The sequence below is a fragment of the Dendrobates tinctorius genome, unplaced genomic scaffold (assembly GCF_039654945.1).
Source record: "Dendrobates tinctorius isolate UK_male_01 unplaced genomic scaffold, ASM3965494v1 ptg000005l, whole genome shotgun sequence".
Taxonomy (NCBI): Eukaryota; Metazoa; Chordata; class Amphibia; order Anura; family Dendrobatidae; genus Dendrobates; species Dendrobates tinctorius.
The window spans coordinates 30,603,701-30,747,879 of NW_027361673.1; the positions used below are offsets into that span (position 1 = coordinate 30,603,701).

The following is a 144,179-nucleotide window of genomic DNA, read 5'->3' on the forward strand; positions in this document are numbered from 1 at the left end:
AGCAAGAGTTGGATAAGGAGTTTTTTTTTTTTCTTCTATATTTCTTTTTTTGGAACAAAGTATGGGAAGTTTTGTCAACGTACTATGAAATGGTGGCATTCAAAGGCCTAAAATAAAGCGCTGCAGTCTACTGAACACGTGCGGATTCACCGTGTCCAATACATTGTATGGGTAAAACCACCATGGTTACTTACCGGTAGCTGGTTTTTCCGGAACCCATGACAGCACACCTGAGAGAGAGGGATCCGCCCCGCCAGGACAGGAACCTACTGAAATATAAGGGGCGGCACCTCTCCCCCGCTTCAGTTGGTTACAGAGTATTGAGAGGACTTCCCGGTTAGTTACATGTTTATCCAACACCACATCACCATCACACAAATACACCCTGTTAACGTGCACGCCCATATGGTGAAAAGGGGGGGGGGGGGGGGGACGATATACAGGTGCTGTCACCGGTAGCTGGTTTTTCCGGAACCCATAAGTAACCATGGTGGTTTTCCCTTCATCCATGACAGCACACCTGAGAGATTTTTGGAGACTTCGAACTACCTTAGGGAGGGACCACCGCTTGCAGCACCCTTCTACCAAAGGTTCAAATGGCTCTTCCGTGAGAGCTTCTAACACAAGGTTTAAATCCCAGGGAGCTATTTTTGGTAATGGGATTGGTTTAGACCTCTGGCAGGATTTAATGAATCTGGCCACCCATCTCCGCTCTCAGACTGGGATCCTGTTCCAGGACAGGAACCCAACTGAAGCGGGGGAGAGGTGCCACCCCTTATATTTCAGTAGATTCTTGTCCTGGCGGGGCGGATCCCTCTCTCTCAGGTGTGCTGTCATGGGTGAAGGGAAAAGATCCGTCTCCGCGGGTGAGCCGTGGGCGTCTGTGGACGCATAGTGTATGGGATTTCAAGAAATCCCATACACTATGCTGTAACAGCTGGACGCTGCACAAAATTCACAGCGTCCAACCCCCGCAGCGTTTACAAATCGTGGGCACATACCCTTAAAGGGAATCTGTCAGCAGGTCTTGCTGGGGAATCAGATGCATGATACGAGGGCAGAGAGCCTTGTTCCAGTGATGTATCACTCACTGGCCTGCTTGGTATAGTTTTGATAGAATCTGTTAACTCTGCTGTAGATGAAGCAGTGCTCAGAATGCTGAGCTCTGAAAAACCCCGCCCACACCACTGATTCACAGCTAGCTGACAATGTACGCTATCAAGCAAAAGCGGAACAATCTTTTGAACTTTTGTCTTTAAAGGGCATGTCACACTAAGAGATATCGCTAGCAATATCGCTATAACTAGTGACGTTATAGCGATATTGCTAGCGATATCTCTGTGTCTGATACTTACCAGCGACCCGCTCCCCCGCTGGTTATCGCTGATAGCGCGAGAACGTTCAGGACTGTTTCTCGTCGTCAGCTTCCTGTGGCGCTTCCTGCTGTGAGGACGAGCGACGCGTGGAGCCGGGCGGGAGGATGCAGGATCGCCTGGTGTGACAGGTAAGTAGCGATCCCCGTCCCCAGCGATGTCGCTAGTGAGATCTGCCTATGTGGCAGCTCACTAGCGACCACTTAGCGATGTACCAGCGATCCTGACCGCGTCATATCGCTGGTCGGGATCGCTGGTACATCGCTAAGTGTGACAGTACCTTTAGGCTCCATATCTCACCATGCACTACTGATATGGAGCCTGAAAGTCAAAAGTTCAAAACATAATATTTTACTTTTCATTGTGTACAGGAAGATGTCAATCAGTGATGGGGGCTGGGTTAAACACACTGGAATTCACACATCTAGTCCAGCAATGATAATTTCCCAGTCATACAATCTTATGTTTTATTTAAAATGGCTTACTCCGTCAAATAAATGACCCATCCCTAGAATTTGCCTCTCTGCCCCTACATTGTGCTGCACTCAGATTAAATAGCAAAAACCTGCTGCTTCCCTTTAATGAATCAAGAGCGTCTGACAAGTGGTGTGCGCCTCGCCACATCTTATTGCAGTCGGGAGGTAAGGACTTTCATGAATTGCGGTATGGACTCCCTGCCCATTTTGGCAAAACTGTCATGCAAACGCCTAATGTCTCAATGTTTCCTCAAACTCAAAACCATTTCCCAGATCTGTGTATTCCTTGACCATGACACCACAAAAACACTAGTGCATGCCCTGATCTCCCGCCTCGACTACTGCAACCTCCTACTCTGTGGCCTCCCCTCTAGCACCACTCCAATCCATCCTACATTCTGCTGCCCGACTAATCCACCTGTCTCCCAGTTATTCCCCAGCCTCTCCCCTATGCCAAGCCCTTCATTGGCTTCCTATCATTCAGAGGCTCCAGTTCAAAACCCTAACTATGACATACAAAGCCATCCACAACCTGTCCCCTCCCTACATCTGTGATATGGTCTCACCCACACACAACCTTTAATCCTCCCAAGATCTCCTCAACTCTCCTCTTATCTCTTCCTCCCACAACTGCATACAAAACTTCTCCCGTGCTTCCCCCATACTCTGGAATTCTCTACCCCAACACATCAGACTCTCGCCTACCATGGAAACCTTCAAAAAGAACCTGAAGACCCACCTCTTCCGACAAGCCTATAACCTGCAATGACCCTCAGGCTACTGATCCGCCGCACGACCAGCACTACCCTTTCCTAGTGTATCCTCATCCATCTCCTGTAGAATGTGAGCACTTGTGGGCAGGGACCTCTCCCTCCTGTGTCTTGTATTGCTCATGTTTATTGTACTTGTCCATATTTACCCCTTTTCACATGTAAAGCGCCATGGAATAAATGGCGCTATAAAAATGTATAATAATAATTCTGTGTTGCACAAAAATGTGACTTTTCAAAGCGATTTACACTAGAACTCTGGCATAATTGCTTTGTTGAATTGGGGGCCAAACTATCAATGAATCTGCTAGAGAACCAAGGCCTGTGGGCTCAGACTTACTCCATTTCACCTGCATCTCCAGAAATTGCCACAACTTTAAGGGGGAGCACTGTGCAGAGATAGGTAATGAAGGGGGGATGCAGGTACTGTATGTGAAGCCCTCAGCTAATTGACAGCAGCACTAGGAGTTGGACATGCACAGATCAGTAATTCATGGCTCCGACAGGTTTTCAGGGTTATATTACTCACTTATTACAATTAACGCCTTCATTATCTTAAGCCTTCTTATACACTTTCAGTTGCTGTCAGCTGCTGCCCAAACCATCATTCATCTATCTCAGCCACAGCTCCCATGCTCGGGAGCGCTCCCTTGTTCTCAGAGTCGCAGCCAGATTCTTCAAGGGACTGTTGGCACAGAATGGCTGTTCAAACCAAATACAGGAGCTTGGTACTTCGTGATGGGGCCAATTTATTTACTGTATATGTAGCTTTCCATCGGTTTGTTTTTCCCGCTATCTTCAGCCTATGAAGCCAGAGCTGTCAATCAAAGAGGGGGTGGAGATAGGGCAAACCAACAGGTGGGAAGGTGTATATAAATGAATGGACCCGCCGATGAGCAGTTATCAGCTCCAAACGCAGACAAATGGAAACAGTGGGGCTCTGCACACTGTCATGGCCGTTCCAGGGTACTGCAACTCTGCTCTTATTGATAGGAGTTGAGCTGTAATACTCAGATACGAACACTACAGTGTGAGGCGCTGTGCTACTCCTACTCCATCTGACAGGAGCTGCTATCTGCTGACTATTGGGGGGCTGTCTCCTAAAACTCTCACCAATCTGTTAGTAATCATAAGTATAGGTCATCAATATCATTCATAGTATTGCCTTTAATAACACTGTACACCGGCTATTTTCAGTGTATACAGAATGACTACTAATCATGTAGTTCTCAGTTTGGTGTACGAGGTTAGCAGCCCCAGATCTGTTTGTACAACACTCTTTCATATTGTGTGTTAAGCATAGTCTACATGGCATTTACAAAGTCTACAAAAAGTGTCCTTTGAATGCTTGAATTATGTGTCATATAACTCTAAGTGCTAGAATTACTGAAGACTTTATCACCGGCTAAAGAATGAATCCACAATGCTGAAATCAATTTCTAATTTATACCCACAGCATTTATGTCCAACATCAATCTACAAAGCAAATCACTGTATGGTGGTGAAAAAATATTTTATTTTTTCAGCTATTTATTGAAATTCTCCAATAAAATATTCAAGTAGATATTTATACTGCATCCTACCAGCAGTACCCCTTTCCCTTCCATAAGAGGCGTCTTCTTCAGGGTGCAGGATTTGAAAGCTGTGTATGATAATCCAGCGCTGTAGCACGAGTCATGTAAATGCCATGCCTGCCAGGACTTTTCCCTTCAGGTGAAGCTGTATTGCAGAGAAATGTCCTGAGAAGTATCGGGCTCCATTTCCTTTATCATTGTAGCTGTGACACTTTGATGGGAATTACACTATTAAAGTCCAGAAAGAACGGGCCCTCCTGTGCGGGCAAAAATGTGGTGGGGATGACGTTGTAGATTCCTGCAGGCAGATTGTCTATTTCCAGATAGCAGAAACCGCACCTATGGAGAGAGGAGACCGTGATTGTAAAGGCCAAGCTATGCTAAAATAATGCCGCATTTTCACAACAAAGCTTTATCTGAAACAATAGCAGTAGGACGTGGAATAATGGATTCCAAATCTGTGAGAAATGTCACCAGTGTGTGATTGCTGCCAGTCTACCTACTGGGCATACCACCGCATTCAGCGGGACATGACACCTTCAACTTTCATGAGAGCGTTTGATTGCCATGAATACACTAATATTTGATGTATAGGAGACCCATGCATCCAAAAATCTTCACTATCCAAAGACACCGGCCTTTCTATTGCACTGCTGTCCACACCGTGAGTAGCAGTAACAGCCCTCTTCTTGATCTACAGCCTTAATCGTAGTTTTTGCTCCAATTTATCTGTAATCACTACAGTGGGATGTTAGTCATTTTACACGGAGATTACTTATTTTATAATGTCTTTTCAGATGGCCTCATGAAATATTTTCATTTTAGATCTCTTAAAAGTTTTTCACACACAATAAATGCTAAAAAAAAAAAATATGGTGAAATGTATTCCATTAGACTACAAGGAAGAATGCTTAAGAACATAGACTAATTGATAAAATAAATCAATAAATGCAAAGTGAAATAAATGAGAAATCCACATCACCTCAATATTTGGCGTGACCACCCTTTGCAAAACAGCATAAATTGTTCTAGGTACACTTGCACACCATCAGGGATTTATGTCAAGAGTGTGAGTAACCACTTATATCAAACAGGTAATAATGATCATCATTTGTAAGATGAAAAACAGTCAACTTATTTAAAAAAAAAAAAAAAATGTAGGTGGCTTGAAACTGGGAGAGGAACAGCCCATCTCTTCTACAGATGAGAATGTGGAAGATCCTTAAATGTCACATGTCATACACCATGACAAGACCGAGCACAGCAACAAGACACAAGGTAGTTCTATTGCATCAGCAAAATCTCTTCCAGGCAAAGATTTCAAAGGAGACTGGTGTTTCAAGATGTGCTGTTCAAGTTCTTTTGAAGAACAACCAAGAAATGGAGAATGCTTAGGACTATATATGCAGTAGTCTTCTATGGAACCTTATTGCAGCAGTTGAAAGAGAATTCATGCTTAATTTGCTTCAAAATTGGAAGCTGTCCAGCAGTGCCATCATCTCAGAACCGGCAGCAACCACTAGGCACCAGCTACACCCATCTGCTGTTCAGAGAAGTCTGGCCAGAAATGGTCTTCATAAAAGAACTGTTGCCAAAAAAAAACTACATGATGTGTGTCCTGAAAAATGGCAACAGATGTTCCTGACTGATGAGTCAACATTTGTCTGTAACAGAAGGAAGGATGTTCGCTGAAGAGCAAAACAATAATGAGTGTCTGTAGGATACAGTGAAACATTTTGGAGGTTTCTTGCAAGTTTCTGTTTGCATTTCAGTAAATGCAGTTGAAGATTTGGTCAGGATTATTAGGCTATGTGCACAAGCTGCGGATTGGTCTGCGGATTTTTTATCTGCGGAACCGCAGGTAAAATCACCTGCGGATTGGCCTGCAGTTTTCCCTGCGGTTTATCATCTCTACAATGGAGGAGATGGTAAACCGCAGCAGAATCCGCAGTTAAAAATCCGCAGCGTGTGCACAGCAGATTGTAAATCCCATAGGATAACATGCTACTGTACACTGCAGAACTGCTGCAGTTCTGCTGTGGCCAGAACTGCAGCGTGTGCACATAGCCTATGGCTATGTGCACACGCTGCAGATTCACCTACGGGTTTTTCCCCGCGGAACCGCAGGTAAAACCGCAAGTAAAGTGACCTGCGGTTTCACACCTCTATGTTAAAGGTGTGAAACCGCAGCGGAATCCGCAGAAACAATTGACATGCTGTGGAAAAAAAACAGCAAAACCGTGCGGAAAAAAACGCAGCGTGAGCACTGCGGTTTTGAAAACTCATAGGGTTACATGGTACTGTACTATGTCTGCGGAACTGCTGCGGTTCCGCAGGGCCAAAACCGCAGCGTGTGCACATAGCCTTAGGCTATGGGTACACTGCGTTTTTTTACGAATGGAAATAGGCCCAAAACGCTATGGAATCCTTATGCAAGCTTGTTCAATGACAATCCTGAAGTGTTGTGCACATGATCAGTACATTTCCATGCGTATTTGCAATACGTTTGTTTTCTGCATCATGTCAATTATTTTTGCATTTCTGCAGAATTTCTTCACCCATTAACTTCAATCAAGTTTGTCAAATTTGCAGCGAAAACGCAGATATAAATATGTTTGTGGATGTCCTGAGTTTTTGTTTTTTGTTTTACTGGCTTCCTATGGTGTTTCCCACGCTGTCATCTGTGTGACAACGTGGGAAACACCGGCGTGGTGGTTCTTATCGGCGGTAACGTTCTCGCCGGTCAGAGCACTGTGGGATCATGCTGCCAGATGTCAGCTGACTGATCCTCAGCAGTGACCTGTGGTAAAAATCATACTGCTGGTCAGTAGGCATGGCCGATGAGACTACTGCTCTCATTGGGCTACGTCTGCTGTCACTGATAACAGTGACAGCAGGTGCTGCTGATGGGAGATGTAGTATCATCAACCGGCGCCTGTTCTCACAGTTAAAATGAAGGAAAAAAAAAAAAAAGTAAAAATAAAAAATTATACTCCCCTAACACCAAATCCCTGATGCCCTCGTCTCCTGGAAATAATGTAAAATAATAAACTAACATATACTCCGTCGTAGTCCAGGTAATCCAGATTGTCCCATGGCGACCTCACGTGTAGGACAGTCACATCGGGATGTCTCGCCGGCGGCCAGGTAGAGCAGTCATACTAACAGGAGGTAATCGCTCCCACAGTTTATCACTGAGCTGCCGTGAGTTCACCGAAGTTCATCAGCTCCAGTGCTCTCATGGCACCGCTGTGTGAGAACTTTCCCACGCAGCAGTGGTGCCATAAGGGAGATCACCGGAGCTGATCAGCTGAGGAACTCCAGTGAACTCTCTCACGGCAGCTCAGTGATACACTGTGGGAGCGATTATCTCCTGTCAGTATATCACCGGCTGTCTTTGCGAGCACTCACATCACTGATGTGACTGCTCTCAAATTGATCAGGATCGTTGTGGGACATTATGGATTATCTTCTCGGTGGACAGGTGAAGAATATTGTGGTTTATTTTTGTTGCAGGAGATATTGGCGTCGGTGGATTAGGTGTTCGGTAAGTATGTTTTAATTATTATTAAGGGAGTGTCATTATTTCAAATAAAGGACTTTATTCTGGGTGTCTGTGTTTTTATACAATATCACTATGGGGTTAGTAATGGGGGTGTCTTAAAGACGCCTCTCCATTACTAACTTGTGGGCTTGATGTCACCTGAAAATAAAAAGGTAACAACCCCACAAATATGGACCCCACTTGCCACCGCTACAGGGCAAGTGGGAAGAGCGAGGCTAAGTGCCAGAATTGGCACATCTTAGAGATGCGCCTTTTCTGGGATGGCTGAGAGCTGATATTTTTAGCCTGTGGGTGGGCAATATCCCTGGCAGCGTTTTTCCTGTCAAGAGATGCAGAAACCTTGCAGAAGTTTCTGCAAGCAAATACTCAACGTGCGCACATAGCCTTAGTGTCCTCAATGCTGATAAATACAGGCAGATGCTTATCCATCATGCAATATTATAAGTGAGGTTAACTGGCTCCAAATTTATTCTGCAGCAGGTCAACAAACTGAAACATACAGCAAAAATCATTAAGAACCATCTTCTACCAGGGATTGCATAAAGAGAAAATTTTTCCCCAGTCTTCAAAGACTATCTGTGGCTACTTCTCCAAGATGTTTGGAACAATCTTCCTGGTGAGAGATTTCAAAGCTGTGTAAGTGTATCTAGAAGTGATGCTGTTGTGAAGGCAAAAACGGTCACACAAAAATATTGCTTTGATTACTCATTCACTTTGCATTTTTTTTGTTTAATAAGCTATTAACACTATTTTAAACCATTCTCACTTTACAGTAGTTTTTTCCCCACACCTGCTTAAAACTTTTGCACAGTAATGTAAATATTAATTTTTAAATACCATTTTTAACAGTTTGTATACAGAATACATATAAAGGTTTCAGAGCGGACATCTCCCAGTTTTCTCTGCTGGCCTACAGTCTGCACAAGGCTTGCTCGGGCCACGTGTGTTCCATGAAGTGTCAATTTTAATAACTCATTATTACAGGAGCTCAGCTATATAAGACGAAACGAGCTTACCTACAAGCTTGTCGACTGATTCCAAAAACAACAAACAGATTTGCAAACTTAGTCTACGTATTATATAGAATAATGTTATGGATATTCTGTAAAATGGTTGCAATGGAAAATAACAGGATTTTTTGGGTTGCTTACCGTAAAATCTGTTTCTCGGAGCCTTCATTGGGGGACACAGAGACCATGGGTGTATGCTGCTGCCACTAGGAGGCTGACACTATGCACAAAAAAAAGGTTAGCTCCTCCTCCGCAGTGTACACCCCACCGACCGGCAGGAAGTTCCTCAGTTAGTGAGAAAGCAGTAGGAGAAGTAACAGAATAGATTGAAAACAGAACAAACAACTCAACTGTAACAAACCGACAAACATAAGAACAGGAGTTGTAGAACATGGGAGGGTGCTGTGTCCCCCAATGAAGGCTCCGAGAAACAGATTTTACGGTAAGCAACCCAAAAAATCCTGTTTTCTCGTTCGCCTTATTGGGGGACAGAGACCATGGGACGTCCCAAAGCAGTCCCTGGGGTGGGAAACAAACTTCCATCAGGCCAGTGGACTCGCCACCGCAGCCTGCAGAATCCTTCTACCTAGGCTGGCGTCCGCCGAAGCGTAGGTGTGGACCCTGTAGAATTTCACAAAGGTGTGAACCGATGACCACGTTGCAGCCTTGCAAAGCTGCAGCGCGGAAGCTCTGTGGCGCACCGCCCAGGAGGCACCCACCGCCCGGGTAGAGTGCGCTCTGATCCCTGGAGGGGCCACTCGATGCTTGACCCGGTATGCCTCCAAAATTGCCGATCTGATCCAGCGCGCAATAGTGGCCTTTGAGGCTGGGTGATGAACAGAGAGTCTGACTTCCGCTAGGAAGTCGTCCGGGCTAGATAGACTCTCAATGCCCTGACTAGGTCCAGCTTGTTCAAAGACCGCTCCCGAGGGTGAGCTGGGCTCGGGCAGAAGGATGGCAGAACAATGTCCTCATTGAGGTGAAACGAAGATACCACCTTCGGAAGAAAAGACGGCGGAGGCCGCAGAACTACCTTGTCCTGATGAAGGACCAAAAAAGGAGAACGGCAAGAAAGTACCGCTAATTCCAACACGCGCCGGATGGAGGCAATGGCCACCAGAAAGGCCACTTTCCAAGAAAGGAGGGAAAGGGAAACGTCCCTGAGAGGTTCAAAAGGAGGACCCTGCAGAACCTGAAGAACCAAATTAAGATCCCAAGGATCCACGGGAGCTCGGTATGGAGGAACCGTGTGAGCCACACTCTGGAGGAAGGTTTTGACCTGGGGCCGGGAGGCCAGAGTTTTCTGAAATAAAATGGACAGTGCCGAAACTTGACCCTTCAAGGAACTGAGAGCAAGCCCCGCATCCAGCCCTGCCTGAAGAAACGCCAGAATAGAAGGGAGCGAAAAAACCAAGGGCGCAATGTCATTGGCCTCACACCAGGAGAAATAGGCTTTCCAAGTACGGTAATAGATCTTCGAAGAAGGCGGCTTTCTGGCGCGGATCATGGTATGAATTACCCGATCAGAGAATCCTGCCCGTCTCAAAACCTCGGTCTCAACAGCCACGCCGTTAAATTGAGCGACCGAGAATTGGGGTGGCAAATCGGGCCTTGAGACAGCAGATCTGCCCGTCGGGAAGCTTCCAGGGGGCGTCCGCGAGAAGGTTGACAATGTCTGCGAATCAAGACCTTCTGGGCCAATTCGGGGCGATGAGGATGACTGGAATCCCCTCTGCTTTGATTTTCTTCAACAACTTGGGAAGAAGAGGCAGAGGAGGGAACAGGTAGGGGAGCACAAACTGTGACCAAGGAACGGCCAGAGCGTCGGCGCCCACTGCCAGAGGGTCCCGAGACCTGGACACGAATTGTGGGACTTTCCTGTTGAGGCGAGATGCCATGAGGTCTACATCCGGGGTTCCCCACCGACGGCAGAGCAGATGAAACACCTCCGGATGTAGGGACCATTCCCCTGCCGGGAGACCCTCGCGGCTGAGGAAATCGGCGGCCCAGTTGTCCACGCCGGGAATGTGAACCGCGGAAATTGTTGGAACAAAGGTCTCTGCCCATTGAAGAATTCTGGACACTTCCGCCAGGGCTGAGACACTCCGTGTCCCCCCTTGGCGGTTGATATACGCCACCGCTGTGGCATTGTCTGTCTGAATCCTGACAGGCAGGCCCTTGAGGCGCCTTTCCCAGTGGACGAGAGCTAGATGGATCGCCCGTATCTCTAGGACATTGATCTGCAGAGCTGATTCCTGAGTCGACCATCGACCCTGAACAGTGTGATTGCGGAACACTGCACCCCAGCCGATGAGGCTGGCGTCCGTAGTGACAATCTGCCAGTGAACGAGAAGAAAAGACCGCCCCAAGAGAATGAGGGGAGACGTCAACCACCAGTTGAGAGACCGCCTGATCCGGCAGGAAAGGCGAACCGGACGATCCAGAGACAGAGCCGACCTGTTCCACCTGGACAAAATGGCCTGCTGGAGTGGCCTGGCGTGAAATTGGGCAAAGGGAACTGCCTCTATCGCCGCCACCATCTTCCCCAGGACCCTCATGGCTGTCCTGAGGGATGGAAATAGTGTGATCTGTAATGATCGCACGCCCTGCTGCAGGGAAAGAATCTTGTCTTGTGGGAGAAATACCCTTGACCGACGAGTGTCGAACAGAAGGCCCAGAAACACAAGGCGTTGAGTAGGGACCAGACAGGACTTTTCCCGGTTGACGATCCACCCAAAACTGGACAGGGAGTCTAGAACGATCGCCACACTTAGGCGGGCCTGTTGAAAGGAGGGGGCCTTGATCAGGATATCATCAAGGTACGGAAAAAGAACGAGACCTCTGATCCTCAACAAGGCCAACAACGCCGCCATAATCTTCGTGAAGACTGGGAGCGGTGGCGAGCCCGAAAGGAAGTGCGACGAACTGGTAATGTTCGTGAAGAATCGCAAACCGCAGGAACTTCTGATGTCCGGGAAATATGGGCACATGTAGATAGGCATCTTGGATGTCTATGGAACCCATGAATTCCTGCTCCTCCATGGAAGCAATTACCGAGCGAACTGACTCCATCCGGAAGTGGCGAAGGCGAACTCTCTTGTTGAGTAACTTGAGATCCAAGATGGGTCGAACTGTCCCGTCCTTTTTCGGCACCACAAACAGGTTTGAATAAAACCCTGTGAAGCGTTCCGATTCGGGAACGGGCACAATCACCCCGGAACTGAGAAGAGAGGCGATGGCCGAACCGAACCCCGGGACCAAGGCCGGATCCCTCGGCGGACGGGATTGCAAGAAACAATCCCGTGGAAGAGAAATGGACTCTATTTTGTATCCTGTTGATACAACCTCTCTGACCCAAGCGTCCTCTACTGAGGCGAGCCAGACGTCTCTGAAGAAGAGAAGTCAACCTCCCAATTGGAAGGGACCCACGGGAGACCGATGGTAGTCATGCGGACGTAGACCGTCCAGATCTAGATCTGGACGGTCTTCCCTGGGAAGAGTGGGACCGCCAGGACGGAGTGGGCCTGAAGGAAACCTTCTTTCTTTCCTGACGTGCCTGTCTGGTTGGAAGGGTTTTCCGCCGTATTGAAACGGCGGAAAGTCCGAAAGGGACGAAACTGACGCCTTGGAGGAGGTCTGCGAGGCTTGGAGGGGAGAAGAGAACTCGTACCTCCGGTAGCGTCCTTAATAATCTGATCCAATTATGATCCGAAGAGACGCACTCCCTGAAAAGGCAGATTGGTCAGAGACTTTTTAGAGGACAAGTCCGCCTGCCAGGCCTTGAGCCAAATTGTACGTCGGATTGCCACGATGTTACTTGACGCCTGAACTGCGCAAGATGCGGCATCCAAGGAGGCAGAAAGCAGATAATCCCCCGCATGGGAAATCTGATTGGCGAGATCGGCCAAATGCTCTGGTCGTGCCTTATCCAGAATGCCCTGCCGAAGGTCATCTGCCCAAGTGGATATGGCCTTTGCTGCCCAAGAAGAAACAAAGACTGGACATACCGCTGCTGATGCCGCTTCGAAGGCAGATTTTGCTAGAGATTCTATGATCCTATCATTAGAATCTTTTAGCGACGCCACACCTGACAGCGGAAGGACCGTATTATTAGAAAGTCTGGACACGGGAGGGTCCACCGAGGGAGAAGTGGCCCAGTTGTCCGTGAGCTCTTTAACAAACGGGTACAGCACGCCGAGACGCTTTCCTCTTTGAAAGCGTCTGGTCGGATCTTCTCTCTCCTTTGTAAAAATCTTTCCAAACTCAGAATGGAAGGGAAACACCCTGGATGGTGTTTCCGCCCGTCTGGACGAAACCTCCTGATCTGAGGATTTCGCAGGGGCGTCAGCGATGTCAAAGGTATGGTGAATCGCGGCAATGAGGTTTTGCACCGTAACCTTCATGTTCGCATCCTGGTCCGAATCCAGCTCTAAGACCCCTTCCGATTCCGAAAGCGCTTCGCCTGACTCGGGGGAGGAGGCCCGAGAGGGAGACTGCTGGGGACTATGGGGTGAGGTAGGACGAGGGGAGGACTCCGCCTGGAGGTCCTGCCTGGGCCTCTTGCGACTGCCGCTGGCTGGCTCAGATGGGACGTCCTGAGACGTGCTGGGTCCCGCCGAAGCTCCCAAGGGCAACTTGTCCAGAACGGCTACTAGGGACTGAGACACCTTGATGAGGTCTGCCACTGACTGTGATTGAGAGGAGGCCCAACCCGGCATGGGGGTGCTCACTCGCCCCTGGGGCTATGGATGGCTCCTGAGCGGCGTCGGGCTGGACGCAGAGCGGGTACGATCAGACTTAGCGTTGGACATAGTGAAAAGAGAGGCAGTGCGGGCTGGTTGGGGGACAGAAGGCAGAGAAGGATGTCAGTCTGCAGGTGCAGAGCTACTCACGGTCCGGTGTCCCCAAGGGCGACGCTCTCTGATCTGGCTGCAGGATGAGGCCAGGCCAATCCGGCTGAAAAAAAGGCCCAGCGACCGAAATCCGGCAGGGAATGAGGTCCGGCTGGCAGGCTGAGAAGATGGCGACCACCAGGAAAAGGGCGCGCTGCCAGAGGGAGAAGAAGGGCGGAGCTGGCCGCAGAGATCCCCTTAGCACCGCCCGCTGTCCAATAGCAGGCTGGTGTGAGGCAAGGGGGCTGGGAAGGCCTAGGACGGGCGGGAGAGAAGCCCGCTTAGAAGAAAGGGGCAGGGGGCGTGGCCGCGACGCAGCGGTAGGCCCGAGATGAAGCCGGGGCCTAAATTAATAGCGCCGGCCGCCTGTCAGCAGGGGGTCGGCGCGGAAGACGCGCCGCAACCCCAGGCCACAACCCCGGGCCGCATCCCTGCTTCCCACAGCCCGACCCCTGTATACCCCTGCCGGGATGAAGAAAAAACAGGGGGGGGGGGGCGCAGAACAAGGCCCGAAAGAACAGGGGCCTTCATGGATGCGGCGACCGTGGGGAGAAGCGGGCGCGCAGGCCCTACCGTGGTCCCCTGGCGACCGCCTTAGGATGAAAACGCCGGGGGGCCGCTAGACCGCATACTCACCCAGGTCGGGGGCCACAATAAAGGTACCTGAGAATCCCACGCTGTCTGTCGTCTTTATGGAATCCACGCCTCGTCCAACCGTCAGGCTCTGGTAGGCGAGATGGTGGGAGGCGGGGGGCAAGGACCGTCCATATAGCTGGCACACACCTGTGCGAGGCTCCTGGTCCTGCCGCGGACACCTATGAGGATACGGGGTGGCAGTACACGCCGTACTCATAGTCTCTTTGTGGGAGTACGGATGTGACTGTTCACTCCGTATCCCTCCGAAACCTGTAAAGGAACGACGCACGACGAGGTAGATATGGGTCTAATAAAAGACCCGTGTCCACCTCCTACTGACACTAAGCTAAACTGAGGAACTTCCTGCCGGTCGGTGGGGTGTACACTGCGGAGGAGGAGCTAACCTTTTTTTGTGCATAGTGTCAGCCTCCTAGTGGCAGCAGCATACACCCATGGTCTCTGTGTCCCCCAATAAGGCGAACGAGAAATAACCCTTTTCTAATCCGATAATGTAAGGGTGTATGGCTAAGGTGGATTTTACTGGTCTATTTTCAGTTGTTGCTTTTCTTGTATTGTGAGTTTGTCTGTGAAATACTGATTATCATGTGCGTAATACCTGTAATCACCGCTGCTTTTCTTCTTGAAGCCCGAGGACCCAGGATCTCCAGATGTGGACACAGTTATGACTTCAAAGCCCACGCTGTATTGCCTGCATAGTAAATTACAAGACTTATAGCTACATGTTCTATTAAGGTGGGGTTCAGACACTTTCATTTCAATCCCCATGAACTAATGACTTCAGTTAAGGGAACAGCGTCCAAAACATGAGACTTTGGGCTTCTGTTTCACAAACTTTTTGTCGATTTTCAGGGATTCAGATGGAAGCCCTTGACAAGTCATAAAAAGTGACAGACATGTTCTGCCCCCTGCTTAATATGTGATACTTTGGATTTAAAATAGATCCAAATTTTACAAAGAAGCAGCAAGGAGGGCTAATGAACACAAGGTGGTTTATCTTTATTTTTCACACCATTGTATCTTTCTTATATTTAAAAAGGACCTTTCACTTGTTTGAGCATGTTAAACTGGCCCCATCCTGGAAGAGTAGCTGCAGAGCTGAGTAAAATTTAGTTTTTAATTTGTGGATTTTTCCTCTGGTGATGTGTACTTCTTCTCTTGCATGATGGTGACCAATCATAAGTAGTTAGCGTTGCGTACAGAAGAAAAGGACACGCCCTGCCCTCCTTACTGATCTCTGCAGATGTTGTGTAGAGGTACAGCAAAGCAGAGTTATGTATCATTACAAACTGTTCCAGATCCCATCTCACAGTGCTGTCACCTCTCACCCTCCCCCCATACAGACTGCCATGAGATGAGATCTGGAGTGTTTGCAATGATTCATAACTCAGCTCTGCTGTATCTCTGCATAGTAGCTGCAGGGATCAGGGAGAAGATGAGGGGGTGTTCTTGTTTTCCCCGTGTGTGTAGTGCACAATCCCAGTGACACATGTCTGGTAATAACCATTTGAACTTTACAAGCTAATTTCTCCATAATGAAGAGAAGAAATGAATAGATAAAAAAATATGTTTTAAGGTACTGTCGCACTTAGCGATGCACCAGCGATCCCGACCAGCGATATGACGCGCTCAGGATCGCTGGTGCATCGCTAAGTGGTCACTAGTGAGCTGCCACACAGGCAGCTCTCACCAGCGACATCGCAGGGGTCGGGGGTCGTTACTTACCTGTCAGACGAGGCGATCCTGACGTCCTTCCGCCCGCGTCCACGCGTCACTCGTCTCCACAGCAGGAAGCGCCCGACGAGAAACGGTCCAGGACGTTCTCGCGCGATCAGCGATAACCAGCGGGGGAGCGGTCGGAGGTAAGTATCAGACACAGCGATATCGCTAGCAATATCGCTATAACGTCACAAAAACCAGTGACGTTATAGCGATATTGCTTGCGATATCGCTTAGTGTGACAGGCCCTTTACTCAGTTCTGCAGCTACTATTCCATGATGTGGCCAGGTTACCATGCTCAGACTGGTGATAGGTCATCTTTAAGGCATTGTCCATTTTCTGAATGCAACATTTTCATCTGTGAATTCTACAATGTAAGCTTTGCAAACAATGGAAACTCATTCTCTCCAATTACATGTGATGTTGCAGAGAAGAGGTTACATAATATACACCGTATGTCCCAAATCGTAAAATATTTTCCTCTGCATAGCAGATAAATTACAGAGTGTCCCTAATGTCTGAACACACAGGAATCCTCATTAGCTATCATTTTAATTTAACTATAAAAGAATTTTGCTACGCGCATCAACCTTTGCATTGCAAATGAATGAAATCATAGTGAAGTTATTTAATATTCCAATTCAATAAAATGTTGATAAAATTCATTTCCTGAAATTATGTATTTTTTCCTGTGTCCAGACTTTAGGGACGCCCTATATAACTCACTGTAATCAGCACATGCTTTCACACAGGAGCTTTAGAAATCAGTGTCACACATAGTGATCTGCAGTTCAGAGGTGGCACAGATGAAAGTACAGTTAGCGTCAAAATTACAAACCTGTCAAGCATGTACCGTATATCACATGATCATCTCTCAGTTAGATCACATGAAACCAGAGGTCTCAATCCAATTTTTCCTTTATTTTATTCTTTTTCCAAGTAGTGAAATTCATTGTTACCATTGCCCAAAGTCATGAAACTTATGCTTTTTACGGGAATTATAGATGGATAAGATGAAATAACAGACCTTGGTCCTCTGAGCTCAACCAGTAATGGTCCAGCTTTCTCCAAATTAAACTGATAGATGGGATTATTTTTGTGGGTATCTCTAAAGTTACCACAGCCTCCTGCACTGTGGCCTTTCCATTGGCCATTTATCTAGAAGAAAAGTATAGTTGTTAGAATCAGACAATATGGCGGCAGTTGTGAAATAATTAAACCCTCGACGCATCATTCTTACCCTTTTGTTAATTGTATATGGTGTTGGGATCTTGGAAAACGTAAACTTGCAAGCTGCATACACCTACAATACAGAAGAAATGAGACTGAGTAAGCAGGGTGAATACTATTGCAAATGAGAAATGGGCTGAATGTTCATTTCTTAACTGTATGAAATGTGATAGATGCAAAAATCGGCATCTAGTGCAATTAAAAGCATAATGTAAATGGCTATTTGTCTGACAAGGAAAAACAAAACTGAGCAGATAAATGGTAATAAGAGTGGCCGTGGGTGAAGTGCAGCTGCCTGCAGATGCCCCAGGGTTTTATTTAGAACTGTTGCCAATCAGCGAGGCCAATATTTTTAAGTATCTAATTAAAAAAGACCCTCCAGGCTCTCCCAAGCATATTTCACGATTTGTATACAGACCGCAGTGCCCGGTCTTGAGGTGGATCATACAGCCCAGAATTTACACCTCGTGTGTCAGGAGACCTGTGGCCATTTCAGGCATTGTGGTCCATATACAGACTGTGTGAAACAGACCTTAGTAAGGCTCATTTGCCTCAGTGTAAGTGCAGCAACTACCTAATAACGGTTTTTCACTTGTGGTTTAGCAATCTGCACTTTAATCAATCTATCTTGGCTGTAATGGAAATCAGTTTGATGAGATGAGCAGGTGATAAGGCTTTGTTTATATACAGCAGCCAATCAGAGGTGACAGAGATCCAAGGGGAGGGAAAGAGCAGCGGTATGAACCAATAATAAGACAGGAGGTGTGTCTTAGACTACTACAGACTCCCTGCAGGCCGGTAGCAAAGCTGTAGTCACAGGTGATAACTCTCCTGCAATAGAGAAGAGATAAAGCAGCCAGCCATCAAGCATCAAGGGAAATAAACTCTTGGTCTCATGGAAGTTCATCCTACACGGTTGTAAGCAGAACTAATATTTGGACATTACCTACACGCAGAGAGTTGAATATTAATTTTAAAGCGATAAGGAGAGATTTGCTTTAGTTATACAGAAGAGGAAAACCATTGGCTAAGGAATGGCAGGATTACCAACCAAGTCAGCTGCCGGACTGGTTTTTATTTTTAGGATATCCGAGTTATTGTACCCTCTTTTCAGAGCAGAGTGTAACCTGAAGTAAAGCAAAAGGTCTCTAATGAAGGAAGAAAAGGTATCCTGCAGCTCTGGATGAATGGAGAACGATTTCTGGGCCATGGTTGTCCTCTTCTACCCTGAAAATAGGCCAAGATACTTGCTACAGCCCAAGCGTACTTACCCTGAGAGTGTAGTGAATCGTGTTCTGCTTTTCGTATTGAGATACTACTAAAGTAAATGTGTGGGTACCGGAATTGGTCAGCGGGATCTTTGTAAGGTAATGAGGGCTGTTTATCCGTATTCCATCAATATAAGGAGCAGGGTCAGCTGGAAAACAAAACATTAAGTCCCACAAACTGCACACAGTGATAATGGTTAATACTGCTAAATGGAGGTCTAAACAGAAAAGACTGAAAAAATAGCAATGTCATGAGTCTGCTTTAAAAAAATTCATCTCCCTTATTATTGCTTCTAAGTACAATTCAAAAATACTTTTTTTTTAATGTATTTCAAATTAATATGGTTAACTTTTCTAAATACTGGTAAAGTACAGATGTGCCAGATGTGAAAAGGGGTTGGATAGCTATGTGCAATAATATGTTTCTACTTGCATGACCCGAGTAAGGAGCACTGCTCCAACAGGCTCTGCTACATTGTTTCGGCATACGGTAATTATGAATTTTGCAAGTAATCGTTAACACACCATCGTGCATGTTGGGGGCAAATTTTTGGACTAAGTGCACATCAGCCATAATATGGTGCAGGGGAGGGAAATGTTACTACCGTGCATAGTAAGCCAAAGGAGGGTAAATTACAAGCAACTGCAATAGGACAGTAACCCTTTTTTTACTATATTGAAATGAGACATTAGCTATTGTTTCAATACAATTTGATCCCACCAAAAGTAGGAGATGTCTGTCACTGTAGAAGTATAGTTAGTTGCATCTGTGTACAGGCAAACTTAAAACACGTATGCTAAATGAAATGTGAATATGTACGGTAAATAATGATTATTATACATTATACTATATATATATATATATATATATATATATATATATATATATATATATATACATACATACATACATACATACATACACACAGTTTGGACACACCTTCTCATTCAAAGAGTTTTCTTTATTTTCATGACTATGAAAATTGTAGATTCACTCTGAAGGCATCAAAACTATGAATTAGCACATGTGGAATTACATAATTAACAAAAAAGTGTGAAACAACTGAAAATATGTCTTATATTCTAGGCTCTTCAAAGTAGCCACCTTTTGCTTTGATTATTGCTTTGCACACTATTGGCATTCTCTTGATGAGCTTCAAGAGGTATTCACCAGAAATGGTTTTCACTTCACAGGTGTGCCCTGCCAGGTTTAATAAGTGGGATTTTTTGCCTTATAAATGAGGTTGGGACCATCAGTTGTGTTGTGCAGAAGTCAGGTGGATACACAGCTGATAGTCCTACTGAATAGACTGTTAGCTGCTTTTTTGTTGCCATAATACAAATTCTAAGTAAAGAAAAACGAGTGGCAATCATTACTTTAAGAAATGAAGGTCAGTCAGTCCGAAAAATTTGGAAAACTTTGAAAGTGTCCCCAAGTGCAGTGGCAAAAACCATCAAGCGCTACAAAGAAACTGGCTCACATGAGAACCGCCCCAGGAAAGGAAGACCAAGAGTCACCTCTGCTGCGGAGGATAAGTTCATCCTAGTCACCAGCCTCAGAAATCGCAGGTTAACAGCATCTCAGAATAGAGACCAGGTCAATGCACAGAGTTCTAGCAGCAGACACATCTCTACGACAACTGTTAAGAGGAGACTTTGTGCAGCAGGCCTTCATGGTAAAATAGCTGCTAGGAAACCACTGCTAAGGACAGGCAAGAGACTTGTTTGGGCTAAAGAACACAAGGAATGGACATTAGACCAGTGGAAATCTGTGCTTTGGTCTGATGAGTCCAAATTTGAGATCTTTGGTTCCAACTACCGTGTCTTTGTGCGACGAAGAAAAGATGAACGGATGGACTCTACATGCCTGGTTCCCACCGTGAAGCATGGAGGAGGTGTAATGGTGTGGGGGAGCTTTGCTGGTGACACTGTTGGGGATTTATTCAAAATTGAAGGCATACTGAACCAGCATGGTTACCACAGCATCTTGCAGTGGCATGCTATTCCATCCGGTTTGCGTTTAGTTGGACCATCATTTATTTTTCAACAGGACAATGACCCCAAACACACCTCCAGGCTGTGTAAGGGCTATATGACCAAGAAGGAGAGTGATGGGGTGCTACGCCAGATGACCTGGCCTCCACAGTCACCAGACCTGAACCCAATCGAGATGGTTTGGGGTGAGCTGGACCGCAGAGTGAAGGCAAAAGGGCCAACAAGTGCTAAGCATCTCTGGGAACTGCTTCAACACTGTTGGAAGACCATTTCTGGTGACTACCACTTGAAGCTCATCAAGAGAATGGCAAGAGTGTGCAAAGCAGTAATCAAAGCCAAAGGAGGCTCCTTTGAAGAACCTAGAATATAAGACATATTCTCAGTTGTTTCACACTTTTTTGTTAATTATATAATTCCACATGTGTTAATTCATAGTTTTGATGCTTTCAGAGTGAATCTACAATTTTCATAGTCATGAAAATAAAGAAAACGGTTTGAATGAGAAGGTGTGTCCAAACTTTTCAGTCTACATATATCCACAGCAGAATTATAGCAGCACAGCCGTACAATATTTGGCTGCATTCTCCCCCTAAACCATCATTCAGTTGTTCAAAAATTATAAATCAAGGAAAAGGAGGCAGCACTCTATCTTCTAATGAAAAAAAATACAGTGGGGCAAAAAAGTATTTAGTCAGTCAGCAATAGTGCAAGTTCCACCACTTAAAAAGATGAGAGGCGTCTGTAATTTACATCATAGGTAGACCTCAACTATGGGAGACAAACTGAGAAAAAAAAATCCAGAAAATCACATTGTCTGTTTTTTTTTCATTTTATTTGCATATTATGGTGGAAAATAAGTATTTGGTCAGAAACAAAATTTCATCTCAATACTTTGTGATATATCCTTTGTTGGCAATGACAGAGGTCAAACGTTTTCTGTAAGTCTTCACAAGGTTGCCACACACTGTTGTTGGTATGTTGGCCCATTCCTCCATGCAGATCTCCTCTAGAGCAGTGATGTTTTTGGCTTTTCGCTTGGCAACACGGACTTTCAACTCCCTCCAAAGGTTTTCTATAGGGTTGAGATCTGGAGACTGGCTAGGCCACTCCAGGACCTTGAAATGCTTCTTATGAAGCCACTCCTTCGTTGCCCTGGCGGTGTGCTTTGGATCATTGTCATGTTGAAAGACCCAGCCACGTTTCATATTCAATGTCCTTGCTGATGGAAGGAGGTTTGCACTCAAAATCTCACGATACATGGCCCCATTCATTCTTTCATGTACCCGGATCAGTCGTCCTGGCCCCTTTGCAGAGAAACAGCCCCAAAGCATGATGTTTCCACCACCATGCTTTACAGTAGGTATGGTGTTTGATGGATGCAACTCAGTATTCTTTTTCCTCCAAACACGACAAGTTTTGTTTCTACCAAACAGTTCCAGTTTGGTTTCATCAGACCATAGGACATTCTCCCAAAACTCCTCTGGATCATCCAAATGCTCTCTAGCAAACTTCAGACGGGCCTGGACATGTACAGGCTTAAGCAGTGGGACACGTCTGGCACTGCTGGATCCGAGTCCATGGTAGCGTAGTGTGTTACTTATGGTAGGCCTTGTTACATTGGTCCCAGCTCTCTGCAGTTCATTCACTAGGTCCCCCCGCGTGGTTCTGGGATTTTTGCTCACCGTTCTTGTGATCATTCTGACCCCACGGGGTGGGATTTTGCGTGGAGCACCAGATCGAGGGAGATTATCAGTGGTCTTGTATGTCTTCCATTTTCTAATTATTGCTCCCACAGTTGATTTCTTCACTCCAAGCTGGTTGGCTATTGCAGATTCAGTCTTCCCAGCCTGGTGCAGGGCTACAATTTTGTTTCTGGTGTCCTTTGACAGCTCTTTGGTCTTCACCATAGTGGAGTTTGGAGTCAGACTGTTTGAGGGTGTGCACAGGTGTCTTTTTATACTGATAACAAGTTTAAACAGGTGCCATTACTACAGGTAATGAGTGGAGGAAAGAGGAGACTCTTAAAGAAGAAGTTACAGGTCTGTGAGAGCCAGAAATCTTGATTGCTTGTTTCTGACCAAATACTTATTTTCCACCATAATATGCAAATAAAATGAAAAAAAAACAGACAATGTGATTTTCTGGATTTTTTTTTCTCAGTTTGTCTCCCATAGTTGAGGTCTACCTATGATGTAAATTACAGACGCCTCTCATCTTTTTAAGTGGTGGAACTTGCACTATTGCTGACTGACTAAATACTTTTTTGCCCCACTGTATATATATACACACACAAAGTAATGTGCAATCCTCAGTCATGAGAAAAACTTAGAACACCCTGTTTGAATTCTATGGTTTTACATCTCATGACTTGATATATAAACAGTGTGGTGAAATCAATGGGATTTGTTAAAGCGTTCCAGAGTTATCATCGCATAAATTGACATTGGTCAGAATTTAAAAAATTGTCTCTGTCACTAAGGGGTTAAACAGTGTTACTATATTGTATCCACTAAGGTTTTGAATTGCTGTTGGGCATTTTGGAGGGGTGATAAGGGCTTGTTGTTTTAAATGTTTTTAAATTTTGCAGTGTTGTAACCTTAATAAAGATTTTTTGTATTGTCTATGGTGTTCCCCGTGTTTTGCATGCTACTTTTTCTCCTTCTTTGATGTGTATTCCTTTTTAGCATGTAACGGGTGATCCTTCTATCATTTAGTGGTGCCCGCCAGTCTTCTTCTTTACAGTTTGCAAAGTTGCATCTGACAAAGCCACAGGATTTCTGCAACAATGTTTTTTTGGCTGGCGAGACCAAAGTGGAAATGTTTGGCAAAAATCAAACAAAATGTCTTAGCCCAAAGGCATAGCAACTGTGAAGCATGGTGGAGGAGAGGCTTGTTTAATGAAGTACAGTCAAATGTGAAGCCATCTATCCAACAGCTTAAGCTTGGCCTAAACTGTGTTATGCAACAAGACAATGATCCCAAGAACACCAGCAACTCTACATCAGAATGGCTAAAAAGGAAAAAGTATCAAGGAGTTGCACTGGACCCCTCAAGGTCCAGCCCTCAGCCGAACTGAAATGCAGATTGCGAAACCAAATTGAAATGCTGTGGCAGGATCAGTGGAGGGAAACTCTGTGGATATAAAATTCCTATTCATAAAAGATCACCTTCATAAAACTATAAAGTGGACATCCCTTGTGTTCGCTCCAATCATCATAGTATTGGCTGATTAGCGCATCGCTGGAGTTGCTCCTCTTCAGTGCTCCCACTCCCTTCGGGGACATTAGGTCACAGATTAAGGGGTATGGCCTACTCCTGGCTTCTAGTAACAGCCCGCCCGCTCATAATTCCTTCCATTCAGAATGTGATTGGTGGCGAGGCCAGGCAGGAGGTCCTGTGTAATCCGGCTTTGCTTAATGTGCCTGAATCTTCTTCCTCCTTTCACTGGACATGTATGCTAATTCCCAGCTTTCTTTGTGATGCTCCTGGACATGTCAGAAAAGTGGTGCACAAATAAAGGCTGTGATTGGCTGCTGCGCAACCTATGACAGTGTATAAATCATGTGTACTACCAAGTGTCAGGCAGGGAGCAGAGGCTGCAGAGCATTGAAGGACTCATTATACAAAGTTAATCTCTCCCTCCATATTATCTGGTTAGTTTCCTGTCCCTGTAACTCAATCTCTCCATATTGACATGTCTCCCCAGCCTGAGGGAAGCATTGTAATTCGTAAGCATAGATCCCAAGTGGAAGGGGGTTCGGACACAGAGCAGAGCCGAACACACAAAAGCTGTAATGGCAGCGGCTGGCCACATCACCTGATCGCGGGCTGGATGGACGGAGATGTTATAGGGGCTGGCTGTTACTAAAAGCCGGGAGCAGGACACGCCCCATGATCTGTGACACATTCCCAAGGGGATTGGAGCACCCGCCACCAAAACCAGCAACACACTCATTAGCATATACTATGACTGGAACCAGCTCAATGGATCTCAGTCTTTAAGTTCATGAAGGTATTCCCAGTGAATAATTTATCTCAAGCGTTTCCCTTTAAGAGAGCTTTGCATAATCGAATGTCTACAAACCACAATTACGGTAACTTACTGTAAGTAATGATGGAAACAAGAGTGAACAGTTGTTTCTCCAGAGCGATGTGAGAGACTGATACAGTCATACTGAGACCCCATTGCTGCTAGAGGTGGCTCTATAAGTTATTGACTCATGGGTGTGTACTTAATTTTTTACACCACTGCCTCTGCATTTTGGCCTAGTTTTATTAAAATAATTAATGACAAGGTGTAATTTATCACGTGTTGTTCATCTGAGGTTATACTTACCTAATATGAACACTAAGGACCAGATATTTAGTGATGACAAACAATTCAAAGAGGGTGTACTTCTTTTTTTTTTTTCTTCTCAGCTGTGCATATTGTGTCCTCATTGTTTTAGTGTGGGAATACCAGTGGACAGCCGGAACAGTGAAACAAAATGTAATGCTATTTGAATATGTTTCCAACTTTAATGTGAAAGTTTAACCTCAGACTCTGATATGAAGACCTTCCTGCTGCCTAGTGCAAATCCAGCACGGAGGCATCAGCGGAGACTGGTTGGTCAAAAAATGCCCCGAGGTTATAAAGGGTTAAAAGGTTGATGGGCTCATACTATAGTTTTTACTGTAATATGAATTTTGGCAAAAATAATCTGTAGATTAGGAATGTCTTTGTGATTCTTACACAAATATACAACTTACCTGGGTAATAAACTTTTTTGCCATCACTCTTGTAAACGACCAATGTAATAAATTCTCGATTTTGGGCAAAGTCATCCTACAAGCAAGCAGACTAACGTTAGTATTGTGTTTATAAACCTTTACATTGGCCTATATTCTAAAATTCACACCGTTGCACAGTTAAAAGTACAGATTAATAATTACATGCTATTTGCATGCTTCTTTGATGGATTTTCGTCTCATCATAGACAACATTTTGTCATCGTCTTGTACTATATACATTAGTTTGTGGGTTTGAATGTTCCTCCTATATGTAAGTTTCTGCCAGGCTGTGTAAAGCACTGGAGGTGAAAACACAGAGATCCATTTTCAAAAGGTTGACTGGGACTAACATACGGACGGCTGATACTTGGGATCCCTATAATTGGACCTGGTGCTGCTAGAAACTCACTGGGTCCAAAGCCAGAACAACAAAGCTCTATACATGTGATGTGTCCGTTCTAAGGTACAATAGATGATGCTCCCATTAAAGTGAGTGTGCTATGAGCAGCAATACTAAAGAATGGACACTACGCGGCATGCAGTCAGCTGAGACCAAAATTAAACTCTTTGGATGCCATAATACACACCATGTTTGGAGGCCAAAAGGCACTGCACAAGAACGTATAGCATCTACAGCTCCAGGTATCAGAGGGGCGGTAGGGGTGCAGGGTGTCAGACATCTACAAGTCTGATACAGCTGACCCATCCTAAGGGCACAGTCGGACAGCCGTATCAAATCGGACAGAGATCGAAAGGCAGTGCTCAGACTGTCCGGCGGTTCTTCCGACCTGAGCGTGATAGATTCACTCACTTCTATGAACCTGCCATGCTCGGGTCGGGAGACCCGTCAGCCAGTCCAAGCATTGCCTTCTGATCTCCGTCCAATATACACGGCCATCTGACTGTGCCCTAAGAATATATGTCATTAGAATCTTAGTCCTGGTCAACCTTTTTAAGCCTGAAAGGGAATCGCTCGGCTGATTCACGCTGCCCAAACCATCCCCAGCGTGAGTGGCATGAATCAGTCTAGCTGCAAGACTGCAGCCAAGTGTATTTTTCTCTGAAAGGCTCTGGAGTTTCAGAGAAAATATAATCAAACGTTCAAAAGCCAGAAACAAGACTAGTCTAGTGTAAGCCATCACTTGGCTATTCCCCGCACTGCTCTTGGTTATTGACAGGTCTCTCGTTATGGGAGAGACAACTGTCACCAAGAGCGGTGTGGGAAGACGTTGACCATGATGCAGAGCTGAGCTTATTATGTCTTTGGCTCTGGTTCCAAGTAAGATTTTTTTAACTATATCCTTTCTCAAACGCAGAAAAATATATCTGGCTATAATCGTGCAGCCAGACTCTGATTTATGCAGACTGTGGTTTGGGCAGCACGAATCAAAGAGGACCCCAAAGGATTCTAGTAATGTAGAATAAAGACTGCTAGTACTTGCCCTCCCCTATTTCAGCACTAGCTTCCTGTCCCTGCTACGATTTCTTTGCTTTGGTACAGTGGTGTTAGCCTATTGGGGGGGCCCATATCACCGCTGCAGACAATCATTGAGCTCACTGACTTGTGCAATCTAAATACAGTCATATGTTAAAGTTTGGGCATCCCTATTAATGTTAACCTTTTTTCTTTATAACAATTTTGGGTTTTGCAACAGCTATTTCAGTTTCATATATCTAATAACTGATGGACTCAGTTATACAGTGGGGAAAAAAAGTATTTAGTCAGTCAGCAATAGTGCAAGTTCCACCACTTAAAAAGATGAGAGGCGTCTGTAATTTACATCATAGGTAGACCTCAACTATGGGAGACAAACTGAGAAAAAAAAATCCAGAAAATCACATTGTCTGTTTTTTTTTCATTTTATTTGCATATTATGGTGGAAAATAAGTATTTGGTCAGAAACAAGCAATCAAGATTTCTGGCTCTCACAGACCTGTAACTTCTTCTTTAAGAGTCTCCTCTTTCCTCCACTCATTACCTGTAGTAATGGCACCTGTTTAAACTTGTTATCAGTATAAAAAGACACCTGTGCACACCCTCAAACAGTCTGACTCCAAACTCCACTATGGTGAAGACCAAAGAGCTGTCAAAGGACACCAGAAACAAAATTGTAGCCCTGCACCAGGCTGGGAAGACTGAATCTGCAATAGGCAACCAGCTTGGAGTGAAGAAATCAACTGTGGGAGCAATAATTAGAAAATGGAAGACATACAAGACCACTGATGATCTCCCTCGATCTGGTGCTCCACGCAAAATCCCACCCCGTGGGGTCAGAATGATCACAAGAACGGTGAGCAAAAATCCCAGAACCACGCAGGGGGACCTAGTGAATGAACTGCAGAGAGCTGGGACCAATGTAACAAGGCCTACCATAAGTAACACACTACGCCACCATGGACTCAGATCCTGCAGTGCCAGACGTGTCCCACTGCTTAAGCCTGTACATGTCCGGGCCTGTCTGAAGTTTGCTAGAGAGCATTTGGATGATCCAGAGGAGTTTTGGGAGAATGTCCTATGGTCTGATGAAACCAAACTGGAACTGTTTGGTAGAAACACAACTTGTCGTGTTTGGAGGAAAAAGAATACTGAGTTGCATCCATCAAACACCATACCTACTGTAAAGCATGGTGGTGGAAACATCATGCTTTGGGGCTGTTTCTCTGCAAAGGGGCCAGGACGACTGATCCGGGTACATGAAAGAATGAATGGGGCCATGTATCGTGAGATTTTGAGTGCAAACCTCCTTCCATCAGCAAGGGCATTGAAGATGAAACGTGGCTGGGTCTTTCAACATGACAATGATCCAAAGCACACCACCAGGGCAATGAAGGAGTGGCTTCGTAAGAAGCATTTCAAGGTCCTGGAGTGGCCTAGCCAGTCTCCAGATCTCAACCCTATAGAAAACCTTTGGAGGGAGTTGAAAGTCCGTGTTGCCAAGCGAAAAGTCAAAAACATCACTGCTCTAGAGGAGATCTGCATGGAGGAATGGGCCAACATACCAACAACAGTGTGTGGCAACCTTGTGAAGACTTACAGAAAACGTTTGACCTCTGTCATTGCCAACAAAGCATATATCACAAAGTATTGAGATGAAATTTTGTTTCTGACCAAATACTTATTTTCCACCATAATATGCAAATAAAATGAAAAAAAAACAGACAATGTGATTTTCTGGATTTTTTTTTCTCAGTTTGTCTCCCATAGTTGAGGTCTATCTATGATGTAAATTACAGATGCCTCTCATCTTTTTAAGTGGTGGAACTTGCACTATTGCTGACTGACTAAATACTTTTTTTCCCCACTGTATTTCTGGATTCAAATGAGGTTTATTGTACTAACAGAAAATGTGCAATCGGCATTTTAACAAAATTTGACCGGTGCAAAAGTATGGGAACCTCAACATAAAAGTGACATTAATATTTCGCAGATCCTCCTTTTGCAAAAATAACAACCTCTAGTCGCTTCCTGCAGCTATTAATGAGTTCCTGGATCCTGGATGAAGGTGTTTGTGACCATTCCTGTTTACAAAACAATTCCAGTTCAGTTAAGTTTGATGGTCGCCGAGCATGGACAGCCCGCTTCAAATCATCCCACAGATGTTCAATGATATTCAGGTCAGGGGGACTGGGATGGCCATTCCAGAACATTGTAATTGTTCCTCTGCATGAATGCCTGAGTAGATTTGGAGCGGTGTTTTGGATCATTGTCTTGCTGAAATATCCATCCCCTGAGTAACTTCAACTTCGCACTGATTCTTGCACATTATTGTCAAGAATCTGCTGATACTGAGTTGAATCCATGCGACCCTCAACTTTAACAAGATTCCCGGTGCCGGCATTGGCCACACAGCCCCAAAGCATGATGGAACCTCCACCAAATTTTACTGTGGGTGGCAAGTGTTTTTCTTGGAATGCTGTGTTTTTTTAGCCTCCATGCATAATGCCTTTTTGTATGACCAAACAACTCAATCTTTGTTTCATCAGTCCACAGGACCTTCTTCCAAAATGTAACTGGCTTGTCCAAATGTGCTTTTGCATACCTCAGGCGACTGTTTGTGGCGTGCTTGCAGAAACGGCTTCTTTCGCATCACTCTCCCATTCAGCTTCTCCTTGTGCAAAGTGCGCTGTATTGTTGACCGATGCACAGTGACACCATCTGCAGCAAGATGATGCTGCAGGTCTTTGGAGGTGGTCTGTGGATTGTCCTTGACTGTTCTCACCATTCTTCATCTCTGCCTTTCTGATATTTTTCTTGGCCTGCCACTTCTGGGCTTAACAAGAACTGTACCTGTGTTCTTCCATTTCCTTACTATGTTCCTCACAGTGGAAACTGACAGGTTAAATCTCTGAGACAACTTTTTGTATCCTTCCCCTGAAAAGCTATGTTAAATAATCTTTGTTTTCAGATCATTTGAGAGTTATTTTGAGGAGCCCATGATGCCACTCTTCATAGGAGAATCAAATAGGAGAACCACTTGCAAGTGGCCACCTTAAATACCTTTTCTCATGATTTGATACACCTGGCTATGAAGTTCAAAGCTCAATGAGGTTACAAAACCAATTTAGTGCTTCACGAAGTCAGTAAAAAGTAGTTAGGAGTGTTCAAATCAAGAAAATGATAAGGGTGCCAATACTTTTGCACCGGTCAAATTTTGTTTAAATGCAGATTGCACATTTTCTGTTAGTACAACAAACCTCATTTGAATCCAGAAATATAACTGAGTCCATCAGTTATTAGATATATGAAACTGAAATAGCTGTTGCAAAAAACAAAATTGTTATAAAGAAAAAAGGTTAACATTAATGGGGTGCCCAAACGTTAACATATGACTGTAGTTAAAGCCGCTAACCTCAGGGATTGGCTGCAACGGTGATGTGAGTTGTCTATGTGACATCACCAATGCAGTCAAAACCAACAGATGGGAGGGGTGCGAGTATCATCCATCTTTGTTGTTCTACATTACAGGAATCGTTTGGGGTCCATCTTCCTAATAGAGGAAACCTCCTAACAGGGAGATATGGTCCATAACCGCAAATCTGTAAATCAGGAAACAGGCAAAGGTTTTGCATCTAGTTAATCTCTATTAGTTATACACTGCATATAATTTAGGACGTTTGGCTCGGATCCAAATCTAGATCAACAAATGGTTAAAAAAAAAAAAAAGCTAAATTACTGGAATGGGCCAATCTCTCTGCATTATAGTCTGTCCTTTTACAAAGTACAAGGTAAGTGGTAATTAGTGACCTGGTAAATTGCAGATTGCTCAGGCGTATGTAAGGACAGTGCGCTTTGTCCTGGTTAAATATTGACATGCTCATTGTTACATAGGTGCGCCAATCATCCATTAATACCCATGTCACTGACATTCTTCTGACTTTATTGGAATCTTTATCTATGCAGGGGATCAGGTAGAATTTGTAATAAGCGATTATGTAATTATTCAGACATGTCTTAAACAAGAATGTCATTTGTACGGAAACACGAATATCATCATTAATAAACAGTCTTACATTGCTGGATATGTGATAGAGCGCAGCGCTCTGCAGGTTTCTACATGCACAGCAACATACTCTGCAATAAATCATTGACGAGATTCCACTAAGGAACACACATTCACATACTCCTCTGCCCTGGGGGGATTCTGGTACTTGTAGTTCTCTTACTGTATCCTCACTGCAATGAAAACTGCCACTTCATGCACTGCCTTCATGGTGAGCTTATGCTAACACGTCGCAGCCAATGTGAACGAGCCGAGCTGGAGTTTAAAGAGGACTTGCCACATCGGTTGACCGGTATGCCACATCGGTTGACCGGTATATTAACTTTGAAATATCAATTCTGGAGCATTATAGTCTCATAGCTCTGCAGTGGGCCATTATGCTATTATTCCTCCTGGAAATATTGACCTAAATTAATGACTGGTGAACACTTTTTTCTCCTTTAAAGTGATATTTCCTCATACATTATACTTCATGGGACAACCCTATAAGGCCACGTTCACATGCTCAGTATTTTACATCAGTATTTGTAAGCCAAAATCAAGACTGAAACAATTAGTGGAAAAGTATAATAGACATGTCACCACTTCTTCATTTATCACCCACTCCTGGTTTTGGCATATAAATGCTGATGTAAAATACTGACCCAATACGGAACGAGTGAACGTGGCCTTTGAGTCACAAGGAGTCAACCTCAAAAACGCATCTATTCATCAATACTGACCTTATCTGTGATGTGTCTGCTGAGCAAAATCCACACTGCGGCGCCTCCCTTAGGACACTGAACATCCAGTCTGTACTGAGGATTGTTTGCCAGGCTGTAAGCGTCTTTCACAGGACCTTGCTTTGCATCCCATGTACTGTAACAGAATTTTTGAATTCTGAAATGGTTTCTAATTTATGAAGGTTCATTGCAATAGTCATAATTTGTACCTAAAACTACATATTAATTTTACAAATGTATTCGTCCAAAAAAAAAAAAAATAAAATTAATTAACACTGAAAAAAGCATGTGGATGGTGGTGAGCAGCAAAAATTCATGGCTGGAATAGACTCATTTTCTATTTTATCCCTTAAAAACAAATACAAATGGCCATTTCTTATTTTCCCACTCAGCTGGCTGTATGAGGCAGTGTTATCCAAAATAAATTGTATTATTTTTTAGCATTTTTGGGGGGTACATATAAATTATTTTGTCATTTCTGGGGGTGTTTTTGTTTGTTTATATTTTTTCATTGCTGACGATCCACACCAAATAACCTGTTGAATTACTTTCCCAGGTAGTTACGATCGTTTAGATAACTAGTATTTGTTGGGTTCTTTTTTTTATAAAATACATTGTATTACAAATACATACGAAGAAAAATTTCAGTAATTACTTTTTACCTTTTTAAAAAAAAACTGCAGATATTTTACATGTGTGTACATCTACAGTATATATCTATCTATATTTTACATACTTTGTCCCCCAAGTGTTTAAAGACGCCTGGAGAACATATTTTTTCCTTTACTGATCTTTTTTTTTCCAACTGTAACTGAGGCATTAATTGGATAACAAGTTACAGGGGAAGTCAGCACAGTACAGTGACAGCAGCAATACTTTGTCGGCAAATACTTTGTGATCATTTGATTGCTGGGTCGTATAGAAGCATCAGCCCTCCGATATTTCTGTCCACTAGCGACCAATAAACAATATGATGGATTTGTGGTGTTCAACTGCGGCTGGATGTAAACAATAAACAAAGTGGGAGATCACAAGAGCTGATTGGTACAAATCCGGTACCACCATCAATCTGATACCACTGACTCATCTTTAGGATAGGTCATCAATATCATTGTAGTGGAAAACTTCTCTAACCCAGGAAGATAATAGTGCAATGCCCTACTAGACCATATGGACCTAATAGAGAGGAAACATGGGGACTATTTGGCACCATAAATTCGGCTATAACCTGCACATAAAGCGCTTTCCCAATTTTTATTTTCTTTCTCTATCTCCTCAGTATATTCACGTCAGAAAGCATTGAAGTATTATAAAGCCAGTGACAGCACTAATCAGATCAGTCAGACCCATGTGTCACATCTGATGAGCTGCACTGCTCATCTCCGGTGTCCTCATCACTGATGGATGATAAATCTGCAGGAATCTGAGCTGTGGATAATCAGGATATTTATCATCTCCTCAGAAAGACTAACCAGAGCAGAAAAGGTCTTGCTCACCATAAACTCTCATGTTCTCAGCTTTAATGACCTTTTATTTTAATTTTTTGAGTAACAACAATCCCTGAGGAGGTGAGTTGTAGTCACTCATGAGCCGCGTGCAAATCAATCACAGAGTGTCCTCTGTGCTAGACGATATGTGCCATGTCCCCAGGTAGAGCGACGATCACTCCCAAATCTACGACAGCAAACACCGGTAAGAATAAACTCGTTGTGTCAGCACCTACTTAGAGGTGTTAGGAGAGGTGACAGTACTGCATGAACCCCTTAATCACCAGTCTTTTTTTTTTTTTTTCTTCATTTTTGCCTCTGCTCTTTTCAGCAGCCATCACTTTCATCAACGTGGCTGTGTAAGGAGTTGTTTTATATAGGACAAATTGTATAATTTTTTAAACACTGCATTGGAGTACATATAAATTACAGTGTTTGCAAAACATTTTGAGACACAAATATAGAAAAAAAACTTTTTTTGGTTTAGTTTTTGTTTGTTTTTATAACTTTTTTTAGCTGTTCACACTTGACACCAAATTAACTGTTGAATAAATTCTCCTTTATGGGTCATGTGGATACCTAACAGATGAAGTTTTTTTTATTATATGTAAAAATGTATTCTAGATACATAAGAATAAAAACTATTTGCCAGGTATTGATGCGTGAGTTTCTCGCATCAAACTTGCAAGTGTGACCCCGGCTTAATACAATTTGTGTAAGCTCTACTGTTCTCCAATAGTCTTCATGCATCAATTACAGTTTTAATTCCTCTGCTAGCCATCAGTCAATGGATGCCATTAATTTTTTACTTCCGCTGGATATATATCTTTAGGAGCCATGCAATACATGTTCAGGTGCTTAGTAGTGAGGAGTGAAAGTGCTAAGATAAAGTGTTATCTCAGCATGGCTTCAGCGTGCTGGAAAAAACAGGATTTTGGTTGCTTACCGTAAAATCTGTTTCTCAGAGTCTTCATTGGGGCACACAGGAACCGTGGGTTTGTGCTGCTGTCATTAGGAGGTTGACACTATGCATGAAAAAAAATGTTAACTCCGCCTCCGCAGTATATACCACTCCGACCGGCTGTAGGACAATCAGTTAGTGAAAAAGCAGTAGGAGGAGACATTATCATGTAAGTCATCATATATTCATTACACGTAATAAAATCATGGGAGGGCGCTGTGTCCCCCAATGAAGACTCTGAGAAACAGATTTTATGGTAAGCAACCAAAATCCTGTTTTCTCTTTTGTCTCATTGGGGGACACAGGAACCGTGGGATGTCCAAAAGCAGTCCCTGGGGTGGGAAAAGACAGAAACCTTCTTCAGGTCGAAGAACTCACCACTGCCGCCTGCAAGATTTTTCTGCCTAGGCTGGCGTCCGCTGAAGCATAGGTATGGACCTTATAGAACCTTGAAAAGGTATGCACGGACGACCATGTGGCAGTCTTGCACAACTGCATGGCTGATGCCCTGTTGTGTACCGCGCAGGAGGCGCCCACCGCCTGGGTTGAATGGGCCTTGACCCCAGCAGGGAACACCCTGTCCTTTACCCAGTAGGCTTCCAGAATTGCCATTCTGATCCAGCGGGCAATTGTTGCCTTAGAGGCCGGCAGGCCTCTTCTCACCCCATTGGGGATAACAAAGAGTCCGCCTTCCTGAAAGGAGCGGTCCTGGCCAGATAGATCCTTATCGCCCTGACCAGGTCTAGCTTATTCAAAGAACGCTCCAGAGGATGGGTTGGAGCGGGACAAAATGACAGAAGGATTATATCCTCGTTCAGGTGGAAGGCCGATACCACCTTGGGAAGAAAGTTAGGAGGAGGCCGCAAAACAACCTTGTCCTGGTGCATAATTAGGAATGGAGGACGACAGGTCAATGCCGCTAATTCTGAAACACGCCTAATAGAGGTGATGGCTACGAGAAATACCACCTTCCAGGACAACAAAGACATGGGAGCTTCCTGTAGGGGTTCAAAGGGTGAACCTGTCAAGGCTTCCAAGACCAAGTTAAGATCCCATGGAGCCACAGGGGATCTGTAAGGAGGGGCCGCATGTGCCACTCCTTGCAGAAAGGTCTTAACCTGTAAGCGGGAGGCCAAATTCTTTTGAAAAAGAATAGAGAGAGCAGATACCTGACCTTTCAAGGAACTTAGGGCCAGACCGCCATCTATAGTGCCATCTAACCCTGCCTGGAGAAAAGCTAGGACAGATGGCAGGGAACAGGGCATAGGTGTGACGTGATTAGACTCACACCAGCCAAAATAGGCCTTCCAGGCTCGATAATAGACCCTGGAAGAGGAAGGCTTCCTAGCCTGGATAATTGTATTAATGACTCAGTCCGAAAAACCTACTGCTCTCAGTACTGTGGTTTCAACGGCCATGCCGTCAAATTGAGCAACCGAGAATTCGGGTGGTAAAACGGCCCCTGAGCCAGGATATCTGGTCTGTCGGGGAGTCTCCAGGGGGTGCCTGTGAGAAGATTGATAATTTCTGCGAACCAGGCCCTCCTAGGCCAGTACGGGGCGACCAAGTTGTGGCCAAAAGTATTGACACCCCTGCAATTCTGTCAGATAATACTCAGTTTCTTCCTGAAAATGATTGCAAACACAAATTCTTTGGTATTATTATCTTCATTTAATTTGTCTTAAATGAAAAAACACAAAAAGAATTGTCCTAAAGCCAAATTGGATATTATGTTTCCACACCAAACATAAAACAGAGGGTGGACAAAAGTATTGGCATTGTTCGAAAAATCATGTGATGTTTCTCTAATTTGTGTAATTAACAGCACCTGTAACTTACCTGTGGCACCTAACAGGTGTTGGCAATAACTAAATCACACTTGCAGCCAGCTGACATGGATTAAAGTTGACTCAACCTCTGTCCTGTGTCCTTGTGTGTACCATATTGAGCATGGAGAAAAGAAAGAAGACCAAAGAACTGTCTGAGGACTTGAGAAACCAAATTGTGAGGAAGCATGAGCAATCTCAAGGCTACAAATCCATCTCCAAAGACCTGAATGTCCCTGTGTCTACCGTGCGCAGTGTCATCAAGAAGTTTAAAGCCCATGGCACTGTGGCTAACCTCCTTAGATGTGGACGGAAAAGAAAAATTGACAAGAGATTTCAACGCAAGATTGTGCGGATGTTGGATAAAGAACTTCGACTAACATCCAAACAAGTTCAAGCTGCCCTGCAGTCCGAGGGTACAACAGTCTCAACCCGTACTATCCGTCGGCGTCTGAATGAAAAAGGACTGTTTGGTAGGAGACCCAGGAAGACCCCACTTCTTACCCCGAGACATAAAAAAGCCAGGCTGGAGTTTGCCAAAACTTACCTGAAAAAGCCTAAAACGTTTTGGAAGAATGTTCTGTGGTCAGATGAGACAAAAGTAGAGCTTTTTGGGCAAAGGCATCAATATAGAGTTTACAGGAGAAAAAAATGAGGCATTCAAAGAAAAGAACATGGTCCCTACAGTCAAACATGGCGGAGGTTCCCTGATGTTTTGGGGTTGCTTTGCTGCCTCTGGCACTGGACTGCTTGACCGTGTGCATGACATTATGAAGTCTAAAGACTACCAACAAATTTTGCAGCATAATGTAGGGCCCAGTGTGAGAAAGCTGGGTCTCCCTCAGAGGTCATGGGTCTTCCAGCAGGACAATGACCCAAAACACACTTCAAAATGCACTAGAAAATGGTTTGAGAAAAAGTACTGGAGACTTCTAAGGTGGCCAGTAATGAGTCCAGACCTGAATCCCATAGAACACCTGGGAGAGATCTAAAAATGGCAGTTTGGAGAAGGCACCCTTCAAATATCAGGGACCTGGAGCAGTTTGCCAAAGAGGAATGGTCTAAAATTCCAGCAGAGCATTGTAAGAAACTCATTGATGGTTACCGGAAGCGGTTGGTCGCAGTTATTTTGGCTAAAGGTTGTGTAACTAAGTATTAGGCTGAGGGTGGCCAATACTTTTGAATGGCCCATTTTTGGAGTTTTGTGTGAAATGATCAATGTTTTGCTTTTTGCTTCATTCTCTTTTGTGTTTTTTCATTTAAGACAAATTAAATGAAGCTAATAATACCAAAGAATTTGTGTTTGCAATCATTTTCAGGAAGAAACTGAGTATTATCTGACAGAATTGCAGGGGTGTCAATACTTTTGGTCACAACTGTATGACGGCACCCTTTCCGCCTTGATCTTCTTTAACAGCCTGGGCAGGAGAGGAAGGGGAGGGAACAGGTAAGGGAGTCTGAACTGTGTCCAGAGGATCGCGGTATCTTGAGACAAACTGTTGGACCCTTCTGTTCTGTCGCGATGCCAGAAGGTCCATATCTGGAGTCCCCCATAGCTGGCATATCTGACGGAACACTTCCTGTGTAATGACCATTCCCCTGCTGCGAACCCCTCCCGACTGAGAAAGTCGGCGGCCGTGTTGTCTGTGCTGGGAATGTAAACTGCCGAAATTGCAGTTTCTGCCCAGTTGAAGATTCTGGATACCTGGGCCAGTGCCCGGGGACTTCTGGTTCCCCCTTGGTGATTGATGTATGCCACCGCCGTGGCGTTGTCCATTTGCATCCGGACTGGCTGGTTATTGAGGTATCTTTCCCAATGTAGAAGTGCTAGAAAGACCGCCCTCAGTTCTAGAATGTTGATTGACAGTGAGGATTCTTGCCTCAACCTTCGTCCCTGGACAGTCAGGTGGCGGAATACCGCACCGCAAGCCCAAGAGACTGGCATCCGTAGTTACCACCTGCCAGTGGACAGAGAGAAAAGGCCGTCCCAGATGAACAAGGGGGGAGGTCAGCCACCACTTGAGGGACTCCCCTGGTCAGAACGGAGGGGAGGAAGGGGCGATCCAGCGAAGAGATGGACCTGTCCCACTGAAGGAGGATGTTCCTCTTCAGTATCCTGGAACGAAACAGGGCAAAGGGTATCGCCTCTGAAGCTGCCACCATTCTCCCCAGGACTCTCATGGCAGCGCGAAAGGATAGAAGCCGGAATTTCAACAGAGAGCAAATTCCCTGCTGGAGGGTAATCCACTTTCTTTCTGGGAGAAAGACCCTTGAGCGTCGGGTGTCGATTAACACTCCTAAGAATTCTAGGTGTTGTGTTGGCGTTAGGTGGGATTTTTCCCTGTTTATGATCCAACCAAACCGGGAGTGTGTGTTTAAAACTACTGCTAGATTTTCCTGGGCCTGAGTGAAGGAGGGCGCCTTGACGAGAATATTGTCGAGATATGGAACCAATATTATGCCTCTGACCCTTAATATAGCTACCATAATCTTTGTAAAAATTCTGGGGGCTGTTGCCAGCCCAAATGGCAGGGCCACAAACTTGAAATGCTGCTTTTGGACAGCAAAACGCAGAAACCTTTGATGTCCCTGAAAAATGGGGACGTGTAGGTAGGTGTCCCATATATCTATGGAACATAGGAATTCCTGATCCTCCATAGACGTAATTACCGACCGAATCGATTCCATCCAGAAATGGCGTAAGCGGACCCATCTATTTAGCCTTTTGAGGTCTAGTATGGGACGAACTGAGCCATCCTTTTTTGGTATCACAAACAGGTTTGAGTAAAAGCCGGTAAAACGTTCCTGCTCGGGAACAGGGACGATTACTCCTGCGCTGAGGACAGAGTCTATTGCCGAAAAAAAACCTAGCGCCATAGCAGCGTGTTTTGGTGGCTGCGATAAAAAGAAGCGATCTTGCGGAAGCGCGTTGAAGTCTATCTTGCATCCTGTTCATACTGCCTCCTTTACCCAGATATCCTCTACTGAATTCTGCCAGACATCTCTGAAGAGGAGAAGGTGGCCTCCTAGTCTGGGAGAGGTACAGGGAAGGGAGTTAGACTCCCTGCTGGCGTCAGGCTGAAGTGGCTCTGCCCGGCCCTGACCTGGTAGCTCAGCTGATGGAACTGTGGGAATGCCATGACGGGGTGGCCCGAAATGATACCTTCCTCCTATCTCTCGGTGCTTGCGACCTCTGCAGGCCCTGAGCATAAGTGCCTGTCGCTGGGGTACGGCGAAAGGGAAGAGCCCTACGTTTGAAAACATATCGACGAGATTTGTCCTGAGGGAGTAGGGAGCTTGTACCCCCCGTTGCATCCTTAATGATTTGATCTAACATGGACCCAAAGAGCCGGGTGCCCTGAAAAGGACAAATCAGCCTGCCAAGCCTTTAGCCGGACGGCTACCATGTTACTGGATGCTTGAGCTGCGCAAGACGCAGCATCCAGGGCTGCTGATACCATATACCTCCCGGCATGAGAGATTAGATCTGTGAATTCCGCCACTTCCGCTGGTGGTGCCCCGGCCAATATGCCCTGTCTAAGATGTTTGGCCCATTCTGTAACAGACAGCTACCCAGGCTGAGGCGAAGGCTGGACACAATGTAGAGGCTGCTGCCTCAAAGGCGGAATTTGCCAGGGATTCTATCCCCCTATCATTGGGATCTTTTAGGGCTGCCCCACTGGCGAGTGGGAGGACTGTATTGGGCGCGAGTCTGGACACTGGTGGGTCCACCGAAGGGGAGGCGGTCCAGTTGGCGGTGTGATCTGGAGGGAAGGGATATAGAATCCCAAAACGATTCCCTTTCTGAAAAACGCCTGGTTGGGTTTTCCCTTTCCCTGGCCAACATTTCCTCAAAATCCTTGTGTGAGGCGAAGACCCTAGAGGGGGACTTATGATGCTTAAATGAAAAAAAACCTGATTAGGTTTTGATTTGGTGTCCCCAATGTTAAAAGTCTCATTGACTGCGGCAATGAGGCCCTGAACCACATCCTTGACCTGGGCTGTTCTGGCCCGTACTCAGAACCGTCAGGGAGGAGCCTGCTAGGAGCCGGAATCTGGCGTCGGCCGTGCTGGGGCTCCTGCTGGAGCCCAGGGCCATAACGCTGCCATGGGAGGAGGCTGGAACCGCACTGCACCGCATGCTTGAAAGTAAGCGTTGGCTCTTAAACTAAGTATAGAGCCATGGGCTGCAAGCCCGAGTGCTGATTACAGCGGTCACATTCAGCCAGAGCGGCTGGTGAGCAGATCATACAACGCTGCAGACTCTTACCTCCAGTTCACCCAGTAACAGGGGTCGGTTTACCTGCATGAAAAGATTGCTGTCCCAAACCTTTTCTGCAGGGCGTCTCTCTCGATCATCAGGCTCTGGTGGGCGAGTGATGGGAGACGAAGGTCAGGACCAGGAGCTGCTACCTGAACACGAGTCCTGTGTTAGGGGATAGGGTCCTGCCCGCGGGATTCATGAGGATACGGGGTGGCAGTACACGCTGTACTCATAATCCTGGTGTGGGAATACAGATGTAGCATATCTACTCTGTATCCCTCCATGGTTACCTGAAAAGGAACGACGCACATTGAGGTAGGCATGGGTCTGCGAGAGACCTCTGTCCACCACCCGCTGACACTAAGCAAAACTGATTGTCCTACAGCCGGTCGGAGGGGTGTATACTGCGGATGCGGAGTTAACAGTTTTTTTAATGCATAGTGTCAACCTCCAAGTCACAGCAGCACACACCCACGGTTCCTGTGTCCCCCAATGAGATGAAAGAGAAACATGTAGCCGTGAGGACTCGAACATGTCTCGCGGTTGTTTGACAGCTGCAACACATGCAGGGATTACGTGTTTGTTAGGTAATCCCGGCATTTGCCGTGGCTGTCGAACAGCCGCGAGACATGCAGACACGGACACTCGAACATATTTTTCGAACACGCCGAAGTTACGTGGTTAGCTCCCGAGCATGCTCAGATAACACCATGTCCGAGCACTTTAGCTCATTACTAGTGCTCAGCTCTTTACAAGACAATTCTTTTAAATGTAGGATTCCACACATTATGACAGCAAGCGGAGATCCTTTATTTCTTAAAATGGTGATACCCCTTTAGTTGCATGCAGGTTTTTGGTCTGTAATAACTAATACCATACATATATTGTGTGAAAAAAACAAGACACGATATAACCAAGGTAATGTATGCTAATATTTTTATACCAATTATAACATATGTATTAAAAAAAAAAAAAAACGCGAGAAGATGAAAGGAGCATAATGACACCCAATAGCAGTGACATCAGGAAATGCAGCCATGCATTTCACCTTTCAGAATTTACCAAGAGGGGAATTCCTAAGATGAAGATGGAGCTGAACTTCCTGTTATCACTTTTGCAAAAAAAGTGTCCAAAGCTACATGGGCTTCTGCTTTCGTTTTCCAATGAGAGTCTTCATTTCAGACCTTACACTGTATAAATCTTGCTTGGCTGCTGGTTATCGGACCTACCTGTGAATACAAGTTGATTCTTTGAAAAGACTTGGATTCCAGCTCAAATAAATGACATCATAATACTGACACAGGTCATCCCATGTGATCCAGAAAATACCTAGAGGCAGAAATACATTCATTACACATCAGTTAGCGCCTTGACAGCTTTTTCCCCCCAAACCACTACCTTCCCCTAAAAAGGAATTGGAGGAGTTCTTTTGGAAGCCCAACCACTGTTTCAATTCATTAGCATATTATTCCGATGATTATATGGGGACCTCTGCTGGCCATCCTCTGTAAATGTCTTAGAGAATCTCATTGGTGGCAAATCTACCTTCCTTATACTAGTTATGTCACAGATTAGTAAACTAAAAATTCAAAGTAGGCTTACAAAATACTCAACCAGAGATGAATTCCTTTAAATAGGACCTGTCAATTGCTAAAAAAAAACAGGATTTTTGGGTTGCTTACCGTAAAATCTGTTTCTCGGAGCCTTCATTGGGGGACACAGAGACCATGGGGTGTATGCTGCTGCCACTAGGAGGCTGACACTATGCACAAAAAAAGGTTAGCTCCTCCTCCGCAGTGTACACCCCACCGACCGGCAGGGAATTCCTCAGTTAGTGAGAAAGTAGTAGGAGAAGTAACAGAATAGGTTGAAAACAGAACAAACAACTCAACTGTAACCAATCAACCAAAGTAAGAACAGGAGTTGTAGAACATGGGAGGGTGCTGTGTCCCCCAATGAAGGCTCCGAGAAACAGATTTTACGGTAAGCAACCCAAAAATCATGTTTTCTCGTTCGCCTTATTGGGGGACACAGAGACCATGGGACGTCCCAAAGCAGTCCCTGGGGTGGGAAACAAACTTCCATCAGGCCAGTGGACTCACCACCGCTGCCTGCAGGATCCTTCTACCTAGGCTGGCGTCCGCCGAAGCGTAGGTGTGGACCTTGTAGAATTTCACAAACGTGTGAACCAAAGACCAGGTGGCAGCTTTGCAAAGCTGCAGCGCGGAGGCTCTGTGGCGTACCGCCCAGGAAGCACCCACTGCCCGAGTAGAGTGCGCTCTGATCCCCGGAGGGGCCACTCGATAGGAAGCACCCACTGCCCGGGTAGGAGTGCGCTCTGATCCCCGGAGGGGCCACTCGATGCTTAACCCGGTAGGCCTCCAAAATTGCCGATCTGATCCAGCGAGCAATAGTAGCTTTGGAAGCCGGGTGACCTTTCCGCTCCCCATCTGGAATGACGAAAAGAGAGTCTGTCTTTCGCAAGGAAGTCGTCCTAGACAGATAGACTCATCGCCCTGACCAGATCCAGCTTGTTCAGGGACCGCTCCCGAGGGTGAGTTGGACTCGGACAGAAGGACGGCAGAACAATATCCTCATTGAGGTGAAAGGAGGACACCACCTTCGGAAGAAAAGAGTGCGGAGGCCGCAGAACTACCTTGTCCTGGTGAAGTACCAAGAAAGGAGAGCGGCAAGAAAGAGCCGCCAATTCTGACACGCGCCGGATGGAAGTGATGGCCACCAGAAAAGCTACCTTCCAAGAAAGGAGAGAAAGGGAAACATCCCTGAGAGGTTCAAAATGAGAACCTTGCAGAACCTCAAGAACCAGATTAAGATCCCATGGATCCACGGGCGCTCGATACGGAGGAGCCGTGTGAGCCACGCCCTGAAGAAAGGTTTTGACCTGAGGGCGGGAAGCTAATGTCTTCTGAAATAAAATGGACAGCGCCGAAACCTGACCCTTCAAGGAACTGAGAGCAAGCCCCGCATCCAGCCCTGCCTGAAGAAACGCCAGAACGGAAGGGAGCGAAAAGCACATGGGCGCGATGTTATTGGCCTCACACCAAGTGAAATAGGCCTTCCAAGTACGGTAGTAAATTATGGAAGATGATGGCTTCCTGGCTCGGATCATGGTATGAATTACTCGACCGGAGAATCCTGCTCGTTTCAAAACCTCGGTCTCAACAGCCATGCCGTTAAATTGAGCGGCCGAGAATTGGGGTGGCAAATCGGGCCTTGAGACAGCAGATCTGCCCTGTCTGGAAGCTTCCAGGGGGCGTCCGCGAGAGGTTGACAATGTCCGCGAGAGGTTGACAATGTCCGCGAACCAAGACCTTCTGGGCCAATTCGGGGCGATGAGAATGACTGGAATTCATTCTGCTTTGATCTTCTTCAACAGCTTGGGAAGAAGAGGCAGGGGAGGAAATAGGTAGGGGAGCTCAAACTGCGACCAAGGAATGGCCAGGGCGTCGGCGCCCACTGCGAGAGGATCTCGAGCCCTGGATACAAACTGTGGGACTTTCCTGTTGAGGCGAGAAGCTAGCAGATCTACGTCCGGGGTTCCCCAACGACGGCAGAGCTGAAGAAATACCTCCGGATGTAGGGACCACTCTCCTGCCGCGAGACCCTCGCGGCTGAGAAAATCGGCGGTCCAGTTGTCTACGCAGGGAATGTGTACCGCGGAGATTGTCGGTACCGAAATCTCTGCCCACCGAAGGATCTTGGACACTTCTGCCAGGGCTGAGACACTCCGTGTCCCTCCTTGGCGGTAGACATATGCCACCGCTGTGGCATTGTCTGTCTGAATCCGGACAGGCAGGCCCCTGAGGAGCTTCTCCCAGTGGACGAGAGCCAGATGGATCGCTCGTATCTCTAGGACGTTGATCGACAGAGCAGATTCCTGAGTCGACCAACGACCCTGAACAGTGTGAATGCGGAATACTGCACCCCAGCCGAGGAGGCTGGCATCCGTTGTTACAATCTGCCAGTGAATGGGAAGAAAAGACCGCCCCAAGAGGATGAGAGGTGACGTCAACCACCAGTTGAGTGACCGCTTGATCCGGCCTGAAAGACGAACAGGGCGATCCAGGGACAGAGCCGACCTGTTCCACCTCGACAGAATGGCGTGTTGGAGAGGTCTGGCGTGAAATTGGGCAAAGGGAACTGCCTCTATCGCCGCCACCATCTTTCCCAGGACCCTCATGATTGTTCGGAGGGACGGAAATCGTGTGGTCTGCAGTGATCGTACATCCTGCCGCAGGGAGAGAATCTTCTCTTGAGGGAGAAAGACCCTTGACCGACGAGTGTCGAACAGGAGGCCCAGAAACACAAGACGTTGAGTAGGAACCAGACAGGACTTTTTCCTGTTGACGATCCACCCGAAATTGGAAAGAGTGTCTAGAACGATCGTCAAACTTAGGCGTGCCTGTTGGAAAGAGGGAGCTTTGATCAGAATATCGTCGAGGTATGGAAAAAGAACGAGACCTCTGATCCTCAACAAGGCCATCAACGCATCCACGATCTTCGCGAAGACTCTGGGAGCAGTGGCGAGACCGAAGGGCAGCGCGACTAACTGGTAATGTTCCTGGCGAACCACAAAACGCAGAAACTTCTGATGTCCGGAGAATATGGGAACATGTAGATAGGCATCTTGGATGTCTATTGAACACATGAATTCCTGCTCCTCCATGAAAGCGATTACCGAACGAACCGACTCCATCCGGAAGTGGCGAAGACGGACTCTCTTGTTGAGCAGCTTGAGATCCAAGATGGGTCGGACCGCCTCGGATTTTTTCGGCACGACAAAGAGGTTTGAATAAAACCCTGTAAACCTGCTCCGCTTCGGGAATGGGCACAATCACTCCGGCACTGAGGAGAGAGTTGATGGCCGTAAAGAACCCCGGGATCAAAGCTGGATCTTTTGGAGGACGGGATTCGAAGAAACGATCCCGTGGAAGAGAGACGAACTCTATCTTGTATCCTGACGATACAACCTCCCTGACCCAAGCGTCCTCCACTGAGGCCAGCCAGGAGTTGACCTCCCAATTGGAAGGGACCCTCGGGAGTCTGAGGATAGTCATGCTGATGTGGACCGTCCAGATCTGGGTCTGGATGGTCTGCTCTGCGAAGAGTGGGAGCGCCAGGAGGGAGTGGGTCTGAAGGAAACTTTCTTCCTATCTTGGCGTGCCTGCGGTCTTTGTTGGTTGGAGGAGGTCTCCACCGTATTGAAACGGTGGTAAGCCCGAAAGGGTCGAAACTGACGCCTTAGTGGAGGTCTGCGAGGCTTGGACTGAGGCAGGAGAGAACTCGTGCCTCCGGTGGCGTCCTTAATAATCTGGTCCAATTGGGAACCAAAAAGGCGCACTCCCTGAAAAGGCAGATTAGTAAGAGACTTTTTAGAAGACAAGTCCGCCTGCCAGGCCTTGAGCCAAATTGTACGTCGGATTGCCACTACGTTGCTTGACGCCCGAACTGCGCAGGATGCTGCATCCAAAGAAGCAGAAAGCAGATAATCCCCCGCATGGGAAATCTGATTGGCGAGATCGGCCAATCGATCTGGTTGTGCTTTCTCTAGGATGCCCTGACGAAGATCCTCTGCCCAAATAGCTATGGCCTTTGCTGCCCAGGATGAAGCAAAGATTGGGCATACCGCCGTCGAAGCCGCTTCGAAGGCAGACTTCGCTAGGGATTCTATAATCCTATCATTAGAATCCTTTAGAGACGCCACGCCTGAAAGCGGGAGAACCGTGTTATTAGAAAGCCTGGACACGGGCGGATCGACCGAGGGAGAGGCAGACCAGTTGTCAGTGAGTTCTTTAGCAAATGGGTGCAGAACGCTGAGACGCTTTCCTCTTTGAAAGCGTCTGGTCGGATCTTCTCTTTCCCTGGTAAAAATCTTTCCAAACTCGGAATGCAGAGGGAATACCCTGGAGGGTGTTTCCTCCCGTCTGAACGAAACCTCCTGATCTGAGGATTTCGCAGGGGAGTCCGCAATGTCGAAGGTATGATGGATCGCTGCAATGAGGTTCTGTACAGTAACCCTCATGTTCGCATCCTGGTCCGAATCCAGCTCTAAGATCCCCTCAGATGACCTTTCCGAGAGCGCCTCACCTGACTCGGGAGAGGAAGCCCAGGAGGGAGGCTGACGAGAAGGGCTATGTGGTGACATGGGGCGAGGAGAGGATTCCGGCTGGAGATCCTGCCTGGGTCGTTTGCGACTAACGCTGGCCGACTCAAATGGAACCTCTTGAGGCCTGCTGGACCCTGTAGAGGTGTCCAGGGGCAACTTATCCAGAACGGCTACTAGGGACTGAGACACCCTGGTGAGTTCTGCCACTGACTGTGATAGAGACGAAGCCCAGCCGGACATGGGGGGTTCACTCTCACCTGGGGCCCTAGATGGCTCCTGGGCGGCGTCAGGTTAAATTGGATTGCTACAGTCCAGGCATAGGGAAGTGGACTGACCTGAGGGAAGTTTGCGATTGCAAGAAAAGCATACAAAGAACTTGACTAGAGTGCAGGAGGGAGCCGCAGGGCGGTTACGGTCAGATTTGGAGTTAGACATAGTGAAACCTGAGGTAGTGCCGGAAAGTTGGGGGACAGGAGGCAGAGGAGGGTGTTAGTCTGCAGAGCAGAGCCTACTCACGGTCCAGTGTCATGTAGATGCTTCCAGCAAACGCTTGCTGAGTCCCCCAATGCTGCACCACTCGTTTGGATCTGCGGAGCCCTCGATGGGGAAGAAGACGTAGTCCGGTTGACAGGCAGAAAAAAATGGCGGCCGCCTGAGAAAAGCCGGGTAGAAAAGCGCGCGCTTCCTTGAGCAGACAGGGAGAAGGAAGGGGCGGGCTGACCACAATAAGGAGGAGGAAGATGGCGCCGCCCGCTGCCTATAGGCAGTCTAGGGGGCTGAACAATGCCCCTGGAGCGCAGAGCCCGAGGAAGAGAGCGGTGGGCGGGCTTAGAACGGGCGGAGAGAAACCCGTCTGAGGAAGAAGGCAGGGGGGCGTGGCCGCGACGCCGAAGTAGGCCCAAACTGAAGCCGGGGCCTGTAGTAGATGCGGCGGCCGCCGTGAAGCGCGGGGCGGCGCGGAGACAGCGCCGCACTGCCACGGCGATTGCTCCTCAATGGAGCCATGACTAGCCCGGCTGCTAACCATCGCTGAAGTGCAGCCGGGGAGGATGATGGAGGCCTGACTGCAGCCCGGCTGCTGAAAAGCACTGAGATAAGTGCAGCCGGGGAATTCAGGGAAAGGAAGAGGCTGCTGAGGGCTCAGGGTCCTATACTTACCCTCTAGTCCTGCCGCTGTTCAGTGTCTTCTGGTACCTGTGGAGAGAGAGGTACATCTATCATCCAGCCGAAGGATGTCCGCGTCTCTTCCGGACCGACAGGCTCTGGTGGGCGAGTGGGTGGGAGACGGGGGACGGGGACCAGTTGGATCGCCTGACACGCGTCCGTGCTCAGGCTCTTGGTCCTTCCGTGGAGACCTATGAGGATACGGGGTGGCAGTTCACGCTGTACTCATAGCCTCCTTGTGGGACTACAGATGTGACCGTTCACTCTGTATCCCTCCGCAAAACCTGAAAAGAAAATGACGCACACTGAGGTAGATATGGGTCTAATGAAAGACCCATGTACACCTCCTACTGACACTAAGCTAAACTGAGGAAATCCCTGCCGGTCGGTGGGGTGTACACTGCGGAGGAGGAGCTAATCTTTTTTTGTGCATAGTGTCAGCCTCCTAGTGGCAGCAGCATACACCCCATGGTCTCTGTGTCCCCCAATAAGGCGAACGAGAAATTTGCATTATTTACCTTGTTAAATCTCCAGATTCTCCCGATCTTTTCTGTTTTGCATAGTATCACATCATTGAGGAGATATCCAAGTCTCTGCTTGTAGTTTAACTGGGAGTTTCTTCAGAGTCTTCCCTGGGAGGGGCACCATCACCCCTCCCTCTTTCCCAGACGTGGCCAGTCACAGCTCAGCAGCTTATCTAGTAGACTTCAAGTCTTCCACATTGCCGAGCTGTGATTGGCAGCGTCTGGGAAAGAGGGAGGGATGAAGGAACATGCCCCCAGAGGAGACTCTGAAGAAATGCTCAAGTGGTCTGCAGAGATTCACCTGGTGTGCTCCAGAAGAACAAAGGGGAATATCTCTGCAAAGAAATGATGCAGTGCAAACCAGAAAGGAGAGTCAAAAGGAGAGGAGCGTAGGAATTTTTACAAGTTATTCAACTCTATTTTGAGCAAGTGACAGGTTTTTAAAATGAGAAAAACTACAAAATAATCATGAAATGTTATGTCATGAGTATGACCTCTCATCCATGAAGCCTCAGCAGCATGTCTACTCTGTCAAACAGCTCCCAGAATGGACCCCCAAAATGGTGAAATTCTTTTAAAGCTATAGTAAATAGCCCAATACAGTACAACTGATTCATTAGTCGGAACACAGCTTCCCTTGAACAGTATCTACTTCAAACTGTGTCCCTCACGCTAGCCCTAGAGCGCAACCCCTCTAACTTCCTCAGTAGTCACATCGGCTTCCTGTCACGCACCTCCCAGTAGTCACATCAGGACTCCCATTTGCCAACCTCCCAGTAGTCTCAGTAGCAGCCAACTTGACCTTAGTTGTCACAGCAGAATGAGAAATTACCATTGTCAATTTTTTGGGCAGTCCGTGGGTCAAAGTTTAGGTATTTCTGTAACTCCGGGGTCCAGCTTCTCTCATCTTTCTCACAAAATCGACCTTTCCACCGTAAATGACTCCATGGATTCTTCAGCTGGAGAAACCGCAATGACTTGAAAATAATAACAAAAAAAAAAAGCTTAGAAAAGGTACATGTAACAATAGCTAAGAATGAAACATAGTTGTGAGGACTGTGAATAGGCCCCAATGATACCTTTAGGGTTAGGGCCACACCTAGTCTTGTAGACATTTTTCAGTAGAGCAATACAAAACATGATTAATTTCCAATCTTGGAGAAAAGAAAAGTAACTACAATATTTTTAGATGTATTACTCAGAAATCCAATAGTGACAGAGTAATTTTGATAAAAATTACTGCATGAAATAAAATTCAGAGTTTCCCCATGAGTAAGCTCTCTACTTCTCTGACTGTTTAACCCCCTCCCTGCCACAACCAATGTTCTGTATTTTTCCACAATTAATTTTCATCCCTATATTCATGAAAGACTGATTACATTTTTTGTGTTTTGTTTGTCCTTTCATTTTCTATAGTTTTTCCATTAGTACTCTTGGTGACTTGAATTTGTGATCGCTGTACTGCCGTACATTATAACATTTACTCATCTATGGCAGACATCTGGACATGCTGTCCATGAAAATCCATTGGCAGGAGAGACGTTGATGCCTCATTCATAATTTACCACAACATCCAGGGGGCTGAACCACATTGGTTTAAACCAGCTATAATTGCTGCAGATAGAGGCAGGTGTCCACTCCCGTTGTGTACGGATCGGGCTCTGCTCCTAAAACTGGTTAACAGGACCGAACATGTAACATACATTTACGACACGTCTGTAAGGGATAATCCCCATTTCCATAAGGCACGTCAAAGATGTAATCTAAGCCAATAACACCTAGGAGGGACTGCAACCAAATAAGTCAAAGTCCGACCCTTTAATGAGTCTTTCAAAATGGTACATTCTCTAAATGGGATATAGTCAGCAGTGGGTATTGCAGGGATCTGTCCTAGGAGCGATCATATTAACCTCTTTATAAATGACCTTGTGGATGGGATTGAAAGTGTCAGTCTTTGATGACATCACCAAACTATGCAGGATATTAAAATCTGACCTTGACATTACAATATTGCAAAACAATCTGGATAAGATGTCTGAATGGGCAAACACTTGGCAAATGAGGTTTAATGTAGATAAATGTAGAGTAATGTACCTAGGATGGAGTAATCCTATAGCAGCATATACATTAAATGGGAGTATACTTGGGACTACAGAACAGGAGAAGGACGGGGGATTCTGGTTACAAGTAAGATGAGCAGCAGCACTCAATGTCAAGCAGCAGCTGTAAAAGCAAACAAGATTTTAAGGATAGATTTATATATATATATATATATATATATATATATATATATATATATAAAAAAGACAATCCCTCGATGCCAACGTTTTGTTAGCCCTTTATAAACCACTTGTGAGGTCACAGCTAGAATATTGGATCCAGTTTTGGACACCTCATTTTAATCAGGATATTCAGAAGTTAGAATCAAGTTCAAAGGCGGACAACTAAATTATTACAAGGGATGGAAGGCCTCTCATATGATGAGAAGTTGGAAAAGTTGGTCTTGTTTAGCTTAGAAAAAGACACCTCAGAGGGGATCTCATTTACACGTATAAATATATATGTGGTCAGTACAGAGGACGGACACATTAATTATTCCTTCCAAAGACCTTACTGAGGACTAGGGGGCACTCATTTCGGGTGGAAGAAAGGTGATTCTGACAGCTGAATAGGAAAGGGTTCTTTACAGTTAGAGCAGTCAGAAGAGTTAGTAATGGCAGACACTATAACAGCTTTTAGGTTGGATGATTTCCTCAATACACATAACATTGTAGGTTATAGTTAATTTAGTGACAAAAATGTATAAATGGTGGCGAAAGGTTCAACTTGATGGACCTAGGTATTTTTTCAACCAATGCAGCTATGTAACATGACAGGGAATAAGCCAGGCATAGTAACCTGGACTGATTAAGGAAAACAAATACTTCCCTCAACTTGGCTAAAGGGAGTCACAATCAGCCGGTCAGACTCTGCTCGACACTGATGAGGGGCAAATACCCCAAAAAAGGCTGTCTGTAAATTAATTTCTGGTCAATGTTTATCACTGTCATGATGTAAAGCTCTTATTAAAAGGACGGGCATTGAATCTAAAGGTAACTACTACCTCTCCTAGGTGGTACTGGGTAGAGAAAGGTCTGACAGATCAAAGTAATCTAATTTGCATTCTTTGATAGAGATTTTTTTCTATATTTTCCAAGTTTAAATACATAGATTTCTACAGCACAAGGCTACCAGTATGGGGCGCTCATTAATTGCACAGAAGTAGCAGTGTTCACTGACACATAAATTATGACATGCATCATACCTTGTATTCTCTAATGTCCAGGACGGCGTACGCATGCGTAGGTACCAAGCCCCATTTCTCACCCTCCTCTTCAGTCATCACGCCGGTAGCTGTGGTAATTAGTACATCACCTTTGTGAAATCTAAAAGAAGCAAACAATCACTTATTATGTGAGAAATTATATCACCAAGTTATCTGTTGCTTGCCTGGCATGTTTTCCCTGGCAGTAAAATGTTTCCTGCCGTGTCTGTGCGGGGGTGCCAAGCTGCTTCTTGAGTTCAGGCACTGAGAGCTGTCAATCAAAATTTGATAATCTTCTCAGCATTCAATCTGAAAAGGCGTAATGGCGCCCTGACATCTTAGCCACGCCATATGCCCCCTTATTTGCATACAAAAGAGTTTTTTTTTTTACTGACATCTAAACCACTAAAGTCTATACTGCAGATATGATAAGTCCCCTACATATCTGAATATGTCATTTATTTAGCATTTTGTGAGTGGTTGACCTTTAAAAACTTTGTATGTTGTCCATGACCAAAAATGAGTTTTCACGATGCACTAATCATTCATGCATACTGAAAGGGAAAAATGACGGCTCATTCCTCGCAGCAGCACAACTGTAAATCATCAATACTGATGTGCCTATACCTGTGCAGCCATGTCATGGTACATTGCTGCAATAAGACCATAACCAGTTTACAATATTGTAGAAAATATTCAACTGCAAATCTTAATAGACTCCTGACTAACTTGATCACCATAAAGGAAACCACAAAGTGCTCACTTTCTAAGATGCCAATCTTTCCCCTCCGGCCAAGAGCTGAAGCTCCAGAACAGAGCATCACTCTAGTAAGGTACATGAAGCCGGGTTTTCTAAACTGGACGTCCTCTTGAAAGAATTTAGATTTGCATATAGCTATCAAAGTAATTAGCAGGGCTGTGGAGTTGGAGACCATTTTGGTTAAGTCAAAGTTGGTATACAGTGGACCAACTCCTACAGTATATAGTAAATTGGCTACAGTAGTACAGTGTGCTGTAAATGTCTTCATAATAATTTCGGAAAGTTATTAAGTGTCCTATAAATGTCTGTTGACTCTTGAGTTAAGGATCTCGGCTTTTATCGGAGATGAATCTGTGCTGCTTTTTATGTACAGGCTCAGTAGTGAGGCAGTGCTGTGGAGATGAATCTGTGCTGCACTTTATGTATATGCTCAGTAGTGAGGCAGTGCTGTGGAGATGAATCTGTGCTGCACTTTATGTACAGGCTCAGTAGTGAGGCAGTGCTGTGGAGATGAATCTGTGCTGCTCTTTATGTACATGCTCAGTAGTGAGGCAGTGCTGTGGAGATGAATCTGTGCTGCACTTTATGTACATGCTCAGTAGTGAGGCAGTGCTGTGGAGATGAATCTGTGCTGCTCTTTATGTACAGGCTCAGTAATGAGGCAGTGCTGTGGAGATGAATCTGTGCTGCACTTTATGTATATGCTCAGTAGTGAGGCAGTGCTGTGGAGATGAATCTGTGCTGCACTTTATGTACAAGCTCAGTAGTGAGGCATTGATGTGGAGATGAATCTGTGCTGCACTTTATGTAGAGGCTCAGTAGTGAGGCAGGGCTGTGGAGATGAATCTGTGCTGCACTTTATGTACATGCTCAGTAGTGAGGCAGTGCTGTGGGGAGATGAATCTGTGCTGCACTTTATGTATATGCTCAGTAGGGAGGCAGTGCTGTGGAGATGAATCTGTGCTGCGCTTTATGTACATGCTCAGTAGTGAGGCAGTGCTGTGAAGATGAATCTGTGCTGCACTTTATGTACATGCTCAGTAGTGAGGCAGTGCTGTGGAGATGAATCTGTGCTGCTCTTTATGTACATGCTCAGTAGTGAGGCAGTGCTGTGGAGATGAATCTGTGCTGCACTTTATGTACATGCTCAGTAGTGAGGCAGTGCTGTGGAGATGAATCTGTGCTGCACTTTATGTACATGCTCAGTAGTGAGGCAGTGCTGTGGAGATGAATCTGTGCTGCACTTTATGTACATCCTCAGTAGTGAGGCAGTACTGTGGAGAAGAATCTGTGCTGCACTTTATGTACATGCTCAGTAGTGAGGCAGGGCTGTGGAGATGAATCTGTGCAGCTCTTTATGTACAGGCTCAGTAGTGAGGCAGTGCTGTGGAGATGAATCTGTGCTGCACTTTATGTACATGCTCAGTAGTGAGGCAGGGCTGTGGAGATGAATCTGTGCTGCACTTTATATACAGGCTCAGTAGTGAGGCAGTGCTGTGGAGATGAATCTGTGCTGCACTTTATGTACATGCTCAGTAGTGAGGCAGTGCTGTGGAGATGAATCTGTGCTGCACTTTATGTATATGCTCAGTAGTGAGGAAGTGCTGTGGAGATGAATCTGTGCTGCACTTTATGTACATGCTCAGTAGTGAGGAAGTGCTGTGGAGATGAATCTGTGCTGCACTTTATGTACAGGCTCAGTAGTGAGGCAGTACTGTGGAGAAGAATCTGTGCTGCACTTTATGTACAGGCTCAGTAGTGAGGCAGTACTGTGGAGAAGAATCTGTGCTGCACTTTATGTACATGCTGAGTAGTGAGGCAGTGCTGTGGAGATGAATCTGTGCTGCACTTTATGTACAGGCTCAGTAGTGAGGCAGGACTGTGGAGATGAATCTGTGCTGCACTTTATGTACATGCTCAGTAGTGAGGCAGTGCTGTGGAGCTGAATCTGTGCTGCACTTTATGTACATGCTCAGTAGTGAGGCAGTGCTGTGGAGATGAATCTGTGCTGCATTTTATGTACATGCTCAGTAGTGAGGCAGTGCTGTGGAGATGAATCTGTGCTGCACTTTATGTACATGCTCAGTAGTGAGGCAGAGCTGTGGAGATGAATCTGCTGCACTTTATGTACATGCTCAGTAGTGAGGCAGAGCTGTGGAGATGAATATGTGCTGCACTTTATGTACAGGCTCAGTAGTGAGGCAGTGCTGTGCAGATGAATCTGTGCTGCACTTTATGTACATGCTCAGTAGTGAGGCAGTGCTGTGGAGATGAATCTGTGCTGCACTTTATGTACATGCTCAGTAGTGAGGCAGGGCTGTGGAGATGAATCTGTGCTGCACTTTATGTACATACTCAGTAGTGAGGCAGTGCTGTGGAGATGAATCTGTGCTGCACTTTATGTACATGCTCAGTAGTGAGGCAGTGCTGTGGAGATGAATCTGTGCTGCTCTTTATGTACATGCTCAGTAGTGAGGCAGTGCTGTGGAGATGAATCTGTGCTGCTCTTTATGTACATGCTCAGTAGTGAGGCAGTGCTGTGGAGATGAATCTGTGCTGCACTTTATGTACATGCTCAGTAGTGAGGCAGTGCTGTGGAGATGAATCTGTGCTGCACTTTATGTACATGCTCAGTAGTGAGGCAGTGCTGTGGAGAAGAATCTGTGCTGCGCTTTATGTACATGCTCAGTAGTGAGGCAGTGCTGTGGAGATGAATCTGTGCTGCTCTTTATGTACATGCTCAGTAGTGAGGCAGTGCTGTGGAGATGAATCTGTGCTGCACTTTATGTACATGCTCAGTAGTGAGGCAGTACTGTGGAGATGAATCTGTGCTGCACTTTACGTACATGCTCAGTAGTGAGGCAGTGCTGTGGAGATGAATCTGTGCTGCACTTTATGTACATGCTCAGTAGTGAGGCAGTACTGTGGAGATGAATCTGTGCTGCACTTTATGTACATGCTCAGTAGTGAGGCAGTGCTGTGGAGATGAATCTGTGCTGCTCTTTATGTACATGCTCAGTAGTGAGGCAGTGCTGTGGAGATGAATCTGTGCTGCTCTTTATGTACATGCTCAGTAGTGAGGCAGTGCTGTGGAGATGAATCTGTGCTGCTCTTTATGTACATGCTCAGTAGTGAGGCAGTGCTGTGGAGATGAATCTGTGCTGCACTTTATGTACATGCTCAGTAGTGAGGCAGTGCTGTGGAGATGAATCTGTGCTGCGCTTTATGTACATGCTCAGTAGTGAGGCAGTGCTGTGGAGATGAATCTGTGCTGCTCTTTATGTACATGCTCAGTAGTGAGGCAGTGCTGTGGAGATGAATCTGTGCTGCGCTTTATGTACATGCTCAGTAGTGAGGCAGTGCTGTGGAGATGAATCTGTGCTGCTCTTTATGTACATGCTCAGTAGTGAGGCAGTGCTGTGGAGATGAATCTGTGCTGCACTTTATGTACATGCTCAGTAGTGAGGCAGTACTGTGGAGATGAATCTGTGCTGCTCTTTATGTACATGCTCAGCAGTGAGGCAGTGCTGTGGAGATGAATCTGTGCTGCACTTTATGTACAGGCTCAGTAGTGAGGCAGTGCTGTGGAGATGAATCTGTGCTGCGCTTTATGTACAGGCTCAGTAGTGAGGCAGTGCTGTGGAGATGAATCTGTGCTGCACTTTATGTACATGCTCAGTAGTGAGGCAGTGCTGTGGAGATGAATCTGTGCTACGCTTTGTGTACATGCTCAGTTGTGAGGCAGGGCTGTGGAGTCAGTGAAACTGGGGAGTCAGAGTAATTTGTCTGGCTTACCGACTCCACAGCACTGGACTTAGCATGTCCATGTAATGGGTGGAAAGACATGTATGTATAACAGTAATCGGATCACATCTTTCACCATGTACACACTGCAATTAACATCCTAGTGGTTCACATACTTTATCCGAATCATTTTGCAATATACACTGATCAGTAAGCGTACAATAAAAAATATATATCTATTAGCACTGATCGTTTAGCTACAACTACAAGACATTAGTATGAGGTACGTAGACGATTAGACAAACAGACACTATACCTTTGGTACAACATTCTAAAAGTATTTTCTTTGTCAAAGGCCTGATTGTCAGAGTGCATAGCAATCCTCTCTGGGATCCATCCAGTCAGTGCATGCAGGTCAATATTCTGAAAGGCAAGGACGGCACACACCTTAATTTGCTTTGTAAGAAGGCTTATTAGATCATCTAACAAATACCTAATTAAGAGTTTTGTAAAGGAAAAAAAAAAAAAAAAAAAATCTTAAAAATGCAGCAATCATGAGGACAAACTTTAGAGATTTTTAATGTTTTTCTTAAAAAAAAAGTTTTAAAGAATATTAAGAAACGTCCGATCTATCACGATATAAGGTAAATTAATCTGATTGGTAAACGGCGCAACGAAAAAAAATATCAAAACGCCTGAATGCCACAACATTGCAATAAAATGCAATAACAAGCAATCAAAACATCATATCTACCCCAAAATGTTATCAATAAAAACAGCACGGCGCGCAAAAAAATAAGCCCTCACCCAGCCCCAGAGCCCGAGAAATGGTGATGCTATTGTTCTCGGAAAATGGTGATTTTTTTTTTTTATCATTTAACAAAGACCCTATATATCTGGAGAATCATATGGGTAAGTCAGTTTTAGCATTTAGTGAACTTAGTAAATAAAAAGTCCAAAAACTATTGTGGAATTGAACTTTTTTGCAAATTCACAGCACTTGGATTTTTTTTTCCAGTATATGGCACAAATCAATGGTGTCATTCAAAGGTATAACTCATCCTGCAAAATACAAGCCCTCATACGGCCATATAAACGGAAAAATAACAAAAGGTATAGCTCTGGGAAGAAGGGGTGAAAAAAAGAAAAGCAAAGACGGAAAATCGCAAGGTGGTGAATAGGTTAAAAAAGCAGAAAACACCCCCGTGCAAACCTAGAGTCCCACGTAGGTACAGACACCCCTATAGAATACATTATATTACAGCTATACACAACACTGAAATAAGTGGTATATACTGTATATCTATATAATATCATGCTTACTCATGCGTTACTTGAAAGCACAGACGTCATATCTTCGGATGGGTGCAGCTATCAGATTTATGAGCCGGAGCGCTCAAGTCACAGAAAAGATAAGAAAACACGTTTATCTTACCGAATTCGATCCGGGGAAGTCATAGCCTCCCATTACTTTCATGTAGGCTTTTTCAATAAGAGACACCCATAATTCATTCTTGTTATTAGAATACGAGCACAACAACTCTCCAATATGATCCACAGGCAGAAAATCGTCTATGATCACCTGTAAGAATAAATTAGAAATGGCGCTGCAATAAAGATAATGAAGCGATGCGACAAAACATAAAGCAGTATTACAATCCGAGACATTTATAACTTATGAATTAATGATCGATTCCACTTCCCCAACTCCAACCTTTAGTGGAAAACGGATCTCAGCTGTATTTGGGAGTCGCATACGTACATGGTCCCCCCTACGTCTTCTTATTGGAGTGGATTCTGATTATATATGGGGGTCCCGGAGACGGTCCACAGTGCACCAGTTGTAAGAACTCGTCCCTGCTCCCACTACATGCCACATACCAGCAGTCAGCGGGCACACACAAGCATGTCCGGGACGTGATGGTTTGGGGGAGCAGGTTGTGCGCCTCTGAACTAGAGTACCAAAATTATTTACTGCGTAGAGAAGTAGTGAGTAATAGGAAAAATGAATTACCTTTCTGGGTACGCCATTAATGTGCAGCTTCACCATGTACTTCCCACAAGGGTTGTATTCTGGTTCTCCTTTTTTGTTTTGTGGGTAGATGATGCTAAATAGGATATAAAATGTGGAATATTATCAAGTAATTTATATGAACAGAAATAAATTATTCAGCATGTCTGCTGCTATGATCCTTCCAAACGCAAAACCTGGAATATGTCCCTGGCTGAAGAGGTAATTTCTCCATTAAGCCAATCACCCAACCTTCACTCCATGATGGCGCTTTTGGCATACAATGCCCTGGCAGTATGAGGTTGTCTGTACAGCCTGCGTCTGCAATGTCTGACGGCTGTCTGCTTCCCGTGCACACGGCCAAGGTATCCACAGGCCCCCAATCACTCAAAGGAGACCAAAAGCGTGTATACGACTCAGGTTAATACACCCTTGGCTTTGCGGTGTAGCATAGTGCCGCTTGTGGTACTATACCAACAGTAGCACCCAATAAAAAAGGAACAGTATACTTTGTAACATGGAGGCCTGCTGCTGTATGACTATACACACACATCTGTCAGGGGTATATGGCAGGAAATCCTCCCAATAAATTAGGAGAATACGGCAGGTGATCAACAAATCAAAGACGGCTTCAGATCTGTTTTTGCAGGGCAATAGGAGGACTTGTGGGGGCGCATTAATTCGCTGAATTTACAATCTTCACCTGAAATGGATACGTTTTCTTAATCACAATATTAACTAACAATAATCTTTCCTGATAACACTTAGCATGTGCACTTGTGAAAATTAATATGCTTCCTTAACAGGAGGTGTGTTTTTTATATTTATGGGCAATTATTTATCAATACCTCCCCATAGGCATATATGGTGTTGTGTGGGCGTATTATATATATTTATTTTGCACACACAGCACATTTATAAAGACTATAGGACACACCCCAGATTTAGAGAGCAGAAAATGAGAAAAAAATATTATTTCCAGTTAAAGTATTCCGGTTTCTGTAATGAAATGGAAGGGTCATTATCCCTAATTTTAATGTACTAGGGTAGAATAGGGAGGTAAATAATCTATTGCTAGTTTTTCTCTGCAGCGGTGGGTAGTATACACGACTTTTTACAGTGCGCACATTATGTGCAATCTCTGCAGCGCACAAATATGAATAACATTGCTGCATGCACAGTCACCTCTGCTACATACACACAGCTCAGCTACATAAAGTCACATATGGCTCAGCATATAATAACATACGCGGCTTAGCTACATAATCCAAACACCCAGCACCGCTACACACTGTATATACGGCCACGTTTCCTGCCACGCAGGTGACTGATCAGATGATCTGAAAGGTTCTTCAGGCTCAGACTGATCAGTGTGGGGCAGGAGGAGAGAGCAGTTCTCTCAGAGATTGGGAAGGACACTGTCAGCGGTCTCCTCCATAACAGGAAGCTCTGACTATAACTTTTAAGCAAATTATTTTCTTGCAAAAAACGTGAATCTTATAGTTAAAAAAATACAGCATGTATCAAAATGAGGTCTCTATAAACCTTTATGACATCCCAGTTTAAGACCAGACTTAAAATGAACGTCTGAGCATATATGCTGGGACTCAGCAAGACATACCTTGTAATCAATTTCTTATTATAGCGTCTTTCGTAGGCAGCGCTGATGGCGAGGGAGGCCACAAAGGAGCAGTCTGACACGATTGTCTGGAGACAAAGTACACACAATGTTACACTACTCTCTCACCAATGGTCCCACAACAAGTCTCTTGCAACATTTCCTTAACCTGTTAAAGACCGGAGTGTTATAGTGCTAAATGACCAGACACTGGGGACTTTTTGTTCATGATGCACAACAGCCTCAACTTTTTATTTATTTGGCTGCCAAAATAATTTTTGCAGTGCTTTTTTCATTACACAGACACCTTTTTTGTAAAGAATGAATGGGTGACTATGGCGAAGGTGGGTTTGTTTTTTTTGTAAATATTTGGGACCCAGTCATCAGTTTTACAGCCATTAGGCTACGCCCACACGGTTAGTAACTGGCAGTGCTTTGGATGCAGCACATGTCCGCTCCGTCCAAAGCGCTGCCGACTTTTCAATGCAGGCGATTCCGCATGTGGTCACTGAACCGTGCAGAATCAACACGTCGTATACACTGCACTGGTGATATTTATCTTGCAGAGACTTGTGGCTCCGCAAGATAAATAGACACGCTGCGGTCTGGAAAGACGCCCCACATGTGCGTCTCCGCACGGAAGCAACATCCCATCCACTATGTTGTAACATCTGTTCGCTGCGGGTTGGAAGCTGTGGATGTACGCAGCATCCAACCCACAGTGTTTAATGTGGGAACATACCCTTAACCCCTTCCTGACATCAGACGTACTATCCCGTCCATGGGACCCGGGCCCCTATGCCCATGGACGGGATAGTACGTCTACCGCGATCAGCTGCGCCCACGTGGTGAGCGCCGCTGATCGCGGCCGGGTGTCAGCTGATTATCATAGCTGACACCCGGCACAATGTGTCAGGGGCGGTCACGGACCGCCCCGACACGTTAACCCCTTGCACACCGCGATCAAACATGATCGCGGTGTACCGGGGGTTAAAGGGAAGCATCGGCAGGGAGGGGGCTCCCTCCGTGCTTCCCTGAGCCCCCCACGGCAGCACAATGTGCAGCGCTGCTGCCGGGGGCTCCTTTCCTGCAGGCCCCCGAATCCAAGATGGCGACAGGGGCCTTCGGGGGCCTGCAGGAAGCTGGCTTCCTCAGTGCCTGCAAAGCGCAGGCATGAGGAAGCCTTGTGCACTTCCTGTGACAGATCGCTGATCTGTCACAGTGATCTGTGATGTGACAGATCAGCGATCTGTCACAGAACAGTGATGTCCCACCTGGGACTATTTAATAAAGTAAAAAAAAAAAGTGTTAAAATAATTTAAAAAAAAAAAAAAAAAAAAAAAAAAAAATCGCCAAATAAATTACAAAAAAAAAAAAAAAATATTCCCCCAAATAAATCCATTTTTTGAAAATAAAAAAAACAAAACAATAAAAGTACACATATTAGGTATCGCCGCGTCCGTAACGACCCGCCCTATAAAACTGTCCCATTAGTTAACCCCTTTAGCGAACCCCTTAAAAAATAAAAATAAAAAACGAAGCAAAAAATAATGATTTATTATCATACCGCCAAAGAAAAAGTGTAATAACGCGCGATCAAAAAGATGCATATAAATATCCATGGTACCGCTGAAAACGTCATCTTGTCCCGCAAAAAACGAGCCGCCACACAGCATCATCAGCGAAAAAATAAAAAAGTTATAGCTCGCAGAATAAAGCGATGCAAAAATAATTATTTTTTATAAAAAATAGTTGCATAAAACCGACAAAACATAAAAAAACGACCTAAATGAGGTATCGCTGTAACCGTAGTGACCCGAAGAATAAAACCGCTTTATCAATTTTACCGCATGCTGAACGGTGTAAACGCACCCCCCCAAAAGAAATTCATGAAACGCTGGTTTTTGTTCATTCTGTGTCCCAAAAATCGGAATAAAAAGCGATCAAAAAATGTCACGTGCCCGAAAATGGTACCAATAAAAACGTCAACTCGTCCCACAAAAAATAAGACCTCACATGACTCAGTGGGTCAAAATACGGAAAAATTATAGCTCTCAATATGTGGTGATGCAAAAACTATTTTTACAATAAAAAGCGTCTTTTAGCGTGCGACAGCTGCCAAACATAAAAACCGCCATAAATAGCAAATCAAAACCCCCTTAGTTATGGAAAAATAATAAAATAAAAAAAGTATTTATTTCCATTTTTCCATTACGGTTAGGGTTAGGGCTAGGGTTAGGGCTACGGTTAGGGCTGAGATTAGGGTTAGGGGTGTGTTGGGGTTCGGGTTGGAGTTAGAATTGGGGGTTTCCACTGTTTGGGCACATCAGGGGCTCTCCAAATGCAACATGGCGTCTGATTTCAATTCCAGCCAATTCTGAGTTGAAAAATTCAAATGGTGCTCCTTCCCTTCCAAGCTCTGCCATGCGCCCAAACAGTGTTTTACCCCCACATGTAGGGTATCAGCCTACTCAGGACAAATTGCAAAACAATTTTTGGGGTCCAATTTCTCCTGTTACCCTTAGGAAAATAAAAAATTGGGGGCAAAAATATCATTTTTGTGGAAAAAAATGATTTTTTTATTTTCACGTCCGAGCGTTATAAACTTCTGTGAAGCACTTGGTGGTTCAAAGTGCTCACCACACATCTAGATAAGTTCCGTGGGGGGTCTAGTGTCCAAAATGGGGTCACTTGTGGGAAGTTTCAATAGTTTAGGTACATCAGGGGCTCTCCAAACGCACATGACACCCGCAGACCATTCCATCAAAGTCTGCATTCCAAAACGTCACTGCTTCCCTTCCGAGCCCCGACGTGTGTCCATACAATAGTTTTCTCCCACATATGGGGCGTCAGCGTACTCAGGACAAATTGGACAACAACTTTTGGGGTTCAATTTCTCCTGTTACCCTTGGGAAAATAAAAAAATTGGGGACTAATTGATCATGTTTGTGGAAAAAATACGATTTTTTTATTTTCATGCCCGGGCATTATAAACTTCTGTGAAGCCCTTGGGGGTTCAAAATGCTCACCTCACATCTAGATAAGTTCCTTAGGGGGTCTAGTTTTCAAAATGGGGTCATTTGTGGGGGGTTTCCACTGTTTAGGTACATTAGGGGCTCTCCAAAGGCAACATGACACCCGCAGACCATTCCATCAAAGTCTGCATTCCAAAACGTCACTACTTCCCTTCCGAGCCCCGACGTGTGCCCATACAGTAGTTTTCTCCCACATATGGGGTATCAGCATACTCAGGACAAATTGGACAACAACTTTTGGGGTCCAATTTCTCCTGGTACCCTTGGGAAAATAAAAAAATGGTGACTAAAAGATCATGTTTGTGGAAAAAATACGAATTTTTTATTTTCACGCCCGGGCGTTCTAAACTTCTGTGAAGCACTGGGGGGGTTCAAAGTGCTCACCACACATCTAGATAAGTTCCTTGGGGGGTCTAGTTTACAAAATGGTGTCATTTGTGGGGGGTTTCCACTGTTTAGGTACATCAGGGGTTTTCCAATCGCGACATGGTGTCCGATCTCAATTCCAGCCAAAAACGTCAAATGGCGCTGCTTCCCTTCCGAGCTCTGCCATGCGCCCAAATAGTGGTTGACCCCCACATGTGGGGTATCAGCGTACTCAGGACAAATTTCACAATAACTTTTATGGTCCTGTTACCCTTGGAAAAATAAGAATTGAGGGTGAAACGATCATTTTTGTGGAAAAAATATGATTTTTTAATTGTACGGCTTTATGTTATAAACTTCTGTGAAGCCCTTGGGGGTTCAAAGTTCTCACCACACATCTAGATAAGTTCCTTAGGGGGTCTAGTTTCCAAAATGGTGTCATTTGTGGGGGGTTTCCACGGTTTTGGTACATCAGGGGTTTTCCAATCGCGACATGATGTCCGATCTCAATTCCAGCCAAAAACGTCAAATGGCGCTGCTTCCCTTCCGAGCTCTGCCATGCGCCCAAATAGTGGTTTACCCCCACATGTGAAAATAAAAATTGGGGTGAAAAGATCATTTTTGTGGAAAAAATATGATTTTTTAATTGTACCGCTGTACGTTATAAACTTCTGTAAAGCCCTTGTGGGTTCAAAGTTCTCACCACATATCTAGATAAGTTCCTTGGGGGGTCTAGTTTCCAAAATGGGGTCACTTGTAGGGGGTTTCCACTGTTTAGGTACATCAGGGACTCTCCAAACGTGACATGACGTCCGATCTGAATTCCAGACAATTTTGCATTGAAAAAGTCAAACTGCGCTCCTTTCATTCTGAGCTCTGCCATGCGCCGAAACAGTCGTTCCCCCCCACATATCAGGTATCAGCGTACTCAGGACAAATTGCACAATAACTTTTGCAGTCCAATTTCTCCTGTTACCCTTGGTAAAATAAAAAAAATTGAACCTGAAGTATTTTTTTTGTGAAAAAAAGTTAGATGTTCATTTTTTTTTTAAATAATCAAAAAAATTCCTGTGACGCACCTAAAGGGTTAATAAACTTCTTGAATGTAGATTTGAGCACCTTAAGGGGTGCAGTTTTTAGAATGGTGTCACTTTTGGGTATTTTCTATCATATAGACCCCTCAAAGTGGCTTCAAATGTTATGTGGTCCGTAAAAATAAAATGGTGTTGTAAAAATGAGAAATCGCTGGTCAACTTTTAACCCTTATAACTTCCTAGCAAAAAAAAATTTTGGTTCCAAAATTGTGCCGATGTAAAGTAAACATGTGGGAAATGTTAGTTATCAAGTTTTTTGGGTGCCATATCTCTGTGATTTAAGGGCATAAAAATTCAAAGTTGGAAAATTGCGAAATTTTCAAAATTTTCGCCAAATTTCCGTTTTTCTGACAAATAAACGCAAGTTATTTGAATGAAATTTTACCACTAGCATGAAGTACAATATGTCACGAGAAAACAATGTCAGAAACACCGGGATCCATGGAAGCATTCCAGAGTTATGACCTCATAAAGGTACAGTGGTCAGAATTGTAAAAATTGGCCCGGTCATGAACGTGCAAACCACCCTTGGGGGTGAAGGGGTTAATGTAGAGAAAGTGAGCACTTGCAGGCCAGAATTAAACCTTGTTTTCACATTCATGCTGATGATAAAACTGTACAGTAAATGAAGCTTAAACACTTTAAATCTCTACTATCAAGAGCTTTCTGCAATTTTCCAAGCCCTGACTCCTATTAGCATAATATATTCCCCATGGGGTCATTATAGATCTCTGGGAGACATTCACCCCATAGAAGCCCCAGTTAAGAGAAAAAAGCCCTTTGTAGCGACATTAGTCACTAGCAAAGCTGACCGGGGCATATATACACCCAGTAGGCTAATCATGCTGAGGGCAGCCAGCATTAATAAGGCACCTGCTGATATGGCAATAAAAGCTATGTATGCCACAGAATAGACAGAGATGGCTTTACATTCAGAATAAAATCGATTAAAGTCCACAGCCAAGTGCTGACGCCTAACCTGGTACAGGTTTATAAAGTGAAGAAACAGAAACAAGAAGCTAAAGCACAGAGCTAATCTTCCAAATACAAAAGGAAATAGCTGATCAGTGGTTTAATAACTTGATTTCAGGCTATTTAAAGAGAACCTTTCACCACATTTTTAATGTTGAACTTGACACACGATGAGTGGAATACATTTTTTTCCCCTATAATTCGCTTCTCAGTTGTGGAGATATTAGCAGTCAAAATATTTGAAACCTAAGAAGTTAACTTTAGTTAAGTCCAAGTGGTTGTGAAAGATTGTTTTCACTCCAGCGTGTATTTATTCTCTTTGTATGATGCTAACCAATCAGGCTGAGTTCATTTTTTTCAGCTACACTGAAGCAAGCTTATGATTGGTCGACCTCATACAGGGGGAAGAAAAATGCCTCCAGTGAAAACTATCTGATAACTTTTTTAAAGTCCACGTGAGTGTTAACTCATTAGGTGCCAAATAGTTTGAGTTATCTCCACACAGGAAAGATGAAATTAAACAAAAAAAATATTTTTTAGTTTGCTTTGCAACCACTATTACGTTGTGTATCTAGTTCGCAGTGAAAAACTTGGTGAAAGGACATCTTTTGTTATTATCTTAAAGATACACCTTATATTGTCCCCCAGCCCTCTTCTTCCAGGGGTCATATTTTTTTTTCATTTTTCTGACTCCATAACATACTAAGGGCTTTTTTTGTGGGACTTGTGCTAGTTTTGAATGACACAATTCTTTTTAGCGAGGTGCATGGAGGGAGGACTTGGAGCTGCCACGAGATGAATCCAAATTAGACGAGCCAATTCACACGTGGAGGGTGTACGTCCAAGCTAGTTAGCATAGCGGAATCAGGGAAAAAAGGAGATTGACGGCACTCCAGGAATAAAGAAAAAAATATATATTTTATTGTGGCAAATTACGCCATATTAAAATCAAGTTGCCTGACGCGTTTCGAGTGCCTGGTGTGCACTCTTAGTCATAGGATACATAAAACTGGTACAGCCACAATTATATAAACATAAATTAACCAATGAAAAAACACACAATCATGAAAAACACATGTGCAATAGACAAAGTGAGAAAGCACCTGAAAGGCAAATTAATGGGTTAAATCGCATGTAGAACAGATCAATGGATGTATAGCGGTTCATTCATGAACAAAAATAAATTAAATCGCATGTATAACAACTCAATAAAAATACAATGAATCATTTTTGAAGTTCATACCCAGGGGGAATCTGATATTGAGTTTCAGAATCCAAAAAGAAAAAAAAAAACCTTCTCGCATGAAAAGCATTTTCTTGTTTGACACCTCCATGTGCAGGATTTAACACTTTCAGAAACAAAAAATCTGCAAAATGTAAAAAGTGCAAAACTGCCATGGTGAAAGTTCACAAATGTTTGACAATACCAGAGTAACAAGCATTTTTGCCAGAAACATAAGAGATTAAGAAAAAAAAATATATATATATATTTTGTAACATATGTAATGTTCAATATATAGGATGTACTTCTAGAAAACTCAAAAAAAGAATTGCTGAGCACCTTTCTAATATTTCTGGCAAAAATGCTTGTTACTCTGGTGCTGTCAAACATTTTGTGAACTTTCACCATGGAAATTCTGCATGTTTTAGATTTTTCGCTTTTGAAAAAGTGTTAAATCCTGCACGTGGAGGTGACGAACAAAAAATGCTTTTCATGCGGGAAGCTTTTTGGATTCTGAAACTCAATACCAGATTCCCCCTCGGTATGAACTCCAAAAATGATTTATTTTATATTTATTAAGTGGTTATATATGCGATCTAAATTATTTTTGTTCATGAATAAACCGTTAAACATCCATTGATCTGTTTTATATGTGATTTAACCCATTAATTTGTCTCTCAGATGCTTTTTCACTTTATTTTTGCTCATGTAGTTTCCATGATTGTGTGTTTTTCTTTTTCTTAATCTCTTGTGTGTCTGGAAAAAATGCTTGTTACTCTGGTATTGTCAAACATTTGTGAACTTTCACCAGGGCAGTTTTGCACTTTTGACATTTTGCAGATTTTTTGCTTCTGAAAAAGTGTTAAATCCTGCACATGGAGGTGTCAAACAAGAAAATGCTTTTCATGTGAGAAGGGTTTTTTTTTTTTTTTGGATTCTGAAACTCAATATCAGATTCCCCCTGGGTATGAACTTCAAAAATGATTCATTGTATTTTTATTGAGTTGTTATACATGCGATTTAATTTATTTTTGTTCATGAATGAACTGCTATACATCCATTGATCTGTTCTACATGCAATTTAACCCATTAATTTGCCTTTCAGATGCTTTGTCACTTTGTCTATTGCACATGTGTTATTCATGATTGTGTGTTTTTTCATTGGTTAATTTATGTGTATATAATTGTGGCTGTACCAGTTTTATGTATCCTATGACTAAGAGTGCACACCAGGCACTCGAAACGCGTCAGGCAACTTGATTTTAATATGGCTTAATTTGCCACAATAAAATATATATTTTTTTCTTTATTCCTGGAGTGCCGTCAATCTCCTTTTTTCCATTCGTTTCAGCATATTATATAAAAAAAATAGATAAAGAATTTCAAATGAGGTGAAATTGTGAAAACAACTGCCCTTGTGTTTTGGGTTTAGCTCTTACAGAATTCATTGTGTGATAAAAACATGGCCAATATGATTTTCGGGGTCAGTAAAATTACAGCAATACCAAACTTGTGACCTTCTTTGGTTAAAATGTTATTATTTATTTTAGAAGCTTGAATAATTTCTAAAGTTTGAAAATAATGTTTTACAGACCCAGAAAGACCTAACATGTTTATTCTTATATAGTGAGAAAGTAGAAAATTCAAATATTTTTTAAATATTTTTTTATTTTCACAGTATTATTTCATCACCCCAGCGGACTTTAACCTGCAATTTCTGGCTTTTCCTTTGTGTACATAGAGGGTATTTTTCTATGTTAGGATATCAGATTTTCCCTTTACAATTTCCTGTGAATATAGGCAAGGACAGACACTGAAATGACCCTGAAGAAGTGCTGTAGGAAAATTAGTCAAAATCTTTATTTCTTCTACTGAAAATAAAAAAAAACAGGAGCGGTTTACAGAGAATCTGTCACCAGGTGTTTGCTATCCTATCCAACAGCAGCAAGATGTAGAGACAGAGACCCCAATTCCAGCAATTTGTCATTTGCTGAGCTGCTTGCTGCAGTTTCAATAAAATACCTGTTTTTAATTGCTGCAGATCTAGGTCACACTTGCGAGTGTGATGCAACTCTCTCGCATCAATACCCGGCGTTGCCACCGGTACTCGGGACAGGAGTGTGCGGCTGCATAGAAATACATGCTGCCACACACTCCGGTCCCGAGTGCCGGCGGGTATTGATGTGAGTTTCTCGCATCACACTCGCAAGTGTGACCCCGGCCTAATACGGAGATCTGTATAACCCCAACCACACCTCAGATTGGCAGCTTTCTATATACACTGTGTATAGGCAGAAAGGTACTAATCAGTGGTGGAGGCAGGGTTATAAAGAGCTCATGAATATGGAGGACAATATGGCTAGTCCGCTAGTGATAAAATCCTTTTTATCAGATGGAGATTATCAAAACTAAATCAAGCAGCCCAGTAAGTTACACATTGTTGATAGCAGAGGCTCTGCCACTACATTATGCAGTTCTCAGATTAGGCGTCAAAATGTCAAAATCCTGCTGACAAATTCCCTTTAAATGAGGTGTTTTTGTTGAATATTTGTTGAATGCTGATATCCCCTTTATATTTTTGGGGTATATATTGCACATGAGACACAGTGCCGCCTTACCTGCTTAATGCTAAAACTTGACACAGTGTAGATCATTGTGGGGTTGTTAGTGATTTCATCCGGCCTCACCCACCTGGAAAACATGACTTTTTGCTTTGGGGACAGTGCCAACTTTCCAAACTTGTCTCTAAAGTTTAAAACATTTGAAAAGTAAAAAAAAAAAAAAAATGTAAACTGTGTCATGTCTCTATAAAAGGTTTGCAATATGAATTGTTAAGCTGTGAAATATTCAGTGAACATTTTATGTGCATAAATTATTTTACGACTATCTCAGACCGATCCGAGTACACCTTGTCAGGTATAGACACCATGCAAGAAAGAGTACACCATGTCAGGTATAAACACCATGCAAGAGTACACCATGTCAGGTATAAACACCATGCAAGAAAAAGTACACCATGTCAGGTATAAACAACATGCAAGAGTACACCATATCAGGTATAAACACCATGCAAGAGTACACCATGTCAGGTATAAACACCATGCAAGAAAGAGTACACCATGTCAGGTATAAACAACATGCAAGAAAGAGTACACCATGTCAGGTATAAACAACATGCAAGAGTACACCATGTCAGGTATAAACACCATGCAAGAGTACACCATGTCAGGTATAAACACCATGCAAGAGTACACCATGTCAGGTATAAACACCATGCAAGAGTACACTATGTCAGGTCTAAACACCATGCAAGAGTACACCACGTCAGGTATAAATACCATGCAAGAGTACACCACGTCAAAGTACACCACGTCAGTGTACACCACGTCAGTTATAAACACCATGCAAGAGTACACCATGTAAGAGTACACCATGTCAGGTATAAACACCATGTACGAGTACACCATGTCAGGTATAAACACCATGTACGAGTACACCATGTAAGAGTACACCATGTCAGGTATAAACACCATGTAAGAGTACACCACGTAAGAGTACACCATGTCAGGTGTAAACACCATGTAAGAGTACACCATGTCAGGTGTAAAAACCATGTAAGAGTACACCATGTCAGGTATAAACACCATGTAAGAGTACACCATGTAAGAGTACACCATGTAAGGTATGTACACCATATAAGAGTACACCATGTCTGTATTTGTTTTTCCCGTCACCATGGTTACTCCCTTCTTCCTGTGACGTACTTCTGCTTTAGACGCCTGTATTGTGAGGAGACGGTATGCGACTGCGCAGACGCCGATTTTACTAAAACCTGAGCGTTGGGCATTTCGCTATGCGAGCAATGTGTCGCAAGCGCCGACTATGCTAAGACCTGCGCGTTCTATACTCTCTAGTACTTCCGGGTTATACGGAATCTATCTCTAGTCACGTGTGGAGTGTACACATCACCATTGACTCTCTTAGGATTTGCCGCCGCCGCCTCCAAAGGCACGTGTTCGATGAGGTAACGCTGCAGCTGCATTTCATTTATTTGCTAATTGGTTGAATATATATATAGGATATGTCTTGGTATAACCACTTGCCCCTGATGAAGCCACCTAGTTGTGGCGACACGCGTCGGGCATTTCCACAAGCTCCCCCTGCAATAGATATGCCTAGCTGATTATATTCAGCTCCCACCTGGAGGGATTGGTATTTGTGACATTCATGCAGTTTTTTGTATGTATATCCCTTGTGATTATTGCATCTCACATTTTGTGGGATGGTCTTTCCTTCCCTCCTTGTGATTTCCTATAAGATTTCACATAGTGATTGTAGCTATTGAGGTTTCTTTATGGTCGCATATCTATACTTTATATCTATTTGTTGGTGATTAATGAATGGTTATTATCTTTTCCAAAATGGAGTTGACTTACTATACCTATATCTAAATTATTTATAGTTATTGAGCTATACTATTGAACCTTATATTTATTGTTTTGCTCCAAAAACCATGTCTTTTATGATGTGAACTAATATTAACCATTTGTGTACATCTTTTGTCCTTTTTGGGAGAGATTTTCTAGCCATACTTTGGGCTAGGAGGGTTTACTGTCATATCTATGACTTTTTAATTGTTTTTAATGGGTTATGTCCTTTTCTGTATCCAATAAAATGATTTTGTTTATTTAGGTGATCCTGGTTTCAGTCTGTAGCTTTTCTCTTTCTTATGGTTAATGTTTTACAGACTTCTGTGTATCCCTTACATGTGGTGCCCTCTAATTTTTCTATATTAAGCTGTTTTGTAGGTAAACTTAGTTTACCATTCTTTTTAGAGTGTTGACACACATTCTATTGTTCCTATTATGGATTTGGCAGCTAGGGAGGCAGCTTGGAATAATCAGGCACGTGGTATTTTTGATGAGAGTTCTGGATTGCTCACAACTCACATTGACTAAAGGCCCTTTTACATTTAGCGATGCACCAGCGATCCAACCAGCGATCCGACCCGGTCAGGATCGCTGGTGCATCGCTAAATGATCGCTAGTGAGCTTTCATACAGAAAGATCTCACAGCGATGCAGCAGCGACGCAGCGCACGATACTTACCATTCACACACAGAGATCCTGCGTCCTCCCGCCCGCCTCCACGCGTCGCTGGACGTCACAGCAGGAAGTCTCAGCAGGAAGCGCCCGACGAGAAATGGAGCCAGACATTCTCGCGCGATCAGCGATGAGCAGCGGGGGAGCCGGTCGCTGGTAAGTATCACACATAGCGATATCGCTAGCAATATCGCTATAACGTCACAAAACCAGTGACGTTTTAGCGATATTGCTAGCGATATTGCTTAGTGTAAAACCCCCTTTAGAGAAACATTCTGACTTTGAGACTCTATCTAGGGATCTGGTCAATTTGCATAAATCCCTTACAAAAACATGGTGGAACATAAAGGGTCTTGAAGAGTATATCAGATTTGGTTTGGTCCCTAGGGGGCTAAGGGTACCGTTACACTTAGCGATGCACCAGCGATCCCAACAACGATATGGATCGCTGGTGCATCGCTAAGTGGTCGCTAGTGAGCTGCCACAAAGGCAGATCTCACCAGCGACATCGCTGGGGTCGCTACTTACCTGTCAGACGCGGCGATCCTTCCTTCCTTCCCTGTGATATTATGAAAATTTAATAAAAATTATATAAATAAAAAAAAAAATGGAAAGGCATATAAGTGGGTCCACAAGGGTAACAAGAGACGTATTTACCCTGACAACAGTAGTGCCAAAAACACCCCCTTAGCAGTGGAATCACAATCCAGTGATTTTTTTTTATCTTCGGAGCAAAGCGACACAGAAGGCGCAGTAGGAGGGGCAAGTGAAGAAAGAGATCCCAGAAAAAAGACCAGGGGATATCAACGGTGGTCCCCCAAATATCAGAGGAACACTCGACAGAACCGGAGGCGGTAATGTCTACTTTCAACTCTCCCCCTCCTACTGGTTCTTCAGGTGACTTGGGTAAGCTTCAAATTATTAATCTATCCGACTATGAGCTGTCTGCTATTGAAATATCGGTACTTAGGCGAGGGTTGTCCTTTTGTCCCACAAATATGCTTGATAAATTTACTTTCATTAAAGACCTATACCTTTTTTGCTGTCAATTGACATTCAAATTACTTTATCACCAACCATCGGTTATTGATAGTCTACCCATGGAAGACAGACAAACTTTTAGAGATTTTCTTTCTTTGCTTGAAGAAAACGAAAACCCGTCTTCGAGGAAACGATTTTTGGGGAGGACACCGTCACAAGCAACTCCATCTCTGTCACTTTTTCCAGTGGTCCAGTTATTCTTCGATTCAGTGTGTCGAGATATTCAATCCCTTGATATGAAAATCAATCATCTGAATAATGTGAGTAAATCTGAAAAGAAGGCTATACGTGATTTGGGAAACAATAGGGATTTGGTGATTAGGGAGGCGGACAAAGGTGGCAATGTTGTCATCTGGCCTGTGGATTTGTATATCAAAGAAGCGAAAAGACAACTTAATAATTCTTTATGTTATCAGATACTTCCGTCGGACCCTACCTCTTGCTTCAAATCCAAATTGGACAAACTGTTACAGACTGCTTTCACACTCGGGTGCATTGACAAGAAAGAAAGAGACTTTTTGACTACCCACCACCCGAGAGTTCCCACATTTTACATGCTGCCTAAGGTGCATAAGTGTCTACGGGAGCCGCCAGGTAGGCCCATTGTGTCTGGCATCGGGGGTATCTTTGAACGGCCATGTATTTATGTTGACTTTTTCTTGCAACCTATAGTGACTTCTTTGGCCTCTTATGTGAGGGATTCTTCTCATTTGTTAACTTTGTTGAAAGATCTAGTTGTTCCATCTAACATTATCTTGGTGACCCTCGATGTTGAATCTCTTTATACCTGTATTAGGCATGATTTGGGAGTCCTGGCGGTGTCCTTCTTTCTGGAACAACATTCTACTGGTAATCGTGGACATGATTCTTTCATCTTGGACCTCTTACACTTTGTTCTGGACAAGAATTATTTCGTGTTCGACCGAGTGTTCTATAGGCAGGTATCTGGGACCGCGATGGGGGCACGAAGTGCACCATCGTATGCGAATCTTTTTCTCGGGTGGTGGGGGATTACCCAAGTCTTTTGTCTAACAATATTTCAAGAGCACGTTTTTAAGTGGTGTCGGTACATTGACGATGTTCTCTTACTTTGGACGGGGTCAACTGGAGGAGTGCAAGCTATTTGTTGATGGTCTTAATAATTTAAACATTCGACTTACAGCTAACTTTTCGGGATCAGTGGCAGAATTTTTGGATCTTAATTTGGCTGTTGAGGAATCACATATCAAGACCACCTTTTATCGAAAACCTACATCTACAAACAGCATTGTGCATTACTCAAGTTTTTACCCGGACCACTTGAAAAACAGAATTCCCAAGGGACAATTTTATCGACTAAAGAAATTGTACTGATCAACGAGACTTTTTGACGCAAGCACGGGATCTTACTGGACGTTTTAAAAACAGAGGATATCCCAAAAAGGTAATTTCTAAGGCATTTGTAGTGGCAAGGGACAGCAATCGAGACAAACTGTTATGTCCACAAATACGACAGACTACCAAACCATTGGGGGTGGTAACAACATTTAATAATCAGTGGCAGGACATTCGCAGCATCCTTACAAGATATTGGGGGATGCTTGCTAGCGAACCAAGACTTATTCCACATATCTCTTCAAAATCCAGTCTTATTGCTAAGAGGGCCTTGTCACTTAAGGACTCATTGTGTCACAGTCACTTTAATAGACCCACACATAGTTTAAATAGGGGTACACGTCTACGAGGCACCTTTGCGTGTGGGGGGATGTAATATCTGTAACTTGACCATTGGAAGTGAGGGGATTTCTCTTCCCACCCTGACATTCTTGATTCATTCCAAAACCTTTTTCAATTGTAGGTCAAGAAATTTGGTCTATGCATTGATTTGTAAATGCCCGAAGATCTATGTTGGTCAGACAACTCAGGAACTTAGAAAGAGAATTCAACAACATCTCTCTAATATCAATACCGCCAAATCGGACAAAGAGAAAGGCAAAACCCTGACATCGGTTGCTATGCATTTTTTGAATGAACATGGTGGTTGCAGTAGGGGTATTAGGGTTATGGGCCTGGAATCCATTCAGACTAACATCCGAAGGGGTAATATCACTTTGGAACTTCTTAAATGTGAGTCCAAATGGATTTTCAATTTACGTAGTCTCGCACCCATGGGACTCAATGAGGATCTTTTATTTACTGGTTTTTATAAACAGCTTTGATCCATATATATATATAGTCTTTGGACCTGGCCTTATGTTCCCATTTGTATGTCTGATGGTTGGTCATTGATAGTATCCTTTTTTCTTTGCCTTTGTAGGTGCTTTTGGCAAATATTGGACTTCTCTATTGGACTATCAAGACATCATCAATTTGAGAAACTCAGTGTGGACTCTGTTTCTGGAATATCTCAACACCTCTTGGTTGCCATCTTGCGTGTTCATTTCTCTTTGTTTGTTCTATGTTGAGGCGTATCTAACTGGCCTCTTGTTTTGGAATATCTCCCCTTTTGGAATAAAGTATATGTTTTTCTATTTCTCATGTCCACTGTGGGAGGAGCTTGTGGAAAATATTTGGAAGACAGTTGTTTCCATTCTTATTTGTTATACTCTTAGGCAGGCTCTCTCCATAAGGGGGGGTTGTTTACTTCCTCTTTTTACCACCGACGTATATGGAATGAATGTATGGTTATATCCTGCTTCTATACTTACTCAAGTGGTCGATGTCTGCTCTACTTTTCCTTGTGCACTTAACCCCATACTTAATTCATGGAGTATACTATCATCTTATGGTTGTCACTTTATGTGCTTATTGATTTGTTTGCTTCATGTGGAGGTGTACATGGGTGTTGCTTTGTGGGATATTTCCCCTTCTGAATAAAGTTTATGTACTCTAATTTCTAATGTCTATTGTTGGAGGAGCTTGTGGAGATCTTTTGGAAGACAGTCGGTGTTTTCCAATAATTATGTGTAACAATTTAAATCAGGATCCATTCACAAGGAAGGGATGTTTATTTCCTGTTTCTACCTCCAGCATATACTAAATGAATGTGTGGCTAGACCTTATTCTAATCCTGACTTTATTGGGCTACCTCTATTTTCTATTCAACTCAGCACTAATTCTTAACATGTGCTTTGACTTCCCGAATTCAAAAATGATTTTTTTTTTTGCCATTGCTTTTCAGATTAATGTAATATATGTTACGGACACAATATCTTTATTATTCTATTTGATTCACTAAGAAAAACTGTGATATTACTATATTATTACAACATTTGTGTCCTCTGAACTTCGATGACCATTTTAACATGGTCTAGATAGGGCAAAAGCTATTATGATACTTTTGGGGTATTACTGAGATTATAATAACTTGTAGGGAGTGGCTATGTTACTGTATGTATGCTGACTCTATTTTGTTTAACTTGTTTCTCAACTGATGGCCTCTAGGTTTTATTAAACGCTATGTACGATTGGCCACTTTCACGCAGGCATCTTATCTGTATAGGTTAGCCGGCTCTATTGGCATCTAATTAGGTTCCTTGCTTTTTGTAGGGCATTCAGTATGTGTGCGCACTGCGAAGCAATTGACTTATGGGACATCTTATATGTAATCTTTGTTTATTCGTTGACATATGAATATACTATGTGAATGTGAAAACATAGTTCTCAGGTTAACATCTATTTGATGAACCACTCATTTCTATTGAGATTGGATTTATCATTCATAGAGGTTGCACAGTGTGACATTGCTTATTTCTATTTGGTTTTTGGTTGTGCCGATATCTTTTTTGAAGATAATGCATCGGGTCATGTGTAGTCACTAGGATACTGCGCATGTGTCGATTGTATCTAGACAGGCGCAGTGTTAGGTCACTTACTCTTGTACATTAACATCTACAAATTAGTGATCAATGGTCTTTTTAATTATTCTTAGTCTAATACTAGTGCACCAGGACTGTTCTTGATGCGTCTATGCTGTGCGATCATCGCACTGTATAACATGTTTTGTATTTGCTTTCTTCGTCACCATGGTTACTCCCCTTTTCCTGTGACGTACCTCCGCTTTAGACGCTTGTGTTGTGAGGAGGTGGCATGTGACTACGTAGGCGCCGATTTAGTCAAGACCTGCGCGTTAGGTATTGTATGCGTGTAATGCGATTGTTCTTGACTTACTTATGTTGTGCGATTGCTATCACCGCACGGTATAATATGTTCTATTTGTTTTTCCCGTCACTATGGTTACTCCCTTCTTCCTGTGACGTACTTCTGCTTTAGACGCCTGTATTGTGAGGAGACGGTATGCGACTGCGCAGGCGCCGATTTTGCTATAACCTGCGTGTTGGGCATTTCGCTATGCGAGCAATGTGACTGCGCAAGCGCCGACTATGCTAAGACCTGCGCGTTCTATACTCTCTAGTACTTCTGGGTTATACGGAATCTCTCTCTATTCACGTGTGGAGTGTATACATCACCATGGACTCTCTTAGGTTTTGCCGCCGCCTCCAAAGGCACGTGTTCGATGAGGTAACGCTGCAGCTGCATTTCATTTATTTGCTAATTGGTTGAATATATATAAATATATAGGATATGTCTTGGTATAACCACTTGCCCCTGACGAAGCCACCTAGTTGTGGTGACACGCGTCGGGCATTTCCACAAGCTCCCCCTGCAATAGATATGCCTAGCTGATTATATTCAGCTACCACCTTCCTTCCCTCCTTGTGATTTCCTATAAGATTTCACATAGTGATTGTAGCTATTGAGGTTTCTTTATGGTCGCATATCTATATTTTATATCTATCTGTTGATGATTAATGAATGGTTATTATCTTTTCCAAAATGGAGTTGACTTACTATACCTATATCTAAATTATTTATAGTTATTGAGCTATTACTATTGATCCTTATATTTATTGTTTTGCTCCAAAAACCATGTCTTTTATGATGTGAACTAATATTAACCATTTGTGTACATCTTTTGTCTTTTTTGGGGGAGCTTTTCTAGCCATACTTTGGGCTAGCAGGGTTTACTGTCATATCTATGAGTTTTTAATTGTTTTTAATGGGTTATGTCCTTTGCTGTATCCAATAAAATGATTTTTTTTATTTAGGTGATCCTGGTTTCAGTCTGTAGCTTTTCTCTTTTTCTTATGTCAGGTATAAACACCATGCAAGAGTACACCATGTCAGGTATAAACACCATGCAAGAGTACACCATGTCAGGTATAAACACCATGCAAGAGTACACCATGTCAGGTATAAACACCATGCCAGAGTACACCATGTCAGGTATAAACACCATGCCAGAGTACACCATGTCAGGTATAAACACCATGTCAGAGTACACCATGTCAGAGTACACCATGTCAGGTATAAACACCATGTAAGAGTACACCATGTCAGGTATAAACACCATGTAAGAGTATACCATGTCAGGTATAAACACCATGCAAGAGTACACCATGTCAGGTATAAACACCATGCAAGAAAGAGTACACCATGTCAGGTATAAACACCATGCAAGAGTACACCATGCAAGAGTACACCATGCAAGAGTACACCATGCAAGAGTACACCATGCAAGAGTACACCATGCAAGAGTACACCATGCAAGAGTACACCATGCAAGAGTACACCATGTCAGAGTACACCATGTCAGGTATAAACACCATGTCAGGTATAAACACCATGCAAGAGTACACCATGTCAGGTATAAACACCATGCAAGAGTACACCATGTCAGGTATAAACACCATGCAAGAGTACACCATGTCAGGTATAAACACCATGCAAGAGTACACCATGTCAGGTATAAACACCATGCAAGAGTACACCATGTCAGGTATAAACACCATGCAAGAGTACACCATGTCAGGTATAAACACCATGCAAGAGTACACCGTGTCAGAGTACACCGTGTCAGTGTCAGAGTACACCGTGTCAGAGTACACCGTGTCAGAGTACACCGTGTCAGAGTACACCGTGTCAGAGTACACCGTGTCAGAGTACACCGTGTCAGAGTACACCGTGTCAGAGTACACCGTGTCAGAGTACACCGTGTCAGAGTACACCGTGTCAGAGTACACCGTGTCAGGTATAAACACCATGTCCGGTATAAACACCATGTCAGAGTACACCATGTCCAGTATAAACACCATGTCAGAGTACACCATGTCCAGTATAAACACCATGTCAGAGTACACCATGTAAGAGTACACCATGTAAGAGTACACCATGTAAGAGTACACCATGTAAGAGTACACCATGTCAGGTATAAACACCATGTAAGAGTACACCATGTCAGGTGTAAACACCTGAGTATACCATGTCAGGTGTAAACACCATGTAAGAGTACAAACACCATGTAAAAGAGTACAAACACCATGTAAAAGAGTACAAACACCATGTAAGAGTACACACCCCACGTAAGAGTACACCATGTAAGAGTACACCATGTAAGAGTACACCATGTAAGAGTACACCATGTAAGAGTACACCATGTAAGGTATGTACACCATATAAGAGTACACCATGTCAGGTATAAATACCATGTAAGAGTACACCATGTAAGAGTACACCACGTCAGGTATAATCACCATATAAGAGTACACCATGTCAGGTATAAACACCATGTAAGAGTACACCATGTAAGAGTACACCATGTAAGAGTACACCATGTAAGAGTACACCATGTAAGAGTACACTATGTCAGGTATAAACACCATATAAGCGTACACCATGTCAGGTATAAACACCATGTAAGAGTACACCATGTCAGGTATAAACACCATATAAGAGTACACCATGTCCAGTATAAACACCATGTAAGAGTACACCATGTCAGGTATAAACACCATGTAAGAGTATACCATGTAAGAGTACACCATATAAGAGTACACCATGTCAGGTATAAACACCATGTAAGAGTACACCATGTCAGGTATAAACACCATGTACGAGTATACCATGTCAGGTATAGACACCATGAACTTCATCTATAAGCCAGAGTAAAACGTGACTACATAAATCATCTCTCTCACTAGAGCAGTCTTTTTCAACTCCGTGGTGCACGTCGTCCCACAACAGGTCTTGGAATTCAGGATATCCTTATTCTAGACTAAGCATCAGGAATTGCCATAAGTTCTCTCTATGAGATATTGGTAAATCATGATCTATTGGGGGGTTTTAAGGACTGACATTGAGAAACACTACTAGTCTAGACCAACTTTGTGGATGTATTACTTGACCAGCCCCATACATCTAAATGAGAACTGTGTAATGCACACACATACTGGATTGTTAATAAAACAGTTTTATGTAGCTCATCATAACCCATTAAAGGGGTAAATCCATCTCATATATTTATGGAATATGCACACGAGATCACATGAATGTAAAGTAGATGTGGTGCCACCAATTGAACTCACATCTCTCTCGAGAACGGATCCTTAAGAGGTAATCCAAATCACTGTTAATTTGTATGGTAACTCCAACCTCCTCTATGACAGCAATGAGCAATGGGATGCCATTCTCGAGATAGGTGAGCCCCTCATCTACGATATACTTAGGACATGTCCAGAGATGTCTTCCAGCAGCAGCAATATAAGTTGTTTAACTAGTGGCCCAGGCATCCTTCACTGGATATTCATTACTATCCAAAGAAATGCCACAGGATTTGGTGCAGTGAGATTTCTTTTGATAGCTATATTACTTTTAAAAAATTAAATCTAGATATACATTAGTCTTTTGATTTTAGATTTATTCTTTTTCTGTGAATGATTATTGGCAGGCACTGCCTACATGAGCTTTACATTTAGAGATTTGCTTTACAGGTACTGTAGGCAAGATCACATACCTCCCAACCTTTGAAGAACAAAAAGAGGGACGAATTATGCAGTATGCATAGTGCGGCAAATTTTGCCCATGCCCCGGTCACACCCATTTACCATTCCTTTAATTTCTTTCTCCCCTGGCAGGAGGCAATGTCTGAGGGGCGCTGGCAGTGAGGGACAAATCAGCAGACGCCTGAGAATGCAGGGCGTAGACGCAAACCCAGGACTGCCCGCTGTATCTGGGACAGTTGGGACTAGAGAGGAGTGATCGATTCACGGGTCTCCGGTCCAGCGCCCAGGTCAGTGGTACCTAGCGGCTGGACAGGAGGCCGCAAGTCTCTTAACTTCCAGAGTGGCACTTGAATAGCCAGGGCTGGCACGGCGTCATCTGTGCATCCTGCTCATCTCTAGTTGGGACCTACTTATTTATTTTTTGTTCCTTCATTCAGTCGGAGCCACCAGAACTTTCTCAATTTTGAGTAGCTTCATTAAAAAACATCAGCCTTCTGGGTTTTTTTTGTTTTATGCAGATGTTCACACCAAACTACACAATAACAATCTTCACTAATTATTGTTCTATTTTTTTATGCCTTTTCCACCTTATTTGATGCATTTTTAGTGTACATGTGAAGCAGCTTTTTAATGTGCTTTTTATAGTACAGAAAAGTTTTGATTCTGCACTTAAAATAACTGCAGTTTTTAACATGCATTTTTTAGGCTCCACATAGAAGGCAAGAGAGAAAAAATGCACCAAAACTGCACAGTTTAGCGGCATCTTTAGACCACAGGGAGAGCAGTTTTTATGAAATCACATCCACATCCATGAAATCACATCCACTTTGCTAGGACAGTTCAACACAGAAAAACATGGATTTTTGTGATAACTCACCATAAAATCCTTTTCTCCAAGACGCTCATTGGGGTACACAGATACTGTGGGTGTATGCTTCTGCCGCTAGGAGGCTGACACTAAGTGAAAAAAAGAGGTTAGCTCCTCCTCCGTCGTATACACCCTCGCCCCTATTGCGGGCGGAACTCAGTTTGGTGCCAAAGCAGTAGGAGGACAACAAAATCAGCCTTAATACAGGTACAACATGTCCAGAAAAGGACCACCCTTATATCACATAAATAAATACGTATTAACTAAACAAAATCAGAGCCAACTGGCTAATAAGGTGGGTGCTGTGTCCCCCAATGAGCGTCTCGGAGAAAAGGATTTTACGGTGAGTATCACAAAAATCCATGTTTCTCCTTCGCCTCATTGGGGGACACAGATACTGTGGGACGTCCTAAAGCAGTCCCTGGGTGGGAGAATTGACCCACCAATCCAAGCTACATGCACCTCTTGTTTAAAAAGGTGCGCCACCGCTGCTTGGAGAATCCTTCTACCCAGGTTCGCATCCGCCGAGGCCTGAGCATGGATAATATAATGTTTGGCAAATGTGTGCAGGCTGGACCAGGTTCCTGCCTTGCAAACCTGTTCCGTCGAAGCCTGGTGCTGAAGCGCCCAAAAGGCGCCCACTGCCCGAGTAGAGTGCGCTCTGATCCCTGCTGGAATCAGCGTGCCTCTAATGCTGTAGGACTCCTGAATAGTCAAACGAATCCATCTGGCTATGGTCGATTTTGAGGCAGCGAGTCTCTTCCTGCGCCCTTCGGGGAGCAAGAACAGCGTGTCCGTCTGACGAAAGGGTGCCGTCCGCGATATGTACCTCCGGAGGCTCTTACCACGTCTAACGTGTGAAGAGCCTTTTCCACACGGTGCGCACTGGTGCTGGACAAAATGAAGGCAAAACAACATCTTCATTAATGTGAAAAAGAGGACACGACTTTCGGCAGAAAAGGAGGGGCTGGTCTGAGGACCACCTTATCCTTATGGAAAGTGAGGAACGGAGCTCGGCAGGATAGGGAAGTGATGGCCACTAGGAACACAACTTTCCAGGAAGGGTACCTCAAAGAGACATCCTGAAGTGGTTCAAATGGAGCTTCTTGCAGAACACTTAGGACCATGTTAAGGTCCCAGGCGTCCATAGGCGCCTTATAGGGAGGTACCAAGTGGGAGACCCCCTGAATGAAAAGTCCTCACCTTCAAATTGGTAGCAATTCTGCGCTGGAACAGGACGGATAAGGCCAATATTTGTCTCCTGAGGGAACCTGGGGCAAAGCCCGAGTCTAATGCTCTACCGATTGAGCTATCCGGGCCCTCTAAGCCCGACTGGAGGAAAGCCAAGATGTTGGGGATCGAGAATCTCAGCGGAGAAACACCGCGGCCTCGACACCAAGCAAAGAACACCTTCCAGGTGTGGTGGTAAACTTGTGCTGAAGCAGGCTTCCGGGCGCTAATCATTGTAGCGACCACCTCGCTTCCGAACCCTGCCTGGGTTAGAATCCAAGATGCAACGGCCATACCATCAAACACAGGGTCCCTGAGTTCGGGTGGCAAATCGCCCCTTGAGACAGTAGATCTGGGCGCTCTGGCAGGTGCCAAGGAACGTCGGCGAGCAGCTGCATTAGATCTGCGTCCCACGCTCGATGGAGCCAGTCTGGGCCAGCAGAATCGCCGGCACCACTTCCGTCCTGATCTTTTTGATGACTCTCGGAAGTCGTGGCAGTGGGTGAAATAGATATGGGAGGCGAAACTGGTTCCATGGCAGAACCAACGCGTCCACCACGAATGCCTGCGGGTCCCTGGCCTGAGCGACATATGTGGGCACCTTGGTATTCACTCTGGAAGCCATCAGGACCACATCCGGAGCTCCCCACAGTTGACAAATCTGCTGAAAAACTTCGGGATTTAGAGACCACTCTCCGGATGCACGACCCTGCCGGATGAGAAAGTCTGCCGCCCAATTTTCCACGTCCCGGAATGTGGACAGCCGAAATCACCGAGTGGTTTGCTTCAGCCCACTGAAGAACGAGCCCCACCTCGCGCATGGTTGCTCTGCTGCGGGTGCCCCCTTGATGATTTATGTAAGCCACCGCCGTGGCGTTGTCCAATTGAATCCGGACGGGGCGGCCTGCTAGAAAGTGATGAAACTTCTGCAGAGCCAGCCGAATTGCTCGTATCTCCAATCAGTTGATCGGGAGGCGTGCCTCCTGTGGCGACTACCGTTTCTGGGTTGTGTGGTGGCGAAACACCGCTCCCCCACAGAGGAGACTGGCGTCTGTTGTCATTACCAGCCAATGATCTGGGGGGAAAGGTTTCCCCTGGGCCAGAGTGGAACTGGTTATCCACCATCCGTGCGACTGCCTGACTTGAGAGAACAGTCGGCATCGCCGATCGAGCATAAAAGGATTCTTATCGCAGGCTGACAAGAGGGCATGCCGCAGGGGGCGAAGGTGATACTGGGCGACCGGTATCACTTCCATTGCCGACACCATTTTCCCTAGAATCCTCATCCCGGATCGGATAATATGAGGGAATGGTTGGCGAAGTGTCGGAATCCCTGCCGGAGAGCTAGCGCTCCCTTTTCCTGAGGGAGAATTACCAACCCTCGGCAAGTGTCGAAGATCATTCCTAGGAAGGAGATCCTCTGAGCTGGCACAAGGGATGACTTCTTTGCATTGCCAACCATCCTAAGCGGGCAAGAGTATCTAGCGTGATGTTGACCTTTTCCTCGCATGCCCGTATTGACGGGCCCTTGACCAAGAGGTCGTCCAGATAAGGCAAGACGACTATGCCTCGAGAATGCAGTGTGGCCATGACAACTGCCATAACCTTTGTGAACACTTTGGGAGCCGTGGCTAGCCTGAAGGGTAGCAATATGAACTGAAAATTTTGATCGCCGATGGTGAAGCGTAGAAACCTCTGATGAGGAGGAAAAATGGGAATATGCAGATATGCGTCCTGGATGTCTATTGAGGCCAAGTATTCTCACTGCTCCATGGCCGATATGACTGAATGGAGAGACTCCATCCGGAAATGTCTGATCCTGATGAATTTGTTCAGAAGCTTCAGGTCAAAAACAGGCCTGGGAACCGCAAAAAGGTTGGAATAGAACGCCTGAGCTCTTTCGTGTTCCGGCACTGGAACAATGACTCCATTGTGCTGGAGCGATTTGATGGCTCCCAACAGAGCCCTTGCCTGGGTATCAACCCTGGGAAGCCGAGAAAGAAAAAACCGTCTTGGAGGATATCTGACAAATTCTATTTGTAATATGAGGCCACCAATTCCTTTCCCCATGCGCCGTGAGCGACACTGACCCAGACATGGTGAAACCAGAGTAGGCGGTCGCCCACCTTGCCGGTATCGTCTGGTAAAGGCCTCGAGTCATTTGCCCGACGATCTTTGGGATCTGGATCCCCTCGATCTGGGCTGCTGAGTACGCATTCTCCCCAATGGGTTGGCTCTATATGAGACCTGCAGCTCCCTATCCTGGTTGGGGCGGCCTGAGGCGGCGGAATTGGCCGCTGTAGTCCACCCGGGGTTGCGAAAGGCCCGAAAACGTGCATGAAAACGGGTGATGAAAAAGCGTTTTGACCTTTGTTGAGGGAGAAACCCGCTCTTTCCTCCTGTGGAGTTGGAGATAAGTTGATCCAACTTCTCCTCAAATAGGTGGTTGCACTGATAAGGCAGGGAAGTCAAGGACTTCTTAGAAGTAGAATCGGCTCGCCATGTCCTTAACCATAGGGCTCTTCTGATAGAAATTGCATTAGCGGCAGCAAGTGCCGAGCAATTGTCCGCATCCAAAGACGCATTGATTACATAGTCTCCGGCCATCGCCATCTGACCTGCGACCTCCGAAATCTCTGCAGTTAGATCTTGCTCCTGCGCGACCTTGTTTAACGTTTCTGACCATGATATCATAGCCTTGGCTACCCAAGTTGCTGCGAATGAGGGAGCGAGCGCTGACCCTGACGCCTCATATACTGAGCGAGCTAAGCTCTCTATATGGCGATCCGTGGGATCCTTAATTGAGGAAACACTAGGGACGGATAGCAGGGTCTTAGTGGCTAGGCGCGAAACCGGAGGATCCACCATCGGGGATTCCATCCATTTTTTACGGAGGTCCGGAGCAAACGGATACCTTGTTTCGAGTGCCTTTTGACCCGAGAAACGCCTATCTGGACGCTCTCTGTGCCGCTGCACTATGTCCACAAACTCCAGGTGAGAGGAAAAAATTCTGTGCGGGCGCTTCACTTGCTTAAATGCCACTTCATGCCCTGTAGCCGCTGCGGGATCATCCTCAATCCCCAAGGTCTGATTGATGGCTTCTATGAGGCTGTCCACTGTTTCACGTGACGCTGGAGTATCCAGGTCAAGGGGCTCGTCTGAGTCGAATTCTGAGGCCTGCTCGCTATCAACCACTGATGACGGGGAGCGAGAAGCAGAACTTACGGATGCCAAGGCACCGGATGGACTGGGCGACACCGTGTGGATTCGTTTCCCTCGGGTCTGCCTGAAGTGAGAGCGGCCCCTGCAGGCGAGAGGCTCTTGTGAGGTGGAGGTCCCCGCCCCCATCTGAGGCCTGAAGGGACTCAATTGCATGACCTGTGACAGTGATAGAACCCACTCTGGGAGGCTTGGCACCTTGGTCGCAGAGGAGGACGGACACTGAGATTCTGTTAGGTGTTGGGCTCCGGGCGCTGCACAGCGGGAATCCTGAGCCTTGTCCTCTGCGGTCTGCCCACACCAGCATTGTGGGCTTGGTCGCAGGGGAGGGCTCCTGGGCGCGTTTGGAGTCGCCGGCTTTGCATAATCTCTTGCTCTGCGCCCGCGGAAACGCAGCCCGACAAGAGATGCATGCTGCTTCTTCGAACATGCTGTATCTGTCCCCTGCTGGGGATAGGGGGAAGGAGGTAGCACCTCGTTTTCCCTGTGGTCTTCCGGGCAGCACTTACCCCAGTCCTGTGCCCCCCCGATCCTGGACGCCTCCGCACAAAAATCGCGCGCCACCAGCTGTGGGGCAGACCGCCAGCATATAAACCGGTCCAGGGGCGGTATTTCCGGGGCTGAGGCCTAGCCGCACTCCGAAGCCGGGGACTAAATTTATCCCCCGCCGACTAGGCCTGGGGGCGGGCCGCCGGAAGTGATGCGCGGCCCGGAGGCGGAACCTCCGGTCACGGCCTAGCTTCGGCTAAAGCCGCGGCCCCAATTTATCCCCTGCCCGCGACGGGGGGGCGACTCCATGGCGCCACAAAAAAATGGCGCTACTTACTGGCGCGGGCTTCTCCGCACCGCTCTGCAGCCACTGGCCGGAGGCATCTGACAGCTAACGGCTCCAGCTCCGGATCTTCGCCGCAGGAGCCCTCCCAGGCCCTCTCCTCACTCTCTTCAGCTTCCCAGCTCAGGTATGTGTGGGGGCCTTGACAAAATAGGAGGGTGCAAGCACCCTAGCTCCATCTAACCCCTTCAGGGGGTGAGGAGAGGGACCGTCCGCCACCTTGCAGCACCTCAGTCAAAGCATTGGTGGAGCAGTGGGGGCCGCACGGACTAGTCTTGTGCCTCTGTACAGCCCATGGTTTCAATACCTAGGGGTGGTCAGGGCTAAGTCTGGCATTGTGTCCCACGTCGTGGGAGAGGATACGTGGAGGGACACTCGCACGTGCTCGCCCGTTGATGGTTTGGGGAAATCGGACCCTTTCAATAGGATCCGTTGCCCCTGTCTCATCTTCATAGACGGTAAAAATAAAATAAAATAAAAAAAGTTCCGGGGAAAAAGACCCAGATATGTCCCACGGTGCGGGAGAGGATACGTGGAGACGATACTAAACACGTGCTCGCCTGTTGATGGTTTGGGGAGATCAGACCCTTTCAATAGGGTCCGTCGCCCCTGTCTCATCTTCATGGGGAAAAAAAAAAAAAAAAAGAAAAAAGGAAAAGTCTGGAGCAAAACCAGACGTGTGTGCCTCCATGAACACTAAGCAAAAAACTGAGTTCCACCCGCAATAGGGGGAGGGTGTATACGACGGAGGAGGAGCTAACCTCTTTTTTTTCACTCCTAGCGGCAGAAGCATACACCCACAGTATCTGTGTCCCCCAATGAGGCGAAGGAGAAATTTCTGTGAAAAAAAAGCAGCAGAAAATACGCCGCATTAATGCTACATGTGAACACGGTCTAAATGTTTAAGCAAAGTGGATGTGATTTCAGGAAATCACTGCCCTCAGTGACTCTAAAAACACTGCTGAACTCTGCGGTTTTGGTGCATTTCTCTCTGAAGGCTTCTGATAAAAAAAAAAGCATGAAAAAAACGCTGTTGCATTTTTAGGTGCAGAATCAAAGCTTTTCTGTAATATCTACACCCAAATCGCATCAAATAAAAGGGAAAACGCATAAAAAAAACCCGCAGCAAACAGGCAATAACCAAAGGAGATTGTTATTGTGTTGTCTAGTGCGGACACCTGCAAAAAAAAAATATGCATAATAAAGCAGTAGAAAAAAAACGCAGCATTTATGCTACGTGTGAACACGGCCTATGCGTTATTTTTATTACATTTTTTATGGGTTTAATAGAGAAAAATACCAATCACGCCATTTTTCGATCCCGGATCTGTAGATGTGATGTCAGCAGAAGCACCTCAAATCACCAATGACTGCTCTATGCCAGTGAAGAATGGCGCCGAGCACAACAGGCAGGTAGTTAGTAACTACCTGCCCATTAGTGCTTACACACATTTTTTTTTATCCCCTTCAATTACTTCATTAACGATTCACCGGCTTTTCTAAAGCAGATAGAGAAACACATTGAGGTTCATTTTCATCTGTATATAACTATTATACTACATACTTACGAAAATGGCATGGGGAAGGCAAATCGTTCCCGTAGATCAACACTCATGAAAGGCACATATTCGATGCCATTAATTTTTGATGTCTTCCTACGAAAAAAGCAGAGTATCATCAGCATGGACCGTAATGGAAGATACTTAGAATGAACCTATGACCAATGTGTAGTGAAGCAGGGAATGCAGATGATACAAGAATAGGAATCGGTAAGCACAAGTGAGGTCAACCATACCTGAGCACTTCGATCTCCTCCGATGTGTACTTCTGATGAGGTGACTCGCTGTTCTGGGCTGTCTGCCGGCCAGCTGGTGGTTTATCATTTAAGCTGAAGTCTGGACCCAAAGGGAGGAAGCTCCGGGTTGGTTGGTTTTGGCTTTGCTTAGGGGCAGATGGCTTATCTTTGGAAGAGGATTTAGACCTGGAGTCCCTTAATGATTCTGCTCTATTGAAGAAAAGGAAACAAAATTGTATTCTGGTACTGATATGTCAAGAGACCAAACCAAAACTGAATGTACCATAGGCGAGAAAAAACCCTAAAAACGTAATGCTCCCGTAATGATAAGTATTTCAAGGGACTAAAATGACCATTTCCAAATCTGTATAAAACTTGTTTTCATGGCTACGAATGACTGAAGCTGTATAGTGAGACTACGAGCACAGATGTACTCTATAGGACGGAACTAGATTGCTCGTTATACCAGGAATATACCTGTGAGGTAGTATTTTAACCCATTCAGGCCCCAGCCATGTTTCATTTTTTGTGCCTTTGGTTTTCCCTCTTCTTCATCCTAGGGCCATGACCTTTTTATTTTTCTGTCACTTAGAGTTTGCTTTTATACCTTCGAATGGCACCATTCACTTTACCCTACAATGCACTGGAAAACAGGAATAAAACTGAAGAGGGATGAAATGCTGAAAAAACATGGCAATTCCATTCTTGTTTTGGGGGAGTTTTGTTGTTCATTTGGTAGTAAATGTGACCTGTCATCGTGATTCTTCAGGTCACTATGATTACAGTGATATCAAACTTAAATCACTGGTAAAGTGCTGGAGGGAAATACGTTTCATTGAGACTATTAGCTTCAGTGATTTGAAACCCATTTTAAGGGCTGGGCTTTTGTGGAGACCATAGAACGGGTGGGAGGTTGTCCACCTTATCTCCACCCAAGGGTGTGGTCTGGGGTTTAAACAGTCAGTCTTCTTAGGTAGTGTGTTTGGAGAGACTAACTCCAGGAAAGTGCTTACCATGGGTGTTTGCTAACTCTGAGCGGGAGGATCTACGGAGATGAATAAACAGTGAGATACAATTTTATTTTCCTGCATTTGTCCAAAGGGCCGTGTTTAATTTTACTTCACTATAGTTTAAGCCGCATGTACCTAATAAACCAGTGAAGGGCTTAAAGAGACAGTGTTTCTGTACCAATGAGTGAGCTGATCTACCACACTTTTTATTTTTTTAGAAGTGTAAAAAAAGTTCTGATTTTTGTCATCACCTTGAGACCTGTAACTTTTTTTTTTTCATCTGATTGACCTGTAAGAAGGCTTGTTATTTACATGCCAAGAAGCACTTTCTATTGGTACTATATTGGAGCGTATATGACATCTTGCTCGCTATGTTTTTTTTTGTTTTTTTTTTAACGGAGGTACGGCACCTGAAGAGTGGCAATACTGGTGTTTTGATTTCATTTTTATACTTTACAGTGTTTATTGTTTGGGCTAATTATTTTTATATTTTGATAGATTGGACCTTTACGAATTATACGTTTTATTCTCTTTATTTCTTCATTTTTAGATTGGGACAAGGGTGGCAATTTCAACTTTTTTTTTTTATTACTTTTCAATGTGTTTGTTGATTCCCCTAGGAAATATGAACCGGAGAGTGTTTCTATGCTCTTACTAAATACTGCAATACTCTGGCATTGCAGTATATAGTAAACAGCACTATGTTCTATAAAAGCAACTCTGTGGCGTGCCTTCACAGGAGCACCAAATTGGCAGCCATGGGGGCCTTCAGTAGGTCCTTGGTATGAATAACCCATCGGCACACTACAATCTCTTCTCTGATAGCGGTAGCTTAATGGCTGTAATGGACTCCAGCACATGTTGCAGCCATATAAATGCTGCCGCAAGAGATTAACAATGGCATTTAAATAGTTAAACCTGCAGTGATCAGTCACTCTGGTCGCTGCTGATGTGGACTGTAACACAGCTAGCGACTGTTGTGCAATTAGCAGTCTCAGCACCCCTTATGTGACCTATGATTAAAATATTTGTTACAGGTCATTAAATGGAACCTGTCATGTAAAATAATGCTATTAATCTGCAGATATGGGGTTAATCTGCAGGTTAATAGCGCTCTGACACCGTGCAGCGCCACACAGAGAGCCACACTGCCAGGAAAGTCTTAGTTACTCACCGGTTAACGGTATTTTTCGGAGTCCATGACAGCACCACCTGAGAGAGGGGATCCGCCCTTTGGGAACAGGAAACCTACAGATACAAAAAGGGTGGCACCTCTCCCACGCATCAGTTGGATTACAGAGCACAAGAGGACTTCCAAGGTTAATGCATGATTTATGTACAGTATTCTTTACAATTATAAACTTTTATCACCAGTGAGCATATACAAGAAATAGACGTGCACACCCAAATTAACTAAAGGGAGGGAATATACGGGTGCTGTCATGGACTCCGAAAAATACCGTTAACCGGTGAGTAACTAAGACTTTATTCGGTCGTCCATGACAGCACCACCTGAGAGAATTACAGAGAGTAATCACTACTTTAGGGGGGGGCTACAGCCTGCAGAACCCTGACACCGAAGGAGAGGTCTGCAGAAGCACCCAAGTCTAGCCTATAATGACTATAAAAAGTGCTCGGAGAGGACCAAGTGGCCGCCTTACAAATCTGGTCGATGGAGACTTCCGATCTCTCGGCCCACGAGGTCGCCACGGCTCTGGTGGAATGCGCCTTCAATTTCTCCGGAGCCACTCTACCTTTTGAGGTATAAGCTAACGAGATTGCTTCTCTAATCCATCTGGCTAGTGTACTTTTGGACACCCTAAGACCTTTCCTAGGGCCCTGGTAGGAGACAAAGAGGGCATTGTCCTTCTTCCAAGGATCGGTAGCCGCTAGATACACTAAGAGGCATCTCCTAACATCTAAAGTGTGTAGCTTCTCCTCTTTCTCATTAGTTGGTTTAGGGAGGAAGGATGGAAGGACTATTTCCTGCGACCTATGAAAGCTGGAGGCTACTTTTGGTAAATACGCTGGGTCAGGTCTAAGTATTACCCTATCCTCTTTTACCTGAAGAAAAGGTGGGCGCCTAGACAATGCCTGAATGTCGCTTACCCTACGGGCTGACGTTATGGCTATCAGAAAAGCTATCTTGAGGGACAGGCTCCTAATAGAGGCTGACGAGATGGGTTCAAATGGCACTTCTGTCATGGCTGTGAGGACTAGGTTCAAATCCCATGGCGTGAGTCTATTCTTTACTATTGGCCTGGACCTACTCGCCGCTTTGATAAACCTATTGACCCAGTAATTAGCCGCGATGTTGCAGCTAAAGAGGGCCCCTAAGGCAGATACCTGTACTTTAAGGGTACTGGTGGAGAGACCCAGGTCCAGCCCTTTTTGTAAAAATTCCAAGATCTGGCCTATAGGGACGGAATCATCATTATTTATATTTGAGCTTTGGAGGAATCTTTTCCAAATTCTGACGTAAATCTTAGTTGTCACCACTTTCCTACTTTTTAGTAGAGTGTCAATTAGGTCTGGGGAGAAACCTTTACTCCTTAGCAGTGACCGCTCAAATTCCACGCCGTGAGATGTAGGCCAGCCACCTGAGGGTGGAAGACCGGGCCCTGGGACAGAAGGTCCGGGATGTCCGGGAGAACCCAAGGATCGTCTATCGACATGATCCTGAGGTTCGAGAACCATGCTCTTCTGGGCCAGAACGGGGCGATGACTATGACTCTTGCCTTGTCCTTCCTGATCTTCCTCAACACCAGAGGAAGTAGAGATAGGGGAGGAAAGGCATAGGCTAGCCTGAAGTCCCATTTTATCAGTAGCGCATCTAATGCCAGAGGAGTCTCCCTGGGATTTAGGGAGCAAAACTGTCTCGTTTTTGAGTTCTCTTTGGTGGCGAATAGATCCACATCTGGTTGACCCCATCTCTGTACGATCTGAACAAAAATGGAGGTGTTTAAGGTCCACTCTCCTTGTTTTAACAGATTGCGGCTTAGGAAATCTGCCGCGACGTTTTCTTTCCCTCTTATGTGAAGAGCCGTGAGAGATAAAAAATGCCGCTCTGCTAGCTGGAACAACTGTCCTGCCACATTCATCAGAGTTTTGGATCGAGTTCCGCCTTGGTGGTTGATATAGGCCACGGCCACTCGATTGTCCGAGAGAACTCGTACGTGATGGCCCTGTAGATACATAAGGAGCTCTTTAGCTGCGTGTGTACTACCGCTGTCAATTCTTTCAAATTAGAAGACATTTGTATTTGATCCCGTTCCCATAGGCCCTGGACCAGAATTCCCTCCATATGCGCCCCCCAACCGGAAGGACTTGCATCCGTGGTGACCACGCGGGTAATGTTATACTCCCAAGGGACCCCTCTAGACAAGTTATTTCTTTCTAGCCACCATTCCAGGGACTCTATTGTGTTTCTGGATAAGGTCAGTCGACCTTCTAAGTTACCCCCAAGAATCCTCTGATACCACAAAACTTCGCCCTGTAGAGTTCTCGTATGAACTTGGGCCCACTGGACCGCGGGAATGCAGGACGAGAGGGAACCCAACAGGGACATGGCTTTCCTGAGGGACATGGAGGGGTTGTTGGAAGCGTTCAGGACCCGGCCATGCAGGTGCAGCAGCTTCTCTGGGGGCAGACGGCATTCCTGTTTTTTAGAATCTAGGGTTAGGCCTAAAAATTGTTGAATTTTTAATGGCTGCAAACGGGATTTTTTGATATTAAGTAACCATCCCAACCGCTCTAGAGCCGCCGTTGTTTTCTGTAACTGTTCTAAACATTGCTCGGCTGAACTGCCTATTATAAGGAGGTCATCTAGATAGGGAACGATTAGAATATTTAATTCGCGCAGATGGGCCATCACCTCTGCCATCACTTTGGTGAATACTCGGGGTGCAACTGCCACCCCGAAGGGTAAGGCCGCGTACTGGAAGTGCTGGATTGACCCCTCCAACTGAACCGCCAGTCTAAGGAAGGGTTGGTGAGCTAGACATATGGGTATATGGTAGTACGCGTCTTTCAGATCTAGGACCACCATGAAGCAGTTTTGAAACAGCATTTTTATTGCGGTGTTAATTGTTTCCATCTTAAACGGTCGAACGACCAGAAATTTATTGAGGGCTTTGAGATTAAATATAGCCCTAAATGAGTCGTCCGGCTTACGGACCAAGAACAGGGGGGAATAGAAGCCTTTCCCCCTCTCTTCCTCTGGAACTCTCGTCAGGACTTTTTTGTCCAGTAGCTCGAGGACCTCGGTCTCCAGGGCAGCTTGTTCTAGCGGGGAAGATTTGAGCGGAGTTACCCTGAACCGGTCTTGGGGAACGCAGGAGAACTCTAGGTGCAGTCCTGTAGCTATCACCCCCAGTATCCAGCTGCTATTTGATATTCTGGCCCAGGCCGGGTAGAAGGCAGATAATCTTCTTCCTACCGGAGCCACTAGTCATTGGGGCGGTTTCTTATTATCCCGTGATGGACCTTCTTGGCGCCCCCCTCCTCCGAACATGAAGCCCGTACCTCTGGTTTTCTTGTTGTCCCATCTGTTCTGATCTCTGGTCTGCCTCCTGCGGGAATACCCTTTCCTAGAAAAGGGGCGTCTCCAGGATGTATTCGGCAGATTCGGAAATTTCTTTTTCTCGTCCCCGGCTTTCTCTAACAGTTCGTCTAGGACGGGGCCGAACAAGTATTCACCCTCACAGGGGATAGAACAGAGACGGGACCTGGCTTGGATATCTCCCGGCCAGCATTTCAACCAGAGGGCTCTTCGGGCCGAATTTGACAAACTTGCAGACCTGGCCGCCATTCTTACAGAGTCTGCCGAGGCATCTGCCAGAAAGGCAGCAGCATTCTGGATCATTGGAAGAGACTTACGGATGGAAGCTCGCGAGGTCCCATCCTTTAGCTGGGAGTCCAATTGATCCAGCCAGACCATCATGGATCTGGCTGCGCACGTGGCTGCTATTGCTGGCCTTAGGGCGCCTGCTGACATCTCCCAAGTGCCCTTTAAAAAGGAATCTGCCTTTTTATCTAGGGGGTCTTTAAGGGAGGCCATATCGTCGAAGGGTATAGATGACTTTTTGGAGGCCTTAGCTACCGCTGCATCCAGCTTAGGGGCCTTATCCCATCTACTTACTATTGGGTCCTCAAAGAGGTACCTTCGCTTGAAAGCAGGTGGCATAGAACCCCTTTTTTCCGTTTTTTTCCACTCCCTGTCTATCAGGTTTTGGACTTTTTCGTTTAATGGAAAAGTCCTTTGCTTTCTGGGGTCTAGACCCCCGAACATAATGTCCTGAGCAGACAGTTCAGTCTTTTTTTCTTCTACCCCCATGGTTGACCTTATGGTTTTTATTAATTTATCTATATGGTCCAAGGGAAAACAAAACCGGCTGGAATCCTCTTCGGAGGAAGAAGAGGAGGCCGAGGAGTCTGAGGAGATATCTTCCCTCCTAGGGCCGACTGAAGATTCTGAGCCTGACACACTAGCTCGTCTTCTTTTAGAAGAATCTTCTTTTGATAGGGCTTTTATTTCAGTCCTGATTAATTGCCTCAGGTCCGTAGCGAAGCTTGGAGCTTCTTCCGCTACCTGCATAAATAGGGAAGAGTGTAAGAGTCTGAGACTCCACTCACGTTTTTACCCCTCATCTCCGTCCCTACCGTCTGTCTCACGCAAGACTGACATAATCTCTTAGGGTGACCATCTGGTAAGGGGCAACTACAGAGGGCACATTCCTTGTGCTTCTGTTTCCCTGTGGCTTTCTTCCCCTAAGGATCAAAAAATATAAAAGGGACACTGCATCAGGGTACATTCTCGCAGATCTCTTACCCTTGCAGACGAGGATAGGTACCGGATCACGGGGGGCTGCAGGAGGAGCCTTTGGCCTAGAGGAACCACTGTGGCTCTGTCCACTTCCCTCCTTTCGCCTCTTAGGCTGGTCACTGGGGTGCTTTGCCACGGGCTGCACCTCTTGTGGGTCCAAGGGGGCTTCTGTTGTGTCCATCGCTGGGCCTCCAGAAGCACCTCCGCAGCAATGCCTTCTGTCTTAAGAAGGCTTCCCCTCCGGATCAGCAGGAACTCCTGTCCGGTGTTCGGGCCCCCCATTGGACCGCTCTGCGATCCTCCCCCTCCCCTTCAGGCCCGCCAGGCGGCGGGCACGCACCGGCGCGTGTCCCCAACAACCGGAAGTCGACCGGCATCCGACTTCCGGTTTCGGCGCTAGGCCCCGCCCCCTCCGCCGCGTCACTTCCGCTGCGCGTGGGGACGCGTGGCAAGGGGCCAGCACTGCGCCGCCGGCTCGGAACCGTCGCTCCCTTTGTGGGACACCACCGGCGCCGGGGAAAGGAGACACAGGGGGACCCCACTTACCTCACCGGTCCCATGGAGAAGGCATCCGCCGGACCCTGTCTCTGCCTGCTCCTACCACTGCCGTGGAAATCCTACCCGGACCCACCGTGGCGCATCCAGGGCTCCCAGCGAGACCGAGGTAGGAGATCCCCCCGCTACCTGAGTCGGTCCGCTGGCCTGGGCTTCAGTTATCCATGACGGACGATCTGTAGGGAGTTCTGTCCTTGTTAGGAACAGGAAACCAACTGATGCGTGGGAGAGGTGCCACCCTTTTTGTATCTGTAGGTTTCCTGTTCCCAAAGGGCGGATCCCCTCTCTCAGGTGGTGCTGTCATGGACGACCGAATAAATAATGAACTTTATTTCACGCACCAACGTTTGACGTTCAGTCATAGGGGTGCATTATCCCTTTGAGTTAAGGATGCCTACTTTTTTGTATAGCATTCTTCATGATCTAAGTCATAATATAGAATCAATAACTTATATAAGGGTTGCAAATAACACATATATTTCTACCCTCCTGGGATTTTTCTTTGGCAGCACATTGCAATTGTACAAGTCTTTCAGTAAGAGAATGCAAGCATTATTTCCTGGGAAAATGTGATGGGCTAACACAGGAATGTGCCACAGACAGGGAGAGGCGGCTGACACATCAGGAAGTACTGTGCTGAAACAACGCGGAAATCACCTGTCCAAAGCTTGTCGAGCCAGCTGCTTCAATTTTGTTTGCAGGTTTTGATCGGTGGTTTCATTGGACTAAATAGGAAAAAAAAAAATAAGAATAAATTCTTACAAAAAATAATGAACCATTTTTATTTACACATAAAAAATTGAATTCAAATAGAACAGAATTCCCATGTTCAAAGTACAAGAAAATAGCTGCATCAATAAACCAAACAGAATAAAAGACCTCATTATATAACAAATGTATGTTACCTAAAGAACAAGGATATAAATTGCACTGCAGGACAGAGCACCCACCCAACAACCTCTCTAATGCCCATTTCCACCAGTCACGAATAGAGGTTGTAAACACCGCCATTATACAAGTATTATATTGACATATTAAAGCCTCAGATATCTGCGTTTACCACGTATGCAAATAAAAATGGGACCTGAATCATCATTTCAATGAATAAATTACAAATCTTCTCCTATACTTTGCAATATCAATCCTGGACAGCACAAAGACATGTCCTGCATGTGTTTTTCACGGACCCATAGACTCGTATCGGCACTTTTCATCTGTGCTGCCAGACAAAAGTGGACATGTTTTCGTGAGTTTTGTGCAGACACACGGTCCGTGAAAAAACACGGACATGTGGACAGATCAACAGACTAAAATGGGTACATGACATATCTGAGAAAAACACTGACAGAACATGAACAAGCACAGCAGTTCAGACAGCTGTAATTCGGAGACCTTCTGTGAAAGCTGGTGGGCTGGTGATTTATAACTGCATCTCTTCAGAAAATGAGAGGAAGAGGAGAGAGGGCAAGGGAGGTGAACAGCTAACTGTTGTGTTGACCCCTCTCCTGGATTATAACTACTGTGTACTCTTAAGACCCCTTTACATTAAGCGATGCACCAGCGATCCCGACCACGATATGACCCGGTCAGGATCGCTGGTGCATCGCTGAATGGTCGCTAGTGAGCTGCCAAACAGGCAGATCTCACTAGCGATGCAGCAGCGGTCGGCGGTCGTACTTACCTTTCAGACGCAGCGAGGGTGTCCGTCTTCCACCCGCGTCCATGACTCACTCGTCAGCGCCGCCGCCGAGAAATAGACAAGGTCGATCTCGCGCAACCAGCAATAGCCAGCGGGGGAGCCGATCGGAGGTAAGTATCACATGTAGCGATATCGCTAGCAATATCGCTGCTGCGTCACAAAATCGGTGACGCTTTAGCGATATTGCTAGCGATATCGCTATGTGTAAAGCCTAAAGCCCCCTTTAGTCAGGCACTAGAGGCTGGGTTCCATGGAAAATAGCTGCATACGATAAACGATAAAGTCTCTAACTGCAGGAGAATGACAGCAAATAGAAAAAGCAAGTCAATTGCAAACTTGCTTTTAACAATTTTGTCGGTTGGGCGTTTGCACTCACTGTTGACAGGCAAAGCTCCACCGCCTCAGTGTACAACTCGATCGCCTCATCTGCATTCCCCTTGTCATCTTCGTCAAATGCCTGGGTGACAAGGAAGTGTGCCCGTTCTAGATCCAAATGCTGCTTTGATTTTAAGGGGTCAATATTCTGGGCTTGAACTGTAATGTAGTGAACAAAATACATAAATTATTACAATCCACTAGGATATGAGAACACTAAAAAATACCAATCAATATCTTGCCAATAAACTAGAATAATATCATATGAGCAGTGTTGATAATATATTTTGATTTTCCTTTAAAAGTTTTTTGCCGTGCAAAGACAATTAGCACTTGCTTGTGCCTTACACATCCATCCTCCGTGAGTTTTCCACTACTGAATGTCTGTATGACTCCATTACTGGTCACAATGGCAAAGTTTTGGTGAATATCTTAAAGACATTAGTATAGTTTGTTACTTATGTAAAACAACCGGAACCTCATATTTTTGACAGCAGAAAACAATCTCTGTGATTTTAATATCATTAGCCTACCGTTCACATGTCGCTTTAAAGGGAATTGTCTGAATTCCCCAAGAAGAAAACAAATTGCAGGGATGGTTTGAAAAAGGTCCATCCATTGGATTCTTTTCGAATTTAAACTGCTCCACTGATTCTGGATCAGTTTTTTTTTTTTCTCATCCGCTCTCTTCTGTACCAAAGTTAAACTAAAGGTACAAATTTTCTTTTAAAGCAAATAGGGGTATAAAAGCTTCTCAGGAAGTGTGGCCATGTTTTGATTGGCTGGCATCAGAGGAGAAAAAGCTAACGCTCTCAGAGAAGTTCTGTGGTACATGCCCAGTTGGTTGAAGGGAAAATTTGAACCTTTATTTCTAGGGGGCATAACTTTGGCACAAATGGGGATCAGAAGAGAAAAAAAAAAAAAAGAATCATTGTGGAAGTAATCTGTTTAAATAAAAATAATCCAATAAACAATAAAACGAGGTATACTGGCTGGTTCAGTTTCTCCAGTGGTCCATATTGGGACATAAAGCGATAACATCTCATTCTTTGGTCATCTGGCCACTGATGCATGGTGACTGGACACTGTAGTAAGGTCACTAGAACAGGATGCCATCAAATGTCCCTTGGGTGATGTCCTGTTCCAGTTCAAGTCACATAATTGCTGCAGTTAGGACTCAGTGGTCAAGTTGACCAAAGAACGAGATATCATTTCTTCCTGTCCCGATGGAGACCATCAGAGGAATCAGCGATGATGTGTCAGGGCTTAGAACCCAAGACTGTACATTATTTTTAAACTATCCCTGGCATGTGAAAGTTATTGGTGGGAGTTTGACACTGAAGAGCCGACTCTTGGGACTACTCACTAATCACCAGAATGTATGGCCTGCAATGATTCTTGACATAAATAGTAATTTTCATAAGGAAACCCTTTAAAGTGCAACTGCTCTTTTAGAAAACATTTTGCTTTTCTGGGATACACGATCACTAGAAGGAAGGAGCTGACACACTGAGACAAGAGCTCATGTCCTATCAAACTAAAGACAGGCTCAATGCAAAGTCCAAGGAGTAAAGTCTGCAATGCCTAGATAGCAGCCCACCTGGGCGCTTCTGTTCCTTCGTTTTTGTAAATGCCGAGACCCCCACCGATCAAGGCCTGACATGTCTCTATGAAATGTCAATGGTGTTCTATAAGTGCAGTTAAGCATTACATTTTAAAGCCGCATCTGCATGTATTGGCAACATGAGTATTTGGATTTTGGGGGACACACTTACCGAGTTTTTTCCCTATTGTTTCCGCATTTCTAGCTTTCCAGAGCGGTGATCTTTTAGCAGAACTCCCTGAACACAAGATGCCAACATTTTCCAGTCTCTACATATTTATGTCCACATTCTGTAGATATATTTCATCTTACTCTCATAGGGCCATAATAGGAAGCTTTTTGTAAAGGTTAGCGTAGCTAGAATAACAGATAAGCAATACCATCCTTTGTGGTGAAATTCTATATATACCTGCATTGACTAAAAATACACATCTAGGAAAACAATAAAACCTGTTAAACAAGAACACCATGGTGGGCTGTGAATTCACTGTAAAAAAATTCAGATGACAGCATTTCAATACTAGGGAAGGGTTAGTCAATAGGTCATACATGTTCCGATGGTGAGATGTGCATAATGCTATATGGATTCGGCAGGACTCATGTCCCGGTGCTCTTTTGGGTGATGTATATAAAGGCTTGTGCACTAGTAGCAATACACGTGTGTGCACAAGCCTTTAGGCTAGTTTCACACATTACATCCAGATCATGGAGCACATTACATCATTATCATTGATGGAAATATGGATACACTCTCACATGTAAAGCGCCATGGAATAAATGGCGCGATAATAATAATAATAGAAACTTACACAGGTATTTCTATCTGCAAATAGTGTGAAAGTAAATTATGAAACATTTTTTAAATATGCGCTTTTTTTTTTTATACATCCACGTGAGTAGAACAATTAGATGACATTTGCGCTGTATGATGGGCAGAAAAAAAATGGCCATAGACAAATACCCATGTCACAGCAGCCTTAAGCCCCCCGTGGAAAAGTGTGCGCATTTTGGCTTGTAATACGGTGCACAAAACAGTACGGTATTCGGCATAGTATTGCAGGTCAGAATACATTTAGTAAAACAGTTGTGCTGCAGTGTAAAAGGATTTCTGTGATTTAGAGGTTTTCCTACTAACATTTATTATTTACATACAGGAAGAGTGGTAAATGTGTGACCATTCTTGGTCTCCGAGGCCCACGCTCCCCCAAAAAGTGGTGTGAACCAGATTGTCAGTTATGCGGGCACATATACGGCATATCAAAACACTTACCTCCATAAATAAATTTAGGGAAAAACATGGTCAATTGCACAAGAATGAATTATTTTAAACCAATTTTAAAATCATTTTTTTTTAATTCAAGCAGATAGAACAAAAAAATGGCTTGCTAGCAGAGAAATTAATTAAATGTGTATCCTGTATGGAGCCTTCATAGTAGGGCATAATATTCAAGGTTACGCATGTCAGTTCAATACGTCCTTCCTGTGATAAATGTGACTTCCGGTAGCGCCGCGCTGGAATACATACGTGGACCGAATGCCGTTCCATAATGCGCAGGACCGGAAGTTATGGCGGCGTTAGAGCCGCCAGGCACACAAACTGACACCAGTGGGAGGTGAGAATCTAATTGTAGAGATATACGGCCGTCACATTGTACAAAAGGGGGATTACCATGGGTCAAGTAAACGGATCTGCCGGTAATAATTACTGAAAGATCCATTTACTTCACCCATGGTAAAGCCCCTTTTGTACCACGTGACGGCCGTATATCTCTACAGTCAGCCATAGATTCTCACCTCCCACTGGTGTCAGTTTGTGCGCATGTCATGCACTAGCCAATTATACTCCACCGGGATATTTAAAGACACGCTATTAGTTGGTAAACCACACCCCTTTTGAAAAAGCATTAGGCGAAACGTCGTCGTCAGGGTGGTGGCTTGCTGCACATACATTTAAAGGCGCTGGGCACTTTGTAAGTATCTTTATTCTATGTGGCTCATTTACCTAACCTGGCACCTTATACCAATACTTGTAAATTTACATAGCCTCTTGAATTAAGCACTTGCACTTTATATCAGGCTCAATAAATATTAAATGTTTATGGTAAAATCGCTTCATGGCATGGTACTTTGGAGTGGTTTGAGGCAGAATAAATGCAACTTTGAATATTATGCCCTACTATGAAGGCTCCATACAGAATGCACTCATTTAATTAATTTCTTTGCTAGCAAGCCATTTCTTGTTCTATCTGCTTGAATTTTTAAAAATTATTTTAAAATTGATTTAATAAAATTATTGAATTTTAACTTCATTCTTGTACATTGGACCCTCTTTTTCCCTAAATTTATTGTGGAGATGTGTTTTGATATGACATATATTTGGAGGCACTTTTTTTGCTATATCAAATACGGTAATTATTTGGACTGGGCACATATATGCGTCTGACAGAAACACCTGAGTGACGCAAACAAAGCTGCAGTAATGCTGAAAGTGGTTCTCCACTTATTCAATATAAATGGCATAGCTTTAGATAGGTGACCAATATCAGATTGGTAGGAGCCTGATAAATGGCACACAGACGCCGCTTTTTGCAGCCACTGCTGCCAAGAACTGCAGAGTAACTACTAAACCTTTGCATAGAAGCTGATTTGCAGCATTTGGCAGCAGCTGCTACACACTGAACGGGGCTGTGCAGTGCAGCTTTGTTCAATGCTTACATTCAGAAATATTCAGAGAAAGATTTCCAGTTTGTCAAGGAGCGCTTCTGGCTGATTCATTAATTACTCCGAGTATTTCAAGGAATATCCAGAAAAAGAAGGGGAGTGCAGATCTAAGTGCGGAGTTTTAATTATATCAGATAGAAATAAAAAATTCTTCTCACCTTTTTGGTGTCTTGTTGCTCAGCGTATAACCTTGTGTTTGGGTACTGGAGTAATCGTCTGGATCTGCTGGCCTGCAGCTCAAAACAGGTGGAACGAACTACCTTGTAGGAGATTCGTCAGAGAATGCAGAAAAGGATTTCCAGTTTGTCAAGGAGCGCTTCCAGATGATTCATTAATTACTCCGAATATTTCAAGGAATATCCTTTATTGTTAGACATAAAAACACAAACGCGTTTCGGCTATACATAAAATTAGCCTTCATCAGGTAAAAGGTACCTGATGAAGGCTAATTTTATGTATAGACGAAACGCGTGCGGTAAAATTGACAAAGCGGTTTTATTCTTCGGGTCAGTATATAAAAAATAATTTTTTTTGCATTGCCTTATTCTGCGAGCTATAACTTTTTTATTTTTTCACTGATGATGCTGTATGGCAGCTCGTTTTTTGCGGGACAAGATGACGTTTTCAGCGGTACCATGGATATTTATATGCGTCTTTTTGATCGCGCGTTATTGCACTTTTTGTTTGGCGGTATGATAAAAAACGAAGCAAAAAATAATTTATTTTTAATTTTTAAGGGGTTAACTAATGGGACGGTTTTATAGGGCTGGTCGCTACGGACGCGGCGATACCAAATATGTTTACTTTTATTGTTTTTTGTTTTTTTTTATTTCCAAAAAATGAATTTATTTGGGAATATTTTTTTTTTCTAATTTATTTAGCGATTTTTTTAAAATTCTTTTTACACTTTTTTTTTTCTTTTTTTAACTTTATTAGGTTGTCCCAGGGGGGACATCACTGTCCTGTGACAGATCGCTGATATGTCACATCACAGATCACTGTGACAGATCAGCAATCTGTCACAGGCAGTGCAGCAGGCTTCCTCGTGCCTGCGCTTTGCATGCACTGAGGAAGTCAGCTCCCTACAGGCCCCCGAAGGTCCCCGTCGCCATCTTGGATCCGGGGACCTGTTGGGAAAGAGACCCCCGCAGCAGCGCTGCACATTGCGCTGCTGTGGGGGGCTCAGGGAAGCACGGAGGGAGCCCCCTCCCTGCCGATGCTTCCCTTTAACCCCCGGTACACCGCGATCGTGTTTGATTGTGGTGTGCAAGGGGTTAACGTGTCGGGGCGGTCCGTGACCGCCCCTGACACATTGTGCCGGGTGTCAGCTGTGATAATCAGCTGACACCCGGCCGCGATCAGCGGCGCTCACCACGTGGGCGCCGCTGATCGCTATGACGTAATATTCCGTCCATGGGAATTAGGGCCCAGGTCACATGGACGGAATATTACGTCCAATATAGGAAAGGGGTTAAATGGACCTTTACTTACAAGCTTTGCACTGTCGCCCCAGAGCCTTAAGTGATATTCCCATCTCCAAGATCCTAACTCAATATATAGCAGGAATAATAATATTAGCAAATACCTTTAATTAGAAAGGTAGTATAGTTTTTCTGATTCGCTATGTCTCTTTCCTCATGTGCAGGGATCGCAGGACCTTAGGTATCCATGGTTACGACCCTGATATAGTGACATTTAACTAGTTGCTAGTGATCGTAACTAGAGATGAGCGAACATGTTCGGAAAACGTTTGCCAATCTCACATCGGCATGAACGCAGCACATTCGGATTCGTGTTCGGTTTCACGAGCATTTTTACTCAAAGTCGGCAAAATTCGGTCACAGTTCGGTAAATATTCGCATTTCCACTAATGCTTTTGTTATTACTTTGGCTAGGATAGTAGTGCTGTATGATGAGCTGGGGGGAGGGGGTGGTCAGAGATCGGAGGAGCTGCAGAGTGTATTTTTTTTTTCTTCTTTAACCCCTATATGACCTTGGACGTACTATTCCGTCCATGTGCCCTGGGCCTTAATGACCATGGACGGAATAGTACGTCATACGCGATCAGCCGCGCTCAAGGTGGAAGCGGGGCTGATCGCGGCCGGGTGTCAGCTGATTCTCACGGACTGCTCCCGGCACTTTAACCCCTGTAACACTGTGATCAAACATGATCGCAGCGTTCCGGCAGCAGGCTGCCTTTGGATTGGAGACCCCGCGGCACGACGCGAGGTCCCGATCGCTCAAATGGTAACCCGATGTCGTCAAGATGACATCCGGGTTACCAGAGCTCAGAGACTTCCTGTCATGCGCAGTGCATGTCAGGAAGTCTCTGAAGTCAGCGTGCACAGAGTGCAGATCTGCATGCCATATAAGCGATGATAATGAGTGTCCCATAGTGGCACACAGTGTAAAAGAATGAAAAAAAATGTTTTTTTAAATAATTGTAAAAATATAAAAAAAGATAGAATAAATATTGATTTTTTTTTATCATGAAATGAATATTTGAATTAAAAAAAATCTAAACAATAAAAGTACACATATTTAGTATCGTCGCATCTGTTACGACCCGAGCTATAAAACTGTCTCACTAGTTAACCCCTTTAGTGAACACCATTAAAAAAATAAAAACAAAAACAAGGCAGAGAAGCAGTGCTTTATCATCATACCACCGAACAAAAAGTGGAATAACATGCGATCAAAAAGATGGAGATAAATAAACTTGGTACCGCTGAAAACGTCATCTTGTCCCGCAAAAAACAAGCTGCCATATAGCTCCATCACGGAAAAAATAAAGTTATGGCTCTCAGACTAAAGTGATGCAAAAATAATTACCGTATATACTCGAGTATAAGTCGACCGCCCTAATTTTGCCACAAAAAACTGTGAGAACTTATTGACTCGATTATAAGCCTAGGGTGGGAAATGCTCCATAGATTATTCCCCCATATGGTGTCCCCAGAATAAGCTCCCTAGATTGTTCCCCCATATGCTGCCCCCATAAAAAGCTCCATAGATTGTTCCCCCATATGCTGCCCCCAGAAGAAGCTCCATAGATTGTTCCCCCATATGCTGCCCCCAGAAGAAGCTCCATAGATTGTTCCCCCATATGCTGCCCCCAGAAGAAGCTCCATAGATTGTTCCCCCATATGCTGACACCATAAGAAGCTCCATAGATTGTTCCCCCATATGCTGCCCCCAGAAGAAGCTCCATAGATTATTCCCCCATGTGCTGCCCCCATGCTGCTGCTGCATGTAAAAATAAAAAAAATGACATACTCACCTCTCCGTCGCTGGGTGTCAGATACTCACCTGTCCTGCGTCCATTGCTGCTCACCGCTATCTGCCACGTCATCAGTCAGTGACATTCAGACTGCAGGGGGCGCGGCGCGCACTAACCACGTCACCGTGCCCTCTGCTGTCTGAAGTCACTGACCGATGACAGGCAGCAGCAAGCAGCCATGGATGCAGGACAGGTGAGTATCGCTATACTTACCCGTCCTGACGCTGTTTCTTGAGCCCCCAGCTTCTCCGCGCTCTCTCTTCCTGCCTTCAGCGGTCACGTGGTACCGCTCATTAAAACTCATGAATATGCGCATATTCATGAGTTTTAATGAGCGGCACCACGTGACCGCTGAAGGCAGGAAGAGAGAGCGCGGAGAAGCCTGCGTCAGGACGGGTAAGTATGACCTGACACCTCCACCCCCTCCGACCCCCTTTGTATATGACTCGAATATAAGACGAGAGGGGGACTTTCAGCCCAATTTTTTGGGCTGAAAATCTCGACTTATATTCGAGTATATACAGTATTTTTTCTATAAAATAGTTTTTATTGTATAGAAGCACCAAAACCTAAAAAAAATGATATAAGTGAGGTATCACTGTAATCGTACTGACCCGAAGAATAAAACTGCATTATAACTTTTACCATATACGGAACGGTATAAACACCTCCCCCAAAAGAAATTCATGAATTGCTGGTTTTTGTTCATTCTGCCTCCCAAAAAAATCGGAATAAAAAGCGATCAAAAAAAGTCATGTGCCCGAAAATGGTACCAATCAAAACGTCAACTCGTCCCGCAAAAAATATGACCTCACATGACTCTGTGGTCCAAAATATAGAAAAATTATATCTCTCTTAAATGAGGTGATGCAAAAACTTTTTTTGCAATAAAAAGCATCCTTTAGTGTGTGATAGCTGCCAAACATAAAAACCCGCTATAAATAGTAAATCAAACCCCCCTTTAACACCCGCTTAGTTAGAGAAAAATAATAAAAAAAATGTATTTATTTCCATTTTCCCATTAGGGTTTGGGTTAAAATTAGGGATAGGGTTCGGACTAAAGTTAGGGTTGGGATTAGGGTTAGGGGTGTGTTAAGGTTATGGTTGGGATTAGGGCTAGGGGTGTGCTGGCGTTAGGGTTGGAGTTAGAATTGGGGGGTTTGCAGGCACATCTGGGGCTCTCCAAACGCAACATGCGTCTGATCTCAATTCCAGTCAATTCTGCGTTGAAAAAGTCAAACGGTGCTCCTTCCCAAACAGTGATTTACCCCCACATATGATAATGATACTGTCATCAGAGGCCCGATCAAGGATATTCTGCAATTCTCCTATAAATTTTAGAGAGGGACTGAATGTTATAAGAAATTTACAAACATAATTTCTGAGTTGTTTAATGGCCTCCCTCTCATACATTTGAACACCACAAAATTGCCCCCTTTGTCCGCTTGTTTAATGACAACCTCTTTGAGATTAATTCTCTTTAGGCTGTCCTCTGCAATGGTGTCAGATTGTCCCTAGATCTCGATGTCCCCAAATTCTCAAACACCTTAGTTACGAGCTTAACGAAAAGTTCAATATGGGGATACAGGTTAAGGGGAAGCTGTCTTTCCTAGGCATCTAATTTAATTTGAGGTTGTGTTATTAATTTAGTGACAGGAGACTGACAGGTCTGGGGCTAGGGTTGTGAAACAGCTGGTTAAAAAGGGGAAGGGTACACACAACATGTGTTGTAAAAAGCAAGGTCATGGTGGAAGAGGGAATAGGCTTGGTGTTTGACGTGCACGTGGGTTAGGTGTTAATGTGAGTGAAAGCTCAACTGAACACACAACGTCTCGTCCTATCCAAAGACCACTGACAACATCTGTTACTGGACAGGCTACTCAACTCCCTTTCTTTGGCAGCCGAACAGTGGTCCACCTTGTAGATGAGGCTCAGAAAGATGATGCACTCCAGTAGATGGCAAGCACTGCATCAAGTGGCCTCACCTCCTCTTTCTCTACCTCAACATCATACACAGGACAATCCTCAGAGGTGGCACCCCAATCACCCTTGTTTCCCCCCGTGTCACAAATTTCCAAACGTCCAATTAATTGTGGGGAACTACAGATTGAGTCATTCTGCAGAGCTATTCACACATTCTATTCCATGGGCACCAGAGGTCTGCTCCAAACATTCACAGAATTCAGAGGAGGAAAGCATCTGCACCGATGCCCAAAATTTTTTCATGTTAGATCCGGGGCCAAACGAAGTAGGGTCAAAGCAAAATCCAGACCCTTGTCACAAGATGATAACCCACGGGGATGGAGGTGATCCAGATGAGGATGAGATACCAGAGGCGCACCCCAACTGTACTGTGGTGTAAGGGTAGGAAGAGGAGGAGGGCGACTCTCAGGGTGAGGACTGAGAGAACAGAGAGGATGACGATGACGTTGTAGATCCCACTTGGTGTGAACTCAGAGACACGCAGCTGAGTAGCTCAACAGAGGAGATGGAGGACGAAGACGAGAAGGTTACGTTGCGGACTATCGCACAGACACAGAGTGATGCAACCACGACAACCACTGCATCCTCAGCCACAACTGTTGCTTTGGCCAGCACCTCTGAAGTTGAAGGGGGCAGCAAGAGTTATCTTCTAAATTTGCACAAAAAGAAAAAAAAACAAAAACTTAGAGGCAAAAATTGCACAATCAACATGCCTTAGTCTGGGAATCTCACTGCGCTGAAATGCCGACTAGAGGGACCTCGCCAACCACATCTGCTGCTTCTTCCTCCTGAGTCACCAAGCCAAGTGTTCTGACGATACTGACTGGTCAATGGGTGACTCTGGCAGCTGTGGACGCAGATGGTCAATGAGCTGCTCCACAAGTCTTTGAATCCCCAAAGCTTGCGGGAAAAACCTCTAAACACTTCCTAAACTGCTTCTGGCTCCTCCACCTCCTGTAGGGCCTCCACCTGTGCCCTTAACTTCTCTCTTAAACAGAGACGCGTTCCAACATTGGAGATAGAATCCCCCCACCTCTGTACTGCACAGCCATGGCTCACCGCATCAAAGCGAACCAAACCATAAAAGGTTCACTCATCTCTAATCGTAACCATGGATACCTAAAGTCCTGCAATGCCTGCACACAAGGAAAGAGACATAGCGAACCAGAAGAACTATACAACATTTCTAATTGGAGGTATTTGCTAATATTATTATTATTACACCTACTACATATTGGGATAGGATCTTGGAGGTGGGAAATACTCCTTTAACTTATGTTCATGCTTTCATGAGTATTTATGTGACTTATCACAAATATATAGTGCTTGTATACAGAGGTGTATCTGGGACTATACAGTAACAATAATTGATAACAAGGAGTGATTCAATGTCCACAGTAGTAGATGAATAAACAGACACCTCCTACCTCCATAATCCACTTACCTGCAGTATAAAGAGCTTGAACTCTTTCCTGGTACTCATTTATCTTGTCCTGAATATTCTCTAGTGTGGATCCTGCCATTTCAGCATAAATCAGGGCTTGAGCAGCTTCCTGCATTGTAAAAATCACTGGTCAGATTAAAAAAAAGCTGTTGCGGCTTTAACCCCTTCACTACCAAGGGTGGTTTGCACATTAACTCCCGGGCCAATTTTTACAATTCTGACCACTGTCTCTTTATGAGGTAATAATTCTGAAACGCTTTCATGGATCTCGGTGATTCTGACACTGCTTTCTTGTGACATATTGTACTTCATGTTAGTGGTAAAATTTCATTCAAATAACTTGTTTATTTGTGAAAAAAAACAGAAATTTGGCGAAAATTTTGAAAATTTCGCAATTTTCCAACTTTGAATTTTTATGCTCTTAAATCACAGAGATACGGCACACAAAAAACTTAATAAGTAACATTTCCCACATATTTACTTTATATCAGCACAATTTTGGAACCAAAATTTTGTTAGGAAGTTATAAGGGTTAAAAGTTGACCAGCGATTTCTCATTTTTGCAACACCATTTTATTTTTACGGACCACATCACATTTGAAGCCACTTTGCGGGGTGTATATGATAGCAAATACCCAAAAGTGACACCATTCTAAAAGCTGCACCCCTTAAGGTGCTTAAAACCACATTCAAGAAGTTTATTAACCCTTCAGGTGCTTCACAGGAATTTTTTGAATATTTAAAACAAAAATGAACATTTAACTTTTTTTCACAAAAAAAATACTTCCGGTTCAATTTTTTTTTATTTTACCAAGGGTAACAGGAGAAATTGGACTGCAAAAGTTACTGTGCAAATTGTCCTGAGTACGCTGATACCTGATATGTGGGGGGAAACCACTGTTTCGGTGCATGGCAGAGCTCAGAAGGGAAGGAGCCCCGTTTGAATTTTTCAATGCAAAATTGGCTGGAATTCAGATCGGACGCAATGTCACGTTTGGAGAGCCCCTGATGTACCTAAACAGTGGAAACCCCCCCCAAGTGACCCCATTTTGGAAACTAGACCCCCCCAAGGAACTTATCTAGATGTGTGGTGAGAACTTTGAACCCCCAAGGGCTTCACAGAAGTTTATAACATACAGCCGTACAATTAAAAAATCATATTTTTTCCACAAAAATGATCTTTTCACCCTCAATTCTTATTTTTCCAAGGGTAACAGGACCCGAAAAGTTATTGTGCAATTTGTCCTGCGTACGCTGATACCCCCCATATGTAGGTGTAAATGACTATTTGGGCGCATGGTAGAGCTCGCAAGGGAAGCAGCGCCATTTGACGTTTTTGGCTGGAATTGAGATCGGACACCATGTCGCGTTTGGAAAGCCCCTGATGTGCCAAAACAGCGAAAACCCCCCACAAATGACACCATTTTGGAAACTAGACCCCCCAAGGAACTTATCTAGATGTTTGGTGAGCACTTTGAACCCCCCAGTGCTTCACAGAAGTTTATAATGCCCGGGCGTGAAAATAAAAAAATTGTATTTTTTCCACAAACATGATCATTTAGTCCCCAATTTTTTTATTTTCCCAAGGGTACCAGGAGAAATTGGACCCCAAAAGTTATGTCCAATTTGTCATGAGTACGCTGATACCTCATATGTGGGAGAAAACTACTGTATGGGCACATGTCGGGGCTCGGAAGGGAAGGAGTGATGTTTTGGAATGCAGACTTTGATGGAATGGTCTGCGGGTGTCATGTGCGTTTGGAGAGCCTCTGATGTGCCTAAACTATTGAAACTCCCCACAAGTGACCCCATTTTGGAAACTAGACCCCCCCCACGGAACTTATCTAGATGTGTGGTGAGCACTTTGAACCCCCAAGTGCTTCACAGAAGTTTATAACGCCCGGGCGTGAAAATAAAAAAAATCATATTTTTTTCTGTCCTGAGTAGGGTGATACCCCTTATGTGGGGGTAAAACACTGTTTGGGCGCATGGCAGAGCTTGGAAGGGAAGGAGCACCATTTGACTTTTTCAACGCAGAATTGGCTGGAATTGATATCAGATGCCATGTTGCGTTTGGAGAGCACCTGATGTGCCCAAACAGTGGAAACCCCCCAATTCTAACTCCAACCCTAACCCCAACACACCCTTAACCCTAATCTCAGCCCTAACCCTAATGGGAAAATGGAAATAAATACATTTTTTTAATTTTATTATTTTTCCCTAACTAAGGGGGTGATAACGGGGGGTTTGATTTACTATTTATGGTGGTTTTTATATTTGGCAGCTGTCAAACGCTAAAAGACGCTTTTTATTGTAAATAAAAAAATAGTTTTTGCATCACCACATATTGAGAGCTATAATTTTTCCATATTTTGACCCACCGAGTCATGTGAGGTCTTATTTTTTGCGGGACGAGTTGACATTTTTATTGGTATCATTTTCGGGCGCGTGACATCTTTTGATCACTTTTTATACCGATTTTTGGGACACAGAATGAACAAAAACCAGCGTTTCACGAATTTCTTTTCGGGGGTGCGTTTACAACATTCCGCGTGCAGTAAAATTGATAAAGCGGTTTTATTCTCTGGGTCAGTACGGTTACAGCGATACCTCATTTGTCGTTTTTTTATGTTTTAGCGCTTTTATGCAATGAAAACAATTTTATATAAAAAATAATTATTTTTGCTTCGCTTTATTCTGCGACCTATAACTTTTTTATTTTTTCGCTGATGACGCTGTGTGGCGGCTCGTTTTTTCTGGGACAAGATTACGTTTTCAGCGGTACCATGGATATTTATATGTGTCTTTTTGATGGTGCGTTGTTGCACTTTTTGTTCAGCAGTATGATAATAAATCATTATTTTTTGCTTCGTTTTTTATTTTTATTTTTTAAGGGGTTTGCTGAAGGGGTTAACTAATGGCACAGTTTTATAGGGTGGGTCGTTACGGACGCGGCGATAACAAATATGTGCACTTTTATTGTTTTTTTTTTCAAAAAATGAATTTATTAGGGAAATTTTTTTTTACATTTATTTAGCGATTTTTTAAAAATTATTTTTACTTTTTTTTTTCTTTTTGTTTTACTTTATTAGGTTGTCCCAGGGGGGACATCACTGTCCTGTGACAGATCACTGAACTGTCACATCGCAGATCACTGTGACAGATCAGCGATCTGTCACAGGCATAGACGCAGACTTCCTCATGCCTGCGCTTTGCAGGCACTGAGGAAGTCAGCTCCCTGCAGGCCCCCGAAGGTCCCCGTCGCCATCTTGGATTCGGGGACCTGCAGGGATGGAGCGCCCCGCAGCAGCGCTGCACATTGCGCTGCTGTGGGGGGCTCAGGAAAGCACGGAGGGAGCCCCCTCCCTGCCGATGCTTCCCTCTAACCCCCGATACACCGCAATCGCGGTGTGCAAGGGGTTAACGTGTCGGGGGCGGTCCGTTACCGCCCCTGACACATTGTGCCGGGTGTCAGCTGTGATCCCCGGCCGCGATCAGCGGCGCTCACTACGTGGGCGCCGCTGATCGCTATGACGTAATATTCCGTCCATGGGACTTAGGTCCCAGGTCACATGGACAGAATATTACGTCCATTGTAGGAAAGGGGTTAAAGAGAACCTTTCGGCAATTTTTGTTTCACATTGAACTGCAGAGATACTAGCAATCAAACTATTTGGAACCTAAAGAGTGTTTTTTTTTTTTTTTTTTTTAGGAGGTGCGATCAGAGTTTTTACTGGGGAAGTGTATTTCTTCTCCCTGTATGATGCTGACCAACCATAAGCAGACAGCAACACTCAAAGAAAAGAAAAGCACGCCTCCAAAATAGCACAAAAATTTCTCATTGTCTCCTGAATGAGCGCTCCTATGTATGGAAGAGTCGGCTGAGAAGGCTGATGGCTGAACAATCATCCGAAGCATCATTCAGCTGACAGCCATCTGGCCAGCTTAACGCAGCTGAAGTGTGCCAAGAGGCATAGCTACACACTTAACCCCTTTGTGACCGGGCCAATTTTTTAAATTCTGACCAATGTCACTTTATGTGGTCATAACTCTGGAATGCTTCAACAAATCCCAGTGATTTTGAGACTATTTTTTCGTGGAACATTATAATTTATGATAGTGGTAAATTTAGATTGATATATTTTGTGTTTATTTATAAAAAATATCGGAAACTTGACAAAAATGTAAAAAAAAAAAATGCAATTTTTCAAACTTTGAATGATTATCCCTTTAATCCAGATAGTCATACCACAGAAAAACATTAATAAATAACATTTCCCACATGCCTGCTTTACATCAGCACCATTTTTAAAACACTAATTTATTTTGTTAGCCTTTTAGGAGGTTTAAAAATGTAGCAGTAATTTTTCAAGGAAATTTACAAAATTTTTTTTTTTTAGGGACCTATCCAAGTTTGAAGTGACTTTGGGGGTGCTATATATTGGAAAACCCCACACATGATACCATTTTAAAAACTGCACCCCCTGACATATTGAAAACTGCCGTCAGGTAGTTTATTAACCCTTCAGGTGATTTTCAGGAATTAATGCAAAGTGGTATAGCCAGAATGAAAAAGTGTTTGTTTACCACCTTAATGTCGCTAACTTCTGAACTGACCGCTAGAGCCGGGAGACTCTAAGGCCGCTATTTGGCCATGAACAGCTATGGCAAATATCAGGACCACACAATCATGATCTCGGTGTGTCAATTAGATTAACGTGCAAGCCCCCACAATCTATTAACCATTTATTTGATGTAGTCACTTTTGACAGCAGCAACTAAGGGGTTACACAGATATGGATGGTGCCAACACCGATCATTTGTGATACAGCAAATTGTCAGATATAATGGACAGCCGACAGCTGCTGGATTGTCACCTGTATGGGGATGATATTCCCTTATATCTCAGGTCAGTAAATATACGTAATGGCTGTCATGAAGGGGTTGGTTGTCGGGATCACTCACTTCAATATCAAAGTTGATCTAACGGAGGAGAGTCTAGTTGGCATGTGGCAGCGAGTATGCAAATCCTATTCATCAACAGTGGAAAGTTCTTGGGTCACTCACACTGCTTCTATCACCACCCCCTGAATATGAATAGTTTCAGGGAAAGAGGCAGCAGCGTCAGAAGCACGAACTATGGCGGAAGCCACTGGAGATGAGGGCGTTGTGGACTGAGACTGCGGTTAATTCACCATCCCTCCCACTGAAACAGGATGTCATCAGGGGACGGTGGTAAAAGAAGTGTTAAGTGACTGCAGTGCCGCCCTCTGATGATGTCCTGTTTCATCAGTTAGGAGGGGTGATAACAACTGTGGGGAAGTTACTACAGGGCCAGCCTCCTGTGGTGTCCCATTTGAGAAGCCCTTCAAATTGTCACAGGAGGTAAAGAAATAAGGGCAATTACAGTGATTAACTATATAGGGAGAATAGCTCTTGTGCTCCCCCTAGTGGTGGTTAAGGATGGGCACAAAGTGATTACAGAACTGACTGTGTGAATGAAAGCTTTGCTCCCCATAAAGCTATACAATTAATTCAATCAGTACATATTTTAAACCTTAAAACAGATTATGCTCAGTTTTGGAGATATGCAAGTTCAGAAAAGAACATTAGCTAAATGCAACCTGTTGAAGTCATCGTGACTACTGCTTTCAATGCCCAGGAAGTAAATCCACTCAGCCCACCCCTTAATGCAGTGATCCCCAACCTTTCTGCCTTGACAGCAACATTAAGCTTTGAGAGAGAGTCGCGAGCCACATTTAGGTCCAAGAGAATGTTGAGAGCCACATCCAGCTCTTGCCCACCTCACAATAGCGAGACACTTGTCCCCATTACTGGTATAACGACAGCCAACGTTTTTTCCACAGAAATTACACAAAGGCAGTGTATCAAGAGCCAGAGGTTCCCACATTTCCCCCACTCAGTAACTCAGTATTCTTGCATCAACAACCCCCACCACACTGTCGCATCCAGCTTTAAGCATCTCCTCTTGACAGTTCACATCATGCGGTCTTCACCTTACTTATTTCCAAACCCCCAGGGTCAGAAAATGCACATTTGCTCTTCTGTACTGGGATACCCACAAAATTCATTATTTGGAGACCTTCTCTTGTAGACCTGATGCTAATGCACCAAGCTGGCAGTCAGTCGCGAGCCACAGATCATGGGCCCGAGAGTCACAGGTTGGGGACCCCTGCCTTAATGGGGGCCTTTATTTTGCATCTCTGTCACTTCCAGGACTAATTCCTTCTACTTTTTACAGTTATTATGCAGATTATTATTTACCATATGTCCCAATACGCTAATTAAAATAGTAATTCTGACATATGGGCAATGGTATTTGAGGAAGTAGTGAATGCAGGGAGTGAGGAACGGGTTCAGTATCTGACACACATCAGTATATGGATGGTACACACCTAGTATATAAATAGGACAAGTAGTAGGCACGCACTAGACCTGTTCTGTTAATATAAATTCATTTCTAGGTCTCAGTACGATTTTCGGCAATGATTTATACTGACGACTATGCACTCTCGTCTGTGTGCCAGGTAGTGCTCCCAAAATATCTGTAATAAGGTGGCCATACTCCCGTATGACTCTATACTGCACCAATGTATGCCTTTAGCTTTACCCAAGGGCACACAGATGCATTTTCTCATAAAACATATGGTATGCAGCGTCACATGCTGTAATACTTAAAGGGATATTACAAGATTGAAAAGGTAGGGGATAGCTAACTAATCAATGGGGGTCTGACTGTGGCTCTCCAACCGATCGAAAAAAATGGGGCCCTGCAGAGCCCTTCTGAATGGAGCCGAGGTCAGACTATGCTCTTCTGCTGTATATTCATTGTCTGCAGAGTTGTTCGTTTTGGCAGCCTCATTGAAAATGGCTGGAATAATGGAAGTGCACATGCTGAACCTCTGCTTGGAGTGAAGTTACACCAAATTTGGTGACTTTTAAAAAAGTTACAATTGATAAATCAGGCAAAAATATCTGAAATAGAAAGACTATGCTCACACAGCGAAAGAAAAACAAGCAAACAAACAAGGGGATCACGTATAAAATAGACTAAAAAAAAGGGTGCAAATAGAACATTGATTTGGGCTATAAAAAAGTCAAGACTACACAAAAACACGTGCAAAAAAAATGATGGATTGGGACCACTGTACTTTAGTAAGGTGCCGGAGTCTAACCGTGACACTTCATAAAGTTGTAAATTCTGAATTGGGCCAAGTCATCTGGATAAGGAAAAGCACGCCAATAACGCCGAACCCCCCTAAAAGATGAAACCAAGTAACGTTAGCTTAAATAAAAACATAAATTAATTAATGAATAAGGCACAAACATAAAAGTCGCTGTTAGAATCAATCTTACTCTGGAAAAAAGGCAGAAAGACTATGATGAATCGCGGCCCATGTTTTTACATTTCATTTTCAGGTGCTACACATGAACACAGAGTCCTGAAGCTGTGAATGAAGGAGTCCTGAAAGATGGGGTGGGCGTGGTGGGGGAGTATCAATGTCTGGTATGGAAATTAAAAAAGGGGGGGGGGGGTAGGGTGTGTGTATAGATTAAAAAAAACCTCACAGATGATCAAAAATGTAGAAAAAGTGCTCAGTAAACAATCAATAAAAATGCTAAAAAAAAGAGCATTAATGAAAGAAAAACTAAGGTGTTTCCTGAAGCATTAAACTCTTGAAAACTCAGCGGGTTCCCCCCACCTGGAAAAAAACCATGCTATACAGTGGATTTCGCGCCTATAAAAATCATACCTGTAATATCTAGTGATGAGTAAAGGTGCTCTGATATAAGGGGTTATCCCAGCATGCTCGGGTGCCAACCAAGTGATTTTGGCAAGCTCGAATAATAAGTTTGAGTCCACGTGGCTGCATGTTGCGGCTGTTTGACAGTCGCAACATGCAGGGATTGGCTGTTTGTTAGTCTGCTGGTTTATGTTGATTGACAGCGCTGCACTCAATCAGCACATCTGCCCCTCCCTACAGATGCTGCATTAGTCCAGCCACGTTCACGGTGTTATCCTGCCTTCAGAACAGTACTGAGCGGTGGAGGCCGCAGGCAGGAGCCAGAGAGGATAGCCAGCAATGACACCATGTGAACGTTGCTGCTGTGTCCGTGCGGAAGTGCAAGGCCGCTGTCATATCCTGAATTACGGCAAATAATATACAACCGCACTCGTGAGGGTTCCTTCAAAATATATATTTTTATTATTATTCTGCACATAAGTTCACCACAGTGATAAATGACAGAAGAGCGAAAAAGAAAAAAAATTTTCTAAGCGATTTCTTAACGTTTTGACCCGAGCCCGGGTCTTTCTCAAATTTTCTCAAACTGCGTGGACATCATACGAATAGCCTGATGACACAGGCCCCATTGATGCTACCAGGCAACCCACTACCACCAATGTATTACCTTACGTACTTTCCTTCTCACCGGAAGCTCACTGCTATATTCAAGGTACCAAACAGCTCATCTCCAGCTTATCTCTACTACTCCTCACACTTGCGAATTTGAGAAAGACCCAGGCTCGGGTCGAAACGTTTCTTCTTTTTTTCACGCTTCTGTCATTTATCACTGTGGTGAACTTATGTGCAGAATAATAAATATTTAAAATAGTAAATATTTTGAAGGAACCCTCACGAGTGCGGCTGTATATATATGCCTTACTACCTGGGTCTGATCCCAGTCTAGCCAGCACCGCTACCTATTTTTTGAGTGCGCATCTTTAAGACTATCCATATCCTGAATTACAGCACTGACCTGAATCTGCGGCCCTGCCTGAACCTCAGTACGGACACTGCAGAAGTCCAGCCACGTTCATTGGCGGCCCCATACTGCAGACAGGAGCTAGCAATAACACTATGTGGGTGCCACTGGACACCTGTATCGTCTGGGCTGAGATGCAGAGCTGCTGAAGAAGTCCAGGCAGCGCTGGAGTGATGTCAGTCAAAATGTGAAAGTGTTCATTATGCAAATTGCCTGGGCGCAATGGTGCACTTATCCACTGCATCAAGGATGCATCAAAACCCCTCATTTGCAAAAAAAAAATACTTATTATTTCTGCAGGGATTGCCTGACAAACAGGAAATCCCAGCGTGTGGCTGTTGAACAACTGTGAGACATGCAGCCTCGGCGACTCTAACATATTATTCGAGTACGCCGAAGCTACTCGGTTAGCACGAGCGTGCTGGGATAACAACTTATTGGAGCACGTTCGATCATCACTAGACAGGATACCAGCACACAGTTAAAATGAGCAGCCTTGGACTAGTCCAGGTACATGCATGCCAACATTAAAGAGCTTTTTTAACCAGTTCAATACCGCTCCATTTTTCTCAGTTGATGACCAGGCAAGTTTTCAGCTGTTTTTCGTACATGCGGTTTTAAGTGCTTCAGGATTTTTTCTTGATCTGATAGTTAAATCATTTTTGTCCTTTTATTTTATTCATTAGACAAAGTTACAGGGCAAATTCGGAGACCTGCCTGACTGCAGAGCTGACCGGCACATGATGAAGCCCAGCACATCCTTCTCGATCACATGATCACTGGGTCCAGAGGAGGTAGAGCTGTCCCCACTTCCTATTCTGCATACACATTGCTTACTCATCGGGAACGAGGTGCCTAGTCCAAGAGGAGGGGTCCGATGGCTTCTACCTGCCCGCCAACCAGACTGACTCTCTGTATATCTGCCAGTCTAGCTGAGGGGGCAGGAAGAAGTCAGAGGGTCCCTGTCTCTTGGAGGGGATACTTCTTCCCTAAACATGATTTCAGCTGTTCTTCTCTAAACCAAAGTGTTTCAGAATAAAACAGTTATTTAGACTGCAGAAGTCAGACGCTTCTGGCCCGGGCTGCCTGAATCAGCTGACACTTTCCTTTTAAAAGACAGTAGCCAGTGGCCTTGGTTACAGAAGGGTCCATTATTCTATGTCGGACCCTGAATCCCATACCTTGTAATAGAAGACGGCTTCCTTGTATTTTCCTGTTTGATCGTTGACGACCGCTAACTTTGCAAACTTCAGGGCATCCAGTTCTAGTGTGGAGGCATCCATGGTGACAGCTGGAGAGCACAAGGTGGCAGTGAGGAATAAATACTGGAAGATACGATGATGTGCCCGCACCAGGCACTCCAGGGGTCTTCAGGAGTGTGTATTGGGGCGTCTTCTTTCTTATAGTCCTGGAGCCAGTCAGTGAGCAGGAGATCGGCTGCTTCCTGATCGTCAGATCGCTGTCCAGCCTAGATTGTCTGCCTCATAGTCCGTCCTCGGGGTGTCCTGCGGGACCCATCATACCTGTGCCAGGGCGGGATACACCAGGAGGCGGCAGGGCACCATTGCCAGGCTGGGGTGGGCAGCAGCCGATCTGAAGAGCCTTTATAAACCTTCCTGGTAATGCAGCGCTGTCTTCTATGGGAAGGTCTCCTGCGTCTGGTGCCCTCACACAGGGCAGTGCCAGGCTGCCCGGCTGCGCGCAGACATGGAGGGGTTTGTGTTCGGGCACACTGTCACTTCCTCCCGTGCTGAGTCGGGAGCCGCCTCCTCCTCCGTCACTGACACAGCAGCCTCCTCCTCCCCGCTCACCTGCTGCTAAGCACAGGGCTGCCAGTCACACAATGCGGAACAGAACCGGCCGCGTCCCTCCTCCGGCCTGACAGGCAGGAGAGGACCTTCCACGGGGCGACCAGTGTGGAGAATGCGGCTTCCTGTTAGTACTGGGCATGCGCAGATGTAGCTGACGCTTAGTTACCTGCTCAGAGAGACTTCTGGACGTCACACTGAATGAAAGTTCCCATGTTATTGGTGGCGTCCAAACAGGTTACAGCTATCATTTTTCCAGGGTTGGTGTGATAAAAGCTTGATTCTGATTGGGCACTGTGAGTCTGGGTTACACACGCTAGAGACATGAGAACTAATGTTGGGAGCAATTTTCTTATTTAGTAGGAATGTACATAGATTTATCACAGTACTCAGGGGTCAGTGTTGGGACCTATTGTCTTCAACATATTAACGATCTGGTAGAAGGTTTACACAGTAAAACATCGATATTTGCAGATAATACAAAACTATGTAAAGCAGTCAATACAAGAGAAGATAGTATTCTGCTACAGATGAATCTGGATAAGTTGAAAACTTGGACCGAAAGGTGGCAGATGCGGTTTAACATTGATAAATGTAAGGTTATACACAGGGCCGGACTGGGACTAAAATTCAGCCCTTGCATCTGAAGTTACACAGGCCCACTAGTCACATGGTGACTATATAATATCTTTATACACTTGTAGGTTACAAGAAGTGAGAGGAGACTATACGACTATATAACATGTAGTCAGAGCTGTGCCCAGGATTTCAGCTCAGTCCTATTTATTGCTTTTAGGTACAGTACTCCTCCCAAAGCTCTGTCCCCTTTTGTATGCATGATTACAGAATTCCTGGCAGAACTGCTATCCATTGGGCAACCAGTTCCCCTGGTCATTGCTGCCCTTATCATACCTCCCAACTTTTGAAGAAGGGAAAGAGGGACAAAGACTGCGTGCGCCGCTGCAAATTTTAGGCCACGCCCGGCCACACCCATTTCACAACTAGTCACACCCATGTCCACGCCTAATCGCACCCCTTTAGCACTGCTGATCACACTGACTGGTACTGAGGGCACAGTGGCTGGCATTATGGGTACACTGACTGGCACTAAGGAAGAGAGAAAACAGAGAGAGAAAAAAAAAAGAGGGAAAGAAAGGAGAGCGAGAGAAAAAGAAAGGAGAGCGAGAGAGAAAGAAAGAACAGAGAGACAAAGAAAGAACAGAGAGAGAGAGAAAGAAGTAAAGAAAAGGAAGAACAGAGAGAAAGAAAGAAAGATTAGAGAGCGAAAGAAAGAACAGAGAGAGAAAGAAAATGAGGAAAAGACAGAACAGAGAATGAGAAATAAAGAACAGAGAAAGACATAAAGAAAGATTCTATAAAGATACTATAGCAGCCCGGCTCCCATTGTAGTGCCCACCTGAGCCTCCCGCTGCAGGACATATCATGATCCGCTCACATGGCCGGCATCCCCAATTCCATGGCGATCCCGCTGTCTGCGCTGTCGGAGGAGGACACGATAATGGATCTGAAGCATTCCTGGTTCCGTCACAATCTCCTCATGAAATTACCTCATTTCCGGTCAGCTTCCAACACATCACTTCAGGTGGAACGTCATGTGTGTGTTTTAAAATGCTCCTCGTGGCTCCGCCATGTACTCCTGTGTCCGTGGGAAAAGCCCGCTTTGTATGCTTCGTATACACACGGCTCCACTCCGTATACCCCATACACACGCGGCTCTGCTCCGTACACCAAGTACACACACTGCTCTGCTCCGTACACGCGTGGCTCCGCACACCTCGTACACACGGCTCCGCTCCGTACACCTCGTACACACACGGCTCCGCTCCGTACACCTCGTACACACGGCTCCACTCCGTACACCTCGTACACACGCGGCTACGCTTCATACACACGCGGCTCCGCTCCGTACACCTCGTACACACGCGGCTCCGCTCCTTACACCTCGTACACACGCGGCTCCGCTACGTACACCTTGTACACACACGGCTCCGCTCCGTACACCTCGTACACACACGGCTCCGCTCCGTACACCTCGTACACACACAGCTCTGCTACATCTACCCTGTAAACCCCTCCTGACCCCACACATTCTTACCTCATCCAGCACCATGACAACAGCACAGCAGAGTCTTGCAGACACCAAGAGGCAAGGCTGAGCGCACAGGACCTGTGATGAGGTCACAGGAGGGGCGGAGTCAGGGGTCACATGATCAGGGGTCTGGACAAAGGCTCCTGATCATGTGACCCCTGACTCCTCCCCTCCTGTGACCTCATCACAGGTCCTGTGAACAGAGAAGAGAGCAGGCAAGCGACGCTGTGAGTGGCTGCGGGGGGGGAGGTCTCATGCTACGGCGAGGATGGGGTGTGTGGGGGGGCGTGGCGGCTTATCTCCCTGCAGTGCGGGAGGGTTGGAAACTATAACCACCGTGCCCGCAGTGGGCCGGCGGCAGGAGCAACAGCCAGGCCAGTGGCTGCATCAGCTGGCAAGCGGCCAGATGATCGGGCGCTGCCGCCCGCAGCCCACATGATAGCGGCCCAGCGGGAAAATGCCCGGTTGGTTATATTACCAATCCGGGCCTGGTTATACACATGGGAAGAAGGAATCAATATCACCATTACACACTGAACGGGAAACCACTGGGTAAATCTGACATGGAGAAGGACTTGGGGATCCTAGTTAATGATAAACTTACCTGGAGCAGCCAGTGCCATGCAGCGGCTGTCAAGGCAAACAGGATCATGGGGTGCATTAAAAGAGGTCTGGATACACATGATGAGAGTATTAGATAGACCGCACATGGAGGGGATGGGGGAACTGCAATACCCAGAGAGATTAGCAAAATTGGGATTATTTAGTCAAGAAAAAAGACGACTGAGGGGCGATCTAATAACCATGTATAAGTATATAAGGGGACAATACAAATATTGGTGCCCCTGTGAGGCAGGGGGGCCCACCTGCCCCCAGCGCAGACTTCCCCCGCCGCCACTGCATTGAACTATATTGGCGGGCCCCCCTGCCCCTATACCGGTACAGTTCAAAGCAATGATGGAGGAGAGAGCGTAAGCTGACGCTCCCTCTCCCATCATTCCCCACTCTGCCTCTGACTCTGCGGGTGCGTGATGACGTCATCGCGCTCTCACTGTGTGCCAGGCAGAGCAGGAGGCGGGAGCAGCGCGGGCACGAGGAGAAGAGGTGAGGTGTGTTTTTTTTTTAATATATCTGTGTGAGGTACTGGACTGTGGGGCCATTCAGAGGGACGGCTAAATACTATGCTGGGCTATTTACCATGCTGGACTATATACCATGCTGGGCTATATACTATGCCTTGCTCTATATCATGTTGGGCTATATACCATGTGATGCTGGGCTATATAATATGCTGGGCTATATACCATGTGCTGGGCTATATACCATGCTGGGCTATATGCCATGTGGTGCTGGGCTATATACCATGCTGGGCTATATACTATGCTGGGCTACATACCATGTGGTGCTGGGCTATATACCATGCTGGGCTATATACCATGCTGGGCTATATACTGTTATTGGCTGGCGGAACGCACCAAATAATAAAGATGGTATGAGGTGCGTTCGCAGCCCGGGGTCCACCGTGCAGAGATGGAAACCTGCTGCTTAGTAATGGTGGTGAGTATACGGCAAATAATAAAGAAACACGCAGCTTAGCATCACCAGGAGTGTACAGGAGCGAGTTCTGTTGATTCCCAGAACCGCGGAGCCGCACAATGTAAGTGCCGAAGCCTGTTAAATTCATGGAGCTCGGCCGGATGAGCGCTAGTATACTCGTATATAGCGCTGTGTCTACAGGACTCCGCCCCAAGGACACGGGGTTAGAGTCCCTCTAGTCCACTAGCGCTCGGTGCCGCTGCAGCGGAGCCAGCAAGAGACCAAACGAGAGATAACGCACCAGTGTGCACTGCACCGCTCTGGCAGACGCCACTAACCACCCAGAGTGGGGAGGAAAGCGCTAGAGTTGCGCACGGCGACACACTGGCGGCTACTGCTACCTGGCGCGGTACGACAGTGCCCTGAGCAGGGAGGCACAGTCAGACGCTAGCACGTGCAGAGGACTGAGATGCACTGTGGCATATAGCCTAGCCACTGACAGGCGCTGACTCTAACCACTAGACCCTAACAACATACACAACCAAGGGTAGGGGCTTCATAATGAGTCATTCACGGTAACAAGCATCCGTCATCATACACACCATAAGCCACAAGAGTCTATACTAGCGCATGGCCAAGCGGCCATACGACTCTTTTATAGCGGCGTCCTTCTGGGACCTTCCCAGTAGTGCAACAATCCAAGCAGGAGCAGGACTGCACATGTGACCTCCGACCTACAATGAGAGGTCATCCCACGGGCATGCTCAGTACCCAAAAGATAGGACTTAGTCCCAGAAGCGTCTACTTGCTGCTGACTCAAGCATGGAGTTATAGCAGAGCCAGAAGGAGCAACCAGACGCCTAGCATGAGCCTGGGCAAAATGCCTGGAGCGACATCTCTGCGGCTGCTGAGGAATGGGAGACTGCAGAGAACATGGCTTGAGATTCCCCCTGTGCAGTGGGGGAAACTCAACGCCTAACATTACGCCCCCTCCCCCCTGAGCCTCACTATGCTCAAAGGACGCAATGAGCAGAGGAGCGTGGATGTTTTCCACAGGTTCCCAGGTCTGATCCTCTGGGCCATGACCTTTCCAGTCCACTAGATAATACTTTTTGCCACGTACCACCCTGCAGCCCACAATGGCCTCTGCCTCATACTCCTCCGAGGACAAGTCCGATGTCCCGGCATATGACTCGGAGAACCGGGACAAGTGGACGGGCTTAAGGAGGGAAACGTGGAAGGTGTCGGTGATACCCAGGAGTGGAGGAAGGGCCAGCCGGTAGACCACAGGTTTAACCTGTTCGAGGACCTTGAAGGGACCTATGTAGCGAGGTGTGAACTTAGTGGACTCGACCCGCAGCCTGATGTTACGGGCGAAGAGCCACACTAAGTCGCCAGGGTGAAGGTTGGAGCAGGGCGCCGGTGTGCGTCCGCGGAGACCCTCATTCGCTCCTTGGAGGCCTGGATGGCATCCTGAGTGCAGTCCCAAATAACAGTATAGAAAAGAAGAAAGGAATAGGCCACAAAAAACGGGATCACCCTAAGGCAGGAAATAGCATAAAATCAAGCTTTTATTGAACACAGACAAGCACAAAACATTTAAAAACATTAAAAATAGTCACACATGTGACATACATACAGACAGTACTAGGCTTATAATAAAGCCAACCACCTACAGCAATTACTCCACAGTATTGCAACTTAAATAGAACACCCTCAATTCATATAAATAGCATACTATGATAAAATAAAAAGCCAACCAGCAAAATGTATTGAGCAGTGTCCTAGAAAGCACACACTAGGCTCTATTGGCAATATGGTAGGGCAGTTCAGAGCACATAAGGATAAATAGTCTAGGCTAAAATAGCCCCCTATAGAAAGAGGCACAGATTAGCATAATTTGTAGAGGGAACCCATATGGAGTAAAGCCAGGCAGAGCCAGGACCCGACGGGTGTCGCCACCCTAGGTGGCTTCGTCAGTGGTAGGGCCTAGTGTGTGCTTTCTAGGACACTGCTCAATACATTTTGCAGGTTGGCTTTTTAAGCCTGTGATTTTTTCAAACCTTATGCACTTTATATGGGTGGGTAAGCCGCTTTTGGTAACACGTTTACATTTTTTTGTATTTAACGTGTTTCCTGCTTTGCAGTGACCTCTAGCCATTATTATGTGCCTTGTCATATAGGGCCTTAAACCAACATCTAATGTGCTTACATTTACATGGAAATCTAATGTCTGCATTTTTTGCATAGGCACTGGTTGTATTTCACATTCTTATTATATCATGGTATGCTGTTTATATGAATTGAGGGTGTTCTATTTAAGTTGCAATACTGTGGAGTAATTGCTGTAGGTGGTTGGCTTTATTATAAGCCTAGTACTGTCTGTATGTATGTCACATGTGTGACTATTTTTAATGTTTTTAAATGTTTTGTGCTTGTTTATCTGTGTTCAATAAAAGCTTGATTTTATGCTATTTCCTACCTTAGGGTGATCCCGTTTTTTGTGGCCTATTCCTTTCTTCTTTTCTATACTACTACGTTGTTTGTATAGGCCATGGTTGGATCCCTTTAAATAGATCTGTGGTGCCCCCTTCATTTGACTTGGTCCCAAATATCACGTGCCTCCACCGCCCAGTTTGCCACCCTAGAGTCAGTGGATGACACGGGCATGGGCACAGGGACGCGCGGATACTGGCCGTAATTAAGGAGGAATGGGGTCTGAACTGTGGAGTCAGCCACAGAGTTGTTCAAAGCGAATTCCGCCCATGGTAGCAAGGATGCCCAGTGATCCTGCCTGGCCGAGACAAAATGTCGCAGGTATGTGATCGGGGTCTGGTTGGCCCTCTCTACCAACTCGTTCGTCTCGGGATAAGTCGAGGAGAGATTTAGCTCAATGCTGAGCAAGCGACAGAGCTCTCTCCAGAACCGAGACGGAAACTGGGGACCCTGGTCACTGACAATCTTGTCTGGCATGCCGTGTAGGCAAAAGACATGTTTGATGAACAACACTGCCAGGTCCCGTGTGGAAGGTACCGGAGAAAGGGGAACCAGGTGGACCATTTTAGAGAAATGGTGCCAACCCAAATCACAGTGCTGCCACTGGACTTGGGCATGCCCACCACGATGCCCATGCCAACCATTTCCCAGGGACTGTCCGCCACCGGCAGGGGGTAACGTAGCCCAGTGGGCCGTTGTCGGGGAGACCTATTCTTGATGCAGGAGATGCACGCCAGAATGTAGTCTCCGACGTCTCGGGCCATATGCGGCCACCAAGAGGTCCTCGCCAGTAGCTCAGATGTCCTCTTTGTCCCAAAGTGTCCACCCACCCTAGACGCGTGAGCCTCAGAGAGGACCTCCAGTCGCAAACGGGCAGGGACAAAAGTCTTTCCCGGAGGCACCGACTCAAGGGCAACCAGAGCCACAGTCCTCAGACTCTCAGATGGGACAATTAGCCGAGGCTCCTCATTGTGATATCGGCGGTCGTGCCCGCCGATGCCCCATCAGCGGCGGCAGCCGCCGCAGCCTCTCCTCACCTGCGCGCCACCGTCCGTGCGCGCGCCTGTCCTGCCTGCACGCACCGGCCTTAGGTTGCGGGCGCGCGCCCGTCCGTCCTCGGCATCTGGCCATGGGCGGCGCTGAGGGGCCGGGCTTGAGGAGCACTTCCGGGCGCTAAGGTACTTCAGGCGTCCTCCCTAGGAGGAGGGCACCTGGTGATTGTGTGGATCTCCCGCTCCGTTCTGGCCGCACTCCTACTTTCTTGTGCTACTTCTTGGTGCTCGTCGCAGCATCGATTTTGTGTTGTGTCCGTCCCTCCTCCTAGCCTTGTTTCCCCTGGTCCGTTCTGACGTCCCTGTCTGTCCCTGCCTGTTGGTATTCTTTCCCCGGTCGGTTCCCTGCCCCCCCTGCTCTCCCTGTTTACTCCAGTCCGGATTCTTTTGCTTAAATCCCCCTAAGGTTTCCTCGTCTGTCCGTCTCCCCGCTGTGCCTCGCCCCGTCGCCCCACGGGCTTTTCTGCTGGGTTCCTCCTTCCTCTGATACTCCCACCTAGGTACTCTTGTCTTTGTCCATAGTTCCTTGTCCTGCCTCGAGCCTGGCTTCTCCCTGAGCCGTCCCTCTTGGTACCGGCTGTCGCGGTTTGACCCCTGTGGTCTTGCCCCTAACGATCCCTGTATAGGGGTTGGTCATCACCTGGCGCGCTCGGCTCAGGGGCTCCGGATCCGCAACCCAGAGGGTCCACTGTCGGACGTAGTTTGCTCCTGAGCGTCACACTCATCCTCTTCCGCTGACACCACGGAGCGAGAGAGAGCATCAGTCCGGATGTTCTTCTCACCGGAAAGGAAATGAAGGGTGAAGTGGAACCGAGAGAAGAAAAGGGACCATCTGGCCTGGCGAGAATTCAGCCGCTGGGCTGTCTGTGGGTATACCAAGTTCTTATGGTTTATGAACACCTGGAAAGGGAACCGAGCCCCTTCTAGGAGGTGTCTCCACTCTGAGAAGGCCAATTTAATTTCTAGCAACTCCCTGTCCCTGAGGGAATAGTCCCCACTCCGCCGGTGAAAAGGTCTTAGAATAGAAGAAGCAAGGGTGCTTCCGACCCTGAGCGTCCTTCTGGAAGAAGACCGCTCCAGCACCGACGGAAGAGGCATCCACCTCCAAGATGAATGGCTTATCTACATTGGGACGATGTAGAATGGGAGCACTAGCAAAGTGGGACTTGATGGAGGAAAAGGCCTTGGAGACTTGTTCCGACCATAAATTGGGGTTTGCTCCCTTCTTGGTGAGGGCAACCAAGGGAGCTACCAAGGTGGAGAAGTGGGGAATAAACTGTCGGTAGTATTTCACGAAACCCAGAAAGTGCTGCACCGCTTTGAGGGAGTGGGGTTCCTGCCAGTCCATTACTGCCTGCAGTTTGGCAGGATCCATAGCCAAACCCTGGGCAGAGATGATATAGCCCAGGAAAGGCAAGGACTCCTGCTCGAACAGGCACTTCTCCAACTTGGCATAGAGGGAGTTGGCCCGTAAGCAGTCGAAGACTTTGCAAACCTCTCAGTCAATATCTGGAGAGAAGATGAGGATATCATCCAGATAGACCACCACCGAGGTGGAGAGCATATCTCAAAAGATATCGTTTACAAAGTCTTGGAAGATGGCTGGGGCATTACAGAGCCCAAAGGGCATGACAAGATATTCGTAATGGCCAACCCTGGTGTTAAAGGCCATCTTCCATTCGTCCCCCTCACAAATGCGTATCAGGTTATAGGCTCCCCACAGATCCAGCTTGGAAAAAACCCTCGCTCCTCATAACCTATCAAACAGTTCCGATATCAGGGGCAGATGATACTTGTTCTTAACGGTTATGGCGTTAAGACCCCTGTAATCGATGCAGGGACGTAATTCTCCATTCTTCTTTTGGACAAAGAAGAACCCGCTCCCGCCGGTGACACCGACTTCCTAATGAATCCTCTTGCCAGATTCTCCCTGATATACTGAGACATGGCCCCTGTCTCTGGGAGAGATAGGGGATAGACACGGCCCCGAGGAGGCTCAGCACCAGGCAAGAGGTCAATAGGACAGTCGTAAGGGCGGTGCGGCGGAAGGGTCTCTGCCGCCTTCTTAGAGAAAACATCTGCATACTGTTGATAGGGCTTGGGAAGCGAGGAGAGATCTGCGGGAACCTCAGTGGTAGCAACCTGTACGCAGTCCCTCAGACACCTACCCTCACAGGACTTGTTCCAACCGAGAATTTTCCCCGAGGACCACTCTATATGAGGAGAGTGAAATCGTAACCAGGGAACCCCTAAGAGCACCTGGTCGATACCTTCGGGCATTACAAGTAGAGATAACCTCTCCTGATGAGAAGGAGACAGTGAGAGCCTCAGTGGAGCAGTCTGGTGGGTGATCTGGGAAGATAGTGTCACACCATTCACCACTCTGATAGTGACTGGTTGGGGTAGCAAGACCAGGGGGATTGCGTGTTGTTAGGCGAAAGCAGATGACATGAAATTGCCCTCCGCGCCGGAGTCCACACAAACCTCCACGATCAGAGTGGAAGAGTTGAACTCCAGCCAGCGTGAGCTTGAGGAGAAAGTCGCTGTGTCTAGTAGGCCCCCTCCGATAACCACTAGATGTGAGCGTTCCCGACCGCTGTGGGCACTGGTTGGCAAGGTGGCCAGTCTGCCGACAATGGAAACAGACCATGGGTACCCACGCGGACCGGAACTTGGAACCCGTGCAGGATACCTCCATGGCCTCTGGAGGCTCGGGCGCGTGACCTGGAGGCTCCAGCGGTCTAGCAAATGTTGGTGCCAACCTATACCTCTGACTGGACTGGGAGCGCTCCAGCCCTCGCTCCGTGAAACGAAGGTTGATGCGGGTGGAGACGGTAATGAGCTCCTCCAGAGTAATGGGAACCTCCCTGGTGGCCAGGGCGTCTGATGTGATCAGCAAGACCTCTCCAGAATATAGGTATGAGAACCTTATCTGGCCATTCCAGCTCTGAGGCCAGAGTCCTGAAGAGGATGGTATACTGGCTGACCAAAGACGAACCCTGAGTTAATGCCAGCAACTTAAGTGCGGTGTTGTGCGTGACCCGAGGTCCCAGAAAAACCTGCTTCAGAGTGACCAGAAAATGAGTGGCACTCTCTACCAGGGGATCACCGCGCTCCCACAGCGGGGTGGCCTACTCCAAGGCCCTGCCCGACAGGAGGGAGATGATGAATCCCACGTTAGTCCGCTCAGAGGGGAATCGTGTGGCCAGCAACTCTAGGTGAATGGAGCACTGGCTCACGAAACCTCTGCAGGATGCACTATCGTCTGAGAACTTCTCTGGCAGCGGGAGACGGGACAAAGTCGGGGCAGGGATGGCTGTGGAGACACGGGAGACAGCCTCTGTGGCTTCTTGAACTGCGACCGAGGTAACATCCACAGCTGAGGTTGAACGCTCTAGTGCTGCCAACCTGCCCTCCAGCTGCTGGATGTACCCATGCAGTTGCTGGTCATCCGCCATTACTAGCCACACCCTGGCGCTAGTATAATGTTAGGGGCTGGCGGAACGCACCAAATAATAAAGATGGTATGAGGTGCATTTGCAGCCCAGGGTCCACCGTGCAGAGGTGGAAACCTGCTGCTTAGTAATGGCGGTGAGTATACGGCAAATAATAAAGAAACACACGCAGGTTAGCATCACCCGGTGTGTACGGGAGCGAGTTCGGTTGATTCACAGAACCGCGAAGTCGCACAATGTAAGAGCCCCCCTGCCTCCCCTGTTTCCGTGTTCTTGCGGTCTCTTCCTTTGCAAGCGCTACTCAGACCTGAGTAGGACATTATGGGCTATGGATAGCCTGACTTAATGATAGCGCTGTGAGGGAACATACTTTATTCATGTTCACTATGGGGGTATACTATGGTGGGAGGGATCTATTGATTAACATGGCTTGATCACTACTGCACATTTCTCGGTTTTGGTGTCCATTTGAGTACTTTGTCTATTTTATTATATAGCTTGTCCGTGTGTCATTTTAACAAATTTTTGTATGTGGCAATAAAGGATATGTATATTTTATTCAAAACTCCTATTGTCCTCAGGTTTTTGAGTTTGTCCATAGTGGAGTATTATAAGGCACTTATAGGGTGTGCGCACATCCGGTGCTTAGGTAATATGAGTCTGATTTATGTGTTATTAAATGTAAGAGCCAAAGCCTGTTAAATTCATGGAGCTCGGCTGGATGAGCGCTAGTATACAGACACAGGACTTCGCCCCAAGGACACGGGGTTAGAGTCCCTCTAGTCCACTAGCACTCGGCGCTGCTGCAGCGGAGCCAGCAAGAGACCAAACGAGAGATAACGCACCATTGTGCACTGCACCGCTCTGGCGGACGCCACTAACCACCCAGAGTGGAGAGAAAAGCGCTAGAGTTGCGCACGGCGCCGCACTGGCGGCTACTGCTACCTGGCGTGGTACAACAGTGCCCTGAGCAGGGAGGCACAGTCAGACGCTAGCAAGTGCAGAGGACTGAGCTGCACTGTGGCATATAGCCTAGCCACTGACAGGCACTGACTCTGACCACTAGACCCTAACAACATACACAACCAAGGGTAGGGGCTTCATAATGAGTCATTCGCGGTAACAAGCATCCGTCATCATACACACCATAAGCCACAAGAGTCTATACTAGCGCATGGCCAAGCGGCCATACGACTCTTTTATAGCGGCGTCCTTCTGGGACCTTCCCAGTAGTGGACCAATCCGAGCAGGAGCAGGACCAGCGCATGTGACCTCCGACCTCCAGTGAGGTAGTCTCACGGGCATGCTCAGTACCCAAAAGATAGGACTTAGTCCCAGAAGCGTCTACTTGCTGCTGACTCAAGCATGGAGTTATAGCAGAGCCTAGCATGAGCCTGGGCAAGACGCCTGGAGCGACATCTCTGCTGAGCATGAATCTCTGCGGCTGCAGAGGAATGGAAGACCGCAGAGAACATGGCTTGAGATTCCCCCTGTGCAGTGGGGGAAACTTGACACCAAAGGCCAGGTTCACATAGCGTTAACACAGCCCGTTCAACATATAGCGTTGATGGGCTGCCTTAACGCTATAGCATAATGCAATATTCGTTATGCTATACTGCTAGCGCTGATGATTTATCAGCGCTAGCGGTGACAGAGCCTCAGACTCTGCAGGCCGCGTCCGAAGCTCTGTCAGTGCTTGATGGCACATCGCGAACGCGTCCCGCTTTATGGCATACGTCCCTGTCATGCCTGCCATGTCCGTTATGCCTGTCATGCCCGCCATGTCTGTTGTGCCGCATGACCCCTGGAGCAGTGTGCACGTGCATTGAATTCTCATGCCCGCTGTCATGAACTCATTTTCTGCTCCACCAGTTCCCCTTCCGTTCTCCCTCTGGTGGTGACAGGAGGTACTGCGGTTGGCTTAAGTGGTAGTGATCTGCCACCTGATGAGGAAGATAACATTTGGATCTCTGGAGTATCAGACTGGATATAAGACAGCCGACGCAATATCCGGGTGCTGGTGATTCAGTCTGCTTCTCAGGTCCTGGACTTCAGCTCTCTTCCAGTCTTCTCAAGTTAAGTTTGTTTTTTGCTAATGTTCACACTTGCGCTTGTTGGTCAATTCAGTTTTTTGTATAATCAGCCTGCCCCTGCTGGGGCTATGCTGAAATTCCACTCCTATTAATCAGTATTTGCCAATCTGCTTTTTGTCCCTTATTAGATTGGCCTCTTTTTTGCTCTGTCTCAGAATATTTCAGAGTGCTGATATAGGTTTAGAAGTCTAATGACTTCAGGGTTAATTTTGCTATCATAAGTGTTGGACAATATTTTTGTAGGTTTTTTTAGGCAGATTGCATACAGTGTCTTTCCTTTTCTGTCCTTTTTAGTTAGCCGGGCCCCATTGTTTGCTCAGCCTATTTTCCTGCCTTTGTTTGTATTTTCATCTTGATTCACAGTCAATACATGTGGGGGGCTGTCTTTCCTTTGGGGTCTGCTCTGGGGCAGTTAGTTTTCCTCTTTTCCTGCTTTAGGCTTATGTAGTTCTCCGGTTGTGACGAGGCATCTAGGACCAACGTAGGAACGCTCCACGACTGCTGCTAGTTGTGCGGTTAAGATCAGGGATCTGCAATCTGCATAGTTACCAACTTCTCTGGTTTTCTGAGACTTAGCTTGTTGTCTTTTTTCCTCCTTGGTTTCCCATTCATAACAGAATCACCAGCCATACCGCAGATTCTAGGGTACTCAAAAGTAGGAAAGAATTGTTAGAGAAAGAAAATAAAAAGTGTCAGAATTTTTTTTTTTATTTTGTATTTTTTCCTCTTTTTCTCTGGGGCCGTGGGAGGATTTTTTTCCTAATGGAGATTAAGCAACTGTCTGATCGTGTGGAGCAGCTTGCTGCTGAAGTACAGGGAATTTCCACCTACCTTATTCAGTCACATGCTGCTGAACCCAAGATTCCTACTCCTGATGTGTTTTCTGGGGATCGGTCTAAATTTCTGAATTTTAAGAATAATTGTAAATTATTTCTTGCTTTGAAGCCTAACTCATCGGGGAGCTCTGTGCAGCAGGTTAAAATTGTCATCTCCTTGCTGCGCGGCGATCCCCAGGATTGGGCTTTTTCTCTGACACCTGAAAAGCCTATTCTGACTCATGTGGATGCATTTTTTCAGGCCTTGGTTTTGTTGTATGATGAACCTAATACAGTTGATCAAGCTGAGAGAACCCTGTTGGCATTAAACCAGGGTCAGGATCCTGCAAAGTTGTACTGTCAAAAATTCCAAAAGTGGGCGGTCCTTACTACATGGAATGATAGTGCATTGGCAGCTCTCTTTCGGAAAGGTTTGTCAGAGACCGTAAAAGATGTTATGGTGGGATTTCCTGTTCCCTCTGGTGTGGATGGCTCTATGTCATTAGCCATTCAAGTTGATCGGCGTTTACGTGAACGTAAAACTACACGGGAGGCGCTGCCACCTTTTGAACAAATTTCTGAACCTATGCAATGTGATGGGGTTTTGTCTAGGGCGCAACATCGGGAGTTTAGAAGGCGTAATAAGCTGTGTTTTTTCTGTGGAGACACCTCTCATACTATTTCTGTCTGCCCTAAACGAGAGAAACGTTTTGCGCACACATTTGCTGTGGGCAGTATACAACCTAAGTTCCTTTTGCCAATTACTCTGATCTGCTCCTTGTCCACATTTTCCACTAAGGCTTTTGTGGATTCAGGAGCAGCTCTGAATCTGATGGATTTGGACTTTGCTAAACGTTGTGGTTTGTCCATGACGCCTCTGCAGACACCCATTCCTTTGAGGGGTATTGATGCCGCTCCTTTGGCGGAGAATAAAAATCAGTTTTGGACCCAGGTGACAATGCGAGTTGCCCCAGACCACCAAGAAAATTGTAAATTTTTGGTGCTGCATAATTTGCATGATACTATTGTTCTGGGGTTCCCCTGGTTGCAAACTCATAACCCAGTTTTGGATTGGAAATCTGTGTCTGTGGTGAGTTGGGGTTGTCAGTGTGTTCTTAGGGACGCTCCTGTTTTCTCCACCTCTCCTCAGTCTCATGATATTCCTCATTATCTGGCTGATTTCTCTGATGTTTTTAGTGGGAGTAAGTCTGCGTCTTTGCCTACTCATAGGAGTTATGACTGTGCAGTTGAGTTGATGCCTGGGTGTAAATTTCCCAAGGGTCGGCTTTTCAACTTATCTGTACCCGAACATGATGCTATGCGATCCTATGTTAAGGAGTCGTTGGAGAAGGGCCATATTAGACCATCCTCGTCACCGTTAGGCTCTGTTTTTTTTGTGGCCAAGAAAGATGGTTCATTAAGACGGTGTATTGATTATCGTTCCCTTAACAAGATGACGGTTAAATATCAGTACCCGTTACCTCTGATGTCTGATTTATTCTCCAGAGTTAAGAGTGTCTGCTGGTTTACTAAGCTTGACCTCAGGGGGGCGTATAATCTTATTCGCATCAAGCACGAGGATGAATGGAAGACGGCGTTTAATACTCCGGAGGGACATTTTGAGTACCTGGTGATGCCTTTTGGGCTCTCTAATGCCCCTTCTGTCTTCCAATCCTTTATGAATTATATTTTCTGAGACTTTGTGGATAAGTTTTTGATCATCTATCTGGAGGATATTTTGATCTTTTCTAGTGATTGGGATTCCCATGTGGAACATGTCCGGACTGTGTTCCGGATTTTGAGGGAGAATTCCCTGTTTGTTAAGGGATCGAAGTGCCTCTTTGGTGTACAGAGGATTTCATTTTTGGGATTTATCTTGTCTCCATCGACTATTGAAATGGACCCGGCCAAGGTACAGGCCATTTATGATTGGGTTCAGCCTACTTCTTTGAAGCCTCTCCAGAAGTTTTGGGGTTTTTCTAATTTCTATCGTAAATTTACAGGTAATTTTTCTGGTATTGTCAAACCACTGACTGATCTGACCAAGAAGGGAGCTGATTTGCTTAATTGGTCTCCTGAGGCTGCCTCAGCATTTCAGGAGCTTAAGCGGAGATTTACTTCAGCTCCAGTTTTACGGCAACCTGATGTCTCACTTCCATTTCAAGTGGAGGTGGACGCTTCTAAGATTGGTGCAGGAGCTGTGTTGTCCCAAAAAGACCCTGTGACTTCTAAGATGAATCCCTGTGCCTTCTTTTCTCGAAAGTTTTCCCCATCTGAACGCAACTATGATGTGGGGAATCGGGAATTGTTGTCCATGAAATGGGCATTTGAGGAGTGGAGACATTGGTTGGAGGGAGCTAGACATCAATTTGTTGTCCTCACCGATCACAAGAATGTGATTTATCTGGAGTCGGCCAAACGCTTGAATCCTAGACAGGCTAGATGGGCCTTGTTTTTCACACGTTTTAATTTTGTGGTCTCTTTTCTTCCGGGCACTAAGAATGTTAAGGCAGACGCCCTTTCTTGGAGTTTCTTTGCTGATTCTCTTAATGTGACCGAGCCTACTACTATCCTAGGTGAAGGGGTAGTTCTTTCTGCCATTTCACCCGATTTGAGACGCGCCCTGGTGGAATTTCAGGAGGATAAACCTGAGCGTTGCCCTATGGGAAGATTGTATGTTCCTGACCAGTGGAGAAAGAGAGTGATGTCTGAAGTCCATTGCTCCGCATTGGCTGGTCATCCGGGTATTTTTGGTACCAGAGATTTGGGGAGTCGGTCGTTTTGGTGGCCTGCCTTATCTCGTGATGTCAGGAATTTTGTACAGTCCTGTGGGACTTGTTCTCAGTCTAAACCCTGTTCTCGTTCTAGTGGGTTGCTGATGCCCCTGCCGGTGCCCAAGAGGCCATGGACCCATATCTCAATGGATTTTATTTATGATCTTCCTGTCTCACAGAGAATGACTGTTATCTGGGTGATTTGTGAAAGTTTTTCGAAGATGGTCCATCTTGTACCACTCCCAAAGTTGCCATCTTCCGCTGAGTTGGTGCCCTTATTTTTACAACAGGTGGTTCGGTTACACGGGATTCCTGAGAACACTGTGTCCGATAGAGGGGTCCAGTTTGTTTCCAGATTCTGGAAAGCCTTTTGTTCCAATCTGGGAATTCAGTTATCCTTCTCCTCCGCGTTTCATCCCCAGACCAATGGGCAGACTGAGAGAACAAACCAGACCCTGGAGTCTTATTTAAGATGTTTTATATCTGCTGATCAAGATGATTGGGTCTCATTTTTGCCCTTGGACGAATTTGCGCTGAACAATAGAGCTAGTTCTGCCACTCTGATGTCACCCTTTTTCTGTAATTTTGGGTTTCATCCTCGATTCTCTTCAGGGCAAGTGGAATCTTCATCCTGCCCAGGTGTGGACACTGTGGTTGTGAGAATGCAGCAGATATGGGACCAAGTGGTGGATAAGTTGTCACTCTCTCAGGAAAAGGCCCAGCGTTTTTCCAACCGGCGTAGGACCATTGCCCCCGGTTTAAAGTGGGTGATATGGTTTGGCTGTCGTCTAAGAATATTCCTTTGAAGGTTGCATCTCCAAAATTTAAGCCAAGATTTATTGGACCTTATAAGATTTTGGAGATTCTTAATCCTGTTTCTTTTCGATTGGCTCTTCCAGTTACGTTCAAAATCCATAACGTATTTCACAAGTCACTGTTGAAGAGGTTTGTTGAGCCAGTAGTTCCTGTGGCGGCACCTCCTGATCCTGTATTGGTTAAAGGCAATGTGGAATATGAGGTAGGGAAAATATTGGATTCTCGTTTGGTTAGACGGAGACTTCAGTATTTGGTCAAATGGAAGGGTTATGGCCAGGAGGATAATTCTTGGGTCTCTGCCTCTGATATTCATGCCAATAAATTGGTTCGTGCTTTTCACCGTGCCCATCCTGATCGGCCTGGTGGCATGGATGAGGGTTCGGTGACCCCTCCTCAAGGGGGGGGTACTGTCATGAACTAATTTTCTGCTCCACCAGTTGAGAGTTCCCCTTCCGTTCTCCCTCTGGTGGTGACAGGAGGTAGTGCGGTTGGCTTAAGTGGTAGTGATCTGCCACCTGATGAGGAAGATAACGATTGGATCTCTGGAGTATCAGACTGGATATAAGACAGCCGACGCCCTATCCGGGTGCTGGTGATTCAGTCTGCTTCTCAGGTCCTGGACTTCAGCTCTCTTCCAGTCTTCTCAAGTTAAGTTTGTTTTTTGCTAATGTTCACACTTGCGCTTGTTGGTCAATTCAGTTTTTTGTATAATCATCCTGCCCCTGCTGGGGCTATGCTGAAATTCCACTCCTATTAATCAGTATTTGCCAATCTGCTTTTTGTCCCTTATTAGATTGGCCTCTTTTTGCTCTGTCTCAGAATATTTCAGAGTGCTGATATAGGTTTAGAAGTCTAATGACTTCAGGGTTAATTTTGCTATCAGAAGTGTTGGACAATATTTTTGTAGGTTTTTTTAGGCAGATTGCAGACAGCGTCTTTCCTTTTCTGTCCTTTTTAGTTAGCCGGGCCCCATTGTTTGCTCAGCCTATTTTCCTGCCTTTGTTTGTATTTTCATCTTGCTTCACCGTCAATACATGTGGGGGGCTGTCTTTCCTTTGGGGTCTCCTCTGGGGTAGTTAGTTTTCCTCTTTTCCTGCTTTAGGCTTATGTAGTTCTCCGGTTGTGACGAGACGTCTAGGACCAACGTAGGAACGCTCCACGACTGCTGCTAGTTGTGCGGTTAAGATCAGGGATCTGCAATCTGCATAGTTACCAACTTCTCTGGTTTTATGAGACTTAGCTTGTTGTCTTTTTTTCCTCCTCGGTTTCCCATTCATAACAGCCCGCTATGTCTCATGCTGCAAGATCCCTGGAAGCAGTGTGCACACGCACCTTGTGACTGTTGTGCTACAAGATGCCTGGAGCAGGTGCATGCGCGCCTTACCTCATGACTGCACGCCGTTGCTAGGTAACCATCCGTCTCTGCTCTGATTCTGCAATCCTCTCTGTATTCCTGGAGCCCCTGATCATGTGACCTTTCCTAGTTCCAGCACTGCCTGACCCAGCTAACCTCTCAGTGTTTGTGGAGCCCCTGATCATGTGACCTTCTCTATGGCCCAGCCCAGTCTGATCTAGCAACGCTCTCTATGATCCTGGAGGATCTGAACCGGAAGTTCTCCGCTGGTCCTGACTCGGAAGTGCAGGTGCTAATGCCCTAAATCAGACCGCCCCTTCCTATGGTCGGGGCCTGAGTATCATGTTGCTTCCCTGCATGGCTGCTTGGACTGCTTGGTCGCTCTCTGTATTCTGTGCCCCTGCACTCTGCCCTGTAGTGCGTCTCTGCATACGCTCTGTGCTTGTACTCTGCCTCTTGTCCCGTGTCTTGTCTTGTGTTGTCCTTTGTGCCATGTTTTGTCTCTGTCATGCTTGGACTTGTAGTCCTTGCTGTGTTCTCTGCCTTTGCCTGCTTTGCCATGTTTTGTCTATGCTATGCTTTCCTTGTACTGCTTCCGCTTCCCTGTTTCTGCTTGGTCTTCCTTGCTCTAACCTAGGGTGCTCTGTTGTGCCTCCTGTCACACGCACCATTCCTCCTCTCTTACCTATGGTGCTCTGTTGTGCCTCCTGGCACATGCACCACTCCTCTCTTACCTATGGTGCTCTGTAGTGTCTCCTGGCACACGTACCATTCCTCTCCTTTTACTTATGGTGCACTGTTGTGCCTCCTGGCACACGCACCATTCCTCCTCTCTTACCTTTTGTGTTCTCTGGCACATTCCGGGGCTAGTCTCAAGGTCTCCCCCTTGACCCAGCTCTGGGCTTCGGCCTATGTTCTCCTCCTTGCTCTGTTCTCGCTCTGACCTGACTCTGTGTTTCTGCCTACGTTCTCCTCCTTGCCCTGTACCTTGTCTTACCTTGTTTCTCGCCTTGCCTTGCCTTTTTTCTTGCGTTGCCTTGCCTTGTTTCTTCGTGTGCCTGGCCTTCCTAGCCTCCTGTTTGTGCCTCAGCCGTGCCCGCCCTAACCGTGCTCGCCTGCTTGTGCCTCAGCCGTGCTCGTCGGTCAGTGACAGCTGTGTCGCCTGTTATGCCCCAGCCGGATTCGCTGGAGTCTTGCCCACCTGTCTGTGCTACAGCCCGAGCAGCTAGCCAGTGCCCCAGCCGTGTTCTCTGTGCTTCCTTGCACCCACGCTGTCTCTGCACTGTGTTTGTGTGCTCTATTAGCACACGCAGGCCCTCGCCTGCCCCGTGGCATACCTCCCCGTGCTTCTGTAAAAGTACTCGCAGGTCTTGCCATTTACCCTGTCGTGCCCTCTAGCACGCACAGGTCCTAGCCTATACCCTGGCGTGCCCCTCTGCATGCGCAGGACTCTGCTTTTAACCCTGACCCTGGCGTGCCCCTCTGCACGCGCAGGACTCTGCCTTGAACCCTGACCCTGGTGTGCCCCTCTGCACGCGCAGGACTCTGCCTTGAACCTTGACCCTGGCGTGACCCTCTGCACGCGCAGGACTCTGCCTTGAACCCTGTCCGTGGCGTGTCCCTCGGCACGCGCAGGACCTTGCCTTGTACCCTGACCCTGGCATGTCCCTCGGCACGCGCAGGACCTTGCGTTGGACTTTGAACCCTGGCGTGTTTCTACACATGCACCGTACTTTGCACCTTGCTGTATTTGCCTGTTATCACGTTTTGCACTTAATGTTATCCTGAATTTGCCTTAATGAAGATACCTTGAATTCACGTATTGTCTTATCTTGTTTCCTGCACGTCCTTTGTCGTCAGACACTCGTACCTAGTGTCTACTTGAGCCGGCTGTCTGGTTCCTGCAGTCGTGGTGGCTCACCCCCTTGGTCTTGCCCCTGACACTCCCTGTATAGGGGTGGTTCCTCACAAGGTCAGCTCGCCCTAGGTGGGTGGGTGCCACGACCCAGAGGGTCCACTCTAAAGAAATCGACTCAGCGTAAGCTGACCTCGTCACAGTGCTGAATGGCAGTGTTAACGGACTGCATTACACCGCGTTATACCGCAGTGTAATACATTATATTACATTATAGAATACATTATATTCTATGGGGGAGGCTGTGTTATATAATATGGGGGGTTACATTATATTTGTTAGGAGTGGCGGAAGGCACTAAATAAAAAATATAAATAAAGTGCCTTCGCCACTCGGGGTCCACCATGCGGTAGGTGTAGAAACCGCTGCTAGATGGTAGCAGAGCACTATGGCGGTAATGTGCACAGGGTTAGATATCACCCAGGTGCAACAAGCAATCTCTGTTGAAGACACAGAGCTGCTATAACAAATAATAAATATGGTAACGCTGAGCCTGTTAGCAGCACAGGGACTCAGCGGCACACACGCGGTAGATGGTCACCGGAGTAGTTGTATATAATGGCACTACATCCAAAAAGACCTACCGTAGTTACTTGTGTGCAGATCATCGCAACCGCGGACGCACAAATAAGCTGCAACTGCAGCGCGGCGAGGAAGGTGCCGCAGAGAGACACTGCTAAAAACGCAGGCGCGATGTCAGGAGCTAGCAGGTGTTGCTGTGGAGCTATGGCGCGCTGGCGCAAATACTGGCTCTAACACGTTCCCTCACACATTCGTAATATCATAGGAATGGGGGTTTCAAATGAGTCATTCACCAGATCATGCATCCATCAACATACACACAGCAGCAAGTATGACTATACTAGCGCATGGCGGAACAGCCATACGCACTTTTTATAGCGAACGGGACCTTCCGGAAGTCTCCAGAACCCTGAGCAGAACCAATGGAATCAGGAGCAGGACCTGAGCACCTGACTCCTGAACTCCAATGGGAGATCGTCCCAGGAGCATGCTCAGAGAATGGAATGAAGGACTTTGCCTCCGGAGAGAGTTGCTGCAAAGCAATCTCCTCTGCAATCTCTTCTGCAGCGGACAAAGAGCAGGAGACTGCAGAATGTGAGGGTCTAGATTCCTGCATAGTCAGGGCAGAAATCTGACTCCTAACATTATTCTATGGGGTGGTGTATTATATTTATTATATTCTATGGGGGGTGATTGCATCATACTCTATGAGGGGGCTACATTATACTATATGAGGAGGCTACATTGTATTCTATGGGGGGCTGCATTATATTCTATGGGGGGCTAGATTATATTGTATGGGGGCTTTATTATATTCTGTGTGGGGCTGCATTATACTATATTAGGAGGGCTACATTGTATTCTAAGGAGGGGCTACATTATACTATATAAGGGGCTGCATTACACTCTACAGTTGTGGCCAAAAGTATTGACAGCCCTGCAATTTTGTCAGATAATACTCAGTTTCTCTCTGAAAATGATTGCAAACACAAATTATTTGGTATTATTATCTTCATTTAAATTGTCTTAAATGAAAAAACACAAAAGAGAATGAAGCAAAAAGCAAAACATTGATCATTTCACACAAAACTCCAAAATGGGCTTGACAAAAGTATTGGCACCCTCAGCCTAATACTTGGTTGCACAACCTTTAGCCAAAATATCTGCGACCAACCGCTTCCGGTAACCATCAATGAGTTTCTTACAATGCTCTGCTGGAATATTGGACCATTCTTCTTTGGCAAACTGCTCCAGGTCCCTGATATTAGAAGGGTGCCTTCTCCAAACTGCCATTTTTAGATCTCTCCACAGGTGTTCTATGGGATTCAGGTCTGGACTCTTTGCTGGCCACCTTAGAAGTCTCCAGTGCTTTCTCTCAAACCATTTTCTAGTGCTTTTTGAAGTGTGTTTTGGGTCATTGTCCTGCTTGAAGACCCATGACCTCTGAGGGAGACCCAGCTTTCTCACACTGGGCCCTACATTATGCTGCAAAATTTGTTGGTAGTCTTCAGACTTCATAATGCCATGCACACGGTCAAGCAGTCCAGTGCCAGAGGCAGCAAAGCAACCCCAAAACATCAGGGAACCTCCGCCATGTTTGACTGTAGGGACCATGTTTTTTTCTTTGAATGCTTCTTTTTTTGTCCTGTAAACTCAGTGTTGATGCCTTTGCCCAAAAAGCTCTACTTTTGTCTCATCTGATCAGAGAACATTCTTCCAAAACGTTTTAGGCTTTTTCAGGTAAGTTTTGGCAAACTCCAGCATGGCTTTTTTTATGTCTCGGAGTAAGAAGTGGGGTCTTCCTGGGTCTCATACCATACGCCGATGGATAGTACGGGATGACACTGTTGTAACCTCGGACTGCAGGGCAGCTTAAACTTGTTTGGATGTTAGTTGAGGTTCTTTATCCAACATCCGCACAATCTTGTGTTGAAATCTCTTGTCAATTTTTCTTTTCCGTCCACATCTAGGGAGGTTAGCCACAGTGCCATGGGCTTTAAACTTCTTGATGACACTGCGCACGGTAGACACAGGAACATTCAGGTCTTTGGAGATGGACTTGTAGCCTTGAGATTGCTCATGCTTCCTCACAATTTGGTTTCTCAAGTCCTCACAGTTCTTTGGTCTTCTTTCTTTTCTCCATGCTCAGTGTGGTACACACAAGGACACAGGACTGAGGCTGAGTCAAATTTAATCCATGTCAACTGGCTGCAAGTGTGATTTACTTATTGCCAACACCTGTTAAGTGCCACAGGTAAGTTACAGGTGCTGTTAATTACACAAATTAGAGAAGCATCACATGATTTTTCGAACAGTGCCAATACTTTTGTCCACCCTCTTTTTTATGTTTGGTGTGGAATTATATCCAATTTGGCTTTAGGACAATTCTTTTTGTGTTTTTTCATTTAAGACAAATTAAATGAAGATAATAATAACAAAGAATTTGTGTTTGCAATAATTTTCAGGAAGAAACTGAGTACTATCTGACAAAATTGCAGGGGTGTCAATACTTTTGGCCACAACTGTATTAGGGGGTTGCCATATATTCTATGGAGGGGCTGCATTATATTCTATGGGGGGGTTACATTATATTCTGTGGAGTGGCTGCATTATACTCTGAGGGGTAGCTGCATTATGCTCTAAGGGTTGGCTGCAATATACTATAAGAGGGGGCCGCATTATATTCTATGGGGATTACATATTGTATGGCGGGGCTGTATTATACTCTGTGGGGTGGCTGCATTATTCTTTATGTGGGCTGCATTATACTGTATTGAGGACTATGGGGAATACATTATATGAAGAACTATGGGAAGTGAATTGTACTACATGGATGACTATGGTGGCGCATTATACTATATGGAGCACTATGAGGAGTGTATTATACTATATGGAGGACTGAGCAGTGTATTTTAATGGAGGGCTATGAGGAGTGTATTATACTATATTGAGGACTATGGGGAGTGTATTATACTATATGGAGGACTGAGGAGTGCATTATATGGAGGACTATAGCGAGTGTATTATACAATATGGGGGACTATAGGGAGTGTATTATACAATATCCAGGACTATGGGGGATATTATATGGAGGACTATGGGGTGTAAACTGTAGATGTGCTGCTGATAACATGATACTGTATGGTTATCTGTTAGTGATCCATTAGTGATTGTTCTGTCCCCATCATTCTTTCTCAGATGGTGTAAAGAAGCCGGGAAACAAATGTTGAATGACTTCAATATTGTTGATCACACTCATTTAGCGTCCTGAACACAGCACATGTAAATACAATCGAAATGCTTCTGTGTGATGTGCAATATGTTAGCATTTGGGGCCCCATTTTAACCCCTTAGCGACTGCCGATACGCCTTTTAACGGCGGTATTTAACTGTACTAAAACCACAGCGCCGCTAATTCACGGCGCTGTGGAGAAAGTGATTAGCGCCCCCCAGTGTCGGATTTTCTCCGGGGTCTCGGCTGCTGGGGGTAGCCGAGACCCCAGAGAACATGAATCGGTCGTTTTTTACCGACCCCGCTTTTGCGATCACCGTTATTAACCCTATAACGGCGACCGCAAAAAAAAAGCCGCGATTATGCATTAAATTTCTCTTTCCTCTGATGTGATCGCACATCAGAGGAGAGAGAAAGCGAGTCCCCGATCCCCCCCCCCGGTACCTCTCCGTGGTCCTCTGTCCCCTCCCGGTGGTCCTGCGTCCCGCCGACGTCCTCCGGTGGGCACCGCCATCTTGGATCCGGAGAAAATGGCGGGTGCATGCGCAGTGCGCCCGCCGGGAATCTGCAGGCTCCGGCTGGCAGATTCCATTCATTCATTTTGATCACGATGATAAACTATCATCGTGATCAAAATAAACAAAATAGTACATAATCCCCCCGTTTATCACCCCCTTAGATAGGCCAACATAGCGAAATAAAGAAAATATTTTTTCAGTTTTCCATTAGGGTTAGGGATGGGTTTTATTCATGCTGGCAAAAACTATATGATGAAATCTCTCTCTTTTCCCAACACCAGATTTGTGGAGGGTCTGCTGAATACATTCGTAGATGACAAATTATTCCCACCGGACAAGGTGAATTTGGCTATTGTTGATGATTGTGCGAGCGAAAATTGTGAAATAGAAAATGCATTTACCAAGTATGTGCACCACAGAAATCTCAGTATTTTCTACCTGATACAAAACATATTTTGTCAGGGTAAGAAAAGCCGCACCATAAATTTAAACACAA

General features: G+C 45.4%; 1 protein-coding gene across 1 annotated transcript; it reads right to left on the bottom strand.

The window, feature by feature from the left end:
* Positions 1 to 4,115: 4,115 nt before the first annotated feature.
* CAPN7 (calpain 7) lies at positions 4,116 to 119,142 on the bottom strand. The gene is made up of 21 exons (XM_073569230.1): positions 118,369 to 119,142; positions 108,401 to 108,509; positions 97,371 to 97,528; positions 95,953 to 96,020; positions 87,907 to 88,116; positions 87,680 to 87,766; positions 68,618 to 68,744; positions 59,314 to 59,399; positions 57,696 to 57,789; positions 57,117 to 57,263; positions 55,998 to 56,104; positions 51,178 to 51,298; positions 48,706 to 48,850; positions 41,288 to 41,387; positions 31,521 to 31,656; positions 25,277 to 25,352; positions 18,536 to 18,681; positions 17,275 to 17,337; positions 17,062 to 17,192; positions 14,913 to 15,005; positions 4,116 to 4,532 (listed from the first exon to the last, which is right to left on the bottom strand). The coding sequence occupies exons 1-21, from the start codon at positions 118,468 to 118,470 to the stop codon at positions 4,388 to 4,390; spliced, it is 2,451 nt and encodes an 816-aa protein (XP_073425331.1). The 5' UTR covers positions 118,471 to 119,142; the 3' UTR covers positions 4,116 to 4,387.
* Positions 119,143 to 144,179: the final 25,037 nt, after the last annotated feature.

Coding starts and splice junctions, on each gene's coding strand:
- CAPN7 (XM_073569230.1), bottom strand. CDS start 118,470: ATGGATGCCTCCACACTAGAACTGGATGCCCTGAAGTTTGCAAAGTTA. Junction 51,299..55,997: donor TTTAGAATGTTGTACCAAAG/GTATAGTGTCTG, acceptor TGCTTCTTTTAG/ATTTCACAAAGGTGATGTAC. Junction 17,193..17,274: donor CATATACAATTAACAAAAGG/GTAAGAATGATG, acceptor CTTTTCTTCTAG/ATAAATGGCCAATGGAAAGG.